General features: G+C 34.9%; 1 protein-coding gene across 1 annotated transcript; it reads left to right on the top strand.

Annotated features, from left to right (window-relative positions):
• The first annotated feature begins 3,130 nt into the window (after window positions 1-3,130).
• On the top strand, window positions 3,131-112,986 carry LOC128985602 (uncharacterized). The gene is made up of 10 exons (XM_054405235.1): window positions 3,131-4,951; window positions 9,645-9,813; window positions 23,387-23,467; window positions 42,056-42,168; window positions 43,477-43,564; window positions 56,009-56,187; window positions 65,258-65,368; window positions 88,008-88,157; window positions 89,828-90,060; window positions 111,425-112,986. The coding sequence occupies exons 1-10, from the start codon at window positions 3,351-3,353 to the stop codon at window positions 111,490-111,492; spliced, it is 2,793 nt and encodes a 930-aa protein (XP_054261210.1). The 5' UTR covers window positions 3,131-3,350; the 3' UTR covers window positions 111,493-112,986.
• Window positions 112,987-113,996: the final 1,010 nt, after the last annotated feature.

Raw genomic sequence — 113,996 nt, 5'->3', positions numbered from 1 at the left:
GAGAAATGAACAACCACGACCACAAAAGTCGTTAATTTACTTAATAACATTAAATCGAAAACATAAACGTGAATTGTTGAAATATACCTTAGAAAGAACTACACAACAAAATAAATCTGTGGTACAAGAATCAGATTTTTTTATGTTTTGGTAAAAAAGCCTTTCCGTAACAAAAATTAGCATACAAAATTTTTTAGTAGAGTATATGAGGACTCAACTTCGTTTCGTCCAATAAGTTAACTCCATAAGAAATAATTTTAAAAGTTACTGTGATATTAGAATTTTCCACTGATTTGGTAATAGAACATTATATTGCAAAACATGACACGGTGCAGAAGAAAATAAAAAAAAACCATTGCAAATACTGTACTTCATTTTGACAAATTCAATAAATCACAATTTAAATATTAACAGCTGTTGCATTAAAAAGTAGCCTGGTGTAGAACTATGGATATGGTCGTAATGTAAACAAATCTGAAGAGGCAACTTTAAAGGCCTCTGGGGCAGAGCCCCAAGGGATTTTACCTCTTTCCTCTTTTGATGGCTCATCTTCAGACCAAGACCTTTCTTTAGAGACCCCTACCAAGTTTCTACGCCCAGCCGTTCTCTCAAATTAGCTGTGACAAAAACCCCGTTTTCCTCCAGAAGAATAACATGGGATGGGAATTTAAAGGCCACGGGGGCAGAGCCCCAAGGGAATTCACCATGCTTCTCTTTTGATGGCTCATCTACAGACCAAGAACTTTCTTTTGACACCTCTACTGAGTTTCTACGCCCAGCCGTTCTCTCAAAATAGCTGTGACAAAGAAAAACAGTTTCAAATTAATATATAGACTAGTGTACCTTTTGCTCGAAATCGAGTAATTGCAAAGCATTACAGGCGACTCAAAGATTATGGAAATACTCACGACCTACACAACAGTTAGATTTAATCAAAATATTTTGTAAATATCTTTTCTTTTTTCAAAAAGTCGATCTTGTTTTTTTAGCGTTTTTAGTGTAAAAAAATATTATTTCTATTTCTTCTACTTGGTTGTGTTCTATGACTTTTTCTATGTTTCCATTGTTTGAAAATCGGTTATTTCAATGATTGCTCAAGAAATGTAGCACAGTGTTAATTCAGTTTTATTTTTAGCCTATATCAAATTGTCCAGGATTTCCATTTTAATAATTACACCAACCCAAGATTCGTCTACAGATGCAATATGCCAAAGAATATCTCCTACGTACAATCTTGTAGAAGTGGTAAAAAAAAGGCAGAAACCAAGCCATACAAAAGATACAAGTTAACTTCATAAGAAATAATTTTAAGAGTTACTGTGATATTGGGATTTTCCACTGATTTGGTAATAGAACATTATATTGCAAAACATGACACGATGCAGAATAAAATCGATTTTAAAATCAGAAAAACCCATTGCAAATTCTGTACTTCATTTTGAAAAAAATCAATAAATCACAATTTAAATATTTACAGCTGTTTCATTAAAAAGTAGTGTAGAATTATGCATATGGTAAACAAATTTGAAGAGGCAATTTTAAAGGCTTCTGGGGCAGAGCCCCAAGGAAATTTACCTCGTTCTTCTTTTGATGGTTCATCTATAGACCAAGACCTTTCTTTAGAGACGCCTACCAAGTTTCTACGCCCAGCCGTTCTCTCAAATTAGCTGGGACAAAACCCCAGTTTTTTCACCATAAGAATAACATGGGATGGGAATTCAAAGGCCACTGGGGCAGAGCCCCAAGGGAATTTACCACGTTTCTCTTTTGATGGCTCATCTACAGACCAAGACCTTTCTTTAGACACCTCTTCCGAGTGCCTACACCCAGCCGTTCTCTCAATTTAGCTATGACAAAGAAAAACTGTTTTAAATTAATATATAGACTAGTGGAACCCCGTCGAAATCGACGGTTAATCTTGAGGTTTTATGTAAATTCAGCTAACTGCGATAGATAGAGTGAAGTCATTAAAATCTTAGTTAAATGAAGGGAGGTATTAGGGAGGATAAGCATTATAATAAGTATGACGATTGTGTTCCCTAAAAACGTGATTGTTGAATTCATTTAACACAATATTTCCTACCTTTTTATCGGCTTTAAATCTCGCTTTAAGTGGAGAGCACAAGTTCACATGTACAGAAACCTTATACTGACGTCATAAATATCGAATGTATATATCGATTGTACCGGGTGGTTACGGGTTTTTCTTCGGAATGTAAGTATCGGTTGCACCGAATAAGTAAAGGGGTTTTTTGTAACACTTTATTTGACGAATTGAATACTCTCGGTAGTTTATCCATTATAAATCAAATAGTAGAAATACAATAATATTCGTTACAGGCTGGGAATAAAATAATTACTGATACTTTGGATTGAACATCCAAGATGTTTGCAATTGTTTTCGTATTTACCTGACTTATAAAATAAAAACTTGAGTTCACAGGACGTTGAATACTAAGAATTTATTTCATAGCATCCACAATAATACAATAACTGTAATTAAAGTAGACGAATTACAGGAATTATTATCGATTCTAGAAGAGAGTGAAATAATAATTGTAACTTTTTGACATGTTAACGTTATGTTAATGTTTGGGAATGATTTACTATTTACTAACAGATATTGCCCATCAGTGTAAGGTGACAATTTAAGAAGCCCAAGAGGACTGTTTTAGATGTATTATTTTATGGAATTTACAGTCACGTAAAATAGGCCCTACAGTTTAACCATTGACTAAGTAAGTATTATTGTGAGTACATTCCCTTCGGCCTTCGATAATCGATTGCATAAACCATAACCATCACGATTCCGATAGCTGAAAAGCAGTTGATAGTCATGTGACGTCATTATAAGGTTTCTGTACATGTGAAGAAGTGGCCTCCGTAAGGGCATAGACTAACCAACACAAGAGTATGTTTTATCTATGGTAATGTACTTTTGTACAATACAACCTGAAATATGCCAAACATTATATACATGTAAAAACATCATTTCTCACCGTATTGTCATTGAATTGCGTTTCCGATTTCCGACATCCCAGCAAAACACGATTGTGGCGTCCGCAGGCGTACCAACCGGTATCAATCTATTACAATTTGAATGTACTAATGTACTTTGTGTAGAGTGAGACTGAGAGTGTAGACAGACAGATTTATTCTTGTGTTGTTTTTACTTCGTATGAACGAAACTGTTTTATTTTGAGCACATTTATGTGTTTATTAAGAGTTTAAATATTAACTTGATTGTACAGTAGTAGTGTGGGTTGATATGACATGTTATTAGTTAAGAGTGCCACGAAAATGTGTTTTAATTCCTAGACAGCATAGGCCTAGCTTTAAGTTGTGCCGAGATGGATGCCATGATTGGGCTTGATGTTATGCCTGTTGCTTCAACTGAAGACCCTGGTCCTATTGCTCTTAACCCTGGAATCGAAAACACTTTAAAACCAGATCCACATCAAGAATCAGATGATAATTTAATGCAAAATGTAGATGTCATAGATCTTACCATTGCTCAGGGTACCTCCCATAGGCCTATAGCCTCAACAGAACCTAGCCTTGTGAGAGAAACAATGTCTATCAATCATATTCCAATCACCAACTTTCCAATAGTTGTATCAGATGATGACAAAAATGATTCCACTAAGTTTAATGATGACCAAAGGTTACCGCCAAAGCACAAACTGCCTATAACTGCAATTAGCCCTCCGCAACACCAACCACCTAAAGTACCTAGAATTGATTTCAATTCGAGTTTTGCTGTTCAAAACTCAAATCCCTACTATCCCTGTAAGCCTTACCCTATTTCAAACCATCAAAGCAATAACCTAAACATTCCTCCGACAGTAGTTACGAGAAACCACACAGTTACAAGTAGAGAAGAGTTGCAATTAGACTTGGATTCTCCAATCTGCACAGCCTCTGCCAATAATACACATCATCCTATATGGCCGTTCCCAAACGAGAAGCATCGTCACCCAAGTTACAGCCTAGGCCTACCAGCTGTAAAATCAGTTAGTGAAGGAAACTTTTTTCTTAATGAAGTGCCTCTTCAAACTGTGAACTCAAACACAGTTAGGCCTATTTTGGAAGAAAGACATGCCAAAATTAATCCTATGCCAAGAAATCCAGTGACAGGATGCTGTGATCTAGGCCAAACCTTAGAAAATGAAAAGAGAAAATCAATGTTTTACAAACTACTAGACATGTTTCCTGACATTGAATTAACATTCCTTGAGAACAAATGTCGCTTAAGCTGGGATATAAATGTTGTTTCCGATATCATATTAGAAATGGGAGATTACCCTAAGGAAAAGTATTGCCATAGACCTTCGACATCTAATAACTCAGCTTGTACAAATTTAAAAGTTTCTGTTCCTACTTCAGACAATGTATCAGGTTTCAACAGTTTACCAGTGGGAGACGGGGTGCATACAACTTCAGTTAAACAGCCTAAGACTACATCATGTAACTTGAACCAAGATCCAACTTTAAGTAGGCCTATGATTAGCCCAACATCAAGTACCTGCCATAAACCAAATGGAACATTACCAAAAGATAAACCCAAATTAACTAAAATAGAAGAGCCAACAAATAATTTGAATAAGCTTAATATGTATACTAATACGAATGATATGAGTCAGTTTAACTTTTTGATGGAGATATTCCCAGATGCTGACCCTATTTTTATGGAATCTGTGAGTAAATTTAATGAAACTGAATTGAGAACCTACATTGCTGAAAATATGGAAAAACCTAATTATCCAAAATTTAAACAATCTGAGAAACTGAATAATCCTATTATCGATGATTCTGCAGAAATAGGATTGTACACATCAAACTTTAACCTTGGACATTTTCTTAAAATATTCCCAGACCCTTTTCAATATTTTTTGGATCAGAAACGTAAATGTAAATACTCGGCACATGGTTTTGAATTTATGAAAAGAAGGTGAGTTTAAGTTATTGTATGCCTATCTAAAAATTTTTGGCTGCACTTTAGTTTACCCTACATCCTACATTCATTAGAATAAAAATTATTGATTTATAGATTATTCGATATGTTGATTATTTAATTCGGTTACCTATAGTTACAGGATTAAGTTAACTTAGGTTGTTTTTTTTTTTCTCCAGAATCAGAATATATTTTAGGCTACTTTGTTCTTTAAATACTTTATAGTTTTAACCTAACTAACCATAAACTTGATGTTAGTTTGTAATAATCAATACATCAATTGATACCTATATTCATTCGAATGAATGTAGGACGTAAACTAAAGTGCAGCGAATTTTTTTTTTCTTAAGTGTGGCCTCGTTCACACACAGACTTGACAATACTTTTCATTGTCAAAATGCGTCATGGATAATTCTTCAACTTTAACTCAAATATTTGCAACTACAGTCCAACCTCGGTATATCGAATCTGAAGGGACCGAACTGAATATTCGTTGTATCAAGGATTTCGTTAAAACGAGGTTTGTTATATTGAGGTTAGGTTTGCAGGAATTTCGCTAAGTTGAGGTTCAGAACCAGCATCAGTCAATATAGGTCGGGATTTGACCTCATTAAAACACAATTAAAGTATCCTAGGCTACAATACTTTAAAGTACAGTGTTTACATTGTAAAGTAGAACTTCGATTATCTTGGGTACTACTAAAGGGTAGTGATCTTTAATATTGCGCAATTATGACATTTCTAGTCATTGACCTTGGTACAGGTGTAAACTGTAAGTTTAAAATCACAGCTTACTCCAACCCACCTAAAACCTAGCCAAACACTGCATTGTAACTTATAGCAATAAAACACGGAAAGAACATCAAAGAAATCAGTAGGCTAGATAGTTTTGTAAGCTACTATGCTTGTGATAGGCCGGTAGGCTACGGTACTGCTTTAAATCACAACAGAGGAGTGTCAATACCGTAATAATCATCAACTATGCATTGGTGTTGCCTTAGTTTAAACAAATCGTATTGAAAATAATAAAAACTAGTAGCTTGTAGGGACAGAAGTCCCTAAAAAGCTCAAATGTAAAACAACTTATTGCAACTCCGGTATTTAAACAAACTCAGAATGACATTATCTTCGTGTCAGGATAGGTATCCCTACGTACACCATATATTTTGTGTAAAAAACAGTTTGTTGTCCGTCTTTGTTTGATTTATTTGTTGATGTTAATTTCAATAATTAATTTGAATCACTCCAGAGGTTTAACATGAAAACACAGCAAACATAACATATTATTGTTTGTTTATTATTACTGGTTTACTAAGGTAGCTTTGGTCTTGTGGTTAATGAGGATAAATAAAAGCTTCCCTGATTGGAATTTTAGAAATTGTATTTGTCAAAAAAATATGAAAAGGCAAATATAGGTGTTTTGAGATTCATAAGCTTTTTCTTGGTCAAAACCGCTAAATTATCCCAGTTATTATTTCTAAGTTTATACTTATACTCCTTTTGTTAAGGTTTAACAAAATTCGTGTAAAGTAGAGGCATCCCATTGACCAAACTTAACCCTAGAGATTTGTTTCTGATCAACATAAAAAAAACTACTGTAAGTTTATGTGGTGGTATTCCTTCTTAAGGTACGATTGACTTTACATATTCTATCAAAATAGGCCTAATCATCGGCTGATTCCTACTTATTTTGCGACTGGTTAGGGTTCCATTACCCAGTTAACGAAACCAATCACGAAATTTCTTTTCATCGGTATCTCCGACATCCATATTTTTGGTTAGGCCTAGTTTTAAAAACGGAAACTACTTCTAGGTTTTACTAATTAATATGGATGCTCCCTTTATTACCACCGCACATGCTAAGCTATATTATTTGAACCTTTTGTAATTAATTCAACTTGCAAATTGAAGACGAATGATTAAAGATATTTAATGCTTTAACAAACTAACATTCACTACACATCAGAACAATAAAACTCACTAGAAAATATTATTTTCTCCATGACAACCGGAATCAATAAAAAATCATCTAAAGATAAACAAGTAAAAATGTCCACAATATCAAACAGCTGATAACTAATTCATATCACAAGCACACGCCCCTGTGGTGTCAACACGAGCACGACGGACATCAGCATTATGGTGTGGCATACCATCAACCTCTACGCTGGTTTGTGAGAGCTGCCGTGAGACCACACCAGGCTTCCATCTCGTAGTACATAGAGAGTTTTTAAGCTTGACAAACACAGGTTCATTAGGTGAAAACTCAGTTCTTAGTTGCTCGTCACAATTTACAGGTTCGCCCTTACACCTCCGCCTGTAGCAGAACAATTTAGAGCTTGGTGCCGACTCTTCATACAAATCTTTTGGTGTTAGATTATACCAATATACCATTTCTTGAACACTTCTTCTGGTTCTTGTTGCCATTCTCTTTATCGTTCTATGGTTTCTTTCAACGACTCCATTGCCGGACGGACGGTTTACACACCTAAAACGACGGATAACCCCCCATTCCTCACATATTTGTTCAATTTGTTCACATCTGAATGTTGCACTATATTGCTTTAATGCTTTAACAAACTAACATTCACTACACATCAGAACAATAAAACTCACTAGAAAATATTATTTTCTCCATGACAACCAGAATCAATAAAAAATCATCTAAAGATAAAAAAATAAAAATGTCCACAATATCAAACAGCTGATAACTAATTTATTTCACAAGCACACCTTTTTTGCTTGGAGCATTAGGTAGTACCTGGTTAAAATATCCTCCAAACAATATTGTTTTTCCTCCCATTGGAACTTGTCATAGTACTTACCATAGACTAACCAACACAAGTAGACTTCTCATCCCAATGTAAATTTTGAAGCACGTTTTTCGTGTCTAGTTCATGTACGTGACACATGGGCGCTAGTGTTGACGAAACTTTGTTTCTATTATTTTAGGGTTAATTTCTTGATTTGTGCTTTACTGTTTGGTTATATAACTAGGGGACAAGTTATTGTTTATGATTAGATCGTATTATTTGGCTAAACGAGGTTTTAAATGGCTGTAATAACGGGAAACAAATTGTAAACAAAACACGACCTCTACAGAAAACCGTACAGAACTAACAATAAAATTGTCTTCAGCTGTTCCATAAGGATGAGAAATCTACTAAGGGAGTATGTTTTATCTATGTACTTACTAAATGAACAAAATATATTGCCTGTACGAACCTATTTCATCTTTATTCCCAGGATGTTTTCTAAGAGTGGCCGTTGAGGTTATTCCACTTCATACAACATTTTGATTAACAATAAATCTCCAATTAAAAATGCTAGTATAAATATACAAAAAAGTGTAGAATAAGTCTTTAACATACGTTTTAAAATCAAAGCAAATCAACATTTTTCCATTTAATCTTAAATCATTTATTATTTAGCCAATGTTGTTATTTCATGTTAAACATTCCTTCAACACAACAATAACCTTAAAATTAGAAGAAAATAACTATTTACAGCCATTATAAGCTCAATTCCTTCTCCTATGATTCTACTGCATAGTAATCATGCACATAACTAATTTACTTAAAAATACACAAATCAGGAAACGTTATCCCTGATTTTATATAGTAAATTGCAGAATTGACTGGCAAATGAGTAATCCAAATGTAATATTAGGCTTATTTGCTTAGTGATGAATCACGATCAGCTGTATTGAAATAAAAATGGCTTCTAATGCTATTCTTATGGAGAACATTTTACCTTATACCTAATTTTGTGTTAAAATTTGTGGGATATCACTATTTTTTCCGCCGTCACGGGGTCGAGACCTTTAATTTGAGCCCTCTCCCGCCGTTCTACGTCTTCCCAGTCGCCCACAATTTTGACGCAAAGAATCGGCCTACGAAATTAATATATAGATAAATAGATATTAGATAAGTCGTTATAAAAGTGTATAATCATAGCCAACTTAAAGATAATAAAAACACCCGTAAAAGGAATGTTAAGATATCGATGTTGCTATTCTTTATCTTTGCTTTGTTCTTCTATTCTTTTTCTTTCTTAGGTTTCTCTCAACGTTTCTCTTTATCCAAAAATTCTACAAGTCACCATAGTTACTTATCACCCAATCACATTTTACTAAACATTACGTCGTCTCAGTCCTCAGTGAATGAAATCAGTTCTCAGTTGTAACATAGCGTGCATGCAGCGATGACAGCAGACGGGGATGTGTAAACGGAGCAGACGAATGTTAGCGCAAGCGTTGACGTCACCTTTCCATTTCATTTAATGAAGAAACTGATTTCTAAAAAACAATAATTGGGGGTGGGGGGTTCGTTGTATCGAGGGAGAGGCGCAGACAATTCGTTAAGTAGAGGTTAAATTCGCTATGTAGAGGTTCTGACAATGATAAATTCGCTATATTGAGGTGTCTTATTTTAGCCGGGATCATGAAAAATTTGTTAAATCAAGGTCGTTGATATGGGTTGTTCGTTATGTAGAGGTAAAACATACATTGTGTCTTATGGAGAGTTCTAGGGGATTCAAAAAAATTTGTTATATCAAGGAATTTGTTAAATAGAGGTTTGTTATATCAAGGTTAGACTGTATCCATTCTGTATCTAGTAGGTACCTAACTGATAAATTATAGGCTATAGTTGAAGATGTATAGCCTACATATTTTTCCTGTTTCCTTTAGGTACAGATGTCACGCATTGAAGACTATTTCTTTAAAATACAAGGAGTATGAATATAATTTAGTTAGAACGTGTGAGTTCCTCGATGCAGCAAAGCCTACTAGGGTGTCCAAACGAACTCTACAAGAAATAAAAATGCCAGAGGAAACTAATCTACCTTTTTTGCAAGAGGTATGGTATGATGATAATTTAACCTAAGTATATTCATTGAGTATACACGTACTAGAGTAGCCACTCAATGGAGGTTATCGTTACCTGAACAGCGCTGTTCCAGAGTAGCGTCAGCGGCCCGAACTATCCCACCTCGCATTTTATAATGGATTTTTAATACTAAATAGTTAAAAGGTCCTCAGAGGCACACTGAACTACCGACAGACTACCGCGACCCAAGCGTCAGCGGCCCGAACTACCGTACATAGCCAAAATCGATAACAGCTAATAGCATTATGTGACAACTCTTATACGTGTATACACAATGGTATAGTCTAAAATTTCCTTTTAACTTACAAGAACAAATTATCACATGATTAGATCCGTGAAGTTAGCGTATCCACTTTTATTCTTACCAATCGTTAGTTCTCAACAGTTCCCCAATCTTTTTGTTGGTTGTTCTTAAAAAAAATGAAAGAGTTATAGCCTATAAGAAATGGATACTCTAGAACTTCACACTTCCGGTTTCTAGTGGGCACCGTATTCTGGTGAAAAAATGCTTACATCTATAATATATATCAATTGTTAGTACTTAGTTAGTTCTCAATAGCTCTCCTATATTGTTTTTAGTTCTCCAAAAATAAAAAAAAGTCGAGGCATAAAAGTGGTAACGCCAATTTCACAAAGAATTTCAAGCATGCACCGTTTTCTGGTGAAAAATGCAGATATATATATTTATTTATTATTTTTATTTTTAGCGAATTTCCCATTTAGGGAATAAGCTATTACCGTAGTACTCATGGTAAGACCTGGACCCGGGACCGATTAAATTTTTTTTTTTGAGGTCCCTAGAGGCCAAAAACACCATCCGTTCAAATTCATCTTACTAATATTATAAATCTGAAAGTTTGGGTACTCTAGAACTTCACACTTCCGGTTTCTAGTGGGCACCGTATTCTGGTGAAAAAATGCTTACATCTATAATATATATCAATTGTTAGTACTTAGTTAGTTCTCAATAGCTCTCCTATATTGTTTTTAGTTCTCCAAAAATAAAAAAAGTCGAGGCATAAAAGTGGTAACGCCAATTTCACAAAGAATTTCAAGCATGCACCGTTTTCTGGTGAAAAATGCAGATATATATATTTATTTATTATTTTTATTTTTAGCGAATTTCCCATTTAGGGAATAAGCTATTACCGTAGTACTCATGGTAAGACCTGGACCCGGGACCGATTTAATTTTTTTTTTTTGAGGTCCCTAGAGGCCAAAAACACCATCCGTTCAAATTCATCTTATCTTACTAATATTATAAATCTGAAAGTTTGTGAGTTTGTGTGTGTGTTTGTGTGTGTGTGTGTTGCTCAATCACGCATAAACTACTGGACGGGTTGGGCTGAAATTTGGCATGATGATAGCTCACATTCCCGATTAACATTAAAGCATATTCTTATCTCAAAAATCCTTTCGGGCTCCGCCCCAGTGGCTCTGTAGTTCCCCATGTTCACCTTATGATTTTTCATATTTTAAAGGAATTAATTAATCTTAACAGCTGTTTCAATTAAACAAGTCGGTTCTGTTCTATGATGTTCAATAGCATAAAAGTTACAAGGATTACCAACAGGGTGCAGCACTATTATTTTTTTTTTTATTTATGACAACAGCTAATTTCCACCCAAAAGGTGAGTGAGCGTAGCGAACGAACTTCAACCTGGAGGTGAGTTAGCGTAGCGAACGAGCTAACCTGAAGGCAAGTGAGCGCAGCGAACGAGCTCCAACCTAAAGGTGAGTGAGCGTAGCGAACGAACTTCAACCAGGACGTGAATGAGCCATGCGAATACTTATGAAGTTAAACGGGGCAAAGCCCGCGGGTACAGCTAGTATTTATATATGTGTGTTTGTTAGCGCGATAACTCGAGCAAAAATGATCCGATTTTGATGAAATTTGGCACATACGTGTAAACCTCCGTTTATTCGAACGAGTTCGCGATCCAGCATAATCGGACCATGGGAACGGGGGTTTATGGGGGGTTTTATGGAGTGAAAATGGGGTTTTCCCCATGATTGTTTTTTGTAGAGCTTAAATAAAGAAATAGAGCTCGTCAGTGGTCGAAAGCTATCCTGCTACCTCTGAGAACTATTCAAAAGCTTTGCAAAGTCTTAAAAATCGTTTTGGTAGAGATGACTTTCTCATAGAAGTGTATATTAGAGAACTTTTGAAGTTAGTGCTGAGTAATTTAAACAGTAAGGTAGAAGTTTCTTGTATTTATGATAAACTGGAAACCCAGCTAAGAGCATTGGAGACATTAGGTAGACATCTGACAAATGTTCTACTATGTTATATCCTCTTACAGAGTCTTGTTTGCCCGAGGAATTGTCGAGAAGTTCCTATGTAGATAATGCAGATTTGAATTAATTTGTAGATCAAGCGACTTCTGTAATGAAAGATAATTTAGTATATTTAAGCACTCTTGTATGCCTAACAGCCACGGAGAAAATTCAAAAATAGTGTAATTTTAAATTCCCATGTTATTCTTATGGAGAAAATAAAAATTGTTGTAGTTTACTTGTTTATGGATATATATTGATAAAATTTGGCAAATTTATTTATTTCATCATATACTATTGACGTTTGGTCAAAAAAACACTTTTGACCTTCCCCGTAGCAGCAAACCTAAGCACTCGTTAACCCTTTGAGTGCCAACATCCGGGGAACCGGACGTTTTTAAAACGAGCCAAAAGTGCCGACGTCCGGCCGACCGGACGTTTTTAGAAAGAGCCAAAAGTGCCAACATCCGGCTGACCGGACGTTTCGTAATGATCGAACAGTTGTCATAACAACCGAATGGATACTCGGATTCTTTTAACCCATATATTAACATTGAGTCAAAAGTTACTAGATGCGATACATCGATTTTCGTTGGTCGAAATATCGAAAATTCGATTTTTACGAAATTTTAACCTAAAAATCGCCAGATCGCGCTCGGCATTTTTAGCGCGACCTTCGGGAAAAATCATCGGCATTTTTTGAGCGTTACTTTTATTTCTCGCCTGGCACTCTAAGGGTTAAATCTAATCCTATACTCTAATACGAGCAATGTTTGCTTGTATGCTTGCTTGCTTGCTTGCTTGAACAAAGATCTCGAAAACGGCTCCGACGATTTTCTTCAAATGTTGTAAATAGTTCATTTCTGGCCTAAAAACGAGTTTCATGCAGTTAGAACTGTCAACAAAAATCTAATTACGTAGAAAAATGAAACTGAAAATCACATTTTTTTAAACATTAGTCTTTTGGGTTGTTAGGTAACCATGTTGGCTGAATTAAATAACAAGGAAAAAGTAAACAAAAGACTTGAAGTTGTAGCATGTGTTCATAATGAGCCAACTACCCACAGTATACTAGCAAATTACAAATACAGTACAAAAGGAAATACCCCCGCCGCAGCAAACCTGCAGACTAAGCGAATTTCCATTTGACTGATTGGATCTACACTGAAATGTCTACTTAAAAATACAACATTTATTCTTGATTTAAAAAGAATTAGTTTTTACAAGTACTTAGGTTTGCTGCATCAGGGAGCGTAAAACTGTTTTTTTTTTTTTTTTTTTGTAAAATGTGAATAGTTAGTAAAAAATAAAAACATTTTCCAAATTTGATCAAAATATGTTCACAAACAAGCAAACTACAACAGTTTACTTATTCTCCATAAGAATAACATGGGAATTTTAAATTTAAAATTTTTTGGAATTTTCTCCGTAACCATTAGGCGCATAATAACGCTTCAATATACTAAATTATTTGTTTTTTTAAGCTCTACAAAATGGTTTGGAAAGAAATTGCTAAATTTTATGTTTTTGGGTCAAAAATGGGAAAAACCTATTTTTACCCCATAAAACCCCCCGTAAACCCCCGTTCCCATGGTCCGATCATGCTGGATCGCGAACTCGTTCGAATAAACGTACGTTTACACGTTTGTACCAAATTTCATCAAAATCGGATCATTTTTGCTCGAGTTATCGTGCTGACGGACACATATATATATATAAATATATAAATACTAGCTGTAACCCGCGGGCTTTGCCCCGTTTAACTTCTTAATTTTCAAGATTATCTCGTTCGCATGGCTCAATCACGTCCTGGTTGAAGTTTGTTCGCTACGCTCACTCACCTTTAGGTTGAAGCTCGTTAGCTACGCTCACTCACCTTTAGGTTGGATCTCGTTCGCTGCGCTCACTTGCCTTCAGGTTAGCTCGTTCGCTACGCTAACTCGCCTCCAGGTTGAAGTTCGTTCGCTACGCTCACTCACCTTTTGGTTGGAAATTAGCTGTTGTCATAAATTAAGAAAAAAATAATAGTGCTGCACCCTGTTGGTAATCCTTGTAACTTTAATGCTATTGAACATCATAGAACAGAACCAACTTGTTTAATTGAAACAGCTGTTAAGATTCAATAATTCCATTTCTCATAAGGTTAACATGGGAAACTCCAGAGCCACTGGGGCGGAGCCCGAAAGGATTTTTGAAATAAGAATATGCCTATATGTTAATCGGGAATGTGAGCTATCATCATGCCAAATTTCAGCCCAATCCGACCAGTATTTTTCGCGTTCACTTGTCACAAACATACATCCATACACCCATACATCCATCCATACATCCATACATCCAAACTTTCTCATTTATAATATTAGTAGGAAGTAGGATAGTAGGATATAAATATATATATATATATATATATATAGATATGAATTTGAACGGATGGTGTTTTTGGCCTCTAGGGACCTCAAAACGAAAAAAAAAATCGGTCCCGCGTCCAGGTCTTACCATGAGTACTACGGTATTAGCTTATTCCCTATATGGGAAATTCGCTAAAACATCACTTGTTAATATTGAGCAAAGATTATACTTAAGATTACTCGATACATTGTAGTCAAGGGTAGCAGTGCGAAGTCTAGGATCTGTATATGACGATTAGATTAAGGTATCTGCAATCCTAAAATGCTATGGGAAGGGAAGGAAACAGGTCCGTGATGTAGGAAGTGGTGAAGGTAGTAGTAAAGGCAATCATAAAATGCTATGGGAATAGAGGGAAACAGGTCCGTGACGTAGGAAGTGATGAAGGAAGTAGTAAAGGCGAGCAGTCCGGAGTGTGGGGACTATTTATGACGATAAGATTAGGGTATCTGCAATCCTAAAATGCTATGGGAAGGGAGGGAAACAGGTCCGCGACGTAGGAAGTGGTGAAGGAAGTAGTCAAGGCGAGTAGTCCGGAGTGTGGGAACTGTTTATGACGATTAGATAAGGGTATGGGCAATCCTAAAATGCTATGGGAAGGGAGGGAAACATGTCCGTGACGTAGGAAGTGGTGAAGGAAGTAGTAAAGGCGAGCTGTCTGGAGCGTGGGAACTGTTCATGACGATAAGATAAGGGTATGGGCAATCTTTAAATGCAATGGGAAGGGAGGGAAACAGGTTCGCGACTAGGAAGGGGTGAAGGAAGTAGTCAATGCGAGTAACAGTAGTCCGGAGTGTGGGAACCGTTTATAATGATTAGATTAAGGTATCTGCAATCCTAAAATGCTATGGGAAGGGAGGGAAACAGGTCCGCGACGTAGGAAGTGGTGAAGGAAGTAGTCAAGGCAAGCTGTCTGGAGCTTGGGAACTGTTTATGACGATTAGATAAGGGTATGGGCAATCCTAAAATGCTATGGGAAGGGAGGGAAACAGGTCCGTGACGTAGGAAGTGGTGAAGGAAGTAGTCAAGGCGAGCTGTCCGGAGTGTGGGAACTGTTTACATGACGATTAGATAAGGGTATGGGCTATCCTAAAATGCTATTAAAAGGGAGGGAAACAGGTCCGCGACGTAGGAAGTGGTGAAGGAAGTAGTCAAGGCGAGCTGTCCGGAGTGTGGGAACTGTTTATGACGATTAGATTAAGGTATCTACAATCCTAAAGTGCTATGGGAATGGAGGGAAATAGGTCCATGACGTAGGAAATGGTGTAGGACGTAGTAAAGGCGAGCCGTGTGGAGTTTGGGAACAGATTTATGTAATGTATATCCGATACTAAGACTGCTTTCAGAGTGAATTAATGATTTTCTCCGAGCAAAGCTCGGTCCCCAGGTACTGTTATTTAAATAGGGAATAAATATGTCTTATTTATGGAAATACTTGTTATTTAAATAGGGATTAAATATGTCTTATTTATGTAAATACTAGCAGAGTACCCGTCCTTCGTACGGGGTTTGGCATATAAGTTTAAATTGCTTATTGCAGTTATACTCAAGCTTTTCGTTTGCAATGGGGGAGGACAAAGTTTGATAAAATTTGCTTCTTTAAATTGACGGTATAAGCACACACGGTTTACAGCTGATCATTTTTGTGTTTGGTTGATTCAATTTTGCTCTCCAAGAAATTCATCATTCTGAAAATAATTTATTATATCTAGTGAGTATTATATTATAACTTGTTTTTAATAGGATTATATTTCAAAATTATTTACTTTCAAACCATTATTCTATCCATTTATAATTATAATTCAGTGAAAAACCAACCCACAATATCCATAACCTATAAACAACCTAAACTAAAAATTTCATAGTCAGCTGCATTATTTCTTTTGTTTACTATACTATTTTGTGTCAAAATATGAAATCTATAATTCAGACAAGAAAACAAAATACCCCCGCCGCAGCAAACCTGCAGACTAAGCGAATTTCCATTTGATTTACACTGAAATGTCTACTTAAAAATATAACATTTATTCCTGATTTAAATAGAAATAGTTTAACAAGTACTTAGGTTTGCTGCATCAGGGAGGTAAAACTGTTTTTTTTTATGTTAATAGTTAGTAAGAAATAAAAACATTTTTCAAATTTGATCAAAATATGTTCATAAACAAGCAAACTACAACAGTTTACTTATTCTCCATAAGAATAACATGGGAATTTTAAATTTACAATTTTTTGGAATTTTCTCCGTAACCATTAGGCGCATAATAACGCTTCAATATACTAAATTATTTGTTTTTTTAAGCTCTACAAAATGGTTTGGAAAGAAATTGCTAAATTTTATGTTTTTTGGGTCAAAAATGCGAAAAACCTATTTTTACCCCATAAAACCCCCCGTAAACCCCCGTTCCCATGGTCCGATCATGCTGGATCGCGAACTCGTTCGATTAAACGTAGGTTTACACGTTTGTACCGAATTTCATCAAAATCGGATCATTTTTGCTCGAGTTATAGTGCTAACGGACACATATATATATATATAAATATATAAATATATAAATATATATATATATATATATATGAATTTGAACGGATGGTGTTTTTGGTCTCTAGGGACCTCGAAACGAAAAAAAAAATCGGTCCCGTGTCCAGGTCTTACCATGAGTACTACGGTAATAGCTTATTCCCTATATGGGAAATTCGCTAAAACACTAATTAACAATCCTTCCAAAGACAAATTTCCATCTCAAGATGTTGTGAATGAACTCATTGATAAAATTAATACATTAAAAGAAGAATTAACAAAACTTAGAATAGAAAAGAAAATTCTAAACAAAGAAATACAAACTTTACAGGAAGAGAAAAATGAACGATTTATGAGTAAAACCTCTAAAGAAAGAAGCCAAAAATGTTTACCAATATATAAAAATAATGATGAAGATAATTACTTAAGTGACATACAGTTACAGTCTTACTCTCAATGTATTTCAGATGAAATATCTGCCATTAGAAATGACATAATTTTAGTAGAACCTACAGTTACACAATTATTCATGTACCGTACTGTTCCGAATATGATAATACTGTATTATAACACTAACATCTCTACATTTCAATGAAGCTAATTATGTTTTCTTTTCTATCAACAATTCTCCAAAAAATCAAAATAACAATGGAAGCCATTGGAGTTTATTGGTGTACAGTAAAATTGATAATACCTTTTGTCACTATGACAGTGTATATGGTTTAAATGAAAAATATGCTAAACTTTTATCAAAAAATGTGAAAATGGATGCTCCTTCAAATCAGTTGAAACTTCCCAACAAAAACAAAACTTTGAATGTGGTTTACACGTTATAGTTAATGCGAAACTAATAATAAATCAAATTGTAAACGATAAGTATGTTCATATGAAAGTTAAAAAAAACTCTACCCCAATCCCCAAAAAATAACACCAACTTTGAAATCAAAGAAGTAAAAGACTGTAAAATCTTGACAAACGCAAAATATCCTCAGGAGAAGAAAGTACATCCAGTCCAGTCCTCAAAAAAACTAATCAATTTCATAAGATTAACAAACCTATAATAAAAGTTAGATCAAAATCTACAAAAGTGATAAACCAAACTTCATTCAAAAACAGATTTTCAATACTTGGATCAGATGAAGTAGAAATTACTAGCACAAATATAACAAATATTAATGAAAATACAAATAATGTAAATAATCTTAGTAAAAACTCAACTCCTATAACCAATGAAACTGAATCACATAAAAAATACGAAAAAGGAAAACATTTCAGTGCAGTATTAAAAGATAAAACCAAATTCTTACCAGATTGTCAAGCTAAAATTGCGAATAACGTACCAAACCACAATGAAGACGAAGCGGAAAATTATGTTGATGTACTGAACTCTTCTACTAGTTTGTTAAAAAACAAAAAGATTGAAAACATAGAAAATGACAATACTCTCAAAGAGAAAACGAAATTGAATTCGACCTCATTAATAAAATATAAAATAAGAATTTTATCAGACAGTCATGGAAAAAGCATAAGAAACTTGCTAAACAAAAATATTAAACATGACGAATCATTTTAAGTTTATAGTTCTGTAACACCAAATGGAAAAATGGTCCAAATTTTAAGTACTGAAAATAGTTTTTACTATAATAAAAAAAGTATGGATAAAAATGATTTTATAATAATTACTAGCAGAGTACCCGTCCTTCGTACGGGGTTGGAATATAAGTATAAAATGCTTTTTGCAGTTATACTCAAGCTTTGCGTTTGCAATAAGGGAGGACACAGTTTGATAAAATTTGCTTTTTTAAATTTACAGTATTCTATAGTATTACACATCTACTACAGCCATAATGTTCTACCTCTTCACCTACAAAAAAAATATAGTGCTGCACCCTGTTGGTAAATCTTCTAACTTTTTAATGCTTTTGTATATCATAGAACCAACTTTTTTAGTTGAAACAGCTGACTAAATTCTTTAATTCCCTTTAAATATGAATACTCATAAGGTTAACATGGGGAACTACAGAGCCACTGGGGCGGAGCCCGAAAGGATTTTTGAGATAAGAATATGCCTTTATGTTAATCGGGAATGTAAGCTATCATCATGCCAAATTTCAGCCCAATCCGTCTAGTGGTTTATGCGTGATTGAACTTCAAACAAACAAACAAACAAACACACAAACTTTCACATTTATAATATTAGTAAGATATTAGTAAGATGTGTGAAACAAATGACATTTGCTTAGAATTAAATGTTGATAAATTTTTCAAAAAGATTTAAGAAAGAATAAGAAGATTATCTTACACAAATGTTTGTATTATTGGCCTACCTTGGAGATACGATTCACCAATGCTGAATAAAAAAATATCAACAATAAATGAAAAGCTATATGAATCGACTATTTTAAATTAACATACAAATTTCATAAGTTGTTCACATATCTCACGCTCCTTTTACACAAACCACAGACTCCACTTCAATAAAAAAGGGTAAATTAGAGCTTACCAAATTAATAACCAATCTATATAAATAAAATTAGAGTTTTGTCTGTACATTGCTTAGAATAATGAACTTTTTGGTTATTTTTACATTTCATAGGTCAGAGAAACCGAATCAAACCTTATCTCAATTTCTGTCTGTCTGTCTGTCTGTCTGTCTGTCTGTCTATCTGTCATTCTCTTGGTAACGCTAAAATACGCACTTTATTACAACTACTCCTCAATAACTATAGCACTGTCCCGCCTGAAACTTATTTTCCAAATACTATACATATATGAGATGGTTTTAGACGTATTTCATCGAATATGAGACAGTTAGATATTTAACAGTAAACCCTTGAAAATCAAGTTTTTGTCGATTTTTGACGTGGAATTTCTGGAAGCCCATGTTAACCTTATGAGAAATGAAATTATTGAATCTTAACAGCTGTTTCAATTAAACAAGTTGGTTCTGTTCTGTGATGTTCAATAGCATTAAAGTTACAAGGATTACCAACAGGGTGCAGCACTAGCACTATTATTTCTTTTACATTTATGACAACAGCTAATTTGCAACCTGGAGGCGAGTGAGCGTAGCGAACGAGCTAACCTGAAGGCAAGTGAGCGTAGCGAACGAGCTAACCTGAAGGAAAGTGAGCGCAGCGAACGAGCTCCAACATACAGGTGAGTGAGCGTAGCGAACGAACTTCAACCAGGACGTGATTGAGCCATGCAAACGAGATCAGATAGTAAAAATAAAAGTAAGCCTACCGTTATAGGATCGACCGGCAGACACAGAGGTAATTTAACCTTTTATTGATTGTCATACCGATCCGGAACAACAAAAAACAACATAAAATGAAGCTATGTATAATAGTTTGGCCAGCATATCTTAAAATATGCAAACCAACTGCTGTTCGTTATATAAGAAGGTTTCAACTGAATATTATAAGATCCCCGTGCGTAGAACGGGTACACAGCTAGTTATATCTATAACTATAAATTTGAATCAGTTATCAAACAAATTCCTGTTAAAATAACCGAAAAAAATAATTTTTTAGAGAAATATCAAAACAAAAGACACATAGTTTAACAAATATCAGCATTAAAAACCAAGTTGTACAGACAAATTCTACAATTTACAATTTAAAAGCAAATTAAAAAATGAAAATTGGTTGCCAGTCTTTACATTTGGAAATACATTTGGAAGAAAAATATGAATAATTCAACTCAATTTTATCAAATCATTTTACAAAATCATTTCCTCTAAAGAAAATCAATCTATGTAGTTCAATGGATAAAATTAAATCCTGAGACAAAAGAACTTAGAAATTATGTTACAAAACTATATTCAATGACAAAAAATTTAGATTCCACCCATGCCTTGAGAAGAACATACCGAAAAAAAGAAAGAATACAGAAATTCCATTAGAGAAATTAAATCGGCAGACATCAAGAACAAAGTAGTTAATCCCAAGAACCCCATGAGAGAATTATGGAAATCTGTTAACGAAAATATAAAAAAGACCAAATCAAAATTACAAACCAATTATGAAATCAGGAATTCAAATGGAAACAAGCTTACTGATCCAGATTTGATTGCTGAAGAATTCAATAAATTTTTCATAAATATTGGACAAGTAAACAATGTCATGCAAATCATCTCTTGAAACTTTATACAATTATAATTCTATATTTTTACGCAATACAAATGAAGAAGAGGTTATAAAAACTATTAACGATATTAAATCCTCTACCTCTTATGGCTTTGATGGCATCTCTTCCAAAATTTTAAAATTTTGCTCTTCTGAACTACTCCTGTGACGTATTTAATAAATCAGTCCATAACTAGTGGTAAGTTTCCACACTTATTAAAAATTGCCAAAGTTATACCAATTTTTAAAGCTGGTGATTCTCAAAATACCAGCAATTACAGACCAATATCTATTCTTTCTCCATTCAGTAAAATATTTGAAAAAATAATTCTGAATAGACTTTTATCATTTCTTAAAATAAATAAAATATTATCAAAAAATAAATTTGGATTTCAAAAGAAAATAACAACCACAAACGCTATATTTGAAGTAATTAAATATATTACTTTTCATCTTGATGGAAATAATAATGTGATGGCACTATTTCTGGATTTAAAAAAAGCCTTCGATATGGTATGTCATAAAAAACTTTTAGCAAAATTAGGAATTGCACTACAATGGTTTGAATCTTACCTTAGTAACAGGCAACAGTCAGTCCAAATTATATTTATTGATAATAACAATAATGTAAAATATTATAGTTCAGAAAAACTTGAAACAAAATCAGGTGTCCCACAAGGTTCTATACTAGGTCCAATTTTATTCATAATATACATAAATGATGTGGCATATTCAAGGAAATTATCTGAAGTAATATTATTTGCTGATGACACAACTTTATTGACATCCAGCCAATATTAGAGAAGAATTAGAAATTAAATTTTATGAAGAAGCAAATGAACTAGCACAATGCTTCATGGAAAACCATTTAGAAATCAATGTAAATAAAACAAAATTTATGGAATTTTCAATCAGAGATAAAATAAAAAAAGATTTCAACTTAAATATTTTAATTGATGAACAACATATAGAAGAAATAAAAACATTCAAATTCCTAGGACTAATTATAGACCAAAATTTAAATTTCAACTCGCATATTGAACACTTATGTAAAAAACTTTCTCAAATTATTTTTATACTAAGAAAATTGTCTATGTTCTGTAGTGAAGACGCATTACTCACTGTATATCATTCGCTAATTATTTCCAATATTAGATATGCAATACCTAACTTGATATGGGGCTCAACTTCATCAAAAACTAAACAAATATTTAAATTGCAAAAGTCTGCATTAAGAATTATTTTCAAATTAAAACCACGCCAATACTGTAAAAAAATATTTAACAATTACCAATTTATGACCTTTTACTCAATTTATATTTATGAAACATTACTATTTTTAAAGAACAATTTTGAGAAATTCTTGAAAAATGATAAATTATGTGAGAAGAATTATGATTTGAGAAAATTACAAACATTTTCTTCTACTTTCTACCAAACAAAATTTTATGAAAAACATGTTTATTACAACAGAAGAAAATTATTTAACAATGTGAGCTATCATCATGCCAAATTTCAGCCCAATCCATTCAGTGGTTTATGCGTGATTGACCTTCAAACACACAAACAAACACACAAACTTTCACATTTATAATATTAGTAAGATTTTAGTAAAAATGTAATCAGACAAGTTGAAATTCGCTTAGTCTGCAGGTTGGCTGCGGCGGGCGAATTTTTTTTACCAATGACAATACACCAATTTACAAAGATAATGTTTGACAGCTACAACAGTGAATGTTTATGTTTTGTGCTAGGCATTAACAATAATAAACAATGAAAAGAATAACAGTAATATAAATGAAACGAGTAACAATAATAAATAATGAAATGAATAACAATAATAAAACATTATAATGAAACATATATATATATATATTAAGTTCCTTGTTAGTTCTCAATAGTTCTTCAATATTGATGTTAGTTCTCCTAAAATAAAAAATATATTATAAGGCATTAAACGTGGTCACACCAACGTCACAACAATAGAATTTCCAACGTGCACAGTTTTCTGATGAAAAGTGCTTACATTCCGGAAGTGCTTACATTGGCTACCTCGCCGCGAAATGCTATGACGAGGTACACTCGTATCTTGATTACAAAAGATTATTCATTCTGATTATTTATTATATTTATTTATTTATTTATTAAGATTATTTATAGATTATTTATTCTGTCAATATTTTAATGCAATATTGACAAAGTTTTTTTTCAGGCTTGTTTCATTGAACACCAGATAGAAATCAAAACTTATTTAGATGGTCTAGCTGAAGCAAAGAGAGTTCAATATGAACAGGTAGGCAAACAATTTGTTTATGTTAAACTTTAGATTTAAGCTTGACAATTAGTTGTTAGTCCGTCCAGCCTTTAAGTTATTTAAAGGTTTTGTTCTTTAAGATCCTATTATTATGGCAATTTTTTAAGTTTAGATAGTAAAATATACTTGCTTAGGTAAACCTTTTTTATTTAATCCAATTTTTGTGAAATCCTTTGCACGTGATGGAAAAAGTTTTCTTTGTTCTGTTAAAAAGGGATGTGTTACAGAAAGTCAACTGTGACTAAAGGTCAAATAATTTATTCTTGTACCGTTAGATCAAAAACAATATATTTTGCTGTAGCGTTAGGTACAGAATTGAAGCAATGGTACCATTGAGTAAGTACCATTGAGTCAACAAGTTAAGTCAGTACTAAAAACATACGCTGTGTATATGAGTTTGATCTAATGGGATTTTGACCTAGTGAACAGTTCCTACGAGAACAAATATTTCAACAAACGATCTATTTCGTTGCAATAAGTCAACAGTACCGCTAGGTCAAAAGTATATTCTGTTCAAAACAATGATAGTCCTCTCGACGCATGACTTCAATAATTTTGTGTTTTGGCGTACTTAAAGTTGTGCTAAAATATTAAAATTTTATTTCCTTAGTGATACTATTGTGATGCTATTAGTGATTCTACATAGCCTACATGTTTTATATTAATCTTGATCCTGATATAATTATACTATACTGATGGATGACACAAACCGAAAAGAGAAAATGAGTCGTTGCTAATTATTCTTGTTGGGGGTTTTTTTTTTTGCTTGGGTTTGTCTAAATAAGCAATTCTAATGCATTGCCAAGTGTTAATTTTTAATAAGTGTTTGCTTTGGATAAATTATGTACCTTTGCCTGGATGAATTTTAGCAAAAGAAATATCTGTTAATAGCCAATTGTGTAACGTAACTTTCATAGGTGTAGGCTATTTTGTTTTGGCCTAATATGAGGTACATACCTTTACGTCAACAGTTCAAACGTAGTTAGTAGAACTCACATGTTTCGCCTGTTCAGGCATCGTCAGGTGATATCCTTGCAAGAATGCTTTGTCTTCATCCATGATGGGGTCGTCAAGAAACATTGAAATAAATACACATACATTACGCACAAAAACATTTAACAATTAGAGTAGGCCTACTATTAACGGTCGCGGTACGGAGGCAGACTGAACTTGCTGGAATTATGTAACACCGACCCCTCCTCCGTTATCAGTAGTTGTACTACAAAGGTCAAACTGTTCTTGTCTATTGTTGATGGCTATTATGGCATTGAAGATAGAGTGTGATTTGAAATTTAACTGGTCATTTAAAATATTGTTTTTATTGTGGCTGTCTCGGAAGCTTTTGTAAATTTCAAACTGTTCTAGCGAATCCAATTTATTACCTTTGTTACAAACATGGAGAATTTCCAGGCTATTGTCAATTGTATCTATGGTGTGATTTTTATCTAATAAATGCTGGGCGAAAGTGGATTTTTGTTTGTCTGCTCTGGGGTCGGGGTGATGTTCCTTGAGTCGTTGAAAAAGGATCTGCCTGTTTGTCCAATATAAAAAGCCTGACAATCCATACACTTCAATTTATAAACTCCAGACTTGTCTAACTTGTTTTCAATAATATTTTTTTGTGTTGAAGCTTGTTTGGTTTTATTGGTAGTTCTAAATGTTAATTGAAGCCCGTGTATCCTTAAAACTTTGTTGAGTCCATTCTGAGCTAAGTGAGTATTCTATGCAGATGTATTTCATCTCAGATTCATTTAGCCCTAGTACAGGAGCTTTTGGTTTGGTTTTCATTGTTTTCAATTTTGTTGCCAATTTATTTATTATGCTCTGTTTGTAACCATTGGAAATAGCTATGTGCTTAATTATATTTAATTCTTTCTGGTAGTCTTTGGCTGAGAGCGGGAATTGAAGTAATCTGTATACTAGGCTATTGTAAGCGGCGAGTTTATGTGATATAGGATGGTATGACGTGGCATGTATTGTTTGGCTTGGCGTTGTAGGTTTTCTGTAAAGCTAAGTTTACTATCGCTCTTTTTAATGGTCATGTCTAGAAAATTGATTTTATTGTTGGTTTCCGTTTCTATTGTGAACTGTAACTTGGGTGCAATGTTGTTTAAATAGTTTAGTAACAGGTTCAGTTGTCGATTGTTGCCATTAAATAACATAATGGTGTTGTCAACATAACGATTGTAAAGATTGATCCTGTTTCTGTATTTATTGGAATCGGAGAAAATGAAATTGTTTTCTATGTGGTTCAGATAAATATCAGAAAGTATTCCAGATCCGGTTGAGAGTAGAACTCTCCATTAAAAGTAAAATAGTTTTGTTTTAAAACCTCAGTTAGAAGTGCCATAATTTCGTCAGCAGATTCAGATAACATTGTTTGGCTATTGGTTAGATGTTGTTTAACTATTTCCAGTACTTAATCAATAGGGACATTTGTGTATAGGTTAACTACATAGAAAGATGCGAGCGTATGATGCATTTGAATATTTAAATCTTTGGTTTTATTAATAAACTCATAGGAATTCTTCAGGCTGTAGTTGTAGGTTAGAGTTATGTTTTCTTGTAATAGCTTCTCTAGTTTTTTTGCTACTTTATAGGTAGGTGCTGGAGTAAAATCTACTAAGGGTCTGATAGGAATGTCTTCTTTATGTACTTTGGGAAGGCCCCTAAAAACTGGAGCTGATGGGTTCATTATCTTTAAATATTTTGTTTCATCCTGAGAAAAGATAGTTTTGGAGTCGTTTATTAATTTCTTTTTCCTCCTCTGGTAGGTTTTAGTAGGATCTTTATTTATATGTACAATATTATTTTTATTGAAAAACTCATTGACTTTATCATTATAATCATTTTTCCGTAGTATCACGGTGGACGGTGGTGTTACCTTTGTCGGCTTTACATAGGATAGCCTCATTAGTTACCAGTTTTTGTTTAATGTTCTTTAAAACTATAAGTTCCTCTTTATGTATATGCGATTGGTTATTGCCGTTATTAGATAGTTCATTATTAAAGGCTCTCTTAAGCTTTTTAGACATGGTGAGACGTTATCATCTTCGTCAGGTATAGATTTAATGGCGCACTCAGAATGAATTAACTCATTGAAAAGTGCATTCTTACCCTTTCTTGGGAGGTTGTAGTTTAAACTTTTTTTTATAATAATTGGATTTCTTTGTCATTGAAAACTATATCTGAGTTATTAACAACTCTTGGGAAGAATTCAAAATCGAATAAAAGTGCAGTTTCTTGAGTGATGACTATTTATTAGACGTGTGAGTTTTTTTTCTTGAGTGTATTTTTTATTTTTATTGATTATGTTTTTTGTAGTACAGAAATTTAATTTTGTTTTTGATCCACAATCTTTCTGCGTCCTCTTTAGTTTTCTGTGCTGCAAAGGATTTGTTTTTTATCTTTTTACTTGAATGTAGTTTGGTTTAACATTAAAGCGTAGACAATCTTTATTGAACTTTATATTGTGTATTGTATTTGAAATTTTCATCTTGACATTCTTGTATTGGATGGCTAACAGCACCTGACTGACAGTAGAATTAAAATTCATGATGTAGCCCCTGAACTGTTTAATTAGACTAATATGAGGTACATACCTTTACGTCAACAGATCAAACGTAGTAAGTAGAACTCACAACATGTTTCCCCTATTCAGGCATCGTCAGGTGATATCCTAACAAGAATACTTTGTCTTTATCCATGATGGGGTCGTCAAGAAACATTTAAATAAATACACACAGATTACACACGAAAACATTTAACAATTAGAGTAGGCCTATATTTTGTTTTTGTAGCCTAAATGGTAGGCAGTAGGTCCTCGATATGTTGTAAGTAGCCTTATCGTGTTTCTATAACATAATATGCCTTACTAAGCAGCCATTTAATATATTTCATAATTAATTATGACCTTGCCCGGCCTGTGATAGGTCACCCACTTAGGCATAAGTTAGGTGAAAGATATTACCAACTTATACTAGCAATTAAGGAATAACAGAGATTGGCAATACCTTTACACAGCAATAGCATAGTAATTAGTTATGGTTGGCATAATTTTATGTAATGGGATTAATAATAGGCTACCATTACTGAAGTGTTGAACCTGTTGACCCTAGCTAGGCCTACCACAGGGATAAATAGATTAAACTTACAAAGTGACGATTTGCACGTCAAAATGACGCCACAACCCGTTCCCATTGCAGTTCCAGTATTACTAAATAATGCAAAGGAAACTTCATTTTAAAATAGTTGTTTAGCCTCCGGATTACTGTATCTATACAGGGTGGTAAAAAAGTCCCTGGACAGTTAAATATTTTGAAAAATAATGCAGATAGAGCTACAATACTTGGTACAAAGTTACAGGGCATAAAACTCTATTTTAACACATATTCAGTGATACAATAACTCTTCAGGGGGACGGCCCACAAGGAGTCGGAAGAAAATCTTAAATGGAAGCATAGTTTAATATGCACATCAAATTAAAGGTCTTTTTTAGTAGAATACAATGCCGAAAACCGCACTTCAAAAGGTTGATCCTGCGCAAAATGACAGCTGTTCAAAGATTCATTTAATTTACAGTACATTGCTATTATACGCTTACTCCTCAGGGGGCACAGCCCTAAGAATCGGAGGAAAATTGTTAACGTAAGCATAGGTCGATATGCACATCAAATTAAAGGTCTTCACTAGTAGATTACGATGCTGTAAATTCAAGCTCAAAAGAATGCCTGAGTAAAAAATGGCAGTCGTTCAAAGATTCAAAATGGCGGATTCAAGAAATCTTTGAACATCTGCCATTTTGCGCAGGATCAACTTTTTGAAGTGCGGTTTGCGGCATTGTATTCTACTAAAAAAGACCTTTAATTTGATGTGCATATTGACCTATGCTTCCATTTAAGATTTTCTTCCGACTCCTTGTGGGCCGTCCCCCTGAAGAGTTATTGTATCACTGAATATGTGTTAAAATAGAGTTTTATGCCCTGTAACTTTGTACCAAGTATTGTAGCTCTATCTGCATTATTTTTCAAAATATTTAACTGTCCAGGGACTTTTTTACCACCCTGTATATTAATATGCAAGCAGTTTTCTTTTCACAGTCATAACTTGAAAACGGCTTGACAGATTTTAACGTTTGAGGTGTCAAATAAAAGGTATTTTCACGTAGATGTGCAAATACGTCTCGGAATATTAAGAAAGGGCAACACTTAAGTACAGTTAAGCGCTAAAGTTTGGGAACGGTGGCGCTATCTGTTGACATTAGATCAAACCATCAAACTCAATTCCCTTTGTTTACAACAAAACATATGGACGTAGTTTGAAATAGTTTTTAAGTTTAACCACAGACTGCAGGACTTATTACTTCCAGAGCAAATCCGGAATTTTATATTTTTATTTAAACATCTGTTAACTAAGTCTGGTTCATAAAATAAAGAGTTTCCTAGCAAGACCTGACTACAAATTGTTTGTAATAGTTAAATTTATTACATTATATCGTATTTTACTGAATTATCATGTAATTTGGGTTACAGTTTGGTGTAATTAAGTGAATGTTTGAAAGTGATTATTCACAGTAAAGTTACCCGTTACATTACCATATTATCATGTAATTTACAGTGTGTATCAAAATTCATTTGTAGTGTTTCCTGTTGATTGGTTATCTTTCATATTTTATCTAAATTTAAAATTAAATGCCACCAGTAAGACGAACTTTGAGTGGCTGGAGAGAACGCAAACGTGACCGCTTGCATCAACCTCCTAATTTGACGGATAGAGTGGCAGTACCGCCGTGGTGATACATCCAATCTCGGACAAATGAACTTTAAATTTGTACATTGTGGTGGCTTACATTTTAAGCAAGAAAAGACTGGCCGAGACAGTTCAATTTTTACTCACTTTCATAAATGAAAGTTTCGTTTACCTCATTTGTGGAATTCACCATTCTTTCAGGAACTTATTGGAAACTCCCAATCTGAAAACAGGGCTGTGAGGCTTGGATCATTCGTCAATTCAATTCCGCCTTTGCCATGGTCAAACACAGGGGGTCTACAATTTCAAGATCCATGAAAAGTTTTACCACCGAGTAGGTAATCTAATTCCTCAAGAAGGTCATGATTCTGAATACGCACAGATCTATAAGTACCTACGACCTTGGCACTGGAACCCAACAGCGCATGTAAAACAATTCAAACAAAAAATGCAATGCAAAAATATGTGGGGAATATTGTCACAATGCCAACCCATTTGCCCAATCTTTCAAAACTGTGGTAGAAATTTGTAGGGGCGAGAGCTCCGAGGAGTCAAGTTAGATTCTTATGTGCATAGAAAGAGACAAAAGAAGTGACTTCCCTTGCTGCATCATTCAATCCTACCTGGAAAACCGTAAACAGCAGGTCGTGATAGGAGATGATTATTCTGATATTTTTGAATTGAATGCTGGTGTTCCGCAGGGGTCCATTTTAGGACCTTTCCTGTTTTTGATTTTTATTAACGACTTTAGTTTTAATATCCCTACTCAAATACTGTATGCTGATGATACTACCCTGTTCTGTAAAGATGATAATGTTTTAACAGTTGAGTACGATCTTAATCATGCCCTAAACTGTGCTAAATTCTGGTATAAAATCAATAATTTCGCTATCAATGAGGAAAAACAGAATACATCTACTTTTCACTAAAAAAAGATCAACCCACTGATGCTTATAAAACAGTCAATGAACTCTTAGGCATCCATCTTGACAACAGACTAAGCTGGGATAACCACATTACACAACTTTGTAAAAGATTGGCTAGAATAACCTGTCTCTTGAGAAAACTTAGATCATGTGTGAGTTTTAAGGGTGTTTGGTCAAAAATTTGATGTCTTATTTTTTGTTATTGTTCAATTGTACTAAAAATTAGAGATACAAATATATAAGAAAAAATTATTTATTTTGAATATTAAGCGAGATATGGAGCTTGAAAGTAGTAAATTTTTAATCTTTGGTACCAGTTCACAGGGAGAATGGGTAATGCGATTCTCACCAAAATTTGCATTCAGGTGTGGAAAAATAAGATAATAATCACTAGCTATTTAAAATTAAAAAACTAAAAAAAAATTTATTTTTTATTTTTTATAAATTTTTTAAAAAATAAAAAAAAATTTTTAAAAAAATTTAAAAATAGCTCTTTGTTTTTGGGAAAAATGTATCTGTATGTTGGAATAAAAAAAAATGTGATATGTTAACTCGTTTGGGCTGTGAATTCGTACCTTTGATGCCTTGCGCTGTCGGAGCACTACTCGTTGAGAGTGTGTACACTAACACCGGGGCTTTAGAATACAACGATAAACGTATTCTTTCAATGTTAAAGGATGTTAATAATTACGTGATGTTAAAGTATTCTAAAGCCCCAGTGTTAGTGTACAAACTCTCAACGAGTAGTGCTCCGACAGCGCAAGGCATCAAAGGTACAAATTCACAGCCCAAACGAGTTAACATATCAAATTTTTTTTTATTCCAACATACAGATACATTTTTCCCAAAAACAAAGAGCTATTTTTAAATTTTTTTAAAATTTTTTTTTTATTTTTTAAAAAATTTATAAAAAATAAAAAATAATTTTTTTTTTAATTTTTTAATTTTAAATAGCTAGTGATTATTATCTTATTTTTCCACACCTGAATGCAAATTTTGGTGAGAATCGCATTACCCATTCTCCCTGTGAACTGGTACCAAAGATTAAAAATTTACTACTTTCAAGCTCCATATCTCGCTTAATATTCAAAATAAAACATTTTTTCTTATATATTTGTATCTCTAATTTTTAGTACAATTAAACAATAACAAAAAATCAGACATGAAAATTTGCGACCAAACACCCTTAACACTCTAAAAATGATCCCAACCTCGGAGGTTATGTTTGATAAAGATCATGGCCATGCATCTACGTTGTTTTAATATACGTCTTTGTAAATATTTATATGTGTTCAATGTTTGTACAAATTATACTATATCGACAATGTCTCAAGTAAGAGACGGCAAACAAAAAGTTTAGCAATCCTATGAGACAAAGGACTGACGATAACGTTTCGACGTAGAAACCTAGGTCTCCACTATAATAAAATTGGATCGTAAGGTAAGCCTTAGATTTAATCATCTAAAAATGACTTACTACGGTTTGTTTCACTCACAGCTGCTTTAGGGTTTGCGTCTCTGGGGTGGTTCACACTTAGCTCAGAAAGCATTTGTTTGGCAAAAGAAAGCTCTTAGAGCCATGCTAGGATTGCAAGATCACGAATCCTGTAGGGATCACTTTCCCAATTTAAATTTGCTTACACTGCCATCTATGTACATTCTTTGTAATTTAATTCATATAAAAAACAACCCCTTAAAATTTTCTAGTTATTCTCATCCATACAACACGAGGCACAAAAACAACCTGGTCACACCTCAAATCAGACTTTCAAAAACTTTAAATATGTTTTTAGGAAAAAGCATTTAGCTTGGATTAAACTAATAAATATAGGATGGAGAGGACACAGCTAACTCACCTGATGAAAGGTTGCAGACGAGTCAAAGAACACATAAAATCACACACATAATATACTTAATATTTCGCCTCTTTCAGAGGCTTCTTCAGAAGTAGGCCTAGATGGTAGTTACAAAACAACAGGATCAAGTTACAAAATTACAGAATCCAAGGCCATCATACCTGCAGCTCAGAGAACCTTATCTACCAGCTTCAATGTTCACATTGTCCAGCCCAGTACATAGGCCTAACAACCGAGACTCAGGCCCGTTTTTGACCCTGTCAGCGCCCTAGGCACGTCTAATAGTAGCGCCCCTTTGCAATATATACAGGGTGGCTGAAAAGTAACTTGCACCCCCACTTAACTTTTCAACCATTTGAGATATTTGAAATCGGTTTGCGGCAACTTTCTTAGATATGAGGGGCTACAATAATTATGGTCAATTTTGAAAATTTTGCCCTTAGGGGTAGCGGGGGTAAGAGGCAGCTCCAAATTTTCAAATGACAAGTATAGTCAAGTTTGGTATCATTTTACAGGTCTTGACGAAACATGAACATCAACATAAAGAAAACCAAAATCGGCTCACTAATAACAAAATGGCGCCCTAAAACGTTTCAAATCCAAATAACCATGAGGGTGGCAAACAAATTAACTTGCACCCTCCCTAACTTTTTAACTATTTGAGATATTTGAAATCGGTTTGCGGCAACTTGTTTGGAAATGAAGGGCTACAATAATCACGGTAAGTTTTGAAAATTTTGCCCTTAGGGGTAGCGGGGGTAGGGAGTAGCTCAAAATTTTCAAATAGCAAGTATAGTCGAGTTTGGTATCATTTTGTAGGTCTTGATGAAATATAACAATTAACATTAAGAAAATAGAAATCGGACCATTAATAACAAAATGGCAGCGCAAAATTACTTTGAATAACCATTGTCTCAATCATTTTTAGCTGCCATTTTGTTATTAATGGTCCGATTTCTATTTTCTTCATGTTAATTGTTATGTTTCATCAAGACCTACAAAATGATACCAAACTCGACTATACTTGCTATTTGAAAATTTTTAGCTATCCCCTACCCCCGCTACCCCTAAGGGCAAAATTTTCAAAATTGACCATAATTATTGTAGCCCGTCATATCTAAGAAGGTTGCCGCAAACCGATTTCAAATATCTCAAATGGTTGAAAAGTTAAGTGGGGGTGCAAGTTACTTTTCAGCCACCCTGTATATAACAGGGTGTATATCGACCGGGAAATCCGGGAATCATGCGGGAGATCTTTGAACCGTGAATTTTGTATTCCTACCTGGAGTTTTCAATTTACCGTGATCGCTCATGACAACAGTGACGTTTCCGTGATCGCGCATGACAACAGTGACGTTTCCGTGACCGCGGGAGACAATAATAAATGTCTACACACGGCCGCGAGGGATGATCAGAATTTTCCGCGATCGCAGAAGACGATGATGGTATCTACTATCTACAGATGAGCCGCAACGGATGATCAGAATATTACCACAATCACAGAAGACGATTGATGTCCACACGACCGCGGGAAACCTCAAGAACTTTGCCGCGATCGTGGAAGACGATGATGATCTCCACAAAACTGCAGGACATGATTAAAATTTTGCCGCAATCGCTGGAGACGATTACCATGGATTCATGACTGCGGGATACGTACGATATCTACAGGACCGTGGGAGATATAATAACTATTCCTACACGGCCACGAGGGATGATCAGATCAGAATATTGCCGCGATCACGGAAGACGATGATAATGTCCTCACGACCGCGGGAAAATATCAGAATTTTGCCTCATTTGCGGTAGATGATAATAATCTCCTCACGACTGCGGGATACGTTCTTATATTGCCTCGATCATGGAAGACGATAATTTTATGTCCAAACGACCTGACTGCAGAAAATAGTAAGAATCTTGCTGCAAACGCGGGAGACGATTACGATGCCTACACGGCTGCGAGTGGTTATCAGAAGTTTACCGCGATATCACGCAAATACTACCACGAATTTTTTTTAATTTCCAAATTTTTGGCGCCCCCCAAAAAAGCCAATTGCCTCGCGCCCTAGGCACGTGCCTACCGTGCCTATTCGGTAAATCGGCCCTGCCGAGACTCTCCGAAAACGCATGAACGGCCATCGACATGATGTTAAAACTAGCAAAGAAAAACCAGTTGCACAACATGCCTTATCCCACCAACTTCTATTTGATGACTGTTTCACCATAAAAGCTCTAAAATCATTGCCAAAGAACCAATGCAATAGTTCAATGCTCAGAAGATGGGAATTAGCTTACCAGTTTGTGACCAACTCCAGAACCCCACCTAACCTCAACATTAGATAATATCCTCATATCCTCACCCTCACAGCTAACTCTTAAGTATTTATTTTCATGGACAAAACTAATTTGCTTTTCAATATACATATTATAATGTAAATACAATATTGCAATGTGCCTGTATTTAGTGCTTTGTGCAGTGTCAGTTGGACAACCTGTCAGACATTTTGAATTTAAACTGTGTCATCCTTAAACTGTTGTTTTGTAACTACCATCTAGGCCTACTTCTGAAGAAGCCTCTGAAAGAGGCGAAATATTAAGTATATTATCTGTGTGATTTTATGTGTTCTTTGACTCGTCTGCAACCTTTCATCAGGTGAGTTACCTGTGTCCTCTCCATCCTATAAAAACTTTAAATAGCCATGTTTACATACAACATATTTTCTTCAACAAGCTACCCACTTGTTTTCGTGTACTACCTTTAAACCAATTTAAAAGAAAAATTACTGAGTTTTTAAAATCAAAAGCATTCTACACGCAGGAAGAATTTTTAAATAGTGACATATCATGTTTAGATTCTTAATAGGATATTGTATGTATTGAAATTTATAATTTATGTATGATCTATTTTTAAGTACTATTGTAACAATATGTTTAATGGCTGCAATAAATCTTATTGAATCTTATTGAATCTGCAATGATGCTACCTGTATAGATGTCGCAGCTATTTTAATGCTGAAAACAGAGCACCACCTGGCCAAATAAATCTTTGTTTATTTGATTTATTTATTCTTTTTTTCAAAAACTAATAGGTAGTGTTAGGCCTACACGTGTATCCGTTCTAGATACGTCGTTAAATCTACTCTAATTTTCCCAACCGGAGACTTTGGTTGGGGCACCTAATTTAAACACGCCTAAAACAGAACATATGGTAGGAATAATTTAACAATGCTATAGTATGTGTCGTGCTGGTTGGCGTCAAGAGAGGGATTTAGCTTACTACATTAGGTCTGAAAAGCTCACTTTACAGTGTGTGGTTGACATCTACGTTCTCATCGAGGGTACCCGCCTTCAGTACATAAGAGATAACCAAAGCAGTATGAGAACGGATCTATATTTAAATATTGTACCGTAGATTAGTTTTATAATTTTTTTCAACAATATATTTTTCACATTTCTATAATCAGTCATAAAAATTACTTTGCTGTTTATGTTTTTTGTTCTTCATTTTTTTATTACAAGTTGCAATTTTGCTCGATTTTGAGCAACAGGTTATCTAGTTAGACTTAAAATGGTTTACAATGCCTGCATATAGTAATCCTTTGTTGCTGATTTGGGCAACTAGTTTCAGTTCTTGTTTTGAACCATCATCAGGCCTCAAGGTGTCAGGTAATCACTTCATTCGAAGGTCGTTAACAAACAGAGTTCAATAAATAAAACATATACAAAACATGATAACACGGAACGGACACACATTACAAAAAACACGAAAAACACGAAGGGACAAACACGAAAAACACGAAGGGACATTTGACAATCGATCGTGACCGGGCTGAGGTAAAGTCTAGACTGGTGGTCAAAGTGGTCTATGACGTTGTCTCTGTCTTCTTATCACCGGTGTGTGTTCATTCATTCATTTTTTCCCTCCAATGGACAACAGCTCCCTGAACATAAAATTTTGCAGAACATCTAGTATTACACAACCACAATTATTCAGATATCAATAATATATAAACAGTGTTAATATCTGTGTGATTAACAACACAACAATCAATTGCTGTATTTATGGTGCCAAGGGGTATTTGGCAGTAATTACAGCGGGAGCAGCCTGCGTCGCTGTGCATAAAAGCTCTCATAATACTAAATGTAGGTAGCTTACTTACAAACTACTACAAAGTTGCGGTTCGTAGGCCCGTTGCTTACTTGCAGGACACAACTATAGAGCAAACCGCTTCGCGGTGCATATACGCCCCCATTTGAATTAATGTAATTTCTTTGTAGACAATCGCTTTTATGTTAAGGACACACAAATGCCTAGTTGGTAAACTCTTAGCAGTCAATCATACAGTAGACTCTTGATAATTTGAAATTGGTGGGCCAAGTATATAAATTTGAATTATCAAGAGTTTTGAATTATCAAGAGTTTGATTTATCGGGAGAAAAATAAACCATTTGAATTACAGAGAGTTTGGTTGTTTATTACATACAAAGGTACAGCACGTTACAATAAAACATCATACCATATTTTAGTACACTTTTAAACAATCAACGGCGTACTTTTCAGTTAATGTACATAGTTGCAAAGAAATCTGTTATTTAGCGCTATATATTTCGCCTATAGCTGAACTATCAGCTGTCGACAACTAGATACGTTTGTGCTCAAGGAGATGTCGCGCAATCTAGAGATCGGATTGCCAACTTAGAAAAACAAGTCAGCGAACTAACTCAGACTACTGCTCTAACTAAACAAACATCAAAACGTCCAACACTAGCCTACCATGGGAACAGGATGTACTGTACTGTATAGTTTCCTGTTATAACAGGAAGAGATCACTTCGAATTATAGAGTGTTTTGCCAACTAAACTTCGAATTACTGCATGACTTTGATTTATAGAGTGTTTTTTCGACGAAACTTCGAATTACAGCATGACTTCGAATTATAGAGTGGCAACCGACGAACTTCGAATTACTGAGTTACTTCGAATTATAGAGTGTTTTTCCGACGAAACTTTGAATAACTGCGTGTTACAAATTGACCTGCCCTCTATTTGGACTTTGAAATACCGAGTGTATCAAAATGCATGGTAAAAATTTGAAATATTGAGAGACTATAATATTGATTTGAAATATTGTTTTGGCTAGGGACTGAGCCTTCATTTTGAATTATCGAAAGTTTTGAATTATCAAGTGTTTGAATTACCAAGAGTGGACTGTAGTAAGTTTAGCTGTATATATAACTTATTGAAAGTGCCAAACCAATAATACTTTTACAGAGTAGGCTATTTATCAAGCATTTGATAAAAAAAACCTAAACCAATAAAATTCATAAGTCAACTTGAGAATAATTTGTTTGAGGCCTTTGTGAATCGATATCAATTTCCATTAAATAGAATATTCCCACGCACCCATCATGTGCCCCTGTTAAGTTAATTACAATAGGCCTAACAGTATGTTTGTGTGTGTAGCTAGCCTATTGGTTAGGGTTACAGATTCTAGTCCGGGAGGAATGAATTCAATTTCTGGCACATCCATAACACATACCGGTAGGCCTAACTTAACTTATGCGTTTGGACCGCTTTCCTTAAAAGCGTTATTTCAGTACACACTGTACTTATATCTAGTCTCGTCTAAAATGCCACTGTTGTCATCTGTGACCGAACTAAGTTAACTTAAGTTACTACTCCCTCATTTTAACATAAGGGGGTAGGCTAGGGCTATTCAAATTTGGGGTTTTTAGGTGTACTTTTCGGTTAAAAGGAGGCCACTCGTTTTATCAAAATTATGTGCGCCACTTATTAAAAACATGAATGCCATGGGTCAAGTTCTAAAAAATTATGTGTCGTCTAAGTTAAATATTGTCTAGGTAGACAAGTAGTTAAAACTTAGTGCTCACCTTCAAATCTGCAGGTTTCTGATTTGATTCCAAGCAAGAGTGTTTTCAGACCCAGATGCCATTTTGCATTTAAGTTATTTGTGAATCAAGATGGACTAAGCTATTTATTGTTTATTTTGTATTGTTAGTGACACAGCCTATTGCTTTGCTTAATGGCCTAATAAATCATTGAATCATTACTGGCCTAGCTTGCCCTAAAAAGTTTCTAGCTTACACGCCTAGGCCTAGTCATACATTTTAGGGCCGGCCAATAAACTGAACAATAGGCTTCAAAAAGATTAACACTAGGCCTACTTGATAGGGTAGGCCTACACTCTCAGTCTCTACTCTTAGCAAAGGCCTTCTTTTCCTTCGGATCATAAGCAAAAGCAACATTACTTTAGTTCTGCAAAGCAGTTTGCACCATCTTTAAGTTCTTATTATTTATTAATGTTTTATAACTTAGGCTACTAAGTTAAGCATCCACAACCTGTGAAGCTGGGTAATAATGTTGTTATCTTTGGACTCATAATAATATAATAATATATAATTAGACTCATTATGACTTGATTATTATCCAGACCAGATCTTGGAAACTATGTACAGGATCTTCACTAACTTATTTGTAGGTTATACTGATGTGTTGAAGCGGAGTTGTTTAAAATTTGCATTGAGTACTTAAGCCTATGCCATTGAATTGTATTACTTACGTGATTTTATTCTGCAAGTTATTGTTTCATTCAAAATGCACTTACTTCTTTTCTTTTCTTAGCATACCAATTAACCCCACTGTTGGTAGTAAATTAATGTTGTTATGGACTCGGATTGTCACTCTCAAGCCAGCTGGCGACGAAAGAAAGATCGAAAGATGTAACTTAATTGAAAAAATACATTGTACTTGAAAAAAATATTAGTGTAAACCAATTATTTTGGGAAGCTTAAATCAGAAACAGAATACATTATAGGATTAACGTTTTGTTGTGTTGTCTGTTGTTATTATGTTGCAGAGGCTAATAATAACTGACATAAGCTGGAGCTACGCTAGTCAAATGAACAACCACGACCACAAAAGTCGTTAACTAACTTAAATAACACTATCCTGTGAAAGCTGTGAAATTATAATGATGTATATTCATAGACGCCAAACTGTTTACACCATGAATGAAAGAGCTTAGAGTAAAGGTCGTTCTCTCTGTCTAAAGTAGACAACAAAATTGTTGGTCGCAAAACGTAAACAAATAAAAAGAAGAAGAAGGTAGCTCTTATGTTATTCTTATGGGACAAATTTAAAAATGTTTTTAAGGGTTTTATAATTACTACTGAACGGAATCGTCTAGAATTTTAATGAGGTCTTCCCACTGGCATCATAATTATGTGTGCAAAATTTGAACGCTCTAAGTGCGACAGTTCTTGAGTTTTTGGTGCGAACACACACAAGCGGACAACTTTTCTCCGACTCCGCTATACACGATACATAGATTCGTTCACTTCATTCACTCATCTATTACTCAGCATGTTAGAGCAATTGCTGTTTTTGTAATATACATTGACATACATTCTTTGATTATACAATACAGAAACTGGAAGATTTTCCTGTTCATTTTGTGGATTTGATCAAACCTGCCTTATGACCTTGGACCAAGGTTTCCTTGACATAAACCAACCTGCTTAATCAGCTGATATGAATATGGTTACTGTTAACAAATTGTTTGTATGTATGGAATGGTCTTTGTCCATTCTCATATGTGACTTAGGAGCGTACTCATAATATTAACTTTCTTTGACATTTTACTCCATTTGATTTTACTCCTTTTAGATTGTGTTCTCAAGGCGGCATTGTTATTTATTGCCCAATGCCATGTCATGTTACCGGTTTCCAAGTTGCAGCAGCTGTCAAGATTGTTTTCAACCTATCAAACTCCTAAGTGTGGCTAAAACCTAAACTTAGTGGTGGCTAAGGTCAAACACATAAACACTGGATCTTATCTATAGTTGAATAGATACAACTTCCGAATCGGAGAGGTGTGGAGGGGTAGCGAGCAGTGGGGAGACTGCTGTTGCGGTGTTGCCGCGTTGTCACGGACGGCCACTGCAGTGAGCGGGAACTGCCACTTTAACTTCATCACAGAATATGCGCGAAGGGTACTTGTAAACGCGAACGCACGCAACGTTACACTGTGTACTGGGAGTTCCTGCCCTCTGGTCCTCAGCATATACTGTATATATCTGTTGTAAACATCATTACTCATATCATCTTTGTTTTGATGAGTGGGTGGTCGTGTCATCTGATTCGGTGCAGTCTGGTGTCTTCGCCCACAGAGTTCTGTTTTGATTTGTACATTGCTTTCCTATGTAAAAACTATAGCTGAGTTGGGCAAACATGCAAAGGATATATTTCCCTTTCTAAAAGAAAAAAGTTATGAATAAACTCAAAATTTCGTGAAATAATATGTGTAAAGCACTAAAATTCATAGTATATTTGGAAAAATAATTGAAAAAATCTTAAAAAGATTTGGTTTTATAAGAAGAATTGGTTTCATTTTAAAATTTATGTAAGACCGTTTTTGTTTTTTAGACATAAACTTTATTTAGTAATTTTATATTTTTTGCGCGGTCACTATGTCTTAAATCTTTAAACATGTATAAATATTACTATCACTTTTAAATAACTCGGTCACCAAAAAGTATTTACCTTTTTGCCTTATATATATATATATATATATGTATATGGAATATACTTTTCCAACATCAAAATGTTTGTTTTGGAGCTTAGGGGACTTCTGAACTGTCGCGGACAGTACACTGTTTTACTCGAAGTAAGTAGTCGCTGTCATCTATCATAAGGAGGAACTGCACATGCCCGTGCGGGCGTGGAGATGCGGTGGTGGAGATGCGGTGCGATATGGCAACAGCGCCTGTTGCTATGGAAACCGCGTCAGGCTCTCCTCGCTCTTATTGGTCTGGTAGCCAACCTGGCAGCTCTCCCTCTTACCCAAAAGTCAGATCGCCCCACCACGCCGATACGGAAGTTGTATCTATTCAAGTATAGTCAACTTTTTTAGCCTTGTTTGACACTCCAGCTACTTACTTTCCGTGTCCGGAAATCAGACTTCGCTTTTCCAAAAATTAGCTACCGATATGGCTTTGTCATTCGCTTGTAAAAGATCATCTAATGTGCAAGACTGGTCTAGGCGTGGACAGATCAGCAGATGGCCAGGATCCTGAACAGCACCACACGCGCACAAGATGTTTTCTTCGTCTGGTAAGAGACCCCATTTCTGCATGTTTGTCTTGCATTTTGGTATCTCGACCCTGATTCGGTTTAGGGTCTTCCACACCATGTAATGAAGGCCTCCACCAGGAGCCAGTTCCTCCCTGGCTGGTTTGGGAGGGTTAGTCAACGTGGCCTCCCACCTTGCCACCCGATTGCTTGAGAGTGATCCATCCAGGACTCGTGTCTGTGATAAAAAGCTCTTTCTGGACCGAAGCCGTCGCTCTGCAGGTTGGTGGCCGTGTAATGGGTGACGAGGGTCTGTCCCTTGCTTAGTCCTTTCTGCGTCGGCAGCGACATCACGTTGGATTGATGGAGGGGCGATCCCTACGATAGGATAGAGTTTGTGTACTGGGGTTGGTTTCAAACACCCAGTTACAATACGAGCCATGTCATTGACTGCAATGTCAACCTTTTTTGCATGTGACGATGCGTTCCATACTGGTGCAGCGTACTCCGCAGCCGACACACTGAGCGCTAAAGCTGAGGTTCTGAGGACATTAGGGTTAGCACCCCAGCATCTGTATGTGAGCTTCCTGATGATATTATTCCTCGCTGAGACTTTACCTCTTGTCGCAATACAATGGGTCTTAAATGTCAGTGTGCGGTCCAGTATGACACCAAGATAATTGGGTGTAGGACAATGCTGAAGACGGTCTCCCCGCCACCTCACATTCAACTCACGGCCTAGTGACTAGCACCCAGCTGTGGCTAGCAGATTAAGTAAAACAAGTAAACCACCGCTAGCATATCATGTAAGAGTAGGCTATAAAAGTAAACAAATCGAAACCAGTATTTGTTTTTAGTATAATTTGTCTAATGTCTGAGCATTTTCACTCTTTAAAATAAATTATAAATTTTTAATTGTTAGTAAAATTGATCAAATATTTTTCCAGGCGGAAGCTTGTGGGGAGTTAATTGAGTGTGGTTGCTGTTACCAAAATGTTCTGTTTGAAGATTGTACTACTTGCAATGAGGGTCACTTGTTCTGCAAGCCTTGCGTACAAAAGTAAGTAGTAGTTGGTTACTCAAATAAATTAGACTAGTGGCCTGTTGGGGCCATAGCCCCTAATTTAGACACAATTGTAGCGGAAAGCGACGCAAAAGCCATTGCACTGTTGTATTGCCTTACGTTTTTATGAAGTTAGAATCATGTAAAAACATTCCTTTAGTTCGTCATTCAATTGTGGTTGTGGCATTTTAATGAGTCCATTGTGGCAACATGCGTTGACATGTCCATTTGTGGCCTCCTCTGCGAAGTGAAATGCACCACATTGCATGCAAGTGCTGTTAAGAGGACCTAGATTGTGAGAAACAACACTCAACTCATTAAACACAAAATGCGTTCTTCTGAAGGCAGGTTGTAAACCAGCTTGTGGATTTCTTTCATAGTCCTACATGACATTCTCTTTTAGCATTTCCTGTGTCAGTTGAATTCCTTTAAACTCTTCCAGGTCTTGCAGGTCTTACCCTACCCTGTCTAGTTACTTCACTCATTATAAAAACAGAATACAACAAAAAGTCCTGGATAATCTTCCACGTCTTGCAGGTCTTCCCTTGCTCTGTCCAGTTACTTCACTCATAAAAAAAAAAAACGGAAAAAAATTAAACAAATACATTTTATTCTTAAACATTATTAAAACATTATTAAACATTTTAACAACATTGACTTTCGGAATAAATGTAAACATTGCAAATAAAAAAGTAACAGCTGATTAGAATGCAGACGTTTTTCAGTCCCCAAGCTTTTTTTATGGTGGATATTTTACATTATATCTCGTTTTCTTGTAACTTATATAAATTCTGCTATTTTTCCCCGAGTCCCTGGGGTCAAGACCTTTAATTTAAGACCCCTCCCACGTTTCTGCGACTTACCAGACGTCCAGAATTTTCTGGTAAAATCTTTGTCTTACTGAATTATATATAAGGATATTTTGATGAGTGTTTTGAAAGATGTTTAATTATATACTCATCATTATTTTTCTTTTAATAATTCATGGTAGAAGTGTTGATTTTCTCTTCCATTGTAGCGTCATGTAGAACCAAGGACTGAACAGTATTTTACTTGTGAGATTTACTAAAAGTTCCACTCCATTACATTCTAGGCTACAAAAACACTAATACAAATTTGGTAACTGCAGTATAGGATATCTGGATTTGGAATCTGCATATAGGATAGTTTTTGATGAAACATTTCTTGGTAAGTGTTGTGTTTTATATGTTCTAAATACTAATACTCTCACATGTATCTAAGAATGTTATGTGGTTTTGCATTTGTTGTTGCTTTTCCTTATTCACCTTTATTTTTTTTTTCTAGGAGTGTAGAGGTGAGGATTGGAGATGCTCTTACTACATTTCCATGCCTGCAAGACTGTGACTCACACTTCTCTTTACAGCTATTAGAGGTATGCATAATTTTTTGTGACTATGTTTGTAGTTTTAGGCACTGTTCAAAATTAATAGTTACTTACTTTTTGTGTCCGGAAATCAGACTTCGCTTTTCCAAAAATTAGCTACCGATATGGCTTTGTCACATAAAAGATCATCTAATGTGCAAGACTGGTCTAGGACATTGGATGATCTTAATTAATAGTTAAATTTCTTAGATAATAAAATAACTCATGCTCTTATGACATTTTCAATTATTAATTATTAATAGAAAGTATTAGCATAGACAGACAAAAGAATTAAATATAGACTGTCAGCCGTGCTGCGGTTACCATGGTTACCATAGGTTCTGGCGCACACCACTGGGTGTGCCGTGTAGTTACGTAGCGTGTACGCCTTAACTATATGGCGCTCCCAGCGGTATGCGCCAGAACCTAAGGTAACCGCAGCACAGCTGACGGTCTATATTTGACTCTTTTAGCGAATTTCCCATATAGGGAGTAAGCTATTACCGTAGTACTCATGGTAAGACCTGGACCCGGGACCGATTTAATTTTTCTCTTTGAGGTCCCCAGAGGCCAAAAACACTCTCCGTTCAAATTCATATATATATACATCCCGCTATCTATTTGACTGCAATCAGAATTTAGGTTATGTGGCTGCCCCCAGATCCAAAAGAGTATGGTATGTTTAAGTTTTATAGTTTTAACTGTAAATTACACAACTAATACAATTGTAGTTCAATATTACAATTCAATATACAATTTGGTTGTGTTGCTAGCCTAGTGGTTAGCATCTCGGACTTCGGTGCGGGAGGGACGGGTTCAATCCCCGGCACATCCACTAAACATTTATCTCACGTAACTCTCGTGAAATGCCACTGGCGTTGAAAGCAAAAAAAAATATTATTAATTTTTTTCTTGTAAATAGGGTATCAAAAAGCATGTCAATTGGCCACCATCAGTTTGCATTTCATATGGCGCCCTCATTTATATCTGGCCTCCAGTAGACACCCTCTTATCCGGACTCCTCGGGACCGAGGCCAATCTGGATAACGTTTTTTCCGGTTAAACTGACGTCCCCAAAATCTCGTTAAACGGACCGTTTAAATGCATACTCTATACAGTATTTGACTTATCCAGATAAAGAGATGTCACTTCTACCGAGTGTAGTCCGGTTAAAAGATGTCCGGATAGGAGGGAGTCTACTGTATGATTGTCAGGAGTTATACCTATACATCCTAAGTATTTTGCGTTTTGTATACGGCTGCCTACACTGTTACCAATTCTACTTAGGTTACTAATATATTTTGAACAGGAAACACATGCCTCGGGCTCCGAGCTTCTCATACAGCCACATTATGTTTGATAGAATTAAAGCTTAGGTTTTAACTATCATACTTAAAAAGTGATAGTAGTTATTTAGATGGAAATTCTTTGAGCCAAATATAGAATTTTTTTCGAATTTAAATAAACAAATTGATGACCTCAATTCCTTAAAAACTAATACAACAAAACTTATGTCCAGCTTTTAAAATGTGACATTTTTGCCTCTAAGTGTGAAATTAAAAATGTCTTTTTAAGAGGATCAACTTAAAAAATATAAACGAAAACATAACCTCTCTTAGAAGTTATGAGTAGTAATTTTTATCCATGTTTTGCCTCCTGGATTGATAAAGAGTAATAGTAATAATAATAGGCTAAATACCTTATTTACGTCTTCAATCTTAGTAGTCTTTTTATGATTACTATAGTTTCGGAGCTAACAGCTCCATTGTCAAATCTTCTTGTCTTGTTAAATTACTGTTGATAGCATTGGTCATTGTTGAATTTCACATGTAGACATACACACACACACACACACGAAACATTTATATATACAAACGACATTGAAATTTAATATTTTGGCCGGCCTAAACAAAAAGTGACTAGCGTTGTGGTTGCACGGACCGGTACACTGACTGACTGATTCATGTTAGCCGATACCCTGGAGACGTTGACCTTGGCCTTGGGGGAGGGGGGAGATCAGCTGTTTGTCACTATTTCTATTGTTCAATGATTCAATGCGATCGAACAGAACGTTGGAGTTGAAAGTTAGTTTTTCATTTAACACATCGTTTGGCGATTTTTTGAAATCAGAAATCCAGAACCGTTAAACAAGAATCTGATAAGTCTGGTCAGAAATTGTATCGGTTACGGCAATGTCCTCCACTTCACTATTAAAAATGAACTTAAGAAACAAAATATCACCCTGGCATGCAAAACTTCAAATAAGTTAGAACATCATTTAAACACGAATCGGCGTAAAAATACTGATAACAACTTGGATGAAACGGGCGTCTACAAAATAAACTGCAATGATTGCCCAAGTATGTACATAGGACAAACAGGTCGCTCCTTTAGAAAAAGGTTTAACGAACATCTCCCTAAACCTAAATTGCATTCACAGCGTTCTAAGATTGCCGAACACCTGCAAAAAGAAAACCATTCCATAAAAAGTTCCAATGGAGGTTTAGAAATTTTACATAAATGCAATAAAGGCCCTGTGATGAACGTCCTAGAAAGCTACAAAATTTATAAAGCTTTCAAAAAATCGCCAAACGATGTGTTAAATGAAAAATTAACTTTCAACTCCAACGTTCTGTTCGATCGCATTGAATCATTGAACAATAGAAATAGTGACAAACAGCTGATCTCCCCCCTCCCCCAAGGCCAAGGTCAACGTCTCCAGGGTATCGGCTAACATGAATCAGTCAGTCAGTGTACCGGTCCGTGCAACCACAACGCTAGTCACTTTTTGTTTAGGCCGGCCAAAATATTAAATTTCAATGTCGTTTGTATATATAAATGTTTTGTGTGTGTGTGTGTATGTCTACATGTGAAATTCAACAATGACCAATGCTATCAACAGTAATTTAACAAGATAAGAAGATTTGACAATGGAGCTGTTAGCTCCGAAACTATAGTAATCATAAAAAGACTACTGGGATTGAAGACGTAAATAAGGTATTTAGCCTATTATTATTACTATTAGTAATTTTTAGTTATTAAAACACTGTCGTAGGTAAATTAGTATGCGCAACTCGCGTAAGTAGTGTTAACGACACTCGTAGCAGTTTTTAAGGAACCTGTTAAGGCTCAAACCTTAAATTTTCTACTCGTGTCGTTAACACCATCTCCATGCAATTGTTGCGTAAACTACTATAAACACCCGCTTCCTCACAGATATGAACTCAAAATCCAACCAAGGCTGTTTATTTTTCATTGCACTCACACAGTTATTTATTTATTGGCGCACAGTCTTTAACTATTTGCGTTATATTGTTGAAATTCGTTTGGCTTTCGCTCTCTAACTTTTTGTCCTGTTGCATCATTAATTAACAAAATAAGCTAGAAAACTATAGTTATTTGTATAACTAGGGGGCAAAGGAAGTTTGCAATTATGTTACACATTATATTTTTCCTACAGGTACGATTAATCATATAAATAATAAGTCCTTCACACACTGTACAACACGTTTTTAGGGTAGGTTAAATCCAAACATTGAACGGTATGGGAAATGCTGCACCAGCTGATCGTCGTCGTAATATCTTCAGGTATTGCCAAATTATATTCAAGTATACACGGATTACGTGCATAATAAAAGCACGCTGTTTTGTTTAGTTTGGTTGGAATACTATTGTGCGCCAAAGTAAAAACTGTGCACCAAAGTAAGGCTTTCTGTATGTACTAGGAGTTGAGCCACCTTGTAACACAGCAACAAATTGGTGGACGGACATTTTTTTTTTCAACTTTATAACCCTACATTGTATTTAGTTTTATAAAAAGTTTATTTTGTAAAAACCTAATCTTATGAGGAAAGAGGATAACTGATATTGACATCAATTTTTAAAATATGTGCAAGAAAGCCCACTTTGCCGGGTGACTGTAGGAAATAGTATATTTCGTACCTAGGGCCCAAAATGTAATTTTGCTGGCTTAAAATAGTTATTAAAGTTTGAGACTAAGTCGAGAACTTAAAACGGAGAGCTGCAAAATTATTTTGGTCCGTGATACGAACGCTATTTTTTGTCACACTATAATCACGGCCTCCTTTAACTACAGGCCGCGGCGTTCGAAGTGGCAACACCGCATCGGATGGCTGGATGGCTAAGCTACGCTACACCAGTGAACGCTCGCGCTCGCGCCGCGGAGGATTGGAACAAGCACGCGAATTATCTATTAATTTAGATGTTTTATATCTGATAACACTGATGTGTAGGAAAAGGAGTAAATAATTATGTGAGGCTTTCGTGTCAATACAAGAATGTAATACAATATAAAACCTTTTACGGTACATTGAACATGATTGAACGTATAAGTAGGCGCATGATTGTAGTTTTCTTCCGTCTCTTCTACGTATTTACTCTATGATTTATTAATTGTTAAACACTTAAAATGTATATCCTATCTGCAATGTTATTTAGTTACAGCTTCTGTGTAAGCTATTGTTTTATCATTGGAATGATGATGTTTATTATACAAAGTAAAAATTAACAAAAGCAATAAATAAAATTATTTTATTCAAGAAAGGATTGACATTTTTCAATGGTTACAGTGGCTATTATTTTGGTCTTTTTTACTTTCGTGCAGATATTTAAAAAATATTGCTCATTCTCAAAATAATTTTTGATACTATTTCCTTCAAATTATTCATTCCACAAATGCAAACAGTTTCAGCTATTTCTAAAATATCGATATCTGACATAAAAACCACTGGTCACTAAAAACCAGCCAACACAGAAGAACAACTGCACGCTAATTATAGGTACAGGTTGTCGCTAATTTTAGTTATTCGCTAATTCCACCTAATTCAATGAAGATGGTGGTCGCCACGCCACTATTGGTTGATGAGCGCTAAATTAAAAGTTTTCGGTAGCCCCACCTTCCGATTGTCTGTTGCAAGAACATATCAATGGATTAGTTATTAATGGTTGCGCAATAACAGAATAAATGAAGTAATGTTTTTATTTCTCATAATACTACATAGTAACGTGTAAATAAAACACATACTTAAAATTCATAATAAACTACAGCAAAATTATTAAAACTAAAAGGAAAAGGCATTTTTGTTTTAGGCTACGGTATTTAATTATGAAGACATTAAGTCATGCAGTATTTTATACAAAAGTAATATTCTTGTGGATAACCAAAAGGCATATCAAAATGCTTGAAATAATACAGTTGGCCTACATTAATTAATTATTAGCTATGCGATACTACAATACAGTTGCGAGCAGCGCTACTCGCCGCGCCGCGCCATAAAACTGAGATTTGGTCACTCTGTTGAACCCTAAATTTTAACAAAACTAAGCATGATAGAAAGAAAAGTTAAATACAAAAATTAAAGTATATTTAATTATCTACAACTTTCTCACAGACGAAACTTCTCTGACCAACAAACAAAAATTTTAGTAGGCGACTAACTTTTTCACTTCACTATTCCAAAAATTTTCTAATGTGTTAATTTTAAAAATATATATATATGTACTATCAAATAAAGTTTTAATTTTCAAAACCATACCATTGGCATGAAGGGTTTATTCCCTAGCTCTGTACAAAATTTCAAAATTTTATCTCAATTGTAAGGGTGTAAAAATGCAGTATATTTAAACCGCGACCACTAGTTTCGTACTACCGTAATGGTGAAATGGCCGGGAGTTAATGCTCAGTGCGACGTTGCCAATTCTCGCTTGCCGCGGCCTGTAGTTAAAGGGGGCCGTGCTATAATACCCTATTACCACTATTCACCACAATAATAATGCAGTCAACACAACTACGACTTTGAGGTTATGTGAAAAAAATTTGAGGAATCAGCAAAAATAATAATACATAGTTGCTAGGCAATGGTGACAATGAACAAGGCTATTGCAATGCTATGGATACACTGATGTAGGTGAATTTAATATGCATTAATTAATTGCTTTAAGGAAATAAGCAAACAGCTGATTTTTGGTCCTAGGGATGTAAAAACCTGCTCGGCCCCCAAATGGCGATGACAGCTGGCATGGACAGCAATACGTAGCTTTCGGCCAACAATAAATGCCTGTAAAACGGCTAAAAACATCGTAGTTTAGTGAAAAATACTTTTATGAAAAGATAACCTCTCAAAACGACTTCAAGTTTCATTTTCAATTCTGCTCAAGTAAATGAGCAGCTGTTTAGTAAAGTGATTCAATAATTTTGTGTATGATTGTGTTACTTCTACGAATACTTGAACAGAACCTGTATGGATCATAAACATAAACAATAATTGTTGGACTTTCACTCATGATCTGTATATAAGCTAGCATGTGACTATTAATTTTATTTAAGTCATATGTTTATGTTTTTATATTTGATTATTGCCTTTTTGTTTTTCCTTGATTCAATTAAACACTAGTTTTCTATTCTGTCTAAATTTAATTTGATATTCATGAGTTTTAGACTCAATTCCACATTTAATATGCTCTCCCCTTTAGGTTATGGGCCCAGATGGTTCTAGACTCATGAATTTAATATATTCCCAAGTAAAATCTTTTTCAATCTAAATAATTTATCAGTCAGCCTAGGTTGAAGTGTAAAGTTTTGTTCTTGTAACATCTCATAACATTTTCACAATATGACTAGTACTGTAAATTACCGAATTGAACCTCTAAACAAAAATAACTATGATACTTGGAGAATTCAGGCACAAGGAATATTAATAAAATCAGATCTATGGAAATATGTCTGTGGTGAAGAACCATGTCCTGATGATACAGATCCTGAAAAGAATAAAAGGTGGTTGAATCAAGACTTGACATCAAAATCTGATTTGATACTACTAATCTCTGCTGGTGAGCTTAGGAATATAAAAAGCTGCAACACCTCAAAAGATATTTGGTACACTTTGAATAATGTTTATGCATCTAAAGGTCCTGCACGTAAGGCAACACTTTTAAAGAAATTGATTCTACACAAATTGAAAGATGGACATAATGTAAGAAATCACTTAGATGAATTTACTGATGCTGTTGATAAGTTATTTTATTAGAATTAGACATTGTCATAAATGACGATCTTTTGTCCATAATGATGTTGTACAGTCTTAATTCACCATTTAAGAACTTTCGAGTCGCAATAGAGTCACGAGATTCTCTTCCTAAACCTGATCAGCTAAAAATTAAAATACTTGAAGAATTTGAAGCTAGGCAAAAAGTAGTAGTAAATTCACACTCTAAAGATAGAGTTGAAAAACAAAACACTGACGGAGCATTTTTCTCTGAAAGTTTTAACAGCAAGCACAAAAACTTTAATCAAAATTCAAAGGTTTTCTGTAAAAAATGTGGGAGAAATAATTATTCAATAGAAAAATGTTGGGCAAAAACTAAATACAATCACAAATCTTTTAAAACAGAAGAATTTTGTCTTATATCCGGAGAATGTAAACCCAAAGACAACATTTGGTGTCTTGGCTCTGGTAGTACTTCTCATATGTGTAAAAATAGGGAAGACTTTGTTGAACTTTCAAAAACTTCTAATAACACACTCAAACTTGCATCAAAAAATCATACTACATCAAATGAAGGTAAGGGACTTGTAAAACTTACTAAGGATGGTTCAGTTGTTAACATCCTAGTCACACTGCATGTCCCAAATCTAACAACAAACCTTCTATCTGTAAACAAAATCACTGAAAAAGGATGTAGTGTAACCTTTGATCAAAATAAAGCTGTAATTAGAAACTCTAAAAATGAAGAGTATTTGCAAGCAACCAAAATAAATGGTCTTTACTATGTTGAATTTGATGATTTTGAAAATGCCAATCTTGTTACAAACAGCTGTAAAATTAATGAGTGGCATTTAAAACTTGGACACATAAATGAAAGCGATTTAAAACATGCTCTTAAAAATGGAACGATTAAGGGACTTGACTTCAATCCAAATGAAAAACTCGGTGATTGTGAAGTATGTATTCAGTCAAAAATGACAAAATTGCCTTTCCCAGTACGAAATGATTTAAAGGAATTAGATTATTTGGAAATAGTACACTCTGATGTTTGTGGACCAATGAAAGTCACATCGCTAGGTGGTTCTAAATACTTTGTAACTTTTACTGACGAGAAATCCTGTCATAGTAAAATGTATTTCCTCAAACACAAGAATGAAGTTCTAAAATATTTCAAAATATACAAAAATGAAATGGAAAACTTCAAAGACAAGAAGATTATGTTTCTACAAACGGACAATGGTGGTGAATACTGTAGCGATGCATTTAAGAAATATCTACAAGACAATGGCATTCAAAGACGACTTTCAGCTCCTTCTACACCAGAGCAAAACGGTATTGCCGAAAGACTTAACAGGATACTACTTAACAAATCAAGATGTCTCATGTCAGAGTTGAAACTTGCTCCAATGTTCTGGACTGAAGCATTGAACACAGCAAACTACTTGCGGAATCGATGTCCATCAAGAGCAATCGATCACAAAACACCTTTTGAAATGTGGGTTGGAAGATTACCATCTGTAAATCATCTTCATGTATTTGGAAGTAAAGCCCTTGTTCTGAACAAGAAACAAACTAAAAGTAAATTTGCTCCTCGAGCTATACAGGGAATTTTTGTTGGATATTCAGAAATCTCCAAAGCATACAGAATATGGGTTCCTGATTTTCGAAATGTAATTGAAAGTCGAGATGTCAAAATTTTTTGTAAATTTCTTAATTTAAATGTACATTTTGATTATGATTTAATAAATCAAGAAGAAAACGATGACTCGACAGAGAACACAAAAGTTTCCCCACAAAAACTTGAATACAAAACAGTGAGTTTCAAGAAAACAAATGAAAAGCAGCAAGAAGCTCTACACCAAGATGATCTTTCAAACGGAGATGTCCAAAATGAGATACCTGAAAATAAAGATATTCATAATGAGACAAATGAAGATACAATTGAGACCTACAACGAGAATCACAAAGATGATTCGAGCACTAATGTATCTACATCTGGGACTTCCCGTCCTCATCGTGACACAAATCCTCCCAAATGGCTTGATGATTATGCATCATATTATTCTGCTCTTGAAAATCCAGATGAAGATAGCTCTGAAACAAAAAATTACCCCTCATATTGGCATGAAGCTATTAAAGAAGAGATAATATCTCACCTGAAAAATAAAACTTGGGACATAACTAACAAAAAGAAAGATATAAATGTTGTAGATTCCAAACTAGTCCTGAAAGAAAAGTTCAATGCAGATGGCTCATTAGAAAGAAAAAAGGCTCGTCTTGTAGCACGAGGATTTTCTCAACGACCTCATATTGATTACGAAGAAACATTTGCTCCTGTAGTAAAATTGAGTTCAGTACATCTACTGCTTAGTATTGCAGTGGAGAGAGATATGACATTGATTCAATTGGATGTATCTACTGCTTTCCTAAATGGCGATATAAAAGAAAATATTTACATGAAAGTTGTACCACCAAATTTGAAGAGCTACCTCAAAGAAATAATACATGATAACAAAGAAAACAACGAAGTAAAACTGCAAGCAAAGAAAATGTTAACTGACTTACACAAAATTCAAGAAGATCAACAAATATGTCATCTCAACAAGGCACTATATGGTCTTAAACAAGCCGGAAGACAATGGTTTTTCAAACTGGATGCTAAATTAAAAGACTTGGGTTTCAAGGCTTCACTTGCTGTCCATGTTTTTTCGTATCTGAATCAAAAGATGAAATAATAGCAGTATACGTTGATGACCTGATCATTGCATCTAAGAATGAAGAATTATTTAAAAAATTAAGAAACAAACTGATGAAGTCATTTGAAATGTGAGATCTGGGTAAGTTGAACCATTGCTTAGGAATAAAATTTGAACAAAAAGAAGGAAATTGATAGCAAATCAATCAAAATACATTGATGATGTCTTAAAGAAGTTTTATATGACTGATTGTAAACCAATTAGAACTCCCATGGATCCTAAAGTGAAATTAAATGAACCGACACTAAATGAAACAGTCAACAAACCTTATCAAAGTCTGATAGGAAGTCGGGTCCGCGGAATTGGCTAACTCTGGAACTCGCTAATCCCATGTTAAACGCCCTATCTTCAAATTTGGTTGATGAGAGGAACTCGCTAACTTGTTTGGTTTCGGAATTGGCTAGATGCGGAACCCGCTAACCCGCTCTAGAGCCAGGTTAACGAATTCCGTCCTCGTATGGAAGTCGCTAACTCGGTCCCTCGGCGGAACTCGCTAACTCCCAATCAGAAGCCTCGCGGTCCGTCCAATGGGAGCCAAGCACGAATATTTTTGGCCAGTGTTGCCGAAAGTGTAGTACCTATATCGTATCGGTACCATAATGTCGTATCCTACGATTAATTAGGAGTAAGAGCAACGTAGTCGATAAAATAAATATATTTAGAAGTATGTTTAACATTATTCTTATGATTATTAGGGTGGAAAATGCATTATAGTCTTACCATAGACTAACCAACACAAGTAAACCAACTTTACAACCCATTGTAAACTTTGAAGCTCGTTTTTCGTGTCTAGTTCATGTCCGGTGACACTGATCGCTAGTGTCGACAAAATAGTGTTTCTTTTATTTTATATTTAACTTCATGATTTGTTCTTTACTGTTTGGTTATATAACTAGGGGACGTGTTATTAGTCGTGATTAAAACGTTTTATTTGGTTAAACGAGGTTTTAAATTACTGAAAACAAGAAACAATTAAACATGACCTCTAAAGACAGTGCACCGGACAGAACTAACAATAAAACTGTCTTCAGCTGATAAGGATGAGAAATGTACTAATATAAGGGAGTATGTTTTATACGTGGGTTTCTTACTTAAATAGTAGCTTATTGGTATACAAAAGATAAAAATGCACATTTAATTTGGATCTATTACATGCTATGAAATATATATTTTCATAGTCCGCCATTTGTTTCTTTTATTCGAATAAATACCATTTTGTGAATTTCTACAAATAAAATTATTGAGTTTGTATTTTATATATTGGGCTTGTAACCTTGAATCATAAATCATAATAAAAATTACACGCTAAACGTCATTACAGAATTACATTGTAGTGGTAATGTATTTTTAAATAGAGCTATTGAATTTAAATAAAATTTATCAATACATTATAAAGTGGTAGGCCTAATGTATTCATGGATTGCATTAAAAATTAGTATGCATAAATACAACTTGCAAATGTCTTTTATCGTAGGCCATTAGTGTAGAACCCGGGTCATCTTCTTAATTTTGTTGAATTAATATTAATTTTACGTCTTTCAGTAGGCCTACTTTTTAAAAGTCTGGAGTTTTTCTCCAGGCTGGTTCTAAATGGACCCAGGCGTTCTTGTTTGTTACAATTCTTATGAATGGTGGCCATAGCTAAAATTACTTGATCTTATCCAAAAACAAAGCGATTGTCTATTGAGTAGCTCAGTACCGGGGAACGGTGAACCGAGCAATGGCTTGGTATAGTTTATATCGATTGTGAAAGCAATATAAAGGAAACCCAACACTCAAATCAGGAAAATCCGTCAATTTGTTTATTAAGAATCGTGAATTAAAATAACCCTGTCACGTTTTATTATATGAATATTATATATTCTCCTATTTTTTACTAGTGGTGTTATTACGTATACAATCTAAAAATGGTTTTAAAACATGTAACATTATTGCTAAAAAATTCAACACATTTTAGAATTAGGCAACTATTTACTAGTAGGCCTACAATGCGTTGGTTCAAACTATTAGGCCTAGATAAAAACTTAGTCTATGTCATCATATTTGTATACATAAGTTGGACAGTTCAACGACGAACATTTAATTTTAAATCTACGAATTAATTATGAAAGTTACGATGGTTGATGACTGTATTAATTAATGGTTTTGGTTTATTACGACATTACGATTAAATCTGTTTTCCGTGTTTGAGAACTTGCGTGTATTTTAGCTTAATTTCATAGTGGTTTAACTATTTAGTACCAATTAAACTGAAATTTCTTTTTTAGCGAATTTCCCTATAGGGAATAAGCTATTACCGTAGTACTCATGGTAAGACCTGGCCCCGGGACCAATTTATACCAGTACTGTTAAGTTAAATCACAAATTAAAATTTCAATCTTTTCAAATTAGCTTCCTTTCTTGCTTCTTCATGAATTACAATGGAAGTGAAATCTTCATGTAACATTTAACTCATCTGTTACAACAATTGGTTATCACTGGTTTCTTGATGTATTCCCTAAATGGGAAATTTGAAATTTGCTAAACAAACACTTAATCTCAAGGGTGTGGATGGTCTTATTCATGAAGCAATGGGTAAATAATCTTTGTCTAAGATTGAAAATCAATAAGCGTATTATTTGTTGGGTAATCTGACCTTAGGCTACAAGGTGTTCAATCATCACTTCAGCAATGTTATAATTGCATTGTTTTAGACCCTGGTGGATGCAACCATGTTCTCACGGCTCCTGCAGCGCATTCAATTTGATGAGGTCCGAGCTGCTGACATTGAAGGCCTTGAAGTCTGTCCTTTTTGTGATTTTGCGATCATTCTCCCTCCAGAAACCAATATTTTCAAATGCCTTAATCCAGAATGTTTACGAGAGTCTTGCAGGTTAGTATTAGGTACTCTTTTTATACATATTTTTTATATGAATACTTTCTTGAATAGGCTATTCTAATTTGTACATAAACTGTTGAGAAAGGTCCAGGGATTTAGTGGCATTCCCACTTAGTGTGATGGAAAATATGTGATAAATGCTAAATAAATTTTAAGTCTTTGATAATAGGCTTAGGCCTATTGTAAAGTATGCTTAGTAGCCTGCATAACTTACAATCTCTTTCCAATACTAAACTGTATTAAAAATACAAATGGTTTAAAATAGGCCTAGGCCTAGCCTACTTGTTGTTGTTTTCACTGTAGGATAAACAAATGTAAATAAATGTCATAACAATGACATTAATTGGTATAATTTAAGTACTGTAGGGGAATAAATATTGTAGGCATAAATACATAAAATGACCAAGGGCCTAATTTATATTTTGTAACTTTTCAGGATTTATTTAACTTATTTTAATATTTTTCGATAGTAAAAAACGTATGGAAAGTAAGGGCTTTGTTACGGATAATAAGGGTGTGACTTATACCATTGGGACTAGCTATTTAACTTAATCTGCAATCTGTTATCTTCAGTGCTCCGGACACATGAATTAAGTTGCAATGAATTATTCTCTCATATATATTGCAATTGATATATTGTTATCAAACTTGGCAAATTTATTTATTTCATACTAAGCTATTAATATTTTACTAAAAAATACACTTCATTAGTTTCCTTGTAACAGCAAACCTAAGTACTTTGTTTGAAGTTCATTGTTGGTGATGGTGAGTTAATGTTGTTCAAAGGTTTATTGCGGACATTTTCCATCACGAATGTAAAAAAACAATACACAACGTTTCGGGATCTGGAATCTGATCCCGTCTTCAGGTGAAAAAAACTTAACTAACACATTACAACTAACAATACACAAACGCCCAACCTAAGTTGGAATACACTACAGAGGGTAGTAGTCAAAAAATATGCACTGTATAGCAGTCAAGTCATGATACAACATGCAATTAATAACAAATCACTATAATCTATAAAAGATTTAACGTAAAAAACTCACACAATAGAACACTAATAGCACTCATTGGTGGAGTCATTGCGTATGGTGCTATTAGTGTTCTATTGTGTGAGTTTTTTACGTTAAACCTTTTATAGATTATAGTGATGTGTTATTAATTGCATGTTGTATCATGACTTGACTGCTATACAGTGCATATTTTTTGACTACTACCCTCTGTAGTGTATTCCAACTTAGGTTGGGCGTTTGTGTATTGTTAGTTGTAATGTGTTAGTTAAGTTTTTTTCACCTGAAGACGGGATCAGATTCCAGATCCCGAAACGTTGTGTATTGTTTTTTTACATTCGTGATGGAAAATGTCCGCAATAAACCTTTGAACAACAAACGTAAGTACTCATTAAACCAAATGTTTTTTAAATAGATTTAATTAAAAATTATTTCAGACAAATGGAAAATTGCTTAGTCGGCTGGTTTGCTGCGGTGGGGTAGTTTTTGTTATCCTGTCTCGAAAAAATCTTGGTCAAAATCAAATCTGTCTCGTGAAACGAGATTTTAAATTTCCCGAAATTTCGAGACCAGTAGTCCACCTATACTTTTTGTAATTTTCTCCACAATTCTTGATTGTGCAAGAACTAAAGGTGTGTGAGCGATTTCTTGAGCCAAGCCTACAAGCTGGAGAGATCGAGCACAAAGTCGAAAATTCCAGCTTGAGTTTAACTTTTACGATCACGATCGTATATCGCGTCTGTGAAGTTTGTGCGATCAAAAAATTCATGCTTCAGCCGCGACTTTGCATGACGCTAATAACGTTTCCGCAATGGCGGTAAACCATGGTGATGTGTACATGACCGCAGGAGATGTCCAGAATTTTATTGTGATCGTGGAATATTATGGGAGACGACAAAAATGTCTGCAAACCATGGGAGATATCCAAGATTTTGTAGAGATTTCGGATGACGATGATGACATTTCCGTGACCGCAGAAGACGATGATGATGACCACATGACCGTTGGAGATATTTAGCATTTTGCCTCGATGGTGGATTAACATTTCTGTGGCCGCGGAAGACAATGATGATTTACCTGAATGCGGAAGATATCCAGGATTTTTCCGCAATGGCGGGTGACGATGATAACACTACCGAGACCGTGGGAGATGTTCAGGATTTCACCCCTATCGCGAGAGACGGTGACGTTTCTGTTACCACGGGTGGTACTGGGGATTTTACTTTGATCACGGAAGACGATTATGTTTTCGTGACCTTAGGTGATTATGACAAGAAAATGATAATGGCGAGAACGGTGTAATAATGAGAACGGTTTTATGCACTCCGACTGTCGCGGTGAGACTCAAGCTCTATTGAGTTAAATGGGACTCGGTATCTCTAAATACCTGTAACAGGTCTTAGAATAAATAAAGCATTGTCTGCTTTCAATTCTTCCAAAAGTGTGTAAAACACTCCTCTCTGTGATTAAAATCTATTTATGGGGTGAACTGCCCAAAGCCTTTTTCACACGGATGTTTGGTCACTAACGTGTTCAACACTACAGGGTCCTTATTTGCTACACAGTCATCACTCCTACAGCACAACACTAACTGATATAACACTGACTTCCGGTTATCCGATTTTTTAACTTTTTTTCTATCACTTACTACACTTGTTACTACAAAAAACTGTTCAAAACCCCTTTACTAGAATTTGCTCTATCTTGGAGTTTTTTTGGGCTAAATCTACCTGTCTATCATGAGAAAATCTCCATTAAAAATCTAAATAAAAAAAAAAAATAAAAATACTTCTAGAGGTACCATGCAAAATTTTATCAAAATTGGACTACAGTCGAGGTATGTAGCTCTGTACTCTTCCACACATGTACAGACAGGTGGATAGACACACACACAGACAGACATCACTTTGAAAACCACATTTTTAGGTTTAGGGGTACCCAAAACAGATATATGTAGGCCTACTCAAAACTCAAACTCGACAATTTTGAAAAAAAACTGTATACTTTCTCCATATATCTACTATATGTAGGAGGAAAAGTAAAAGTAAATTAGCCCTGGTCTAGGTCTTACCATAGTAACATCTTCTCTATTTAGTGTGGTGGCTTAGAGACAATATCAGCAAGGATCGTGACCTGATGGATTAAAGGTGCAGCTTTTGCACATTTCTTCCATACCCTAAATACAAACAATTTGTGGGAGGGTGCCCGATTTTCAGACCCGCCATCTTTGTTTCCTTTAGAGGAATTGAACTATTCATTGAAAATGGCTTAATATCACCCAAAAGAACACATTTACGCAATTGTTTATATCACATGTTTTGTTCACGATTACATTTGCTATAAAATGAGATAAAAACCACTTCGACCACTTGTTTGCTTTCATATTTATTAAAATGTTGATGCATTTAGTTTAGATAGAATTTATAAACGTTATCACTTTAAACCAATCCATTTATGAAATTCCAGATTTATTTACATCTTTTATACTCAATTATTGTTGAGTTTGTTATACTTTTATTCTTGTTGATCATTGTTTTGCTTGTTAATATTATTGTTGGTTATGTATCATCCTAGTTATTAAGTTCCGCTTTGTTTGTTATATGTTATGCAATGAGATGAAATGGTGTTAACTGTTGATTAATAAATAAATAAATAAATAATCAAAACTATAAAATGGTATAACTTTTGACCCACTTGTCCTTTTAAAGTGCAGTTTGTGGTAACGCATTCTACTAATAAATCCCTTTAATTTGATATGCATCATGACCTATGCTTTTATCTAGGATTTTCAACTTACTCCTTGTAGGCCGATCCCCCTTTGGGGGGAAAAGTCACAAAGTACTTTAGAAAGTACTATTTTAGGTCCAGTATTGATGTGTGAAGTTGCAGTTTTCTAACGCAATACGTGCAAGAAAAACAAAGGTGTCACTTTTAAGACACACGGACCTATTGCATACAGGAATAACAAACTGGGCCACTCTATAATGCACCATGGATTATGAAAAACAAGCAAGTAGGTCTTTCTTAAAAGTAATTAAACTTGAGGAGAAAAAGACCAGATTTAGAGGAATCCGGTTTCCTAACGATGTAGTCTTGGTAGTGTGCTGTTGTAGGCATACACTGTAGAATGATGTCCCCTCTCAAATAGATCCTGGGATCGGGATGGTCTGGAGCAGCGAAAGTTTATTCTGCTCAGCAGAGTCAAGTTCTGCATTGAAAATCTTCCTCAGTAAAACCAGGTCAGCAATACGCCTTCGAGAACTCAAGTGGTTTAGCCGAAGCTGCTTTTGAAGGTCCTCAATGGTTACATCCCTGAATGGGTATTCCAGGCGAGTACCGCGATTAAAAAAAAAAACGGTGCTGCAATCTTTGGATGTCCTGTGAAAGACCAACTGTATACGTAGACCATACAGGAGAATAATATTCGAACAAGTACCCGAACGAATAACGTCCTTAATGCCCACACAGAGAAGCCATCTCTGGATACCCTCAGAATGAAACCAAGGGCCAAATTTGCTTTCCTTGTTATCCTCTTAACTTGATCATCAGGGTTGTGGTGATGTGAATGATACTCCAAGGTCGTTAACAAAGGTGGATCCAACAAGTGCATTCCCATTTATTGAATAGTTAAAAAGAGAGGTTGTTAAAGGTCCTGTGGAATGAAACTACTGTGCACTTGGATTCATACATTATATTTTGCATATACCACATTGAAATTTCATTGATGTACTGATAGGCATTGACAATCTTGCAATGACTTCTCCTCTCTGTATACTTTGGCATAGTCAGCAAACAACAATAGTCTTGAATCTTTGAGAACATCAGCCATATTAATCTTTGAAAATTAAATGCATATTGAAAATAAAATTAGTCCCAGTAGCGATCCTTGAGGTACACCAAAAGAAGCTTCAAACTCACAAGACGCTCTAGCAAATTTCACGGTTAAAAAGTGATTCCGCAAATAGTCCTCAAACCATGCGAGTAGTGATCCAGTGATCCCAAATCCACCAAGCTTTGCCACGAGATAAGTGTGACTTACATGATCCAAAGCCTTGAATAGGTCCAAATAGACAGAATCGACTTGTGATGAATAGTCATTGAATAGTCATTTATTCAGTCTTTAAACAATACATTATTGTAATTGACATCGTCATTATTATTCTTATAAGATATAAGATGCAATACTTATATAATTAATAAAATTAGACATGAAAAATCCAAAATGTAGGCTGCCCTTGGTTTAACATTTAACAGGTTTAAAATAATTTGAAAATAGGCAAACTTAACAAACTTAAATTATGAATGACAGTGGGTCTTTCTTAAAAAAGGCTAATGGTTATCAGAGGTGTAACAACAAACATAGAGGGACAAAATTTCTAACATTAATCACGGATGGAATATGGTAAAAAAACATATCAAAATGGTTACGAGAAAAGGCATGCATAATGTCATCCTGGTACAGAACCAAATTGGTCGAGGCAGATCACCCTTTCTTGAAGCCATTCTGATAGGGTACGATAATATTGTCCAAAGAGAAAGAAAGTCTATATGAAGTACAATTGCTTCAAAGATCTTAGCCAATGCAGGTTGTATACCCACTGGACGATATTTCTTGACATCAGAAGGGTCAACTTTTTTGAAAATTGGTACCATCCATTTTTAAGAACCAGAGGAAACATTCCAATCTTCATCAAGGTGTTGAAATACACAGTAATATGTGGAGCATGCGTTCTTCTCAAGTCAGAGTTCTATCTCCAAAGGTGGATGATGTGATTCGCTTGGTAGTAGAGGGTCCAGTGCTCAGTGTATTTTAGTATGCTCAACGGAAGAGAATACAAGGTCCAAAAGGGCACTATACTCATTCACAATCAGATTATGCTGCTGTTGTACCTGAAAAAGACGGCAGATCTCATAGATAATATTGACTGCCCGAGAGCAGGAATAGCTTCCCATGTCATGCCAGTTTGCATATGGCAGATTGAAGTCCCCAGCCACTAAGACGGTTTTTAGTGGATTGCCAAGCATGATCTCAAAAGTCAAACAGAATTCTAGGTACCGGGTATCAGGACGATTCGGGGTCAAATATACTCCCTCTGCAGTAAGTGTCTGAAGAGGTAGCTTAACCACAACGAACACACACTCAGTAGAGCAATTTTGGTTATCGACACTCCAAGAAGACAATCGACTGTTTACAGCCACCACCACTCTTTTTGGAACTGGATATCAGAGAGCGGTCAAACCTATATATTTTGTATCCATCAAAGCTTAAAGAGTTTTCATGCAAACTTTGACTGGCAGCCATTTATGACTGGAGCATCATGTTTTACTGATAAAGACCTTAAATTTGATATGTATGCACCTATGCTTTTATTTAAGTTTTTTAACTTACTCCTTGTCGGTTGACCCCCCTTAAATATTTTAGTAGTAAGTACTATTTTAGGTCCAGTAATTGATGTGTGACGTTGCGGTCTTCTAATGCAATACGTGCAGGAAAAACAAACTTTTAAGACACACGGACCTATTGCATATAGGAATAAATACAATTTATAACATAAACAGTTTTTATCTTCAAAACTATTTAAGTTACTTAAGATATTTTTATCTCATTTTTAGCAAATTTAATTAAAAATAAAATATATTGTTATAACAGATACGTACCCTTGACCATTTGGGCGATATCGAATTTTCAACTTTAACAGTTTATATCTTCAAGACTATTTTAAGTTATCGAAGTGGTTTTTATCTCATTTTATAGCAAATTTAATTGTGAACAAAACATGTTATATACAAAATGGCGTAAATGTGTCCTCTTGGGTGATATTAGGCCATTTTCAATGAATAGTTCAATTCCTCTAAAGAAAACAAAGATGGCATCGTATTTCAAGATAGCGGGTCTGAAAATCGGGCACCCCCCATAAATTGTTTGTATTTAGGGTATGGAAGAAACGTACGAAGTCTGCAGCTTTAATCCATCAGGTCACGATCTTTTCGCTTAGCCACCACACTAATTGGGGAAATTCGCTTAGGTCAATTTTAGTCACTGTTCTATAAAAACGAATTTCCCATATAGGGAATAAGCTATTACCGTAGTACTCATGGTAAGACCTGGACCCGGTATCGATTTATTTTTTCGTTTTGAGGTCCCTAGAGGCCAAAAACACCATCCGTTCAAATTCATATATATATATATATATGTGTCCGTTAGCACGATAACTCGAGCAAAAATCATCCGATTTTGATGAAATTTAGTACAAACGTGTAAACCTACATTTATTCGAACGAGTTCGCGAACCAGCATGATCGGACTATGGGAACGGGGGTTTATGGGGGGTTTTATGGGGTAAAAATAGGTTTTTCCCATTTTTGACCCTAAAAACACAAAATTTTACAATTTCTTTTCACACCATTTTGTAGAGCATAAAAAAACAAATAATTAAGTATATTGAAGCGTTATTGTGCGCCTAATGGTTACGGAGAAAATTCCAAAAAACTGTAAATTTAAAATCCCTATGTTATTCTTATGGAGAAAAAGTCAACTGTTGTAGTTTGCTTGTTTATTAACATATTTTGATCGAATTTGGAAAATACATTAATTTCTTACTAACCTATTAACATAAAAAAACGACCTTTTTACCCTCCCCGTTGCAGCAAACCTAAGTACTCGTTTAACTAACTCTATTTAAATAGGGAATAAATATGATATTTTTAAGGAGACATTTTAGTGTAAATCCTATCAGGCTAATGGAAATTCGCTTAGTCTGCAGGTTTGCTGCGGCGGGGGTAATTCTAGGTACCGGGTATCAGGACGATTCGGGGTCAAATATACTCCCTCTGCAGTAAGTGTCTGAAGAGGTAGCTTAACCACAACGAACACACACTCAGTAGAGCAATTTTGGTTATCGACACTCCAAGAAGACAATCGACTGTTTACAGCCACCACCACTCTTTTTGGAACTGGATATCAGAGAGCGGTCAAACCTATATATTTTGTATCCATCAAAGCTTAAAGAGTTTTCATGCAAACTTTGACTGGCAGCCATTTATGACTGGAGCATCATGTTTTACTGATAAAGACCTTAAATTTGATATGTATGCACCTATGCTTTTATTTAAGTTTTTTAACTTACTCCTTGTCGGTTGACCCCCCTTAAATATTTTAGTAGTAAGTACTATTTTAGGTCCAGTAATTGATGTGTGACGTTGCGGTCTTCTAATGCAATACGTGCAGGAAAAACAAACTTTTAAGACACACGGACCTATTGCATATAGGAATAAATACAATTTATAACATAAACAGTTTTTATCTTCAAAACTATTTAAGTTACTTAAGATATTTTTATCTCATTTTTAGCAAATTTAATTAAAAATAAAATATATTGTTATAACAGATACGTACCCTTGACCATTTGGGCGATATCGAATTTTCAACTTTAACAGTTTATATCTTCAAGACTATTTTAAGTTATCGAAGTGGTTTTTATCTCATTTTATAGCAAATTTAATTGTGAACAAAACATGTTATATACAAAATGGCGTAAATGTGTCCTCTTGGGTGATATTAGGCCATTTTCAATGAATAGTTCAATTCCTCTAAAGAAAACAAAGATGGCATCGTATTTCAAGATAGCGGGTCTGAAAATCGGGCACCCCCCATAAATTGTTTGTATTTAGGGTATGGAAGAAACGTACAAAGTCTGCAGCTTTAATCCATCAGGTCACGATCTTTTCGATTAGCCACCACACTAATTGGGGAAATTCGCTTAGGTCAATTTTAGTCACTGTTCTATAAAAACAAAAATGGGTAGCAACAATTGTTACAGTATTTAAAAATACTTCATATTTGGTGTGATTATATGTGAAATGTCAGCCTAATTATAAAACACTGCTAGCTAATCACAAGCTGGTTTTCTAACCGACTATCACTGTATTTTTAAATATTTTTTGGGATTTTCTTAAAACGTTCAAAACCCATACCTGGCCAATAAGCTTACAGAGTCAAACAATTTTAGAATATCAATTGTAAATCAAGTAATAAAATGCTGATGTTGTAGGAAATGTCACAGAATCAGTCACATCCCTCTGAGATGTGAGGAGGTGGAGAATGATGATCAAGCACGAGCACGCAAGTACATCGAAGATGAGATGACCAGAGCTTTGATCAGGTATCTCAATAACAAAAAAAATATACTTTGTAGACTGCAAACACATGTTAGAATTTCATTTTTATGGTATAGCCTCTGGATCACTGATTTTTACAATAAAAGGTTTAAATTACCTGTATCCGTCAAGTGATCCTGTTTTGTAGTTGGTTGACTACAGCTGTTTTGTGTTTTGTGTTTTTATATCAACACATCTTCAGGTCAAAACTTTGCATTGATTTATTCCATAGAATGGTCGTCATAAGGTTTAAAGTTCACAAAAAAAATAACACATACACGACCACGAGACATTTATCACTGATTGGCCAAAAAGAAAATACGAAAACGCGTAATAAAATAAACATCGGACATGTACGGCGCCGGTAGAAGGTAGGTCATGACTGAACATGACTGACATGTTAGAAAGTCCCCTAGCTATGGATTGCTCCCAATGGCTAAACAATCCAAAATACTTATCAAAATTTGTTAATGCAAATTGTTTACTATTTAGGATTTTACATTCCCTATTTCTACATGTTAAGAACACCGAAGCGATCACGGCTTTTGCCGAGATAAACAATTAAGCTTAGGCTAGTGTGGATAAAAATCAACGCTGAGTGTGTTCAGGCTTGAAAAATTACTCACCAGCACTAGCCCTTTGTATCTATCATCTATCGCTCTGGTTATCTCTGGTTTCCCAGCAATGGGTAAGGCCTCGATCGGGCAGCGGTGTAAATGGGAGGTTGGGGTTCCCCCGTCAGCGTGCTGATGGTCCCCTTCCTCCTGGCTATTGATGGCGGGTTCTGCCTGTCAGGGATTAGATAGGTCCCGAGTGTTGCTTGCACTAAATGCGTCGGGGCGCTCTACTATGGACCTCTAGGTTCCGACCTAGTGGAACCCAGGTGGAGTGACGCTTAAACAAGCAGCCGGAATCCCTGGTTAGGATTGAGGGGCAACCCTCTTTCCGAAGGGTCTGCTTCGGCAGCCGGCGAGCCTGATGACCTTAAGTCATCCGCCCATGATGTGCTAAAGGTTGATGCGTAAGCTTCGGCCTACATCATGGGGCCCGGGTATGTCCTGAAGGATAGGTACCGGGTAAGCAGTCAGGGGGCTTCGGCTCTCATGACAACAAATGTAAATGTAGCACTAGCCCTTTGTTTATGATTATGAGTCAATAGCTGACAGTGTCGTATTCTGTGCGGATTGTTACTAACCTTATAATACTGTATTTGTTTGAAGTGTTTTTTTTTAACTTATACAATATTACCAAAATATTAAAAGCTGTTAGGGATAAGGCCAGTAAAAAATTTAATTGTCGAGTTATATTATCTAGAACATGGAATTATTTATATTAGCTGACTTCAGATTATCCCAAATAAACTATGATGTGCCACTCTTTACAACTTTCAACGTCAGTTGAGTTTAGCATCATAATTAACCTCACTTTTCAGAATCGGTATCGAGTACAACGAAGTAAAGTATCGAGTATCGGTGATTCGAAGGTATCGAGAATCGGAATCAGCCCATCCCTAATTTTAAGCCATACGATCTTTTTAAGAAGACTCTTTTTACACTATGCTGTGACAATTAGGTTAAGTTAGATTAGTTCAGTTTGGCTTCCTTCAGTCTATGATAGAATAACAAATAAGGAAACATTTATAAAAACAAACGTTTGGTTAAACTATAGTGAATAATTTTAATGAGTTGAATTTACAAAAGACGTTTTGTACTAGAACGATGGATTTACCACCTATCGATAATTGTTGGAAATCCACCACAAATTTTACCAATGACTTTGGTTAATTAATGGACGAGAAATTATGATTGTTGTTAACTGAGATTTGGTGGATTTACCCATACAAATAACATTGTGTTCACTGGTGACACCAGTAAGTGCGGTTGGACTCGCCCATTGTTACGCTCACATTCACTAATCCCGTTATGTGCAGAATAAGCCAGAGAGCACAGAATAGAAATAGAGGGGCTACGTATATCCAGCAAACATTACGGGCAGTGTAGCCAATCCCCCACCACTTATACGGGCAAGTAGCGGCAACTGCTGCATATAGCGTTAGATCACCTTTTCCAAATGTACAATGATTAGACACACTTAGAGTAGACCTAAAATTACCAAATTTGGCACATCTACTATAAATTAGTGCTTCTCACTGACAGTAAGGTTGGAATATAAAAAATAATTTTATTGTAATTTTAACAGCCGTTAAAACCCAAAGAAATTATTTAATTATGAATTAGAACATGAAAAAGTAAGTGATCTAGAATTTTTTTTATTTTTTGTCAGGAAAGTTTCGTCAGCGGCAAAGTTTGAGAGCTTGAGTTGAATCATAACATATATTTTTTTGAAAAATTAATGATGAGTAGTTTTAGAAATAAATCAGGTAGAAGAGGAAGCAAAATTTGGGACCCGCCGACGCTCGGGCGCTGCCTTGAGACTACACGTCTCTCTCTACTACCCTACTACGCACACAGTGATTGATGCATTCAATATTTATTCTAATTTATACATTTATAATATAAGCACGGTAACATTTGTATATATATACACAATTGCTATTCACGTTAATTTCATTATTATTTTGTGTAATTAATAACTAAATGATAACTAAATCGGTCCTATATTGAACAATACATTGAAGCCTGTTTACAAACTGATAATAAGGATATCAAAACAAATGTATTTTGTTGGGTAAGTTTAACTTTGCTCAAACAACTACAAATTAGGCCTATGTATAAATGGCAATAAACCAATTACACATAACAATAATACATCATTTTGCATGGTAAATTACATGTTTTAACAATAATACTTTGAATATAAAACATTTGACAACAAAATGCTGTTCATAAATCTGTTCAAAAATACTTTTACTGTCCCAAAAAATGGCACAACATTTGTTAGCATCATCCTAAATCGACTTTCATGTAGGCTAACTTAAAAACAAAATATTGTTTTGTGTTTGTTTTACTTTAATCAAACAACTACAAATCAAGTGTAAATGGCAATAAATGAATTACACATTACAAAAACACAGGATTTGCACTCTAATTTATAAGATTTTGATATTAATAATATATTTATTTAATAAAATATCTATTTTATCCGTGTTACTATTGTTTCGTGTACTTAATGACTATCAACCACAATATCCAAACCAGAAAGTTGACTAAATCATCATTGTTGCGTAACTATATGAGCTTAATAATAAATAATAATAATAATAATAAATCTTTATTTCTCCACAAGTAATACAATAAAATTACAAAGATCTATAAAAAACAAATTATTTTACAATGTAATAAAAACTTATTGTTAATTAATTAAATAAAAACAGTTTGCTTCAACTTGCGAAGAAATATACACACCCAAAGAAGATTAAAACTTCTGTGTGTGGGCGGGAGTCTCAACTAATACTTAACAATAACAAAAAATTCTCTGAAAAGGGTAACAAAATGAATTATAAATTAAATTTACCTTTAGTCCAATAACTTTTGTAGAAAAGACAACAAAGAAAACAAAATTCACCAATATCTAGGAAGTAAAACGAAAAGTATGTAACTATAATAATGAGAACATTTTAAGAAATTGAAGGAAACAATGAAAACCCAGACTCTGAAATACAGATACTTACAAAGATAAAGCAAATACATTGAGCTAGACATTACTTACTAATATTATTAAGAATACAACTGTTCTATTTCATCATATGACTTGGTTAATAGCCACTTTTTCAAAGATTTCTTAAAAACACTAAATGACCTACTCTGCTTTACAGAAACAGGAATGACATTACAAATTTTAATTGATAAATAAATAAAACACTTCTTAAACAGGGTACAGTTTGGTTTGGGTAAACGTAGAATGTTATGTGCAGTTTGTCTAGTTGAATAATTGTGAATGTTATCAACTGTTGGTCCTGCATTACCACTTAATTTGAAAAATATAGTCAATACTTTAAAAATATATAAATATCTGAAGGGAAGGATATTATGACTTACAAATAAAGGTAGAGAATGAGAATAAAAATTTACATTACATATTAATCTGACAAATTTCTTCTGTAAAGTTATTAAAGATTTTAAATTCGACACATAGGCACCTCCATACAAAGAAATTCCATATTCAAGCTTAGAATTGATTAAAGAGTGGTAAACCTGTTTTAAGATGGGAAGAGGACAGCAATATTTGAGGTGGAAAAAAGATCTAAGTGACTAACGTAATGAATTCTTTAAATTATTTACATGCATCTTCCATGATAGATTTTCATCCAAAAGTACACCTAGATATTTGGTAACATTACATTGTTTTATTGAATCACATAAGCAACTAGTTTTATTACAATCTGTTTTATGGAAAATTAAAGGTGCATTACAAACATTTGACTGGGATAAAGAAAAATTGATAAAGATTGTTTTAGGAACATTTAGACAAAGTTTGTTGCAACTGAACCAAAGTGATATTTTATGTAGATCATCCTGCATTATGTGATGAAGCTCATCTAAAGTGCTTGCACAGTATGACAATGCTGTATCATCAGCAAACGCTGTTAGGCGTCCATTCAAAAGACCATTGCACAAGTCGTTGACAAAAATAAAAAATAAAATAGGACCAAGGACTGATCCTTGGGGAACACCGAAGTTAATACTTTGGATACTACTTTTGCTCTTCTTAATTTTAACCAGCTGCCTCCTCCCAGAAAGATATGACCCAAACCATGAAAGTGGTACACCTCTTATCCCTGCTGATTCTAGTTTGTTCAAGAGCAAAACATGATCGATAGTATCAAATGCCTTACTAATATCTAAGAACAAACCAGCTGTTTTATTATGAGTTGTGCTATTTAAGTTTCCGTAAATATTTGTCAAAAAGTGTTGAAGTGCTAACTCTGTACTAAGGCCTTCTCTAAATCCAAACTGATTTGGTGAAAAAAAATTATTGTTATCTAAAAATCCAGTGAGTCTATTTTTAACTAATTTTTCTAGTAATTTTGAATGCACAGGAAGCAGTGATATTGGGCGGTAGTTCTCTTCGTTACACTTATCTCCTTTCTTAAATATGGGAACTACTGTGGCAATTTTTAAGATGTCAGGGAAACAACCGCTAGCAATACTTAAATTGAACAATTCAGTTAAAACTGGAGTGATCTCGTCACATATATTTCGAATAATAGCTGCAGAAAGGAACTCATCACCAGTACTTTTGTGAGGGGAAAGAGTACTAATTAATTTTGCAACTTCATGCTCAGTGATGGGACTAAAAAAAATAGAATTTAAGCTATTCACTGTCTTAAAAAATTGGGAATAGACTAACTGACACTGAGGAGAGGGATCTTGACATGAGGCAGCAACTGTTTCAGGAACTTGAATGAAATATTCATTAAAAATATTGGCTACATCTCTATCACTACTAATAAGAGAACCCTCTTTCTTAAGCAATATATCAGAATGCTTTGAACCTTGACCTTTTATAATACTGTTTATTACTCGCCATTGCTTCCTACTATCCTTAAAATTGTCATGAAACAATTTACTGTAATATGTAAACTTAGCAACCTTAATCCAATCTCTTATTTTGTTCTGATAACTAACAAATTTATCTCTATTTTTTTGGGATGGATTTCTTTTGTGTAACTTGTATAATTTATCTCTAACAGTAAAAGCCTTGAGCAAACCAGCATTCATCCAAGGTTTAAGCATTTTTTTATTTTTTAAATGCTTAATTCGAGAAATTGTACAGCTATCAATCAAAGTTAAAAGTTTGGCATAAAACATATCATAAGCATAATTAACATCTAATGTTTCAAACACATCATTCCAAGTAGTTTTAACAATTTTAGTTTTTAATTCATTATAGTCTACATAGAAGCTTGAAATATTATTCACATATTTAATACATAAATCATAATTAACAAGACAAGCTATTGTGCGATGATCAGTTATGTTTGATTCTATTACAGATATTTTTGTTGCATTGTATAATCTGGACCTAAATAATATGTGATCTATAAGTGAAGAAGAATTACCTTGAACACGCGTGTCAATATCAATTAATTGTTCAAAACCAAGGTTTGAAACACTGTCTAGATAAAAATCGGTTTCAAAATTATCCAGCTTGACATTTATATTAAAATCTCCCAAGCATATAATATCATGGCATTTTATACTAGATAACGTTTGAGATAGCTCCTGAATAACATCCCTTGAGTTAGATGAATGCCAACGGTATAAGCCTAGAATATAAAAATTAACTCTTGGTAAACTACAAGAAATTAGTACAGTGTCACAACCTTCAATAAAACATTCACAAAAGACTGAGGAGATAGATTGATGAATATAAACGATAACACCACTGCTACGCAAATTAGAATTTCAAGAAGAATAAACATTAAAATCATTAATACAGATAGTGTCACGGTGCGTGGCGCCTCGCTGGAGCATGCGCACTGAGACCTTTCCCCCACTACGCCTCGATGTACGGTACAGTCACGTTCAAATACTGAAGTTGTGAACTAGCATCAGCTGTCAAATTAGTTTGCTTTATGTTTACGTTTTTTTTTATTTTTCTGTCTCTCTCGCAGTGCCTCCCCTACACGCCAAGCACGGTGAAACGGTCTGTACTATAAAGTGCAGTCTCCTCCTTATTTACCATCCATGCTTCTGTAAGGACTATAACATGGGGCTTATTTTTTAGACAATTAATATATGAGATAAATTTATCAAAGTTTCTATTTACACTCCTGATATTTTGATGCAAAAAGAGAATTCCCTTTTCATTGTCCAACAACTTATTAAATTCATCTAAACCACTTATAAGTGATGCAGAGTTCATTAAAATGTTACAAATATTTTAATTTATTATCTTTAAAAGGTTATAAAAAATTATAAACTGTTAAATAAAATAAAAACTACAACACATAACTGTAATATGTTATAAATTTGAAATGTTTTGCTAATAAAGGGAATTTTAAAGTTTACTATTTAATTAATTTGTACAGTATCAGGATCATTACTATTTGTTCAGCAATTTTTTCAAAGCATCTAACACCTAGTTAAAATAATGTCCATGAAAAATACTGTAAGGAGGTTGGAGTATAAAAGTTGATAAATCCAGTAGCAGGATAAAGTGCCCTTTGTGACCCTGTAGATAAGCAGCTAAGTTAACTATCTGAAGTCCAGTTGTTATCAGTGTACTTAAAACCAGCATGTCTAGGATTTTCATTGTGTCCACACAATAATATTGAATAATTATCTTTAACTTGACTCTTAATGAATTTAGTCTGTCCATTTAAACTTGTACCAATCAACCTAGCTTTATTTAATTTTAGCCAAATCGTCAAAGTTGGTGATCTTAATTATGTCTTCGCTGTCCTTGCTTTTCCTCATAAATATTTTCGAGTTCATGATCCAAAGAGATTCAAATTTTTTCCCCTTTTTGATTAGACTAGCCTCATAAAATAGCTTTTTGAAGAAGGGAGTCAGGTGATCATTTACAAAAACATCATTTGCGGGAGAACTTTCAACTAGAACATCAGATTTAATTCTTTCTTTTTTAGCCTTTTTCAAAAAGTTGTCACGTTTTTGTCTGTTACTGAACTGTACGACAATCGGGCGAATCTTTTTATTTTTTTTTGCTACTCACAGGAACTCTGTGTGCAGCCTGAATATCTTGTTCCACGTTGATAGGCTCATTGATAGCAGTTGCAATTTTACTCACTACTTGTAGAACATTTTCATTTTCAATTTCAGGTACACCTTCTATTATAACATTAGAATTACGTCCATATTGAAGCAGTTCCTCAAGTTGATTTTTTAGTGAACCAACTTCTTTGTTCAGCTTCTGGTTCTCCTCAGCTACTTTTTTACTACTCTTTTCTAGATCTGAGACACGTTTTTCAGTATCATTTATTTTAACCAAAAAGTCGTCAATTTTATCAGAGCAAAATTTAACAGATCTTTCCAAATCAATGATTGAAACACCGATTTCCTTAAACTTACTTTCAATTGCATTTTGCACTATCTTTTCTATTTTCTTCTCAAGTTTTTCTAGAAAATTTTCTGTTAAATTACCTTGATTGTCCTGAAGCTCCGACACAGAAGAAACACTTGAAACACTCCCAGAGTCCTTTTTTAAATTTCTACATAAAACACAACAGTATGTTTCACGCCTTGAATTTCCCATTTGTCGCCATGATTTTTCGGCAACACCAGCACAACCATAATGTAATTTACAACTACTAATAGCACACTTAACGTAATCATTATCAGGAGGTAACTCCTGTCCACACGAAGAACATAAATTCATTTTTGAGGAAACAACAGAGGCAGATAAAACAAGGATAACTGATGTGCACTGCTTGACTGCTAGACTGAGACTGAAAACTTAGTTCTATATGTTTTAAAATATAACCATTAATGAACTTTCTATGATATCACAATTTCTCTAAAGCTTGGGCCCATATAGTATTAGTTCATAAAATAAACAACTACAATAATGGGGTTTTTTACATTATTTTGTTATATTTCAAATATAACACATGTACGAATGTAAATAAACTGCATGCTTTTGATTGGTTTTTTTTTCTGTATATTATTACAAATCGTGTTAGATGCCAATGAAACAATTACACATTAAGAAAACCCATTAACCACGGTAAATTGGATATTTTACAAGTATTTTTACAACATAAACACGTAAATAATTTGGAAAATAAACTACATGCTTGGTTTCCAACACTTGTTAATATTATAAAAATGTTGTTTTGTACCGTTCCTGACTCCAGTTACATGTATCAGTCTATGAATGTTGCTTAGTAGCAACTCGCAGTGACGCGCGGAACTAGGATGACTCATCGCTCTCCACTTATACGGGCAACGCCGATTTTCAGGTGGCTTCACTTCACTCGCCCGATGTCCTCTCTATTTATATTCTCTGCTCTCTGGAATAAGCGTACTACTAGTATATTTTAAAACACTATTGATAAGGCACAACGATATGTCTAAAGTTGATAACAGCTGATAGTTGTGTTTTTAATGATTTGAGTGGAGAATTGAGATACTAAGGAGGTACTAGCAGCTCGGCGGCAGAGTCACATTTGGCGCTGATGATACTACAAACATTTGAAAACTTGGAAAAATGTTATTTCAAATTTTTTTAATAACTTAAAAACTCGGACAACTGATATTTTAATATAATTTTGAATAATTTAGTAAACTCGGACAAATGAAAAGTTGGACAGTTGATTTAACCAAAATTAATTATCTATTCAAACAAACCTCGGACAACAGATTTTCTTAATATTTTGTAATTTTTAACAAACTCGGATAAATGAACCTCACCCAAAGGTTTCTATTTCGCGTCCTCTTCTCGTTGCAATGCACAAAATTCAAAATTCAAAAATTCAAAAGCTTTATTCACCATTCAATACAAAATGTACAATAGGCTTTGTCTCATACATTAAATAACTTGACTGCTAAAATAAATAAAATCATTCCAAATAATAAATTACAAAATGCAAACTCACTCAGCAAACCATGCATAAAAAAACAAATCAGCAAGCCAAGCAAAACAAAAATAGCAAACTTACATACCAGTTACAGGCAAAACCTTCCAGGTGAAATGGGCTTATCCCTTATAGCCTCAAACAAATCCTCAATTTTGTACAGAGGATTTAATACCAACCATTTTCTTATTACCATACAAAATTTAGAGGTACACAAGGACCGTACTTCAATCGGTAGGCTGTTAAAAAATGTTATGCCTGAAACAGGAAAACATTTCTGAGTCAAACTTAGCCTATGACGAGTCAAATGTATGCTATTGGAGCTTCTTGTGTCATGTGTGTGTACCTCCTTGTTTAAAACAAAGCTAGACTCCTCAGACTTGATGGCAATTAAACATTGATAAATATACACATTAATGACTGTCATAATCTGCAACTGTACAAACAATGGCTTACAGTGTGCATGATAGTGTACCCCACATATAACTCGCACTGCCTTTTTTTGCCATATCAGGATTCTCTGAACATGAGGGGAGTGACCCCAGAGCCTTGTCCCATACAAAATGTGGGACTGGAAAAAAGAGAAGAAAGCGAGTCTCACAAAATTAAGGGGAACTTCACACATGAGCCTCCTAAGCAAATGAGTGACTCTACTAAGTTTTACGCAAAGGGCATCGATGTGATCACTCCACCCAAGTTCAGAGTCCAAAGTGAAACCCAACAACTTTACTGTGTTAACCTCATGTACTTTCTTGCTTAGGCTAAACAATATTCCTTGTGTTTTTCCCTCATTAAGTGCTAGCTTATTACCAGAAAACCAATCTGAGGCTGCATTAAACAGCACATCAACATTATTACACGCAATATAAGGATCAGGATGGTTCATAAACAAAGTAGTGTCATCCGCATACAACAACATGTCATGAGAAACACAATGATACAGATCATTCATGGCAACAATGAAAAGGAAGGGCCCCAACACTGAGCCCTGCGGGACTCCACATCTGACCTCAATGGCACTCGAGTTGCTACCATTCCAACTTACAATCTGAGATCTATTGTCTAGATAAGACTGCACCACCTTGAGGGCACTCCCCCAATGCCATACTTCTTAAATTTCTCAATTAAGTTGCCATGAGGAACAGAGCCAAAAGACGGTTCTTATACGTCGACTCTTATGCATTTCGTAATACGCAAACTCCTCCTAGACGGCTGAATCAATCGTTTTCAAATTTTGCATGGTGATAAAGACTATATCGGTGAGTGCCAACATCTATATGGCGTAAAAAAAATCTCTCAGGAATCCGCCCCACTGGGTCTCAAAGTTTCAATGTAATCCTTATGGAAGCAGTATTTGACACATAAACAAAAACATATGATCAGCTGTTGACTTTTGAATGCAGTAGATAAAGAAATAGCTGATAGCATTAATCCACAGATATTAGAACAGAAACGGTATGGATCATCATAGAAATAATCAAATGACGTCACTAGCTTGAGGTCCGTGACGTAGGAAGTGGTGAAGGAAGTAGTAAAGGTGAGCAGTCTGGAGTGTGGAAACTGTTTATGACGATTAGATTTAGGTATCTGCAATTAGGTACTAGCTTGAGGTCCGTGACGTAGGAAGTGGTGAAGGAAGTAGTAAAGGTGAGCAGTCTGGAGTGTGGAAACTGTTTATGACGATTAGATTTCGGTATCTGAAATCCTAAAATGCTATTGGAAGGGAAGGAAACAGGTCCGCGACGTAGGAAGTGGTGAAGGAAGTAGTAAAGTCGAGCTGTTCGGTGTATGGGATCTGTTTATGACCATTAGATTAAGGTATTTGCATTCCTAAAATGCTATGGGAAGGGAGGAAAACAGGCCGCGACGTAGGAAGTGGTGAAGGAAGTAGTCAAGGCGAGCTGTCCGGAGTGTGGAAACTGTTTATGACGATTGAATAAGGTATGTACAAAATCTAAAATGCTATGAGAAGGGAGGAAAACAGGTCCGTGATGTAGGAAGTGGTGAAGGAGGAAAGGGAGGAAAACAGGTCCGCGAAGTAGGACGTGGTGAAGGAAGTAGTCAAGGCGAGCTAATCGAAGTGTGGAAACTGTTTATGACGATTAGATTAAGGTATCTACAAACCTAAAATACTATGGGAAGGGAGGAAAACAGGTCCGTGACGTAGGAAGTGATGAAAGAAGTAGTAAAGGCGAGTTGTCCGGGGTATGGGATCTGTTAATGATCATTAGATTAAGGTATTTGCAATCCTATAATGCTATGGCAATGGAGGAAAACAGGTCCGTGACGTAGGAAGTGCTGAAGGAAGTAGTAAAGGCAAGCACTCCGGAATGTGGGAACTGTTTATGACGATTAGATTAAGGTATCTCCAATCTTAAAATGCTATAGAAAGGGAGGGAAACAGGTAAAGGCAAGCTGTTCGGAGTGTGGGAATTGTTTATGACGATTAGATTAAGTTATCTGCAATCCTAAAATGCTACGGAAAGGGAGGGAAACAGGTCCGTGACGTAGGATGTGATGAAGGAAGTAGCAATGGCGAGCTGTCCGGAGTGTGGAAACTGTTTATGACGATTAGATTAAGGTATCTACAATCTTAAAATTCTATGGAAAGAGAGGGAAACAGGTCCGCGACGTAAGAAGAGGTGAAGGAAGTAGTAAGGTGAGCAGTATGGAGTGTGGGAACTGGAAACCGTTTGTAGCAGTTAGATTAATGTACCTGCAATCCTAAAATGCTATGGGAAGGGAGGGAAACATGTCCGTGACGTAGGAAGTGGTGAAGAAAGTAATCAAGGCGAGCTGTCCGGAGTGCGGGAACTGTTTATGACGATTAGATTAAGTTATCTGCAATCCTAAAATGCTACGGAATGGAGGGAAACAGGTCCTTGACGTAGGAAGTGGAGAAGAAAGTAGTAAAGGCGAGCTGTCCGGGGTTGTGGGAACTGTTTATGACGATTAGAATAAGGTATCCACAATCTTAAAATTCTATGGAAAGAGAGGGAAACAGGTCCGCGACGTAAGAAGAGGTAAAGGAAGTAGTAAGGTGAGCGTGTGGAGTGTGGGAACTGGAAACCGTTTTTAGCAGTTTGATTAATGTACCTGCAATGCTAAAATGCTATGAGAAGGAATGGAAACATGTCCACGACATAGAAAATGGTGAAAGAAGTAGTAAAGGCTAGCAGTGCGGAGTGGGGGACCATTTGGGCAGTTAGATAAATTTAATGTATCTAATACTTAAATGTTATGAGAAGGGAAGGAAACAGGTCTATGACGTTGGAAATGGCGAAGGAAGTAGTAAGGCTTGCAGTGCAGAGTGTGGGAACTGTCTTTGACAATTACATTAATGTATCTGCAATCCTTAAAGGCTATTGGAAGAGGGGAAAACAGGTCCACGTGTAGGGGGTGGTGAAGGAAGTAGTAATGGTGAGCAGTGTTGAGTGTGGGAATGGATTAATTTATCCACAATTCTAAAATGCTATGGGAAGAGACTGTAGACTGTAGGTTAAAACTATTACGCAGCACGAATCGATACATATTTCGATACATGCAATAGTTTACCATAGACATTTACAAATAAGTTGAAAACAGCTGATTTTTACTCCATAGAGGCTAAAAACGATTTTTACTCCCTAAAGAGTAAAAATGCTACTTTTACTGCTACATACGATTGTTTTTACTGCAGTATTACAAAAACAATATAATATGAACCCTTGATGACTCCGCTCAATTTTGTGGATGCCTCTGCGAACGCCACCTAGTACAGCAGCAAACTCACCCTCGAAATCCTCACAAAAATTGCTTACATCCAAGCAGGTGAACTTCAGCCCGGATTTCACAAATAGAGCAACACCACCAGAAATAGAATTTGTCCTACAGTAATGGGAGGCAAGCTTGAGGTTCCCAATACAACTATAAAATTGAACTTCATCAGGTTGAAGCCAATGCTCTCATTACACAAAGCACATCCAGGTTATTATGTGCACACAGAAGTTCCAGTTCTAATATTTTATTTCTGATACACTGGATGTTTATACATAATTTGCCTCCAGGATTGATTTAATGACTTAAAATTAGGTTACTAACCTGTCGTCAATCAGTCTTATATATTGTCGTTGATGACTAGTTTCGGGGCTAAAACCCCATTTTCAAATCTTCTCTTTCAGTCGTCATATGTCAAACATATCTTCTTGCACAAGCCGTCGTCAAAGTTATTTCACACATAAACAATATTTTGTCCTTGGCCGGCCACATGCGAATGTACATGTCTTTGTATTGTATTATACACGTTTTCGTATGTGTTATGTTTATGTGTGAAATAACTTTGACGACGGCTTGTGCAAGAAGATATGTTTGACATATGACGACTGAAAGAGAAGATTTGAAAATGGGGTTTCAGCCCCGAAACTAGTCATCAACGACAATATATAGGACTGATTGACGACAGGTTAGTAACCTCATTTTAAGTCACTGGATGTTTATCGAGCAGAGATTTAAATTCACTACCGGTACCCTGGATTCATTTGAGGTCTCGGTAAAAAAGTCTTAGACTTAATAGGTCTAGAAGACTTTTCGACAAACTCCCTCACAAGGGTCCCAACAGGCCAAAAACCACAGTCAGCAATTTTAGAATAGTCTTCAGTCTTCACGCCTAACTTAAAGGACTTATAGGAATCATGTTTAGGCTTTAGTTCAACACAGTCAACGTCAATGTCGGTTAAACAGCTCTTTACATAATCCACGATGTCATCCTTATTAACTTCAACCGATAACCTCGAAACAAACAGCCAATTCTTCCGCTCAGCAGCAAGCACCTTGGACGTTATTGCTATGTCAGTCCTTGTACCAATTTTTGGTTCATTTAGCTTCCTTTTCTCAATACTATCACGACCTCGATTTCGCCGTTTTGGGACTCTTTTCCAATCCAAATTGTCTCTAATCCCGTCCTTATTCACTTGATGAATTGGTGGAAATTGCTCATCATAACATTCGTTGTCAATGTCAAATGGATTCGGTTCTACAAGTGCAATGGATTCAGATTCAGTCTGATCTAGACTCTTCTGACTCAGACTAATATCGTTATGGCGTCGGTCACTCCTACTGTCACCCTTCGGCACAAGTCCTGAATCCAATTCAGATTCAAAAGTCTCAGTCTGATTCGCTCCTGAGCCGGATCTGACCACTGCTGAAGTCAATAACGAGCTGGAGTTGCTACCCCCAATTATACTCTTGACTACCGTAGTCTCGGGTCCATCAACAAGATATTTACATAACCTCTTATTAGAGGCAGATAATACTTCAATCGAGCACGGGTACAACAGCTGGTTCAATAAAGTTTAAAAAACCATTCCAGCCGGGTCGTATGCGTAAAAAAGAGTATTTGCTCAAAAGGAAAAGGTAGAAGGAAAAGCAAATGCTTCAAGTAAAAGGTAGAAGTAAAAGCTTTTCCTTCACATAATATGCATAATAATTTGCCTTTACTAGCGAGTAAATCCTTCGAGTCACAAGTAAAAGAACAAGAGTAGCGGAATTTTATCCCCCTGGAGTTTAACCCCCTGGGCGAAACTGACGTCACAAACCAGGTAAAATTCTGGCCGCGAACTTTTGAGCTGCATAACATCAGTTCATAGATTAAAGGTGGAGTTAAACATATATTTTCACAGTTAGTTGTGAATTTAATCACAATACATCAAATTCTAAAACCTAGAGTGTACGGGCTGGAATTTTAACCCCAGAATTTAACCCCCTTTATGAGGTCAGCTCAAAATGTACGGCTCGGATTTTTACCCCAGGAATTTTACCCCCTAGCCAGATATAGAAATTAGTGAGATTGATTAATTTTCTTATTTCAGTTTAAGTAGTTAACAATTTACATTCATATTAACCAAGGGTTGGCCCAAACCCAAATCCCGAATATCAAAATTATTTAATAATAAAATGTCTACTAATAAATTAAAACCAAAAGAAGAAAATTAATCATTCTCAATAATTTGTATATATGGCCAAGGGGGTAAAAATCTGGGCCGTACATCTACATTTGCATAAACACTAGTTTGGACGATGTCGAAGTTGGACAACGTTAAACGTGTACTACGATAAAAACAGACACCGCCTCAATCAGACAACGATAAAAGCAGACAACGATGAACCTGGACACATTTTTAAGTTATCCAGGGGTGGCGTTGCACGACACGACGAAACTGGACACATTCAAATGTGTCCAAGTTTAACGTTGCATGCAAACGACGAACCTCGACAAGTTTTTAAGTTGTCCAGGGGTGGCGTTGCACGACACGACGAAACTGGACACATTCAAAAGTGGCCAAGTGTAACGTTGCACGCAAACGACGAACCTGGACACTCTTAGTTTTTGAACAGACTGTACACCAGGCTCATCAAATTCTCAGTCTCGCTTGGTTGTTAAACTCCGAATGAGCTTCCTAAAACAGAAATGCCGTGAATACGCCTTATTGTTACAAGGCTTCTTTCCAACACACTGTTACTAATACACTTTGTTGTAGTGACTCATAGTCCGCAAAACACATTGCACATTATAAATTCGTAAATTTAATTGCATGTTTATTTGGTCGTTATAAATGTTTGCTGGATATTAATACAAAATTAAAGCCTATGGGGCCAGTATACACCGTGTCCCAAATGAATGGATCAAAAATCTACAGCTTAATTCATTTGGGTGGTTACGTGTTGCTAAGGATCTTAGAAAAGTTAATTAAGGCTAATTTTTAAGCTTTCATAATTAAGTGATTTTTAGTGCCCTTCAATAATAATTAGCTGACCATTGTTTTTGGCATGTTTTAATGTTCAAAACATACATTTGTAAATGGATCCTGCTCGACTAAACCTGTTTCACAATGTGCTGTCTAGCATACCCCAGGGCTAGAGATCTACGATCACATAACGTACCTACATAGGTTGAAATAATAATACTGATTCGTTTGAGGATTATTTGAACCAAGCATAAAAAAAAGCGGTGATACACAATGACAACATATAATGTGTGTATTTGAGATCGTTCCGTTGGTGAATCTACTACGGATGATACTTTGCAAAACCGTTAGGAACTATTACTACCCCCGCCACAACGAACCTGCAGACTAAAAGCTACTTTACGTTTGTTTGACTGTGTTGTCAATAAAATATCTCCTTAAAAATGTAATATTTATTCTCTATTTCTATAAAATTAGTTTAACGAGTTTTTATGTATGCTGCTACAGGAAAGGCTGTAAGGTGTTTTTATAGTTAAATGTTGACAGTATGGTACAAATAAATACATTTTCCAAATTTGATCAACATTTGTTGATAAACAAAACAAGCAAACAACAACAGTTCACTTATTCTCCATAAGAGTACTCTCCTAGGGCTCTGCCCTGCCTGTCTTAAACGTTTCTACGTTATTCTTATGAATACGCTTAAATAACGTCACAGACTCGCGGGTAAAAATAACTCGTTAAGGGTCAAGGAATCCGAATCAGAGTCCATCACTAGTCAGTCTTAACAATGTAATATATTTTGATGATTCCTGGTCAATAAACAATAACCTGATAATCTAAATAAATTGAACCGATAATATTAGGATGAAATTATTATTTTGTATACAGGATTCATGTAAAACAGAGGTTACATTATAGTTCCCAGGGTGTCTACCAACCGGGAAATCCGGGAAAACCGGGAATTGTACTTAATTTTTTACTGGCCATGAAATGTACGGGAATTGTCCTTAAATGCCAGACTATGTCCTTAAATTTTTAATGGGCCATAATTTTATCGATTGCTAGTTGGTTAGGAGCACATAAAAGGTTTATCAGATGTTTGTTTACATTTTCATAATTTATTACTAGAGTAATTATGCAATAAAAACCCCATTAGCAGTCTCAAACCCATTAATATTTTATCACGACAATCAAGTACTTCCAAGAACTGTTTACTCAGTAGTAGCTTAGCTCATAAAAGTTGTATCACTTTTATTTCTTTACAACTTCTTTATTTATTACTAGAGTAATCATTATTAGATCCCAAACAATTTTATCATGGAAATAATGGTTTTATGATAGCTGTTAAATTTCACTTCTTACTTGTACTTTCGACTTGAACATTCAATTTGCCGCTGGCCATTGCCTAGTGCCATAAAACTGTTTATGGTTTCATATAAAACATGTAACTAATCTACAGTCTTATTTTGTTAAGTTAAGTTAACCCCTTTTTATGGATATTTTATCTTTCAATTGACAAAACCACAAGCATTGTTGTTTGCATTAATTTTTCATCACTACATAGGCCTACTTGGTTTCAAATTATGTCATTGCATTTTCTGTATCTTTGTACATTGTTGGCGTTCAGGTTTCAATTTTTTTTATTTCCCATATTTATTTATTGCGTTGTATGCTTTAAGCAATCTAAATCTTATGAACTAGAATGATGATATTGTTGTGACTTTGCTGATATTATAACCTCATTGTTTGTTACTCAGTTTATATAGGCCCTCCTAAATAATTAGGCCTAGGCCTGGGTATTTTGATTCTTTGAAAGAGCTGTAAAATATACTAAGAAAATGTAATTGAGCCTAAGATAAACTAATGATTGCTATGTGTCGATATTAACTTTGCTGATGAAAAGACAATAATCTTACTCTTTGCTTACCATACCGATTTTGTACCTAGAACCGAGTTACCTACAATATATTCATTATGCATTACACATTTTTTTTTCAAAAATAGTCGAGAACCTAACGTTGTGCCAGGGCGAATAATGCCAAATTAATCCGCCTGGATCGGATAAGCTATGTTATGATGTTTCCGTGACCGATGGAGATATTTAGGATTTTGTCGCTATTGCAGGAGACAATGATTGCGTTTTTCTGTTACACTATAAAAGCTGTACCTAAAGTATATGTTTGTTTACTTTCAATAAGTTTCTATTTTGAAATTTAATTTTTGTCTATTATTATTTACTTTTTTCTCTGGAACAACTACAATGAAGAACAAGATTAATACAGTTTGACAAATCAGGAATATTATTCTGTAATCACACCGACAAAAGTCCTTAAATGTACGGGAATTGTCCATGAATTTTTTATCCAGAATGTAGTAGACACCCTGGTTCCATTCTAATAACTGAGCGGAGCGAAGCAAAGTTCTTTGGGATAGGTTTCAATGCAAAACTTTGTACAGTAACACTATCACACTCAATAACGACTAAACATATTTTTGCCAAACATACCAAGCTTTTCCGACAAATGTTTGGAAAGTTTTGAACGAAACAATCTCAATTTCTAATAATGCCTATAAAATGTAAAAGTAACTCAAAGTATTTCAATTGTAACATTTACCTTGTGTGTTGCCATGATGGTTACAAAATGACGTAAAAGTAAATAAAACTATTAATCATACCATACCTTTTATAATCGAGCCAATATACTATATAAACATAGTAGAGAGGACAGACATTCGTATGATGATCACTGATCAAATAATACTGACAAATCTATATTAATAAAATTATAGTTTTCACTGAATTATATATTTTTATGGTTATTTTTACGTGTTATACATTAAAGAAGCCGAAACAAGTCTTATCTCAATTTGGCTGTTTGTCACGGCCCAGAAGGCATTTTACGCGGCCATCTCCGGAAAAACGAGAGTACATATCAAGATTCAAATCATTTTAATGTATTCACAGGATTGGCGTGAGTGTCTTTAGCTATTAAAATATGGTATCACTACTTTGTAAATATAATGGCCGATGTTAAAAAAAATCAAATTTTGTGCGTTTCTCCCCAGTTCCCCAAGTTTTCCCTAATGTTTATCACATACGTCATCCATGAAATAACGAACAGCTGTTAGTTTGAATCAAGGGTATTTTTTCTAGCTGTCACTGATAGGTTTACATTATGTTGTTTACAAATACCGCAACAATTTCTGATCACGTTAAAAAAAAAAAGTAAAGAAAATCCAAACCAAGTAAGATTAAAAACATTTGTCCTTACATAACGGATTTAATTAATCGCAAGTACAATAATGTGTAACCGCAAATGAAATTCAAATTAAATAACTTGGCATCATCCAGGTCAGGAACCGGAGATTACGCGTTATCGTTTACTTAGCATAAACTAACATTTTGGAATCCAGACAGAAAAAGCAAAACCTAAACAGTTAAGACATCAATTAAATTGAATACGCCTGTAATAAATAAGGTGCAACACCAACGATAACTAATTCGTAAATTACAGTCATGTGTTGGTACGTAAAAATGATTTTTGCTGCTACCAACGGTTCAAAGGAAAAGAACCAGTACCAAAAACCAACGTTTACAGTTAAGAACTATAGTACATCCGACCTTTTATATGCGTTAATCAAGGTTATTGATCTCGATCTCTTGGTTTTGGATTTTCTCGTAAAAAGTGATCGGCCTTATATAACAACTTTCTGTTATTTAATAGATTACGTATTCCCTAAACAATGATTGGTATATCTATTAGAATTAGAAGGAAATGTGACAAAAATCACACAACGTTGTGGTTTTGGACGTTTGTAATTTTATTTCTTAAGTAGGTAGGCCATGTATTCTAGGGACCGGTATCAAGGATCATCGTCGAAAAGGATGTTATAAATAATTGGGTAGGCGTACTTACCCAAGAGATGGGCTATGGGCCTATTGGCTGTATGGTCTAGCGATTGCATCTCACAGTGAGTAGAAACTATTGACTATATATAAGTCAATGGTAGGAACAGAAAGTGGCACATTGGAAAATCGAGTTTGGCATCATCCCTAAACCTCTGTTACAATCACCCACTGCAGTTGTGATTTTTTACTGTACACTTTACACAACAACCATTGAAGCGCCGTCAATGAGTGGAACCTTGTTTCTAAAGCTATTGGCGACGATCATTAATAACTTTAAGTTTCCCAGCCGTATACAACACTGATTCAATGTCGTCTTTCTGGTTATCAAAACTCAAGAACAATTTTATACACAAAGAATCTCTGGTTCATAATGCCTAGTTATTTAATTTAATTTACGGTTACACTATATTATTCCAATTGCCATTAACTATATCCTTTATGTAAGAAAAACGTTTTTAATCTCACTTGAATGGGATTTGCCTTCAAAACGTGATCGGAAATGGTTGCGGTATTTGTAAACAACATTTGTAAACATATCAGTGATAGCTATAAAAAATAATCTTGATCCGAACAGCTGTTCGTTATTTCATAGATGATTATGTGATAAAAATTGGACGAAAACTTGACAAAAATCGCACAAAACTGCATTTTTGAACGTCTGTAATTTTATTTACAAAGTAGTGAGGCCATATTTTAATGGCTAAAGACACTCTCGCCAATCCAGTGAATACATTAAAATGACTTGGATCTTGATAGGTACTCTCGTTTTCCTGGAGAAGATTGCGTAAAATGCCATCTTGAGTGTTACAGACTGACAGAAAGACAGACAGACAGAGATGTAGATGAGACTTGTTTCGGCTTCTTTAATGTATAAAGCGTAAAAATAACCTAAACATTTATGATTCTGAGCAATGTACGGACAAAACTCTAATTTTATTTATATAGATTTTAAAATTGATTTTTGATATCATGTCATGTTTTAAAATATAACGAAATCAGTGGAAAATCTTTTTATCACAGTAACTCTTTCAATCATTTCTTTGTTATTGAACTAGCCTATCTTATATCTATTTTACGGGTTGGTGTCTCCCTTTTTCACCATTTTTGCCTATATTTGATCATATTATACTAGACAGATTATCATAGGTTCATGAGATTATTGTCATACATGTTTTCAATCATTGGAAAAATCTTCGATTGTATAATACAATGCAAAATAATACAAGTGCAAAAGGGCACAGTGCCCATTTGAGCAGTGTCCATGTTTTGTTAAATTAATAGTAGTTTACAGTAACTGGATAAAACATTTTACAATAGTTATGTAGAAATATGTGCATGATTTAGAAAGTCATTAAGCTGGAAAACTGCAATATACTGCAGACTTTTCAGTGAGGTTACTTCGATGTATTCATTCAGCTAAAGTGAAAACATAATATAGATATGTATACAAATAATAACTTTAACTCTTAGAGAGCCTTTGAATGTTATGAGACTAACGAAAAGGGTTGTGGATGTTTACTAGCGCTACTCAGCAACAAAAACCATTTAATTTATCTCAAAAAAATATATTCTTAAAGTGCACTGAGCAGTAGCCTAAAAAAATCGATGCAACTTACCCATATAGTTACAAATGCTCAAACTCGCTGTGTGACATGTATAATTTAGCTTATATTTCTCCAACAGATAATTCGTCTGCAGAAGAATTTTATTGTTCTCTTACTTTACTTTTTTTGTAAGAGGACTACAACGAGGTTGATACACGTTTTCTTCCCTCACATTCAACATATCCGCCATGATCAAACACAATATGCATCAGATTTGAAGGATTTGCTTGCCAGTACGAGTAAAAGGTGGACTTTATGCATACTCATTTACTACTGTGATTTGAATCACTGTTGATTTACAGTAGACTCCCTCTTATCCGGACACGTCCTTTTAACCGGACATCGGTTTGACCAGACTACACTCGGTACAAGTGACATCTCTTTATCCGGATAATATTTATCAGCACATTGGTTTAACCGGACTAGATTGGTAGGAAATGGGCGGTACTGAAACGACTGTTCTCGTGGGAAAGATTTGAGACCAGTGATGGATTTGACCAGTCTAAATACAATGCTCTCCTAATTGTAACTCAAATACTGTATAGAGTATGCATTTAATCGGCCCGTTTTAACGAGATTTTTGGGATGTCGGTTTAACCGGAAAACGCGTCATCCGGACTGGCCTCGGTCCCGAGGAGTCCGGATAAGAGGGAGTCTACTGTACTTCTTACTCCAAGTAAAAGGTTTTGCTCTAGTTTTTATTCATATCTTGTGAAGGGTTTGCTCAAAATTTTACAAGTAAAAGGTTTTACTTCTTTTTATGCATACGGCCCTAATGCCACTAACCCCTTACCACAGACAGGTTTTTAATATAGGAATGGTTTGTGATAAACAAGTCAGGAAAATGTGTGAATGACCTTATTCCAGGTTTGGGCGGTTAGCGTTTATGTGAATTTATTTTTTCAGGATTTGTTACAAGTGCAAGAAAAGTTTTATCAAGACTGACGGCTGCAACAAGATGACATGTTCATGTGGAGCAAAGATGTGCTACATTTGTCGTCAGCCCATTCAAGACTATATGCACTTCAATGGTCCTGGTGGCGATCAAAATAAAAAGTTAGTGTATCCTAATAAATTACATTGTTACAGCATAATATTTAACGTTACTTTTTAACATAAAATTTTCTATTCAGATTAAGTGTATTATACTTAACTAGCTGTTGGGGCATGCTTTTGAAGTTTTTTTCAACAAAGAACTGGTTGAAGCTTCCCTTATAATAACAGCTATTAAAGATTAAATACATTGACCTATAATCACCTAAGCTAATAAAACATGTGACTACCAAAGTCAAGCTAATGGAGGACTTTTTCATTTGGAAGATTAACTGTCCTTCTACCAGGACCTTTATAATATCTTTCACCAAAATACTATTTCCGCTCCATCTCCCTTTGCTCATAACTAGGTGTGCGCTCATTCTTCCCATTCTATTTGAGTTTAATGATAATTAAATTTTCCAATCAAAAAAGATCAATACTTATACCATTTCAAATAATCGTCCTAAAAATAAAGAGTATATGATTGTGTTTAAAGTGTTATTGGACTATTTTTATTAATTTTCCGTAAGTAAAAGTCCTTAAATTCACAAAAAAATTAATATAAACATAGGTTTTGCAATCCCCTTAATCCCGGGATTAAAAGACACCAGTCCCGGGATTTCTAGGTGTCAAAAATCGGCCGAGATCCCGGGATTGAGACCCCTAATCTAGGCAAACTTAACTTATTCTTTGTGACTTTTTAGGCTTACCTTCGTCAGTAGTCCAAATTACGTCATAAACTTCATTTAATTAAAGCTTACATAGCCAGTCTACCTACAACCGCTGCTGTATAATGATAGCGCTATCATGTTGTTTCAAGAATGTATATGTTTCATGTGTAAAATTGTATGTTCTTGATGTGTAGCAAGCTCCGAAGATGTTGCTTTCCCACAAAACATGTAAGCCTTAATCAATTTAAATTTGATGTAATTTGGACTACTGACGGAGTAAGCCTAAAAAGTCTTTTTATCTTTGTTTGGGTGCAATATATAAAAATCTGAGTAAATGACAGCTTTTGGTTGACAAAGTTCTTTTAAACTTTTTGAGCTTTCAAAAGTCTGAGGGTATTTGGAAGCAATGGTTGGAAGTAAAGGTAAACGCTCAAAACAAATACCCTATGTTTTTTAGTGGACTATAGATACTACTATGAGTTGCTACTAAAGTCAATCCTTATATATAATACGTGAAGGCGATTTCTACGAAACACTACTCCTCCGTTAATAATTGACGGATTTTTACAAACGAGGTGTCAAAATTAAGTATTTTTTGTGTAGTCAAAATTGTCACAAATTCCTGTAATAAAAGTCTTCTGGCTTTGCCCCACAAGCCATCAAATTCAAATGTATTTCTTATGAGGAAAAGATTCTGTTTACTTAAACAGACGAATAATTTGTATTAATTACAGCTGTTCATAGTAAACACATGATACACACAAGAGAGTTCGTTTTCAGAGTTGGTTTGTTTTCAGTTTCGATAGATGGAGTGGAGTGAGCGTTCGTTATCAGAGTGAGTTTGTTTCGAGTTTCGATAACTGGAGTGGAGTGATTGATTACATTATCTTTGAGTTGTCTCTTTTAAGTCAACGGAAATTGTGACTGTTATTCGTAAAAAAAGCTTTTAATATTTTGCAATTGCTCGAATTCAAGCAACAGGTGCACTAGTATTTTATAAATCATGTTATAATGTTTCAGATGTCCACTTTACTCTACTGAGAAACTCCTTCATGTGGATGCTGTTACGGCGGTGGCCAAGAAAGCCTTGGAAGAAGTAACTTCTAAAAACCCTGAGTTGAAATTGAAATATGATCCATCTACACTGTTGCCCAGTGCTAAGTCAGCCAACACCTCTCTCCCTCCAGGAGTCAATGAGGAAGCAGACCGAATGTTAATGGTACTAAACAGACTGCAAGAAGCCATCACACATGGTGCGTTTATTAACATTTTTATTTAAACAGTTTCCTTTTTTACACCCACACTCTAGATTTAGGGTACCGGTACTTGAATTTAGTAAATCTGTTGTGTAATGTACTGATGCTGAATGTTTTAATGTTGCCATGTGATGTGCTGCTTGTCACTCAATGTATCTGAACTTATTGATTTTTAACTGCCTTGTTAGTTATGAGGAGTAGTGTACTGCTATTGTAATAAACGTTATAAGCAAACTGACACATACTTTCTCCCAATAGCTTGACATGGAATTGTCATGGGTAGAGAATAATAGAAAACAAGCAATTCACTGTTATCTACAACAACAAAGCTAAAGAAAAAAGAGTTAAAAGAATCAATTAACAGTGCTAAACAAACATTTTACCAAAATAAATTTAGAAAATCTAGGAAGAGAAGTGTTTGTAGATGGAATATAATAAAAATTGAGATATCACTATAAAATCAAAACAAAATGTCCCCTCAACATTATTTTATTTAAAAAATTATAACCTAATAACAGATCCTTTTGCTGTGAGTAAGCCCTCTTTCATACCAGCGCGGTGCGGGACCGTCCCGCACCGGACGAAGATTGAATTGAATTGAAAATAACTTTATTCATCAATCTATGGGAGCTTTCACACCAATGCGGGTTCACCCGAACAAACCCAAACCCCTGTCCGGGTTGAAAAATCACCTGCACAAACCTAAACTTCCAATACAGGACGGGACCGGATGGCTAGTTTTTAAGATCATGGGCTCATATGTACGCTTTCATACTTGCGCGGGACGGGCTGGTTCACCCCCACATAAAATTTAACACTGATAAACGCAGACTGTTAAAACTACTGATTCAATCAGTAGTTTTAACAGTCTGCGTTTATCAGTGTTTTAGTGTGGTTTATTTTGCAGTACCCTTGTTAACTCAATAGGGTTTGTTCTTTTCGATATGGAGGAAACAATTCATATCGACCACTTGATTAGTTTGGACAAGAATTATATTATGGTTTTGACAAGAATTATATTTTAGTTTGGACAAGAATTATATTTTAGTTTGGACAAGAATTATATTTTGGTTAGGACAAGAATTATATTTTGGTTTGGTCAAGAATTCTATTTTGATTTAGTCAAGAATTATATTTTGGTTTGGTCAAGAATTATATTTTAGTTTGGTCAAGAATTATATTTTAGTTTGGACAAGAATTATTTTTTGGTTTGGTTTGAAGGCAAGTGACGAGGAAGTGGTGATGGTGTGATATCCCCGCCCCAGCAAACCATCTTCCATTTGCATGGTTAAATTTGTACAACAAATCTTATTGGCCTTCTTTCACACCAGCTTATTTTAGACCGGCTTATTTGGGTCCGCGCGGGACCATCCTATATTGTTGTCCTTATTGTTAAATGACTTAATTAACAAGGGAGTATTGTGCTTAATTTTAGGTTGCATAACCACCTTTATTTTATTCATTTCAATTAAATACACCAAAAAATCACAAAGTTTCAGCCTGTAGACACCCGGACCTGGACAGCTGGTGTGAAAGGGCCTTCCGGGGTGTCCCGCATCAACGGCACAGGACGAACCCGCACCGCACTGGTGTGAAAGAAGGCTAATGTTTTCAAAAATGTCTTCATAACTGCTGTAAAAAGCTTATTTTGCTAAACATTGATTCAATATTGAATAACAAAATTCTCACCCAAAAAATTGTGACTTACCATGACAAATGTGTTAAAATTTGAAACAATAACAGAAGAGAATCTTTAAAAAGTTGTGCTTTCATTTGAAAATAAAATTTCTTCTGGGCATGATGAAATACCAATTCCTCTAATTAAAAAAATCACTACTTTTCATATCAAAACCATTAACACACTTAACAAACTCCTCTCTCATTTCAGGCAAATTTCCGTCCAAATTTAAGTTGGCTAAAGTTATTCGCATATTTTAAAAAAGGTAATCCTAAAGACAACCATGCTATTGCCCCATCTCAATTTTATCTGCCTTTTCCAAAATTCCATCATTAACGTATTGGCGGTCGTGTAGACATCATAATCGTATCCCACAATCACGATAAAATTTTGATCATTTCCCACGTCCATAAAGACATCCAATACGGCGGACATCTAGCATCACCTGTAAAGTGCTCCCATATTTACAGTGTAGTTTTAGTGGAAAAAAATAACAAAATTACTAATTAAACAGCAAAATCAAAACAACCATGTGTCCGTGAACACGATAACTGGAGTAAGTTTTGTCCGATTTTGACGAAATTGTGTTTAAAGGTGTAAGGCGGGATGGATTTGAATGAGTTCGCAAACCTGCATGATCGGACTATGGGAACGGGGTTTTACAGGGGGTTTTATGGGGAGAAAATAGTTTTTCCCTACAGTCACCCGACAAAGTTGGCTTCCTTGTACTGTTTATAGTACAGAAAGCTGCTAATTGCTGCATATTTATACTTTGTCGTACGGTTTATACTTTGGCGCACATCAGGATTCCAACAAAACAACACAAAACAGCGTGGTTCTATTATGCACGTAATCCATGTACGCTTGGAAATAGGTTGGCAACATTTAAAGATAACATTTTTTACGATCTTAATAAACAAGAAAATACCTTTAAAGCATTTTTTTAGGCACGGAAACCACTTCAAATTACAAAAACATACGGAACTATATTCTCAAGTCGCGGAGCACATTTCTTGCCGAGGAAAAAATAGCGGAGTGATACGGACGGGTACTACTTTCTCTAGGGCACCTATTTGTGTTGCCAGCTGAACCTTAAAACGTGATGTATAGTGTTTGAAAGACTAATTATTTATATGCTTTATAGTGACTTTAGGAAAAATATAATGTGTAACACGAGTGCAAAAGGCCTGCAATGTTACATGTCATATAGCCCATTCACTTCATTCATTCTTTAGTTATATAAATTTACTCCTTTGATTGTACTAAAATTCGCCATATAGCCTATTTAAATAAATTGTCAGAAAATTCATAGCAAATTTAAATTATATTATTCTTTAATCACCCCTCAGAAACCATCATCACATTTTAAAATATATTGTATATATTCAACAAATATTATTGTTAAATAAACCCTGTAACCTGTAATTAAGTCCATAGTTGCAATAACACTTTTATCCAAAATTATTAATATAGTACAAATTATTTCTAAAACCCCAACATTAAATTAATATCCAAAAGCCTGATTATTAGTGCATGTGCAAGTGATGAGAAAGAAGACAGCTGGCTTCAACAATGAACTGATCAACATCCTGTGTGAAATTAAAAATTTTCCTCCTTTTCTATTGGGACATGGCAGCATCAACACCTTAAATTCAGTGAGGGTATAATCAAGGCCGCACTAGATATACAGGCCGTGCTGCTACTTGTGTGACGTCACAACTGTAGGCGGTCCCGCGGCCGCTACACACATAGGCGCTTATACGTTTTTACAACTGCAGTTAGTTCCCACCGTGATTTGAACAATTAAATGAAGTCGTATTATAATATAATTTTGCAGTAATGTTTTATGTTAGTGTAGCGTAGTGACTAGCTAGTTTTTTATTCGTATAATAATGTTTGTGTATATTTAAAATAACAAAACATATTTACTAGTTAGGCTACTATTTGATGCAAAAGTTGTAATATCATTGTTTTCATTACTGTATATGCGTATTATTTAGTACACTGTTATAATAAAGTTACGTATAGATAATGGGGAATAAAAAAAAACAATTTCAGTCTCAACTTGTTTTTAATCTGTACAAGACAATCTTTTATCAACTCTTATTACAAAGCTTATCTAGCTTACGTTTTTTGGTACACTTCTTTCCTTCCTCGATTATTCGTTGTTTTTTCATTTTACTATAATTTTTCAGTAAAATATTACAGAATGTTAATAAACATTTTTTAAACAATGGGGTTATATCTTTACCACAAGAAATACATACCTCAACATTTGTGCTGTCGAGAACATGGTACATTACCGACATTAGTACCTTTCTCTGACATTTGCACTTCAAAAATGTACTTTCATATCTTTCACCAATAATAACTTTAAAAACCTTTAAACCAGTAATCAATGTATTTATGATGAGGTCAGAGGGATATTGTAAATTGCCCCTATCTATCACGGTAAAATAATAAGACATTGTATGTGAGTTGAGGATTGTTTGCTTATCGATTACAACAAATTTAGATTTACAACAGTTACATTGAACATTTTTTAATAATTTATGGCAAATGTACCCTCCTATGTAGGTAATACCGACAACATCATTTTCGGAAATATCAGCCCTTTCTAACTCATGAGAAATATCTTCAAATTCTGAAACATCAAAATAAAGGTTTGTTTCCCCTTCTGGTCCCTCAGTTTCTTCTACACTAAAATCCCTTATCTCTACTTCCCGATTTTTAGCAGAAAATACCTTTATAATGCTAAGAGTTTTAAGCTTCTTTTCTGATTCAAGTACTTGTGAAACAGATATATTGTAACTAGCACCACTCATTTGACGATACTGTCCAAACCTAGCCTCTAAATCGTCTGTTTGGAACTTTCCTAGCAAAACATACTTAAAGTGTAAAGCATTAAATAAACATTCTACAATTTCTAAAACTGTACTGACGGTATGTTTAAGTGCAAACTGTGTGTCAAGTGTGAGTTTTCCATTTCTTTTTTTATTATTTGCTAACTCTCCTTGGACCAAAATATTATTCCATTTCTCTAACCAGACTAAAAATGATCTTAGAAATAACATATTCTCATGATCTACAGTGTTTATTGCTTGGCAATCTCTATCATTAAACCTTGCTCCTTTGAAAGCATGATTTACATTAACTATTTTCCACCACCTAAGTACAATTTCTAAAAAGCTTATAGTACCATCCACATTGCTACTCTTGTGTTCTAGCTGATATTGCTTTAGAGCGGCTACATTTTTTTGATCAAACAATTTAGCACATAAATTTACATTTTGCCTCTCCAGAGAAGTAGGGAACAATACTTTCTTACTTAATGCTGGAGCTAGCTTGACTACACTATCCTGCTCCATATTTTGAAGCATTTTCAAATCAGAAACACTTGCAGTAAGTACTTTATCATGACTACTAAAATCTGGAAAATGGAAAGTTTGTTTGGAATCGGTCTGATTGAGCCAGTTGTTACGTATACATTTGAATAGGTGTACTGAATCAAACAGTACAAAAATATGCTGGGTATTATCATAAGGATTTACAAACTTAGAAGTTAAAGTTCCCCCGCATAAACTTGTAAACATTGACCTATTAATGCGGTTGTTATCAGATATAATACTAAACACTCTATAACCTACTTTAGACAACAATTCCAATACTTGTAAAGTAAGTTTGTGTAGTTGTTCGCCTGTTAAATCTTTACAAGGGAATAAACCTACCACTTCTTTATTGTTTGATAATAACGATGATACCATAAACGTTTGAATAGTTGTGGCCAAATTCGACGAGTTTTCACTTGACTGCACAGCTATACCTTCAAGCTTGCCACCTTTATACGTCACTTCCGGTCTTACATAAATCTCGTCTAGAAGCAAGTTACAATGCTTTTCGTGTTCACTTGTAACCTCCCAAAGGGAGTCACATGAATTGCCAAGTCAGTCGGTTTGGGTCGAGGGTGTTGCCTAATTGTATTTTCAGTCTTGTATTCAGTTCACCTTGTAGTCACAGGGCGCCACCTCATTTGCCGTTGGGTAGGGGGGAGTTCCATTAATGAGGAAAGGGAATTCCTAGCGGGTTGGACGGTTGCCTGGTATTTAGGTGACCGAAAGGTGAGCCTGACTACGAAAGACGCGAATACGACAAAAGAACAAGTTTTACGTGACCAAAATGAACACACCTTACAATCTAAAATTACTAAAATGTACCCTAACCTCAAGATCTAGAGGTAACTGTGAGCGTAAAAACCTAGAATTCTGTTAGGCCTACCTAGGTGTGCGGATACTGATCCATTTTATCAAGGGGGAAAACATGACTTAAAACTAGAACGGGAATCAATAATTCAATACAAATACAAGTTACAAAATACAAGTTTACTAGAGAAAAATTTAACTATTGACAATACAAGGAATTGAAATGTGGTTCAAAATTTACGAACTCAATTAATATCAGTACAAAAGGCAGAAACAATTCCTTAACCAAAAAAATATTCTCAAGTACCGAGTGGTTCAAAACATGGACAATAATAACAAGTAAAGACCCTTCAATGAAACAAGAAACAATTTTCTAAATTTACTAATCTCAAATATTCGAAAACATGAAACAATTTAAGTTACTGAGTATTAGATCTCAAAAATATTGGAACATGAAACAAACGATTTAAATAAACACTGACAAGTTAACAAATTAGAATGTGGGTTTTAAACAGGTTACTATCTACATACACTAGGCCTAACCAGAACCTAACACATTCCTTCAGTAAATTAAATGATTAAATTTCAGACAACATTTTCATGAATATAGGTGGCCACCTGGAATAAACACAATATAATACACAATGAAACAATGATACAAATAAATATAAATATTACGATGAATGTTGCTTAACCTACGTTGCTTCTTCAGAAACGGAGCGTCCAACCTAACCTAACCTAACACTCCACAAATCGGGCAGGGTGCACTCAGTCTTCCATTTTGTTGATAATGGGACGGCTCAAATTGAAACAGAAAGATTTGCCTGCACACAGTAAGTTAACTTAGGCCTAGGACTTATCGCTTTCACATCCAGTCGAATCTCGGGCCCAGAGTCTCCATGGCGATAGGGTCGGATCGTCCAACGGTTGGTAGGGTAGACTTCAGTGGCCAGTTACAGTGACACTGCAGCGGCGATGAGGTCGTCAATAGGCAGATCTTGGAAGTCCAATAACGTCTCTGGTCCGTAACTGCTCTCTCTGATCCGTAACTGCTCCCTGTACAACCCAAAGGGAATAGAATGTTGCAATGGTAAAATATGTGGGTTTAAGTAGCACTAAATGTTTGGTCTATGAGGTCAACCACAAGAGTTCTAATAGTTCAGTCTTAAAATGGTTTGACCCGATGCACTGCACTACCTAGGCCTAACTTCTGTGAACAGGCAATAGTTCAGTCACTAAAAAGGCAAAATTAGCCGGGAACCAAGATTGGAGTGTCAATAATTATATTGTTCATTCACTCCGAAACGGAGATAGCAAAACAGTCTTGTAATTGCGCACTTCAATGGGGTGAGCAAGCTAGTAAGCATCTTGGTTAGGTTAGGTACTATCGACTGAATTTTTACATCATAAAGCAAAGAAATAGTAATTAATGAACATAAGAATGACTAGAGCTAATTTATTTTACATTTTTTTTATCTTTTTATTTATATTTTTTCAAGTTTCCACAAAAGTTACGGTACTAGGCCTAAGCCAAATTCCAGCCCAAAATTCAAAATTGAATTTAAAACTTCCTTTAAATCAAACATTTCTGTGATCCACTATCAAAATAACTATACCTGTAACCTATGGTTGTAATAAAATAACCTAAACTAATAATGTCCAACCATGTGCTCAACTTGTCATGATTCTGCAGGCAACCATATCCTAGAACATCTTATTTTAACACAAAAATCAATTTTCAATTTGACAGAAATTCAACAAAAATACTATAACAGGACATTTATTTACATACAAAAAGTTTGTTAGGCCTTAACCTCACTACTTCGTCTTTGAATCCAAAATCTGTTACGATTACGACATGTCAATTCCAAACTTGATAGTCAACGACTAATCACTTTTTTTCAACTATTCTCGCTTAAAACACATAATAAAGAATTTAACTAAGTTTATCCCTCTGTAGGAACACCAAATAAATACATAATTTGAAAGGCTAAGTATCAGAAATTTACAAAACTACACTTTAGGCTTGGACAAACTTTTCCCTGACATGTCCATTTTGGTTTTCTCGTGCCGAGTGTTTCGACAATTTCAATAATCAAAAAGAATTGAACCTAAACACAAACGTTGACATTACACAGAAAGACAAAGTACAATAAAAGGACAAATAATTTAACTAACTGAAATTCAGACTCACCCCGATCACATAAATCCCAGGCTAGGGTTCGGGGACAGTTGTTGAGAATCTTGGAGGACAAGAAAAGGATGAAGTATCATGGCCGTCGTCTCAGAGAAGAAGGACGAAAGGATTCACTTCCAAAACCAAGGAACAAGGGGGGGGGGGGAAACTGAGTCCAGTTGGTGTAGATCCGGAGTCAACTCTTCTTTTATTTTGATTTTTGGGTCTCAAACGGCAGGCAGCATAGCGCGCTTATGCAGCTTATAAACATAGCTGAGTTGATCAGTCTCAGCATTGTTGAGAGGATTGAATAAAAAGGAGAATCCACTTCGGAACGTTACACACTCATTACAGATACTTTCTTTTTCAAATAGTTTATATGTGATGAGTCTATTCCTGAGCTGCCAATACCTAAGTTGCAGGTAAAAGTTTTCAAATACCGAGGGTGTGGCATAGTCATTAACTTAGACCGTCTGATATATTTGTATGCGGCGGGATATGAGAAAAAAACTGTCGCAAACCAAATAAGAGTTGTAACACAGTACCGGACCTGTTTAGTTACGGATAGATTGATTTGTTCTTTATAAAAATTTAGTTTTTCACTAATACATTTGTCTTCAGTATCATTGTTAATGTTATCAATTACTTCATTCAAAACAGCTAGTTTGTCACGTTTTGAGATTTGCAATTCGACACCTTGCTGGAATAATAGATTGCAGATCTGTTTAAACTGTGACCACTTAGTTATCCTAGGGCATTTGCTCACTTCTAATATTTGGGGGTTGTCATTCAGTACAAAGTCGTCTTTGACAACTGTAAAAGAAAGATCTGTTTTGATAATGAGCGTCAAATCAACTTTCGGGAACTGTTTCTCATTAAATATAGTAGTAAACAAACATAACTGATTATTACTTACTTTAGAGTAAACATTTTTCAATTCTACCGCGCACTTCACTGAAAACCCATTAGTTATTTCTTCATAGCTATTTACTTTGTCTAAACGGTCCTGTTCATTTTTTGTCTGCTCAGCTCTTTTTTCTATCTCCCTCTGTCTCTGATTGGGATCCTTTCTTTCTTGAGGAAGTACTTTCGACAGGTAACAAGGCAAATTTTCAAATATCGTAGGTAAAGCATCGCTAGATAACTTTAACTGGTCCCGTTTGACAGTCAAAACAGTACCGTCCGGTCGCGTCACTTTATCCTCACGCACTACGTATCTATCGTCAAAATGCTTGATACACACTCTGGACGATTTATTTATTTGATAGTCGCACCTATGAATAGCTCTAAGCCATGTTTCAGCTCTTGTTGTATCTCTTGGGAATGAAAAAACAGTTACACGTTGTCCTGGGTCATAGTTACTTTTACAGCCAGGGACACAACACTTGTAAGGCATTGTTTACCAGGAAGCAAAACATAATTTTTAAATTACACAACTCATGAAGCGAACACCACAAAAGCATTGGTTAGTGACAGTGACATTCAGTATGTAAACAAACGAGTATGGCGACGCACTGAAACCAATGACATTCCAAAAGACCACGTGTTGTCTAGCACTACGACGCCGCGTAGCGGAGTATCGACCGCCTACAGTTGTGACGTAGCGCCTGAAGTGGTGGGGGTGCAGCACGGCCTGTATATCTAGTGCGGCCTTGGTATAATCCCTAAAATTTAAAGTCAAAGTGATTAAAATGATTTAACTTAACACGAGGTGTTAGCCCGTCCTACGTACGGGAATTCAGTAGTAAGTTAAAACCGTGTACAATTCAGATCAGCTAGTTTACACATATAAAGACAAAGTTTCTTGCAGTTTTAATGTGAAAAATCATCTTGTAAACAAATGTTGTGTGACCAAATATGTTTTTATTCCAACATAGGCCTATACGATATGCATTTTAAATCCGATAATTTTACAATAAAACAGCAATTCTGCAATTTTTACGATGTGAAAAGCGTTGAAGTGAGATTTGCAGCCGATTCGCACAGACGCACACTGATTATAAGTACGGTAGGGGTACACTTCCATATCTGTTGGCACAAACAACCGAATGAGTAATTTCGATTATTCGATTGTTTATTTCAATATATCGTTTGGTTAGGTTAACTTTACCTTACTAACCAAATGATATATCGATCAATATTTTCATTCGGTTGTTTGTGCCAACGGATATGGAAGTGTACCCATAAGTAGCCTACGGTAGAGAGAGTAATAGTCAATTGAGAATAGACCTAGTCAACGATACCACCTTCCATAGCATACCTGCCTCTTCCAAAATTATTATCACCAAAATACAACTACTATACACAATTTCCAGTAGGTCTGAATAGAAACGACCCAAAATAAAACGATAATATCCAATAAAATTCACAGTACACATAATTTAACTTTGGTGTCCTAACATCAAAACTAATCGTCTCAACGATCCTTTATATCAATTTCACTGCATTAATTGCTTAATAAATAAGTGTAAACAAAGAAAAGTAAAAACAATAACAGTTTGTTTTGAAACAGCTGTTTGGTTCAAAAACATTCATTTGAAAAAAAGAACCGGTCACATGTAGCAGGAATATAAAAAGTAAACACGCTAGTAAAGCTAATGACGTAATTGTCAATGTTTATTATCCATACCGTTATCAGTTCTAGCCTTGATAATTTCCCACCCTCATTGAATAAACGTACATCGTAATTTCCCATATTAGTTCATTTAAACTACACTATATTCATAGTTGAAATAAAAGTGATATTTTCACGTTTGGGGGCGCTGGTATAGGCGCCCCTAAACGTAACCACAACTGAACACGATTTCATAAAAGGATGGTTTGTCTAATTGCAGTATCCTAGGTCAATGTTGACGTTGTGTTCAATCTATGTCATCCATCTTTGTATAAAACCCGGCTGAGGTTGTGAGGGTAATTTAAATTGGTGATTCCTGAGTATTCTTGATCTTCTTTTTATGACATCAATATTTCCGGGCCTAATCCAAACAAAGTTAAAGCAGACAAACATTAATTGTAAACAAAAAGCTACCATTAAGAATTAAGACATGTAAACATTGTTATTTTTATAATCTTTCCTTGAAAAGTGGAGCAGTAAAATAATTTGCATTTATCCTTTTTTATTAAGACTCGTGTACGGAGCCTCGATTTGTACTGTGGTTTAATTAATTTTGGTTCAAACGGAGGTTTAAACTGTGGTCTAGTTATCTCTACTAATCTTACTTATTTCCTATAATCAATGACAAAATAAGAGTAAATAAAATAACCTCATAGTTCCATAGTTTATATTTAACCAGCTGTTAGTTAAAACAAATTATACTGCTCTAAAACAAATCGAAGATTATAAAGATTGCTTTAAAAAATAATTTGAACATCCTAGCATTTTACTATGTATATTTAATTAATCTGTCATCCTCTTACAGAAGAATTGAACGTATCAATTATTAGCATTACACATAGTATAAATAAGTCAACAAGTAGGCCTATGTCTTTACATTTTTATCCAAATGCTGAATTTGTGACACAAAAGCTGAATGTTTACAGCTGTTATGTTAAGCAAATTATTTTATGCAAAAAGCTAGTTTAGAATCTTAGCGTCGGCTGCTAGACTTTTTAAAAATTAAAACTTAATTTCTAAAAAACTGGGACCCTAAACTAAAATTATGGCTTCGACATTCCCTAGTTCTCAAAATTATCTTTCTTTCAACACAAAAATCATGAAAATCATTTTCACTCAGTCGAGTGGTTGATTCAGAATCGTGAAATAAAAAAACACTGTTTCGTTTTAATATTATAGATTAACTTAACAACAGAAGAACAGTTTAGATTTTATATATATTTTTTCATTTCAAATTTGTACTGCCACCTCAAGATTTTTATAAATTGGACATTATTACTGAAGATCTGGTGAGAACTCTCCATTTTGTATAAGGCTTATCCTAACATCAAGAAATTTAACTTAATAACTTGCAGACCTATTTTATTTACTTTCTGATCGAACCTAATTATTTGAATTCAAATACTAATTTATTTTCATCAAGAATATTTCCAGAAGAACAATTTGAACAAGAGAACTAAATTCAACTTTGATAAATTTTCGCATTCTATTCATTGTTGGACTATTTAACTTACCTATCCAAGCCTAAGGGAAATATCAATTAATTATCCCATTTTTCATAATAATTAACATATTTTATTTCATAAATTCAAATATTTGAAGATCTTTTTAGCCAGCCGAGTTCCCCTCCCTGAGATTAATGTAATTAAACTTAAAATATATTATTGTAAACTCATTGTTCTGTTTTTACTGAGCTAGGCCACAGAAAACGTACTACTATAACCCAGAATGCTAACCGCATGGTAAAAAGCATTAAGCGGTTTGAGAGAGCTTTGCCTGTCAATCCGCAGGCAGCGCCACCATTGCTATGCTATTGCTATTGCTATGCTATTGCATAGCAACGCTGGTGGCGCTGCCTACGGATTGACAGGCAAAGCTCTCTCAAAACACTTAATGCTTTTTACCATGCGGTTGGCATTCTGGGTTATAGTAGTACGTTTTCTGTGGCTAGGCTAAACCAAAGATGGCGACCCTGTAACTTAGCTTATCTGTTATCTGTTCATTTAAATATCAAACCCCATTCATCATTGTAATATCTTATTCCTAGTTCATTAAATTTTTATTGTTAAGAAATTCTTCAGCTTAATCATTTGTCTTGCTATAAGTATATTTAATCTAGGCTTAACTTAGCATAATAAATATTAAGTAAGTTAAAGGTACAAACCTGAACCAAATTTTATTAACTTAGTCTAAATTATTACAAACACGACACGCATAGTGTTTTCTTTTAGGCCTTTGCTGCACTCGAGATCATTCCGCACGAGCCGCAGGCGAGTGCGTAAACATTGCTCTCGTGTGCAGCAAAGTGCCACTTTGCCCACTAGTTACTCAAATAACTATTTTTAATTTTTGACACTCAAAATAACAAAAAATCCCTACTGTATTTCTCTCAAGACAATTTTAAAGGGCTTAAAAAACAAATTTAGTATATCAAAGTGTTTTTGTATGATTGTTGCTTACGGAAAAAAATTCAAAAAATTGCAAATATGAAATTCCCATGTTATTCTTATGGAAAATCTACGTATATAATAATTACGTAAGGCGATTCTTTCCGTAAAAATTGTGGGTGACTAGGGTGTCGTAGAGCGAGCGGGAGAGGGCTCAAATTCTCTATCCTGTGACGGCGGGAAAAATAGTGGAATTCCCAAAATTATAATCGAAACTTAGATAGGATAACGTAAAATGTTCCCCACAAGAATAGCATTGGAAACCATACACAGCTGATTTTTGTTTTCTTTAATAATATAGTTGATCACGCTATATTTCCAAGCCAGTATTCAATACACGCAGTTTAATTCTTAGACGGTAAACTCTGCAATGCACTGTATATTAAATCCAGGGATAACGTTATCTATAATTGAAACTTTTTCAATTCAATTCAATTCAAATTATCTTTATTCATCAAGTACATTACAATGAACTTGAATGGTTTGGTTTTGAAAACCAAACCAAAGATTTTTGTGTCAACTGTCAATATTGGATTTGACAACTGGGAAATGGAACCCTAAAACTATAAAATATTACACACACAATGTGGCTAATAAAACTGTTCTGTTTGTGTGGTACTCATTTACTTCCCTAAAGTTTCATCACGATTGGCTGGTCGTTCAGTAACCAGGGTGTATACCAACCGGGAAAACCGGGAGAACCGGGAAATAACCTTGAATTTGAATGGACCTGGAAAAAACCGGGAAAAAGCCGGGATTTTTGGACCGATTCCGGGATTTTTATTTTAGCCCTGGTAGAAGATTGCAGTCATAAAATGCGTCTTGCCGCGATTTCGGGTGACGACGATGACGATTTCGTGACCGCGGGAAACGACGATGACATCTACACGTCCGCGGGAAATGTTCATGATTTTGCCGCGGTTGCGGACGACAACGATGACGTTTCTGTGACCGCCGATGACCATGACGTTTCCGTGACCGCGGGAGATGACAATGACGATCCCGTGACCGCGAGAGATAACGATGACGTTTCTGTGACCGCGGGAGATGACGATAACGTTTCCGTGACAGCAGGAGACCACGATGATGTTTACACTGCCGCGGGGAATATTCATGATTTTGCCGAGATCGCGGACGACGACGATAACGTTTCCGTGAGTGCGGGAGACGACGATGACGTTTCCGTGACCACGAGAGACGACGTTGATGTTTACACGGGCGCGGGAAATATTGGTGATTTTGCCGAGATCGCGGACGACGGTGTTGACGTTTCCATAACTACTGGAAGCAATGATGATGTTTACACTGCCGCGGGAAATATTCATGATTTGCCTTGACCGCGAAGGACGACGATGATTATGTCTACACGGCCGCAGATGTTCATGATTTTGCCGCGATCGCGGACGACAACGATGACGTTCCCGTGACCGCGGGAGTGACCGATGGTGTCTACACGGCCGCGGAAGATTTTCGTGATTTTGCCACGATCGCGGATGACAATGATTACTTTTCCGTGATCCTGAACGGGAGATGTCCAGGATTTTTCTATGATAACGTAAGACTGTGATGACGTTTACGTCACTGTGGAAGAGACCACACGACCGCAGGAAATATTCAGGATTTTGCCGCCGTTGATAATGTTTTCTTAAACAATGAAGATAATATTCAGGATTTTGCTGCTATCGAGAGAGACGATGTTTCCGCGGCCTTAAGTAATGATGATAATGCAAATTATTACTATAACAAGGATTATTATTTTTTCAACACTAGCTCACTGGACTTTGAAACAAATTTTATGTATATTGTATACTTAAGCTGCAAGTCTTAAATTGATTATAGTTTAAGTGGAACCAAACAGATATGCGAGAACCTGGAAAAACATTGAAAAACTATGAAAAACCAGGAAAAAACCTTGAAAAACCTGGAATTTCACTTTAATAAAATAGTACACACCCTGAGTAACGCATAAAGGACAAACATTGAATTTCATTTATATATAGAAAGCAAACAGTTAGACTTTTTTAGACAAAACGCATAAAGGTCAAACATTGAATTTCATTTATATAGAAAGCAAACAGTTAGACTTTTTTATACAAAACGCATAAAGGTCAAACTTGTATGTTTTTGCATGGTTACTGGTTACGGAAAAAAATTTATAAAATTGTAAATTTAAAATTCCCATGTTATTCTTATGAAGAACAAGTAAACTGATGTAGATTGCTTGTTTATGGATATATTTTGATATAACTTGGCAAATCTATTTATTTTATACTCAGCTATTATTTTTTTCCTAAAAAACACACTCTTTTATCCTTCCTGTAGCAGCAAACCTAGGTACTTGTTAAACCTAATGTTATTGAAATTGATTTATAAATTTGTTTAAATACCTGCTTCTAGTAATCCAATAGTCACAATTTCTGTCACGCAACTAGTTTCGACTTCATGTAGAAGTCATCCTCAGGCGTCCAGTGGATGTCAAAATAATGACTTCATCAGAAGGTAGTCAATACACACATGGTACATTCACACGCAAACACTAGTGATGACCGAATCTCAAATCTCAAAACCATCAAAACTTAGAAAAAGTTTCGGTTTTGATTCGATCACCAAGTTTATTGATTCAAAAGTTTCGAAATTGAAGATTTTGGCAGTTTTATTTTTTAAACTGCTGACATTAGTTTGTGCCATTGTTATTGTTTTTAACACCGTTTCCAAACAAGCTGGTAGCAACAGAGCAAACATCACCATTAACAGTAATGAAACAAGTAAATTTTATTCTGAACTTCAAAAGGTATCTTAAATACTATAACTGGTACAATTCAGTTTCACATCAATATTTACTAAACACAAAGAAATATTGACCACTAAATGTTCTAATTAATCTAATATTCATGTTTATGTTGGTGTTAGAAGTTTTATTAATTTTTTTTTGTTTATAAAAATTGTTGTACAGTAATGGGTTTTAAGTAAGATTATCAGTCACATTCACATACTGTATTTATGTTATGTCACGGTCAGGAGTAGTCGATCTCTTTCAGTTTTGATTGCATACTTAACATGTTATGATTATGTGTATTTTTTTGTAACCTTGACCTTTGTAACCAGCTAAGTAAAATAGTTTCGCGTTTAAGTTTTGAGATTCGAGATTCAAGATTCGATTTTTTTAAGTTTCGGTTTTGAGATTCAAAATTTCTTGTTTTGACCATCACTAGCAAACACGCACACGTACACGAACATAGTTACATAAAAAAGGTACATTTACAACGATAATAATACGAATTAATGGTAACTTAAGGATGGTGCGTCACGACCGGGTGAATGTAGCGTCTAGACTGCCAGTCAACGTGTTCGGTCGGCGCTGTGATGTCACTCCTTTGTTCTTGTTTATCAGTCAGCTGTCTCCATTCATTCCCGACTCTCTCTTAAGTGATGGCCGTGTCGTAAATTTAATTAGATTGGAAAGATTTGTATGTCATTTAAAACATTTTGTTTGTCAAATTTTACTGCTCTGTATATTTCAAATCCTTCCAGTGTATTTATTTTTGTTGAAACGGTCGTTAGATAAATTTAATACGGTCATGTTGTTGTCAATATTTGTGTAATTATGATTATCAGAAACTAAGTGTTTGGCAAAGGTTGAGGTTTGAGCGGACGTTGTTCTCCTTGGAAGATAATCTTTAAATCTCTTCTTGAAAGAACGAGCTATCTGCCCAATATAATATTTAGGGCAGTCGTCGCAACTGATCTGATGTCAAAAATCTGAGTCATCGTTTGGGGTCGATCTTTCAGTAAAGTTCCGAGTTTGTTAGCTGTATTAAAGGACACAGTGATGTTATTTTTGGCCATGATGTTTTAAAATTTTTTAATTTATTGCTTAAGGACAATAAAAAATTAAAGTGGTTTAAATACCTGCAATGTCGACAATCCCAAGTGGTTGTGAAACAACTAGTTTCGGCTCATAACGGAGCCATCTTCAGGTTTTCCAAGGACATAATCACTTCTTCCGAAGGTCGTCAAAGTTCACAAATAATTTACATACATTTAAAAACATTAAAAAAAAACACGTAACACGCATGCCTAGGCCTAGCTTTAACGACATGACCGGCGGGAGTTTACGTCTAGACTACCGGGCACTATGGTCGATGCGTCTTATCAGTAACAGGTTGTTTGTGGGTATCATTCTTCTCCCTCTCCCTTTCCATTATTTTTATTGTGGTGTTGTAAATAAAGTTAGAAGCAAATGAAAGCTTGTCGTTTAGCACGTTTTGTTTATCTGATTTGACTGCCTTATAAATTTCGAATTCTTCTAGCGTGTTGATCTGAAATTTATTTTTATTAAAATGTAGAACTGTCATGTTGTCATTGATGTTGGAATAGCTATGGTTGTTTGTGATTAAATGTTCTGCAAAGGTTGACGATTGTGTGGATGTGGTTTTCTTGGGGATGTGTTCCTTAAAACGTTTTGTAAAAGAGCGTGATGTCTGGCCTATGTAATAACTATCACAATCGCTGCAATTAATTTGGTAAACACCTGTCTTATCGTAGTTTGATGTAGATATGAGCGGACGTTCCTTCAACTTAGAGCCAAGTTTGTTAACCGATTTAAATGCCACTGTGATGTTGTTCTTGGTCATAATATTTTTAAATTTGTAACTTAGATGAGTTCCAAAATCAGCTGATAAAAATGTTTTAGGCTCTTTTGCTTTGTTTCTATCTTTATTCTGATGTTTAGCTACCAGTTTATCTACTATATTACTTTTGAATCCATTTTTTACAGCTATGTATTTGATGGTATTTAATTCCTCTTCATAATCTTTTGCGTTCAGTGGTACTGTCAATAATCTGTGTACAAAACTGTTGTATGCAGCCATCTTTTGAGAGTATGGATGGTGTGACTCTGAATTAATGGTTTGGTCAGTGCACGTCGGTTTTCTATAGATTTTAAATTCAAAGTGGTCTTTTTGTTTAACGATGGTGAGGTCGAGAAAGTTGATAGAGCTGTTTTTCTCCTCTTCTAGAGTGAATTGGATGTTTTTATGGATGCTGCACAAATATGTATTTAATAGGGTCAACTGTCTGCTGTTTCCGTTAAAGAGAACTATTGTGTCATCTACATATCTATGGTAAAAGATAATTTTATCTCTGTATCGATTAGCCTCTGTGAACAATGTTCTGTTTTCAAGGTCGTTCAAGAATACTTCAGCCAAAATACTTGACAGAGGGGAGCCCATAGCTAAACCATCTTTTTGGATGTAGAAGCTATTTTGAAATTTAAAATAATTCTGTTTTAGTACAACATTCGTTAGTTTTATCAGATCATCTATTGCGTCTGGTGAAAGTTTGGAATTCTTCAGTAAGTTCAATTTGAGAATGTCTATTGTTTCGTTAACAGGGATATTAGTATAAAGATTCACGATGTCAAATGATGCTAGTCTTTGGTTATTTTTTATTGAAAGTGATTTCATTTTGTCAATTAATTCTAGGCTATTTTTAAGGCTATGGTTGTTCTCCAAGATAATTTCATTTCTGATTATAATATCAAGTTTCTTTGCTACTTTATATGCTGGTGAAGGCATAAAGTTAACGAGAGGTCTTATAGGTATGTCGGGCTTGTGAATCTTTGGTAATCCACGGAGTATTGGAGCTTGTGGGTTTGTGACTTTTAAAGAATTTATTTCAGTTTTCGAAAACAAATGTTTGCTTTGAGATATTGCCTGGTTAATTGTTTTTGTGTTATTGGCTGTAGGGTCTTTGTGTAGAGTTTCGATATTGTTATTTTTTATGAAGTTTTCAACTTTGTTGACATAGTCGTCTTTGTAAAGGATTACGATGGAGTTTCCCTTATCAGCTTTGGTTATCACGGCGTTCTGCTCGGCAAGTTTTGTCCTGACGCTTGTCAAGGCACGTCGCAATGTCTTGAACCTATCATTGTACCTCTTTGTTCTCACAGGATTTTTTGCTATGTCTTTAGCTTTGTTGCCCATGATGATACGTGCTGTCTCTTGGACATCATTTGATTTAATACCTTTAATGGCTGCCTCTATATTTAACAGTTCTGTTACTAGACTTTGTTTTTTGGTGTTTGGAAAATTAAAGTTTAAACCTTTATTTAATAGATTCATTTCATCTTTATTGAATTCTATTTTTGTATTATTTACTACTCTGTCAAAGAATTTATGAGAACATTTAATTATATCTGCTTTAAGTTGTGATTCCATTAGGGTTTTTATCTTTTTTCGTTGTGTTAGTTTTTTGGTAAATACTTTTTTGCTTATCTGAGAATCTAATTCAATCATTACATTGTTTACTTGAGCCATGTGCAGTTTGTTCAACAGTTCGATGTGTTTCTAAATAATAACTTGTTTAAAACATTCTTTTTGAAATATAAATGTTTAATTTCATTTTTTATCCATGTAACTTCAGCGAGTCTCTTGGCTTTCAATGCAGGCTTTGATTTGCTACTGACTCTTACATTTACGTAATTTGGGATCAAATTATTCTCTATGCATGTTTTGTTGAACTTAATGTTTTCTGATGTTTTATTCAATTTTAATTTTGACCTCACCATCGTTAAACAAAAAGACCACTTTGAATTTAAAATCTATAGAAAACCGACGTGCACTGACCAAACCATTAATTCAGAGTCACACCATCCATACTCTCAAAAGATGGCTGCATACAACAGTTTTGTACACAGATTATTGACAGTACCACTGAACGCAAAAGATTATGAAGAGGAATTAAATACCATCAAATACATAGCTGTAAAAAATGGATTCAAAAGTAATATAGTAGATAAACTGGTAGCTAAACATCAGAATAAAGATAGAAACAAAGCAAAAGAGCCTAAAACATTTTTATCAGCTGATTTTGGAACTCATCTAAGTTACAAATTTAAAAATATTATGACCAAGAACAACATCACAGTGGCATTTAAATCGGTTAACAAACTTGGCTCTAAGTTGAAGGAACGTCCGCTCATATCTACATCAAACTACGATAAGACAGGTGTTTACCAAATTAATTGCAGCGATTGTGATAGTTATTACATAGGCCAGACATCACGCTCTTTTACAAAACGTTTTAAGGAACACATCCCCAAGAAAACCACATCCACACAATCGTCAACCTTTGCAGAACATTTAATCACAAACAACCATAGCTATTCCAACATCAATGACAACATGACAGTTCTACATTTTAATAAAAATAAATTTCAGATCAACACGCTAGAAGAATTCGAAATTTATAAGGCAGTCAAATCAGATAAACAAAACGTGCTAAACGACAAGCTTTCATTTGCTTCTAACTTTATTTACAACACCACAATAAAAATAATGGAAAGGGAGAGGGAGAAGAATGATACCCACAAACAACCTGTTACTGATAAGACGCATCGACCATAGTGCCCGGTAGTCTAGACGTAAACTCCCGCCGGTCACGTCGTTAAAGCTAGGCCTAGGCATGCGTGTTACGTGTTTTTTTTTAATGTTTTTAAATGTATGTAAATTATTTGTGAACTTTGACGACCTTCGGAAGAAGTGATTATGTCCTTGGAAAACCTGAAGATGGCTCCGTTATGAGCCGAAACTAGTTGTTTCACAACCACTTGGGATTGTCGACATTGCAGGTATTTAAACCACTTTAATTGTATCTCGATAATCCGGAGGCTACCCATTCGAAAAAATGACAATAAAAAAATTAAAAATATTAAAAATGGTCAAGCAACTCTTATTGGATCACTTGATATGGATTGGCCCTATTATAAAATTGGTGTGGTTAGGTTAGGATAAAACCATAAAACCCTTAATAGATTTGTCATCCTTATTGATCAGCTGAAGACAACTTTATTGTTAGTTATGTCCAGGGCCGCTAGGATTGTGTTTTTGTTAACAATTTGTTTCTTGTTATTTCAGTTATTTAAAACCTCGTTTAACCAAATAAAACAATCTTATGATAAAAAATAACTTGTCCCCCAGTTATGTAACCAAGCAGTAAAGCTCAAATCATGAAACTAACCCTAAATAGAAACAAAATTTCGTCCACACAAGCGCCCAGTGTCCCCAACATGAACTAGACACGAAAATCAAAATTTACAATGGCATAAGAAGTCTACTTGTGTTAGTTACTCTATGTTTTGTCATAGATATGACATAATGATTAGTCTATGGTTATGTTCTACTTATTTTTTTTTATTTCGTGCTGTAATAAAATTATAATATTTACTGTTTTTTCATGTTCTTACAGACAACATATATGGAGCTGGACCGCATGTTGTCCAACCCCCAGCTAGACAGAACAACGAAACTCATTGAAGAAGGTCTCCAGTCCCCACTCAATAGCCATATAATGTTACTCATTTCAATTTTGTATTTTTTGTGATTTGAAAATTTTATGTGAGGTATTTGCACAGGCTTGTTAGAATGGGTTAAACAATTATTGATTCTACATAAATATTCTTTTCAAAAACCTTATACATTAAATGTTATTCAATAAATCTGTGTGTTAAAATGCATTTAGAAATAGAATTCAGTCTAAACAATAATTAAACTGAAATATTAGTTAAGTTTGTGCGTGTTAAAAATTATATGAATAATTGTTTGTACACCTAGCTCAAATATTTTTCTTTGCATACTTCACATATTGTCATACCTTGCCAGAAACTAAAAAAAAAATGGCCTACAGTACAACCTTGTTTAGTCAATCTAGCAACCAGCTGGGAACATAAAGAAACCAGAAAACGAAGAAAGATTAGAAAATTACAGCAAAAAAGAGAAAATATAAATGTAATAATTTATTTTTTCACAGATAAAACAACCTTACCAAAATATTTAAACAGCACTAGAAAACAAAAATAATCCCAATGCCTCATACACAGGAATGTAACGCTACAGTCAAGCATCAGATGTAGTCACAGCAACCTTACTTGCCCCTAACAATCTCCTCTTGATTATGTGCTCACATAAAGCAACAGCACTACCAAAATGCATATTTTATATTAATTTCTTATCATGTTTTTCAGTTGTAAACCTCTTCGGGTTTTATGAGATACAACATGAAGGGGGCCGATTCAACGGGGTTGTACTGTATCTGTTGTTTAGGACTGAATTATTAGTTTAATTTCCAAACCAATTCGGATGATATAAAAAATGGGATTTTAATGTTATTGCTAGATTAAGGCTAACAGTTATTTGTTGTTCATTTCATTAGAGATGTGTAGACAGGTGTTGTATGTTTTTGAATTATGAGGTTTTAATGTTAATGCTAGATATTATTCTTAACAATTGTTTTTTGTTCATTTCAGTAAAGATGTGTAGATAAGTGTCATGTAATCAAAACACTATTTATATTACTACTATTCCTCGTATTACTCAAACTGCAGGTCAATACTTCTCAGTGTAAGTTGTTTCTATTGTTACCACGAGTTTTTTTTTTTTTAGCCGAGTCAGTATGGTCTCAGTATGGTAAGTTTTAAAAGCAATGACCAAATTTTTAAACTCCCGTTATTTACTTACCTTCTAAACTAATTTGATAAAGTTTAATTGCAATTTTTTTATAATGATCCATAATTTCAAAATTATATCAAATCTAAATCTGAAATCTGTTTAAAGAAAGTTCTCAATGAATTGCTTTGTGAGGTTTAATCCTTTGTGCTACATTCTTGTGATGATTTTGAACATATTTCCATATTTGAATATATATATATACCTTGCTGCCTTAAAGTCAATACTTTGTTAAATACAGTAATTAGTTTTAAGGATGTAATTAAGATTTTTTACTGTTTATTAAATATGTTATGATAAAAGTAAGTTATTTTTTATTTGTGATCCTTGTTGATACAAAATAACTAGTGGCGTAGCCAGGATTTGGTTTTAGGTTTTCAATTTGTTGTAAACTTACCTTCCTTAGCAGAGTCCATTTAATTATTAAAACAGTAATAATTCAACTCTTGAACTAGAAAAAACTACTTTTGGCCATGTATCATTGTTTATTTATTGACAACTACAATAAAATATTCTAACATAATAACATACAAAAGAACAAACTATTTATATCAATAGAGAATACTAGGTGAAACCCGTTGAAATTGACGGTTACTCTTGAAGTTTCACGCAAATTCAGCTAACTGTGATGGATAGAGTGAAGTTATTAAAATCCTAAAATCTAAAACAAGCGCATGTACGGGCAAACTTTTTCTGTCTGAGTATTTTTCTTTCTTTCATATGGGGTATTTGGCCATGAGAAATCTAGTGGAGTTGTTCGCAAGGCTGGGAAAAATCCAGTTTCCGTCCTACAAAATAGGATTTAGACAACAAAATAAAATTATTCATGAACGCATATAGTTGGCCTAGTATTAGTGCCCAGGATGAGACTGAAATTGGAAACTAAACTTAAATAAAAATATTGTGTCACTGTAATGATATCTTATATTTAGAATTTTTGTTTCCTTTTTGGATCAAATTTTGTGCTTAAAGCTTAAGAATGTTGGCAAAATTAACCCAGCTGTCTCTGTCTCTGCTCATCACCAACCGGACCAGCGACTATCTAACTACAGCTAGCTCCTCGTCTGCTTTCTGCTTAAGTTTACACTCCTACATGCTTACATTAAAATAATTTACTTCTTGTTTTGTTTTTTGAACGGTTCCAAGACCCTACGAATGCCGAAAAGAAAATTTGTATTTTCACTTCCGTTAGATTTTTTGTGAAAAAGTTACCTTGTTCTAAAAAAATCAACACAACTCCGACCTTTAAGCAGTTGAAAATAGTCTAAAACTTTTTTTAAAAGCCCTTAAATAAAACGCATAAAAGTAATTCTAAA

The sequence above is a fragment of the Macrosteles quadrilineatus genome, unplaced genomic scaffold (genome assembly GCF_028750875.1).
Source record: "Macrosteles quadrilineatus isolate MER2022 unplaced genomic scaffold, UCM_ALF_1.0 Scaffold_2__2_contigs__length_208266976, whole genome shotgun sequence".
Lineage (NCBI taxonomy): Eukaryota > Metazoa > Arthropoda > Insecta > Hemiptera > Cicadellidae > Macrosteles > Macrosteles quadrilineatus.
Note: the sequence above shows the minus strand (reverse complement) of the source record. Positions and strands in the feature narration are given on the sequence as shown.

Bases quoted from the DNA above. Each gene is read 5' to 3' on its own strand.
- LOC128985602 (XM_054405235.1), top strand. From the start codon at position 3,351: ATGGATGCCATGATTGGGCTTGATGTTATGCCTGTTGCTTCAACTGAA. The intron at 42,169-43,476 runs GTAAGTAGTAGT...TTTTTTTTCTAG, and splicing joins TGCAAGCCTTGCGTACAAAA to GAGTGTAGAGGTGAGGATTG. The intron at 65,369-88,007 runs GTATCTCAATAA...TTATTTTTTCAG, and splicing joins ATGACCAGAGCTTTGATCAG to GATTTGTTACAAGTGCAAGA.